The sequence below is a fragment of the Anas acuta genome, chromosome 1 (genome assembly GCF_963932015.1).
Source record: "Anas acuta chromosome 1, bAnaAcu1.1, whole genome shotgun sequence".
Classification (NCBI taxonomy): Eukaryota; Metazoa; Chordata; class Aves; order Anseriformes; family Anatidae; genus Anas; species Anas acuta.
Genome location: NC_088979.1, coordinates 172709541 through 172841062, shown reverse-complemented (window position 1 = coordinate 172841062; position 131522 = coordinate 172709541). Strand labels below are relative to the sequence as shown.

Genomic DNA, 131522 nt, shown 5'->3' with positions numbered 1-131522 from the left:
CTGAAGGTTACAGTGTAATTGATGAAGTCACCAATGTCATTCCTTTCTTCTAATAGCTGGATTTGTTACAGGAAGAGTGTGTTTTCTCCAAAATGGTACATTTTTCAGTACAGCAGTGTTAGCGAGAGCTCTGCCTACAAAAGTTGCCAAGAGTAGAGGCAACCAAGAGTCACTTGTTTAGACAGAATTAAAGCAAATTCAATGAGAAAGTAAAGAATAAATATTCCAGCCACAGACCTATGCAAATTGTCAAAACTTTACATTAGAATGATAAGCACAATTTATCTTCTATTTCAACCATAAAGGTGTAAAATATAAAACAATAAATATTTTCCATCTAGTTAAGTGCAGTATGATCTACACTCTAAGCAAAACCATGTCAGCGTATAACCTGTTTTGTACCATGCTGGAGGGGAGCCTTGCTTGGATTCTGAGAGATAACATCAGGATGTGTGAGCACCGCTAACTTCCTTCTTTTATATAGCCCTTGAGACATAATTTCCCTTGTAGTTAAAACCAAACATCTGAGATACTCCTGCATAATGCTTGCATGCCATCTGAATTCCTTTTATTTACAAATGGATTTGCAGTCTAGTGAGTCAAATTCAGTACCAGACTGTCACAGTGAAAACAGAGATCTTTGTGTGGCTGAGAGCAGAGGAGAAAGGCTGTGAAATATAAAAGCAAACACTTTGAATACAGTTACTTTACTTCAGCACCCAGGGCTTTGGGAGATTATTCCTAAAGCACCATATTTGCCCACATGGGCCCCATTTCTTCTGTTAATTAAGGTAACTTCTTCTACTTAGGTTTTTTGGCAAAGGCAATAGAAAGAATGCTATCCAGGACACTGGATTCATGGTCAAAACTCAATTTTTGCATTTGAAAGCAAACAAATAAGCAAAACCCCAAAACGTTTTTGTATAGTCCTACATCCTTTGCTGTTGCTAACAAAAAGTTCCAGCAAAAGTTCATCTCATGACATTAATGTATTGACCTTCCATGCTCAAGGTTCCCTCTGGCTCTGCAAAATCCACCTACCCTGACACATGGCTGGTGGAGGCAGACACTTTTCTGTCTGCACCTGAGGTTTCTTGCTGAGGAGAGCAGCTGGGAAAAAAAAAAAAAAAAAAAATATATATATATATATATATATATATATTATATATTTATGTATTTACTATATATATATAGTAAAAAGTAATACCATTTTCTCTTTGGTGGGGAGAATTTGGTGAGCTGAGGTAAGAAAGAGGATAAATCTCAAGAAAAGAAGTTTGAAGTTATCCTAAATGCTCAGGATTGCACTCTATTTTCTCTTTGTTAAATATTTCCTATTTTCTAATTTCAATATGGTACGTGATCTGCAGGAGGAATTAATGGACTCTCATGATATGTCATGCCATGTAGTATGGTACACAGTAACTGGACAGCTTCTCCTTGTTGCAAATCCTCTTCCAGTACAGAGATGTCAAGTAAGGACTCCCTGTGACCAACTATTTCAGGGAATGGTTTTCGAGAAATCTGTTTCTAAGATACTGCTGAGTTATTGCTTGATGTTGTACCCCACTAGCTGGCTTGGCAAACCTAAATTTCTGCAAGCTCATTTATGCAATTTGAAAGCTTTTCTTTCCTTTGAAAAATGAGGTACTGGGCACTGGAATAATTGATTGGGAGAAAAAAATATCAGAGCATTGTTCAGTATAAGTTATGAGTTAAATCCTGTTTAATAAAGGAACTTTATATAAAGGGGAAATATATCGGTATATTCAAATACAGAGTGCATACATGAGGTTATAAATCATACTAAATGCTTCTCTCCTTCCACCGCGTGTGGTCAAATTTCCATCAAAATGCCAACAAATTTCTGCTGCTTTTTAATTGCCAAAAGCCCCCCAGGGTTTTAAAACAGTAATTCCATGCGTATTTTTACTTTCCTGGAGAATCATCACCTCACCTGCTGTGTTCACTAGCATTTCCAAACCCCAGCCAGTCAGTATAGCAACCTCTATTTTTTTTTATTGTTTTATTTTTCTATTTTTTTGCAGGTCTGTGCGGGTTGCTGGGGCAGGTGAGTGCAGCTGTGCAGAGCCGGCGGTGCTCTGTAGCTGAGGCCATGCTGCCACCAGCAGGCTGAGCGCTTCTCTCCGTGCTTCTCTGCAGCGGCCCGAGCCCTGCTGCCAAGGGGGTGCAGCCAGCCCCCACGTCTCCGGCGAGGTTGGTGGGTATATAAATAGCAGGGAGAGCGAGCTAATGAGCTACCCCAGGGCTGCCTATAAATTATGGCGAAAAGTGACTTTAGTTAAGTGGCTATTAGTGCCTACACAGGGCACGCATGAGTGAGTGCGTGTTTAATTGAACTAGCATGACAGCTACGTATTGCTAAATACAGCGGGGAAAATCATGCTGTACTAGCCGTGGCTCTTTCAAAAGAGACTTGGGAAACCCAGAAGTGCCCAGATGAAATAACTACGTGCTCTTTTCTTGCAATGTGATTATGACAATTTGATATTATTAATCTCATTAGTAAAATAGCCTCTATTTGTATTAGGATGGGCTTTGCAGTTACCTTCAGTAGCAATTTAAGTTTATTTCTAAATTACAGATACGTGTGTACATACTGAGCAGGTGTAAGCTTCCTAACACAACTGGAATCACAGGAGTTACTTCAATATAAAACAGCTGAAGATATTTCCCTAAGAAAACAGAAAATATTTCCCTGTAGAAAAAAATGCTGGTACTACAGAGACATGCTACCCTCATGATAATGTCTCTGATAATTTATTTAATGTTCTTTATTACATGCACGCATATGAAAAGCCTTATCCAAAGCTAATGAAAAAGTGTGGTTAGGATCTGTCTGTCTGTTTGTTTGTTTGTTTCTAGATAATCTAAATATTCAGTGCTGGACTATTCAGCCACTTTCTCCATAAAGATCAATTCTTACAGATAGGTTCCTCAGATAAAACATAATCTTCTTTACCGATCTGAGAGTCTGGATTCTTTCCATTGCAGTTCCTTGGTCTGTCAATGACTTGTCCTTTGATCTTGAGAATGTTTCTCAGCCTGTCAGTGCCTTCTAATCCTTAGATCAAGATCAATTAAATAATCATCAGGAATTATTAATCTCCGTGGAATTGGAAAAGAGTTCTGAAGCATAATGGTCTTTCCCTCCAGCCGAAATGCATAATGGCATCCTTTCCCCTGAGAGTAAAATAACATCTGCTTAGACTTCTAAATAACAGCTTGCTTCAGACAATAGTGAGTGACATTACAGGAGTGAATCAGCTTACACATACCAAGTGCTATTTTCACATACACCATTTTTTATACCACTGTAACACCTACCATTTTATAGATCTTAATGAATACTCATTAATAAATTACCTATGTTTCCATGATAAGCCATCCTAGGTATGACTGGGGAAAAGAGTCCTTTATAACTCTGATTAGCGATATGAATCATTCAGACCCCTTAGAACACCCAAATGTCCATAATATCGAGCAGGCAATTGTCTCCTTGAGTGAACACCAAGACCATCTTTGAAGGGGGCTGATGTGGCAGCAGGAAATTGAGAAAATTGCATATTGTTCATATGTGCTGGCTGTCACAACTGAAGGGTCCGGAGCTCCCCAAAGCAGCCAAAAGACACTGTTTGTCTGTGTGCATAGCTCTGCCTTCCTGCAGCCTTCCCAAAAGATCCCAGCAGTTTGGCTTGCATGATGGTGAGCTCTCCTGAGCCAGAAAAATGCAATTTCTGAATGCCCAGATATTCAAAGCCCGTAACATCTGTACGGCCATAAGTACTCCAAAATGTAATTAAGAACAGCCATGTTTCAAGGGGCACTCTGTTTTATTACAGCTATCACCCATCTTCTAGTTTCATTAGGAGCTAATGGAAAGATGTGGCTTTTTTCTTTTGTAAAGATGGTATTTATTCTGAGATTGTTTCCTTTACTACTATTTTTCTATTCACAAGAAACAACAGCTCTCCTTTGAATTTCTGAGTGCATTGTACCACTGCCATAACTAAAGCAACAAGAACCATCTGGTAATCCATTCTTAATGAAAGTATATGTTTAGGAATTTATCATTTTGCTTTGTTTTCTATCTGTACCTGTTAGTCTCAGCACCTTCCTCCCATATTCTGTACTCCAAAAATTACAAACGCATGTTAAATACTAAATCTATCCTGAATTTCCAGGCATGAATGTAACTACAGAATGTTTCAAAGAGCTCTAGGAAATGGAAATTCACTAAAGAACTAACTAGTCCCACAAGGATCAGGCTAACGAATGCACAAACAAACTTCACAGGAGCTGGTAGTCTGTGCTTCCAGGCGTAAGCTTCCTACCTTCTTTCACTTTAATATACAATTTTCCCCTGGTGACTCATTTTGTCTGCACAACCCCCTGAGGGCCTTCTGCTGCAACTACCATTGCCTTTCTTTTACATCATGGCGTGTGGAGTCTCTTTAAACTTTGACTAGTTCAGTCAAAAGGGTGCTCCACAGATGCTGGCCCTTTGACCTCACAGGAAAGGAAGATTCTTCTCATCTGGGGAAGCCATGAGGATGCTTTGCAGATTATTCAGGAAGAGGCTTTCCTCAAGGAAGCCCAAGATGCTGTTCAGGAAAGAATTCCATCAGTCTAAGAAAGAGAGTCTAATACTAAGACTGAGTTAGACCTACTGGTCTTCCACTGTGCTTCCATGTCCCAACACAGCTCCCTCTAGGACCAGGGGGAAAAAAAAAAAAAAAAAAAAAAAAAAAAAAAAGGAAGACAAAGCTAGTCTGGAAACAGCATTGCTCTTCCCAGTAAGGGTTTAAGAGGTTTAAGAGAGGTTCCTCCAGGCTCACTGAGGTGGAAGCACTCTGCTCCTGCTGGCTAAGCACCTTCTGTTCTGTGGAGAAATGCTGCCACTGCTCACTTGACATATCCTAACTCAGTGCAAAAGAAGGGAAGGAGAGGTTAAGTCATACCTCTAGCTGAGGTATGAAACAGGCATAGGTTATAATGACATTTATCTGCTGTTCTTGCTACTCTCCTATTCATACTATGTGCTTCATGCTACAGTATGTTCACAATTATTTAAATGATTACAATGTGAGTTCCCCTCTGCCTGACAGGACCCTGACTGCCTCAGCCTACCTCCCACACCATACCCACTTGAGTTGCAGTAAACTTCTGCAGAAGTGGCTTGTCCTTTTTGGGTACAAACTGCCATTCGGTGTTTGGGATCTTAAAGGAAGTTTCCTTCAAGAAAAATTGATGTTGAAGTCACCTTTTTTTTTTTTCTTTTTTCTGACTGCAGTTCTATTAATACACAAAGACTAAAAAAGAAGTCATGAAATAAAAGCAAGCACTTTCTTCTCAATTTCAAAATTCTTTCACCAGAGATCTCACAGAAAGATATTTTTAGCTATAGAGTTTTTCATAAGGCCATGTGTCTTGTACTTGGTCTGGTTATCCCATTGTTTTTCTGATGCTTCTGCTAGCTGCCATATGAGGTTTGCATGGCAAGGTTTTGGTACTGGGGGGTCTGCATAGGTGGCCTCTGTGAGCAGAGCCCATCAGTTGCCCCGTGGCAGATCAAAGCCAGCTCCAGACGGCTCCAAAAGGGGCCCACTGCTGGCCAGAGCCGAGCCAGTGAGCAATGCTGGTTGGGCCAGCATTGGGAGAGAAGATTTAATAAAAGGAAAAAAAATGCTGTACAAGAGCAGGAGATTGGAGAAGGAAAATGTGAGAGAACCAGCCCTGCAGCCCCCAGGTCAGTGCAGCAGGAGGGCAGGAGGTGCTCCAGGCACGCAGCAGCAGTTCCCCTGCAGCCTGTGGAGAGGCCCCTGGTGGAGCAGGCTGTCCCCCTGCAGCCCATGGGTCCCACACGGAGCAGATCTCCACGCTGCAGCCCCTCCATGGGTGGAGGAGCCCCCGGTGGAGCAGGTGGATGTGGCCTGGAGGAGGCTGCGGCCCATGGAGAGCCCCCGCAGAAGCAGGCCCCAGGCTGGAGCTGCAGCCCGTGGAGAGGAGCCCACGCAGGAGCAGGGGGTCTGGGGGGAGCTGTCACCCGTGGGGGACCCGTGCTGGAGCAGTTTGCTCCTGGGGGATGGACCCCATGGTACAGAGCCATGTGGGAGCAGTTCTTGAAGAGCTGCTGCCTGTGGGAGCAGCTTATTTAGCTGCAGCTTATTTATAAGCCCCCTTATTTTCTTCCCCTATTCCTTTCAGGAGGGGGAGTGAGAGAGTGGTTGTGGTTGTGGTGGAGCTCAGCTGCCCAGCAGGGTGGAACCACCACACTTGCAATAGTTTTGCTGCTTTTCTTCCTGCCTAGTTCCACCAAACTGCCCAGACCTCTGCATTTGTAATCAGCCCAAAGAAAACCTTCTCTTTTATCTGCGATCCTTGCAGTGGTGTATATTGCTTTGTTCTTGGCAATAGCCGATTTTGTTTCAGCTATCTAATACCATGGAGGAGCTTTCCTGTTTCTTACATTTTGTCTCAAATGAAAAACAGCTGTTATAACTACAGCTGCAAGGATATTTTGTCCAAGCTCTAGGCTAATACAACCTAACCCTCGCTGAACCCATCTTTCAAAATGAAATTTTGACTTAGAGATTTGATCTTCACAAAGGTCTAAGGTTCCTAGAGAAAACTTCTTGTACGAACTTACTGTCAAAGTTGAAAGTTCTATAGAGTCAGAAATGTTCTTATTCTACAAAAGGAAATATAAAACCTGACCAAAATACAGCATCATGTTACTGAAAGGCAGAAGTTACAGCCTGCCTGGGAATTCAGGTCTTGTAGCTGGAGGTGGCTCAGCACCTCCGTTGGTTCACTTTTTCACCACAGGAGGCTCTTGTCTTACACTAGGCTCCTTCCACCACTGACCTACCCATCAGCACATCAGTCTCAGCTCACAACCTGATGTGCCTGGATGTGATTTTAAAGAGTGTTTCTGTCTAATGTGCCTTAGTGTGGCAGCACACACAGATGTCACAGAGCATATCACAGAGCACCACTGCTCCTTCATCCCTAGAAGGCCACACCAGGAGGATCATCCCCAGAAACATCCCCAAAGGGCCCTTTGTGGGACTGGGAGAAGTGTATGTCAAAGACCACAAGCACCAAAAATGTGCGAAGGGCCCTAAGCAGAGGGGCATGTTTGGAGGGGGGATGGCACCTCACTGCACCTGGAAGAGTAAGATGCTGGAGCCTGGCTTGGCCTGGATCTGAGATACTCAGCTGGTGGGCAGAGGTAGGTCTGTTCCCAAGTGAAATGAAGCTGCTACAACACAAATGGTACTAAACAAACAGATTTACTTAAATCTTCCCCCAGTTAATGAAACTAAGCCAAGCCCAAACAAACCAAATCGAAATCAGTTTTACGTGTGCTGAGGTGAACTGAAGAAGGTGTGGAGGTTCAGATGAAGATTCTTGCTGCAAACTGAAAGGGCAGATCACTGCCAAGACAGCCCTCTGTCCTCATGCCTGGCTAAAATGCTGTGCTTTTCTTCTCCAGTGCTCAACCTTGTGTTAAGAACTATTACCAACCATTGCCAGCTTTGAAATTTGTATGAATCTGCTAAATCACGGCATAAATGTGCACTAGCAAGTGCAAAGGAAGTTAACAGCGCTGCATCCACAGATAGCTTCAATACGTATGCATTGGTGAATAAGACTCCTCCAGAACCATCAGTCACATTTGGAAGCACAAAACTCATCATGCAGATGCAACTGAATCCAGTGTGGAGCGAGACATCAATTTTCAGTGACTGAGAATAAAAGTGGCTACAACATATTCTGTGGCATTTCAGTGGCTGAGGTCTATCACTCATGGAAATAATTAAAGAAATTATTTCATAGAAGTTTCCCTCTCTGTTGTAAATGTTGCAAATGCTGTATGCATGACCTAAACCAGTTTGTATAACACACACAAAAAGACTGGTGTTGAAAAACAAAAAAAAAAAAAACAAAAAAAAAAAAACTTGGGATTTGTAAGATTAGGGATCTACAAATTGTAAAAATCCTTTGCAACCTACAATATGACCCAAACTGCAGTTACATTACAAAATGCTATTTTCTCCAAGGGACCTCTGCTTCATTCACTCGACAGAATGGGTGACCCATTCAGAGAATAAACTGCTCAGTGCTTTGCTGTAGCCAAACTGTCATGCATGTACATTTTGGTGTTCAGGACTGGTTTTAACCTTTTTTCCTATGGGCTCAGCTCTGACACTCCTTCTCTGAAGTGACTCTGCCAGGATCACTTATTGATATGGCTTCCCATTACAGGGCTGTGATGTTATCTTGTAGCTAGATGAGGCTCAAATCCTGAGCACTAGTTATTATGTGGATTGGATAAGATTTATGGGGGAAAAGTAACATGTGATGCTGTTTTATGAGGTGTAAACTAAAGTACATTCTCACTGGGTAAACCCACTAAAGAAGTGCAGCCAGCCAGCATTTTGGAATCTCCTAAATTATTCTTAATTAATATCACAGTCATTTAATTTTGTTTAATTATTTTCAGTCATTTTACAAAGAGTGACAAATTGTTTAACATGCCACATTCCCACAGCCAAGCCAAGTTTCTCCTGGTTAAATAACTGCACCAGAAAATAATGGAGTATTAAAAAGAAATTTGCCAGAAATTTACTTTAACAGAATTAACATTAGTCTTGTCCAGTTAAGGGGAAAGGAGGTTAAGAGAAACAGATGTTTGCAGTTCAGGGATGGATAATTAGAAAGAAGGTAATCTCCCAGCAAAGAAATAAGTAAAGGTTAGTCAGCCAGGCCCCATATCAGTCTCTGCTGGAACAGTGAAAGAACAGTGCAAGTACAGGACAATTGGAGTATATCACTCAAAAAAAAAAAAAAACAAAAAACAAAACAAAAAAAAAAAAAAAAAAAAAAAACACTAAAAGTAACACAAACTCTTGAGGCACAACCAATCCTCATGGCACCACATTCATACTATGATAAAGGTAATGCTGCAGCATTTCCACAGAATTTACTGTATCAGTTTAGGAAATTCATAATTTATGCAATACTAAAGTATGTTGGTAAAATTGAAAAAAAAAAAAAAAAAGTAGGTCATAAAGGTGTAGATAGAGGTTTCTGAAGTGAAATTGCAAGTTAATGCAAGCAAAGTTGAATTTTCTTCTTGCTAGTTAACAATAAAAGGCTGTTGCTCTATCCAGGGCTCTGCAGGGTATGCACAAAATTGATCGATGCAGAGGTGAGCACTTCACTTGAGCTACAGCTACTGAACACCATCATCTGCTTTCAGGAGAAAGAAAGTTGCTGATGGCAGTATAAACACAGTAAAAGCATCCCAGGTGTCCTGTAGGGATATCACATAATGGGGAACCAACTGATAGTTGAACAGCAGTTTCCACAGATGTGTTACTGTGAGAGTTAGCATGATTTAATGGGCTATCCGGTGTGGACGAATCATGCCCCAAAACAACCTGAATTCTATCACCTGAATGCGATGATCTAAATAGTTTTTGAAAGGGCTGCAGCAATTGTACAATTTAGTTTCTGCATGCTACAGTAAAAAGCAGAAGATAATATGCAGGGATATTTTGGGTTGCAAGGGCACATTGGCTTAGACAGTAATAGCAGTACATCAGGCATGCTACCATGTTTATATAGTTTCTGGACTGACTGACTGGCATCTAGTCAGCTCATAGCTTGGGCAAAATAAGCTTAAATCTGTTCACAGCCTTCTGTGCATTGGCAGTGATGTGTCTCCACTCACATCCCAGTACTGAAACATCAAATTTAACAGAAAATATTCCTGTAATATTTGATTTTGGATTTACTGTTTAACAATTTTGCTTCAGAGTGGAAGGTTAAGAGAAGTAAAAATGAAAAATCAGGAGTTGTAGTGATTTGGTGCATCAAATCCAATGAAGAGGAAGATTTCTTACTCTGAGGCATTCATTTCCAATTGCAATGAGCATAGTTACTGTTCACCAAGCAACCTCAATAGCTTCAAATTGCAGATCTGGAAAATTGCTGAAAAGTGTGAAACAGGCTTTCTAGTACTCTGCAGGATCACAATATGGCCTTGATCATTTAGTGATCGTTGGACTAGATGATCTTGGAGGCCTCTTCCAACCTAGATGACTCTGTGATTCTGTGATCCACTGGTTCATCTGTATCCTGGACAATACGGTTAGGCACCTTGTTTCTGCAAGGTGGTTATAGCACCTTTCAGAAGGAAACTAGCTTTGAGATGGAAGGGAAAAGGTCAGGCTATAGAAAAGTTTTATGGATTTGCTATATTTCTCCTGGCCTGAATACAATACCTGATGTGAGGGTGCTTTTGCTGCAGTGTGCGCGGTGACAAAGAGGAGGAACTTCAGGGCTTCACACACCAGACTAAGAAACATTTCTATTTTTTTCTCAGAGGAAGTCGCTAAGTTCCCCATCTGGATGAGTATTAGCCTTTGATCCCACAGTGCTTGAACCTGACTAGCTGATTTCAGGCACCTGGCAGCCAGGAAAAATGCTTGTGCTATTTCTTATACTTTTCCCACAATGATCCCTGAGCTGTTTCTAAATACAGGATACCAACACAGTCACGCCTTCAGTTTGACCAGCTACTGCTGTTTCTGTGGTCCGGTGTGCTTTTCTCCTCATACATCAGGTGAATGCTTTCTTGTCCATGCAATTTTACTCACCTGAGTTTGGGGGAGAACAAGATTCCATGTTATTCTTGTTTAGTTCACTCCTGAGTTTCTTTAGTATGTCAAAGGCAAGACGTTTGTAAGCTGTTATTTCACAATTCAGTTGTGGGCATACTCATGTAAAGCCATATCCTGCCCTTGTTTACACTTTGGAGCTCCACCAATTTCACCAGGGATTTCATAGAGGAAATAAGGTCAGGATTCAGCTCTTTGAGTCAAATCCTACTGAACTTACTCAGGTAAAAAGCTTGTGGATTTCCTCCTACTGATACACAATGCAATGGGAGGAAACATATGCTCTTCTAAGTGACCATGGTAACTGGTACTTGGGTTTCCTAGGTGATTTTCTGGCAAGTGGCCAAAGGAGGAAACTGTAACAAAATCAGATCCCAGGCACCAAAAAGCATTGACGTTCCTGGCTGTGCAGCAGCCTGTACAAGGAGCCTGAAGTGACAAGCTGTAGAAAGAAATACACCAAACTCCTTGCTTTAAAATCATAGTAGGTGTCAAACACAAGGAAAAAGGAAGGTTAAGTAAGTCTATGGTCCCAGCTTCCTTGAGAAACTAGTAAGCCTGATGTGTTTCCTCTCCTATGTCTGTCTGGTAAACATTATGAACATGAGACAGCACTGTGCCCTTGCTGCTAAGGCTGAGGGTGTCCTGGGCTGCATGAGGTCCATGGGCTGCTGTCTCCAGCAGGTCAAGGTAGATGATCCTTCCCCACTGCTGGTGAGGCTGCACCTCCAGTTCTGGGGCCTCCAGTCTGAGAGAGACGTGGACATACTGGAGAGACACCAATGAAGGGGCACAAAAGTGATGAAGGGAGTGGAGCACCTCTCCTGTGAGGAGACTCTGGGAGAGCTGGGGCTGCTCAGCCTGGCACAGGCTGCTCAGAGAGGCTGTGGGATCTCCTCCTTGGAGATCTTGAAAAACCTCCTGGATGTGGTCAGGAACCCAGCCTGTGCTGGGTGTTCCTGCTTGGGCAGGGGCTGGGGCAGATGGGCCTTATCCAGTCTTATCCAACTAAATTCTTAAGGTTCACATAAGCTACTTTTTTATAGCAAATAAGAGACCAAAATGACACAGGGAAAGAAAAAAAGAAGCTGCTTAAAACTGACTCATATCTTGAAGTTAGGAACGTCTCTCACTGTGTGTGTATATATATATAAATATATATTTGAAATGCTTTATAGTTAGTAAATAAGAATGTTTATCTATCTTACATTTTGATACATGAAAAAGTATCAATTTCTCTTTCAAGTGCAATACAGAGACTTTGCAGAGCATATCAGTATTCCCTCCTGGGGATTCAAACCAGCATGAAAAAGTCTCCCTCCCTCCACCTCTTTAAGGAGGATCAGGAGTCTCCTTATCTGCCTATCAAAATCCCTTCAGGAATAAAGATGAAATGCAGTGAAGTGCAACATGTCACAAGAGAGTGAAGAAGGAGGAAGGACTGGTGACAAGACCATTTCTTTTCACAGAACAGAGGAAGGAGAGTTCACATACTTGTACAGACACAAGCTCCTCCAGCTCTTGTGCAAACATTAAAGCCCAGCTGTCACAGCAAGCTTTCACATCATGAATTGTGGAGTCTACTGATGTACACAACTACGGCAGAACAATCCAGCAACAGGGATATTGCTGCAGGTTAGATTAGAGACCATTGCAAATAAATAAAGACCAGCCTCAGCAGGAGAACTACCCATACTGATACCAAAAAAAAAAAAATCAGATCTGGAAATAGCAGAAAGAAATTATTTGTCTTCTGCTGGAAAAGAGCCAAAGGAGTTTGAAGCATCTCTCTACAAAAGACCACCTGCTGCACCTGTTGTGAGGAACAGCTGAGTATCAAAACCACAAACATGAATCAAACAGTAGCTAAGTGTTTACTTGTGTGTTTATATTCGTGCTTTCAGCTGTAAGTAAAGAGTTACAAAGCTTGATTGCTAGTTTTTTCATTAAAGCCAGAAGGTCCTACTCTATCCCTGCAGGCTACAGTTATTGACAAGTTATTTTAAGATCGTTTCACAGTCACAGTGTAGAACCAAAGTGTCTTTAAAAGTACCATGAAGTATTTCTGGAATTAACTCTTCACTTATCTAATTGCAGGGTTGATTTCAGAATTCTTCTTTCTTCCCCTCTCTTCAACTTGTAATGGAAAATCTGTACCTGCAAGTAGTAGGGGAGATGCACAATAGCAGTCACTGAAAACACTTAACCAAAAAGCACAGAGCCTTTTTGAAAGCACATGTAGGGAGCACTTACTTGCTGCTTCCCTGGAAGTGCAGCAAAGATGAACAACAGCTGCAGTGTGGATGCACCAGCCACCACGGTAAGGGGAGATGGTGATGATGAGCAGAGGGGATGCAGCCTGTGTTAGTTAGTCTGGCTGGGTCATAACTCCTCCTGACCTTAACACCCATAAAATCTGGACAAAGGACATCTATTTGCAGTCTCACAAGCATTGGGCATACATACCTTCTCCATCAGTCGAGCATGATGCCCAGATGCCTCAGCTCATTCTAAGCAGTGCACCCATGTGAAGGGCAGCACCATGCAGAGGGACTCGCACCGGCTTTAAAAAGAGTTGTAATGTCCATAATATACAGTATATGAACTAATGAGCCAGAGCAGGTCACTTTGCCCTCCACAACATCTACCTACAGGAATTTTTCTGGTGTAGTGAAGGCTTGCACTGGATAACTGAGAATGTGCTCTCTCTTGGGAAATGAGTACGATTTGCTAGAGTCATTTCCTGTAAATTCAGGATATCCAGACAGATAGAGGACTAAAATGTTTTTGTAAGTGCAGTTAAAACATCATAAAGCTATTATGGTACGTTACAAACAAAAAGACTGTATGTAATTGTTCATAATTCACCTGATGAAATAACCCTATTAACTCCCTGAATTTTACATATTCTAAACTATTTGAATTGAGGCATTTACATTAGAGAAATAAAACTGCTTGAATGCTGAGTCTATTATTCTAAGATGTACACTGGCCAAGTACAGACCTTCCCTAGGAATTAAAAGCTCTGTATTAAACATGTTAAAAATGTCAGGCTGAAAGTTTGCCATAAAATTGTCATGTGTATATCCTACACTATTGACAGATAGTGAAAGAAGGTAAAACGAACACATAGGTAGGAGCCAGCAGATTTGGCAGCACTTATGAGACTTCTACATAAAGTAATTACACACGCCAGTGGTCTGAGATCAATTATTCATATCCTCCTTTGCATATTGTAACTCACATTTTATTGGCAATTGTTATTACCAATTCACTTCAATAGAGGGCAAGAGAGACTGAAGTTGTCATCTCAGACTGGAGGTTGCATGCAAGAGAGAAAATTAAGAAGTCTGGCAGGATTACGTACAATTGGAAACACGACCAAAATGAAAGAAAAATACTGAGGCTGTACAAGGTCTGAGTAATTTCAATTTCCCCTAATGCTTCATTGTTCTCCTTATCTGTGAATCATACTGAAATAAAGAAAAGTACTTGATGAAACAAAATGAACTCAAAACTCTTCAGTGCAGTGCTCTTTTTTTTTTTTTTTTCCTCTAGACTCGAACAGATTGCAAGCACTAACATAACAGGACCAGGAAACACACATGTTTTGGGGAACTGAAAGTACATTCTCCTGCACCTTCTTTTACTGACTTCTAATACAGCAAATTTATGAAAAGCTTGGTGCACCTATTGGAATTTCTTGTGGTGAATTAACATTTTTTTTATTATTTCTGCATCTTTTCTCTCTGAATTTATTTCTGCATTAGAACAGAGCTTTGCAGGCTATCTAGTATTGTATTTCAAATACCCTCTTTTCTGTTACTGAGTTTCAAACTGTTTCTGTAATGTTTTAAAATTCACCCACTATCAGGTACGATATCCCAGCAGTTATTAAAAAGTGTAATGTCTTATGAAATAATAAAGTTTGGTTTGGTCTCTGGGACAATTACTTCTTTCATTCTACCTAAGAATGCAAAATACGAAGATCACCATGTTCTGCAATGAATCCCACAGTGATGGACCACTTGATCTTCATACCCTTAAATACCTTATGCAATGATACTTGTCCACTGCTGTTCTTCCTAAATTTCATCTGCACTGATATGAGTTGCTATAGTGGCCTTAATACAGTATCTTACAGTGATTGAGAGCTTTCCTACAAAACTCTTTCCACATTTTTTTAAGTACACTTGACCTACCAGTCCTCCAAATCTGCTGACTGAATGCTTTTTTTGCTGCTCACTCCTGGTCTTTATTCTGAAATGACTGTGGTTTAAGCTGTATGCATTTTGTCCCTCAGCAGTTCACAGGCATGGTGAAAGACATCTGAATTCAATATTACCTTGACAAATGAGAAGGAATTGATCAAAGGAGGAAATATAACAAAAGTAAGGGCAACAAGTGCCCTCTCAGGAGCAAATCAAATACAGAAATACAAAATGGAAAATAGCTTGACAACAGAACTGCAGAAATTAATCTAAGATTTATGGTAGAGGGCAGTATAAATATGAGTTGACAAGGTGATATTGCTGCAAAAAAAAGCAATTGTCACTCTGGGACATATTAGAAGGAGCATTACATTCCAAATGATACAAAAATTGTGTTCAGTTTTTTTTTGGATGAGTTCTTACCTGGAATTCTGCAATTGCTGCTGGGCAGTGTATTATCTGGGAAAGTGTCAGATGATGAAGAAAGATATACAGAGATACAGGCTTGTAATAGGAATATTAAGATAGTAGGGAAATATATATATATATGCATATATATATTATGAACATATTTATATATATGTTCATAAAGAAGGATGTAGTCCACAGCAGTAAAATTGATTGTATACAGGCTGTGGCCTGAAGGCAGATTTGGCTAAAGGTGGAAATAACCAGAACTCTCAAAACTCTGATACAAAAGAATCATGCCATACTAACCTTTAGCTCTTGGGAATTATGAGACACCTGTCCAAAATCAGTTTGTCATTGCCCAAGAAATGTGATGAGTGCTTGACACCTGGCATCCCTCTATAGAATGGTTGAGACTGGACTCCTGGAGCCCATGCAGGGACACCCAGAGCAGGCTGCCCAGGACCATGTCCAGGTGGCTTTTGAAGGGCTCCAAGGTTGAAGACTCTCCAGCCACCTCCTCCTGTGTTGCACATAAGTGGCTGTGGACAGATGACCTGAACACATACATCTTGGCTCCTGTGAGTGTATAGGAGTGGGAGTGTAAGTGAAGGAAATCATTGAGAAGATGACTGTGAGTGTAAAGCTGATGTATTTAGAGATTTTGTAAAATAATATCACCTTTTCCTTTGATAGAGTCTCATATGAGATTTGTACACTAATTTCTTACCAAGAGGGAATTACCTACAATGATATATGTTGAAAGGATGAAAGAATTGGGTTTTGTAATCTGGATGAGAACAGCTCCAGGTAAATTAAGGTGATAGTTTTCCATTTGGAACATGTTATTATTAAGAGGACAACAACCAGCTGTTCTCAATGGATGCTCGGAAAAAGGACAAGAAAAAAGAGCTTCAACTGCAGGAAAATGATTTTGTGTGAGTATTGCCAGGAGTAATACCCTGCAAAGAGCTCACTTTGGGGCCTTATGGGATCCTCACATGACCAGCAAGTATTTGTCACTGACTGCTTGTATACGTCCAAACCTGGCGCAGTGCCAGTGGCTGGACTAGCCCAGTGACTGACAGGATATTTTTGGTGCTTAGCGCCAAACTTATTGTCACTGTGACTCAGAGGTCCCGGTGCCAGCCCAAATCTATGTCAGTTATAGGCCTGGTGCCTGTGCCAAAGTGTTGTCACCACCGGACTAAACAATCTCTTGAAGTCCCTTCCTGAACTCTGTTTTGCTGGTTGCCATGAAACCCCTGCTCATGGAGGCGATTTTTCCACTGGCTCCATGGGCTCCTGCTCTGTTTCTCACTAGCAGGAATGTTCAAACGTTTTTATTGTTTTCCTATTTCTTTTTCAATAAAATTAGAAACAGCCATGCTTGAACTGGGAAAAAAAAAAAAAAAAAAGGATTTTTTTACTCCAACCTTTTCACTTTAGCTAACTTTTGAAAAAAACTATTTATTTTTTTAAAACTAGAGATTACATAACTGCATCTCTCTGAGCAGAGCTTCTGCTATTATACATTTGACAAAGAGATGGCAGCAGGGTGGTGCTGTTGCATTTTTCTCTTCATTTGCTTTTTCTTTTTTTTTTTAATCTCTATTTTTCAGGAGTATCAAAACTAAGCTTCATTGGTACTTTGCCAAAAGTATACATGGAAATATTTGCATCAGTTATAAAAATTGGGAAAAAAATAGCTATGCTTTTTCATAAAGTTTTATGGGAATTTTAGACACAGTACTCCCTTTGTCTTGTCAAATAACTGCAATACTCTGCCTTAAAGTCATCTCTGAAACACAGAGTTCGGGTTTTGAGAGCTGAATGAAACCTGCAAAACCTTTATGTCCTCTAAATGCTGGGGGATACTTTGCAGTGAAAGCAGGACTGAGGGGGTAGATGCTCTACTTGTGTTTTTAGTAGGATCCAGTTAAAAAAATCATTTTGTGTGCAGGTTGTTTTTGGAATGCTCCTCTTCCCTGCACATTTTTTTAAAAAGGCTGCACTTTGCAAACTTTTAATTGCATTGACAAGTGGCTGTGATGATGAGTGAAGCACATGTTGAAGATTTTCAGAAGGAGATTGGCTGTGCCATGCCATATTTCAAACCTGGGACACAAGAAAACTTGTGTCTTACTATGTGGCATCACCCACTCCTGGTATTGCCCTCCTGCCCCAGTCCATGTCCATGATGCTTTTTTTATCTGTCCAACAGTGAGAAAAACAGGCAGGGCCAGGTGGTGCTGACAGCGCAGGTTTGCTGATACTGGTGCTTGCATCAAGGAGCTTGAGAGAGGTACTACTCACAGTTCTGCAGACTACACAGATGTCCTTACAGACAACTTCTCTTTTCCAGGGATCTGTGTGGTAGGGTCTTTACTAAGCAGAGCTGCTCCAAAACTTAAGTTAAATTTCTCAATCATTTTTGTCAGGAAGTTCTTGCACTTAATTCATTGCAATGCCAGGCCCTGCTGTGACTCTGACCCACAGCCGCTTGTCAACAGTTGATGACAAGTGACAAGCTTATCTGACAAATGGCTTTGGTCCACCTCCTTGTTTAAACACTTTAAACATCCTGGGTGCTGTGGGTTGTTTTGTTTGTGTTGTTTGTTTTTTTTGGTGTCAGCAGTAGAGATTGCAAACAGATTGCTTATAGGTTACTTAATGCAGACTAAGAAGATTATCTTGCTTGTTTCTTCTTTTCTGAGCCAGACTTCCCTGTTCCTTCAATCCATGTTCCCAGTCCTTTTCAGCTAACATTTGCTCATTCACTTTTATTGTTTCCATTTCTTCCTACTGCTCAGGCTCAGTCCAGCTCCTCTCTGGGCACCCCTCCAGACGCCTTCCAGTTTCAGCAAACCCCTGCTCGCCCCCGGAACCAGGACATGTGAGGAGGCTTGCATATTGCTGAGCACTTCCAATCCTTTCGTTGTGAGCACTTCTGCCCCTGGGGCATTTCTGCAAAGTGACAGTTCTTCACCCCCTGTGCTGCAAAATTCTCCTATTTCCTACTTGCAGACTGAGACGGGGATGAGGACAACGGTTCACCTGCAAAACAGCCAAGTGAGATAAATACATCTGTAAAGCTCAAAAGATTGGCTTTTTGTCTAATTTGGTCCTCGAGCCTTCCTACTCCAACTTCAGCAACTTTTTTCCGAATAACCCTGCCAACATGTGGATTTATTTATTTATTTATTCCATGCTCCACGTTTTATGAAGAATTGAGCAACGCTGAGCTCTTCAATGACCGAGTGCATGCTCTGACATCCTTTAAGACCCAGGGGGTTAAAGTCCTGAGACAATCTTCAAAGAGTAAACATAGGGGTGGAAGCAGAGGCATTTGGGGCAAATCTTTGCTCTGGGTCCTGTTAGGAAAAAATAATGACAATAATAATATAAAACTGTTTCCTAATTAGTTTTAAGATGACACTTGACCCGCTTATGACATCTCGATGAACATGAATTGTCTGATATGGCCAAATGCCAAAAAAAAAAAAAAAAAAAAAGAAAAAAGAAAAGGAGGGGGGGTCAAAAATCACATCGACTACCACGATGCTCTTCCCACGTTCCCCTTTCACTGGCTCGGGATGCTGCTGACGAGGTAGGTGAGGTTTCCAGCTCCCTCCGCCTCCACCCCCCGAGGGTCGCCCCCTGTTCTGTAAAGGACGCTCGGGGAGGGGGCTGCGGGGACCGAGGGGGGGCAGCCCCGGGACGCCGCCGGCCCCGGGGCGGCTGCCGGGAAGGTGCCGGGGCCGCCCCCTGCCCCCCCCCCCCCCCCCCCCGGCCCCTCCCCGCCCCGCAGCCCGGGGCCGCCGCCGCCGGTCGGGCTCCGCCTGGGCTCCGCGCTCGGCGCCCGGGGCACGGGGCACGGGCAGGGGCCGGGGGAGCTCGGGGCCGGGGGGAGAGGGCACCAGGGGCGAGATGCAGGCGGCGAACGCGGACGTGCTGCTGGATCTGGAAGAGGAGGAGGAGGAAGAGGAGGAGGAGGAAGAGGAGGATGGGGAGACCGGTGAGTAGCGGGGAGACACCGGCACGGAGGGGTGTTCAGTGCCGCTGCGAGGGTTTGTGGGGGTGGCCTTGTCCCAAAGCTCACCTTCTGCTGTTCCCGGAGCGAAGACCCGAGCTGGCTGTCCGGGCGGGTGGCGTTTGTCCCAGCGGGCGGGTGGCCGAGGCGCTCCGGTCCCCCCCTGTGGGAGCATCGGCACCCGGCAGCCCGACTCTTTCCCTGCCTGGGGAGGGAGGGCACCGGGGGGCAGGGGGAAGGCTGCTGGAATTGGGCACCCGAGGACTGGCCCCGAGAGCTGAGAGCAGCCTCCCCCCTAGCCCGGGTGCCTGGCATCCTTGGAAAATGGGAGGAATGCTCCTGTGCTGCTCGCCCCGTGCTCCGAGCATCCTCCTAGCCCGATCCCGTTGTTGGCGTCAGCCTCAAGGGCCAGTAGCTCGCCGGCCCCGCACCACTAGACTTGGTTGGAGAGCCAAGCGAGGGAGGAGGGGGAAATGACGGGAAATAAAAGATAATGAAGGGAGAAAACTGGCAGAGCACAGAAAGACGGTAATTTCACTGGAAAAAAGTGCGTGTTGGGTCTGCCAGAGATGCAGACCATAAAAAGACCAGAGGGTTTTCCTGTCAAAGACAGCGTCTGTTGGTCTTGTCCGGACAGAAGCAGCCCGGGACAATTACTGTTGTATTTGTTGGGGGGATGAATTCTGGTAAAGTATTTCCAGAAAAAACAGCCCCAAACTGGCTGGTACTTGGCTGGTTCAAACTGAAGGGTCTATTCATTCCAGTAAAGGCACCCTGATTCACTTCAGTTCAAAAGCTGTTTTCAGCTGCAAGACCCAAGAAGTCTTTTATTTCCTCTTGTTAGAATAGGTCTAACAAACAAGGAATGCAGGCAAATGTCTATTAGACAAGTGTGTAGAACACGGGTTTGTATATACGAATGTTATCGGATGGAAAGAAGTCCTACTCATTATGGTTCAAAATGTGCAGAATTTTGGTAAGTTTTGAATATGGGGGCTGAATTTCTGCATTTGTCAAAAGTCCTAGTGATGTGAACTCTCTGGTACTCGTGCTGCCTTCAAATACTGATCCTTGGCGATGGCCAGCACAGCTTACCTCAGTTATTCAGTTAATTTAGTCCAAAGTGTACAAAGTTGGAGCCTCACCCAGTGCCTGTGGAAACCAGGGAATGGCTTTTCTCCAGCATCAATAGCCTTTGTTTCAGATGCTGTGGGAGTATCCATGGCTTTATAGTAACAGTCCAAAGACAAATTCAGTTTTCCATATGAAGTGAGGCAGAGGAATTGTTTGACTCCACTCCCCTAATTAAAGAAAGGGTGGATCAGCGCCGCAATGCATTAATCAACACATGCCTTTTCCTTTCCATTCTTCACCCCAGAGAACAACTAAATTGTTTCCTACTCATGACTCAAATTTGGGGTTAGTTCAGCTCCCAAAGCCAGCAAGTCATGAGCTGCATATTCTGCTTGCAGGATGCAGCACTTTGGAAGAACATAAAATGTGGTAAAATTAAATAAAAATTGAACACTGGTGATTTCCTAAGTTGCTATGCAAAGAAATTTCAGTGCACAGCTCATTTGCTATTTCGCCTTGTAAAATGTATGAGTAACTGTCTCGAGGTTTTTACATCAGGTATAATTAGAGGAGAGATAGTTTATTAGCCTGAGAAGCTCGTCGATTGCCCATTTCCTCCAGTTTTATGGTACCGTTTGCATCTGCATTTTTACCAAGAAAGTCATCCCTGCTTTACTAAGTAAGCAGGACTTCTGAGCTCTTTCCAGTTCTACTCAAGATCAGCCCAAAGCGTGCACACCTCATCAGGAAAGCATTACCATGGCATATCCAAGTTTGTAGTCACGGCACACAAAGGGAGTGCTCCAGCTTGTGCTGGCACACAGCCGGATTTGGTTCTCCAGCAGACCACTTGTGCCAGAAGCAGACTTAGGCAGGAGTCCAGACGAAGAACTGGACTCAGGAGTTCAAATCTACCGCAGAGCACCATAACCACGCTGCCTGCCATTCATAGTTTTGAAACCAATTGTCCAGGCAGACTTTTATTTAAGGAAGGAAATCTTGTCCCCAAATTAGGCTTTTTTGACAAGTTGAAAACCTTTTTTTCTTTTTTCTTTTTTTTTTTTTTATGGTGCTTAAACTTTTTATTCTGGAGTCAGACTGTTTTCAAGGGGAGTGTTATATTAGTGACACCAATTTGTTTCTGAGATATCTTGTTACTGGGCAGGGATGGTGGGAAGCACATTGAGCTGTGGTTGCCACAGAATTAAAATTCTCCAAACCCATTATTTTCTGCCTAGAAACTGTCAGACAGTTCCATAAACTGTAAAGTTTTTCTTTCCCTGGTGCCAAACCTCATACTACATCTAAATTAGTTTGCTTGTGTTTGGGGATTTACAGAGTATCTGAATGTGCTTTCCAGAAAAACTGACTTCTGAGGACAATATCCAGGGGCATTTGCTCTGACTAACCATGGTGCACAAAATGCTTTTCTGTTTATTGGGATACATTAGCATCTTACTCACCGTTTTTTGTCTTATTTATTTTTTCTCATATATAACTTGTAGCTGTTCCTTAATCTCGCATGTACAGTATCTTTTCCTGCCTTTTGAAACTGCTGCAGTAACCAAGACATGTTGTAGAGGTGGCCAAGAAATGGATGTTCATGTTAACCTTTTCCTCATCATGCAGTCTAGATGATGTGTTGATGGGGATTCCAGCTCTTCTTTCTGTAAAGTATTTCATGCTGTTTTCCAGCACATTTTTTTTTACCAACTCCAGTGAGAATGTACAACAGTAGTGGCTTATCCAAGCAGCAGCGTATGTGGAATTACAGCCTCAGATCATCTGTGAGGAGGCATTCTTCTCCAGCTTCTTCCAGTTTTGTGCAGCCTGCTATACAATGGGAACCCTGTCCTAGGGGCTGATGTTGTAACACAGATGGTGAAAAGCAGGCACAGCTATTCTTCACCTCATTACTTTTGCTCACTCTTCTGTTCTCTGCTCCTCATGGCATATACTATATTTTATTATTTTGTCTGTTAGAGCTTCTAATTTTTCCTATTCAATAGCTCCATTAACTTGACCTGCATCTCATTTCCTCCCTGCAAATATTACTGATATACACTCCAAAATGAATGTACTGACAGTGTTCTACAAATAACTCCAATATTTTCCGTCATGATTCTGAAAAATGGTCAATTATTTATAAAAGTGTCCAAAAGGCAACAGAAAGTCTGAATAGTTGGATTACTCAATTGAAAAATGTGGCATTGTCCTCCAATTTATTAATCGCAATACTCACACAGTGGGATATTAAAAATTGGTGCAAGGGGTAGATCTGATAATTTTGTAGCATGTAAGAGGATTTTTTGAAATGATATTTCTGTTTCTGAAGGGACAGCACCTTCCCTTTTAAGCTATCTAACTTATCAAGAAGGACTGCCCCAGTCCACTCTTTCATACCTTGTTTTCTTTTTGTTTTCGTCTCTGTTTTATAATCAAACTAAAAGTTTCCAGGGCACTTTCAGTCTTCCACCATCCTAAAGAAGACCGTGAGTTGGATATGTCTCATGAGCTGAAAATCAGGAATTTCTGCTCCCCAATTCAGTGCTCTGTTTACAACACAAAAGAAGGTAGAAATGTGATGTGAGGCAACTCTGTATGCACAAGTTTGATTTCAGTCTTTTGTTTTGTTTTGTTTTGTACTTCATCCTCTCTTCATACTTCAGTCATCTCATTTTCTGACTTTCCACCCACTTCATTTTGCTGAATCCCAGCTACACTGGAGCACAGCTGGGTCACAGAGTATGGCTGTATTTGAGCCATACACTGTGGGAACCACTCACTTAAATTTTGATGTAATGATTTTTCTACAAAACTACTGAAAAAACACATAAATATTTAACCACAATATAATTACTGTTTTGTAGCTATTTATAATTCATAAACTCTGGAGGAGATCAGAATATTTCAAGAAACAGGAAATTATGGGTCTGATAAAATTCACAAACTCACCAGATATTGCTCCTTTTCAAGTTTTTCTACCTTAACAGAATTCCCAGTTGTCCCTTAGAAACTTCCTGTACACTGAGAGTATTTTTGCAAGATCCTGTGTCTCAGTTTTCAGCTGAACATGTGAGTGCAGCTTACAGATTAAGTCTGCAGTCTGTAGAACAGATTTGTTATCTGCCATATCACAGGCAACTCCTTAAAGTGTTCATAGAATCACAGAACAGTTTGAGTTAGAAGAGACCTTAAAGATCATGCAGTTCCAACCCCCCAGCCATGGGCATGGATGCCACCAGCGGATCAAAAACAAAGTTTTACCTTTATTTACACCCATGAGTTCTTTTAAAAGTACAAACTCATTAAAACTTGTTTAATTAATATGTAGGGCTTTTGTTACATGGTGCAGAACTCTTGACCAGCAATTCCATAGTGTTACAGTTACTGGAAGTAATGTACTCAAAAATTCTCCAACAAAATGTACTAATATCACATGATTTGCAACTTACGCAGTATATCAAATTTTGCACCCCAGATTTCAATGCAGTTGTTATCATTTAAATCCCCTCATCTTAGTATTTCTTGGTACCTGTCATTTCCTAGGAAACCTGCGTTGCATGCTGTGGAATTAAGGTCTTCTTTGCCACTAAATGTGTGGTGAATGCCAAGGGGAACTGATATTAAAGCTCTCTGTCATGCTAGGGAAACAAACAAACAAACAAACAAACAAACAAAAAGATGATTTTGTATGATAAAAATTACATGTAGTAAATTAAATAGTCTTTGTAATGCCTTCCAGTTCATCCCTTGAAAAGAATTTTTTTTCTGTTTGTTTATTTTTAGTTTGAAATGGCATAGTCTTGTACCCAACTAAAGAAGTTAAATTTAAAAAAAAAATAAAAATTAAACTTGTGATTAACTAGGGAAGGTCAGGGAAAAGGGTTACTTATTTTTTTAAGTTAGGTACAAGGTAATACAACTGAATATCCTATGCCTACCATCTTCCAACCTGAGAAGAACTTTGAAAAAGAAAAGCTTGAAAGCTTGAAGCTTGTAGAGCCCTTGCAGGTGTGTAACAAGATAATACAATTAATAGGACATGAATGTCAAGGCGGAGAGGCATGGACGAATGGTGCTGTGGTTTTGGGTTGTTTATAGCTCTTATACTCAGAAAACTAATGTGAGACAGAATCATGCACAAGTGCTGAGCTCTGTATCCTAATGAATAGAAAAAATCATGCATTCTTCTACTGGGCTGTCGTTATTGCTTTTAGTGCTTGTCTGTGGCATTCTCCTATATAACAATGTGTGAAGTATTTCCCTATGGAATAGATATGCTATTTAACTAATATTTGATTTATATTTTTAATCTAAAAGCAAACAAACAACAACAAAAATCATGGGCCTAATATCACTTGTAACTTTTTATTGGACTTTTGATTCAAATCCAGGCCTCACTGTGAATGTAGGTAGAACAGTTTTCCCACTGGACAGAGCATGTGTTCATCTGCTGAACTAGCTGAGATGCAAGCCCATAAGGACACTGTTAACATTTTGTGTTAGAATTCAGGTTTGATGAATCTGAAAGTTGAAATGGAAGCCTTAGGCTGTAAAGCCATAAACAAGTCAAGCCAGCATAAATTGGCTTGGCTACCATAAGAAGTATTCCCCTCCAAACCACCTGACAGTGCCACCTTAAGTGTTCATGGCTCTTTGACCTTCTAATTCACTGGCTGTATTATTGGCAGCATGGTGGCAATACAAACCTGGAGACAAGTACACAGTGCCCTTTAGTGTCTTATTGCCATGATCTTCTGTGAGAAATGAAAACTGGCAGTCATGGTAATTGCTATCAAACAAAGAATTTTGTTTGATAATAAATCTAAGAAAGCAAACCTCTGAATGTATAATCCTTTTTCTTCTCCACCCTTAAATAACACTTTACCCAGGCATCCCACATCTATCTGAAGGCTTCATAAGGGGATGAGGGTAAAAAAAAAATTACATTTTTGTTAGCATCAGGCAGCCTGGCACATATTCTTCAATTGCATGCTACAGTCAAATGTGAGAATGATCCCTTTTTCCCATTGATAGCTTGCATACGTCAGAGCAGCTTCCTTGTCACAAGCCTTTCAGTTCCAAACCTTATCAATACAGATGGCCCATTTCCTGTGCAGTAATTGATCAGATGAAGGTCATAATATTACTGCATGCAAAATAGGCAGAGCCTTGTTATTTTTGTCGATGAAAATAGCCATATTAATAAAATATGTATGTTATGTTTGTAAAAGGGTAAGATTCAGACCAGCATGGACGCTGTTAGCAGGAAGAAACAAGAAAATCAAATGGTTTTGGAAGGAGACCACATTTAAACATCTTTAATTAATACCAGATTCAGACTGGAAATTTAACAAAAATATTTTAAAACACAAACTGACTGAACTTTAAGCAGTGCAGTTACAAGTCTGGTGGAGCATAAACATTCTTCTTTAATTGATTTTATGCCTCATGTGGTAGAAACTGCAGCTTAGTTTCAAAGTATTGTGTAAAGACTAAATAAGACTGAACCGTTCACTTTGGTGTTTACATTAAATAACTTCCAGCTAAAACACTAATCATCAATATTCGTTAGACATGGCTGAAAATCAAAGTTTTTTAGTAACAGCCACCAATATTTGCCTTTTTTTTTTTTTCTTATGTATTTCCCCTGACCCCATTAATCTAGTTAGTCAGGTTCTTCAGCATTTTTAGATGTGATTTATCACGGGACATTAAATATTTGCATAGGAGACTGCTTATAGTAAAGCCATCAGAAGGAAGCACTGTGCCAGTGCACTTCTGCAGAAAGCAGCCACCACTTCTTTTATATTCAAGTGCTGTTTGGGGCCAGCTGCTACAGCAGGTTTATGGTCTCATACCTGAAGTGTCCAGAGTGTTCCCGTCCTGTGGGCTTGTAGCTTGGGTGGATCTTTTGCAAAGGCAAAAGACATTCAGTGTCTCAGGGACATCTTGGGTTTTGTCCCACTGCTACAGCAGAGACATATGACTGCAGGTGCTACTACTTGGGAAACTGCAGGCAGATTAATCTTCTCTGGGTGGGGAATAGGAACTGGTTCTAGGAGTCAAAGGACATACTTCTGTGGTCTGGCACAGTGGAGGAGTAAAAGAGCCATGTCCTGACTAGAGAAGCTGGAGTGGGTTGCTGTCAATAGAGGGAGCCTCAGATAAACACCAAATACCAGAATTTATATCAATGGAAAAAATCCTGGAACACAGACAAGGGTCTTGGCTGAAGAGTGCACTAAAATAAGGAGTGTTGAAGAAATGGGAGGAGGTAGTTCTGAGTAAGGAGATGGAAATAAAGGCCATCCACTGAGACTGAGGTATAGACTGAAGGGAAACAAAACAAAACAAAACAAAACAAAAAAAGAGAGAGAGAGAAAAAAAAAAAAAAAAAAAAAAAAACAGTAAAAGGGAAAGAAGAAGAACTGGGTATTCCTAAGAGTAAAATCCACCAATGCAACATTACCTATGTATCTGGTAAGGAACTCATGAGCAATGGCATAAAGGTTCTTCCAAGTCAGTTCATCAGAAAATAAACTGCAGCATGGGGCTAAAGTAATATACCATTGAGTGGTAGTGAATTGAAATAATTCATCTGTGGCATTTTCAAACATATTTTTAATATATAGTAAAAATCACCATGTGTCTGTAGGTAATTTATCCAGCAAAGAAAATCATATGTTTATACCATTAATTATTTACAACAACAAAAAAAAATCCACTGCTGTAGGTTTAGCACTGCAGTTAGAGATAATAACATTTAAGAAAACAAGACTGAGATGATGATCCAGAGGGTTCTAGTGTTGCCAGAGTGTTTTATTAGTTTGCATGTAATATTACTAAAATTATTTGATCTCTCTATATGTTATTTTTCTTATGTTATCTAATGGAGTTTTTATAGACATTAATGAGCAAGGATCAGGTCAAACAATGCACATTTTACCCTTGTGAGCTGTCCCATTGACTACAGTGGGATTAGCATTATTTTTGTAAACGCTGTTCTTAGCAGGGAATGCTGAAGTAGTCCCTAATGAAGGAAATATCTTTATTAAATCTTTCATCATTTCAGTACCTACTGACCCATTCTAAGGAAAATAATTAAATTCATTTAATTATTCTACTGCCTATAAAAGACAAGTAGGAATTTGCACAAAAGGACAGCTTAATCTATAAACTGATGGCTGTGCTTAAGACAAAGAGCCCAGCAAAAACTTCTATAATATTTGTTAAGATTTAAACAACTGATATATTTAAAAATAAATAAATAAATAAATAAAATAAAAAATGAAGAAATCAATATGACCTGAAGAATAAATGACTCAATGCTTAATTTTACATTTCGTTTGTTGGTGGTTTTTGTTTGTTTGTTTGTTTGTTTTGTTTTGTTTTTAATATATTCATTACTGCTAATAAAATGACAAGAAAGAAAGCTTCAGTGGCAACACTGTTCAGCCAAATGGAGCTCCAGATATTTTTGTAAGGTTATTGATGTTTGCAACAAAAGCAAAACTCTTCTTTAGACCTCTCCTTCACAGAAGAAGGTTTTTAAGTGGAAGTTGGTTATTAAGCATGATGCAGTTGGTTAGAAAAAAAAAAAAAATATATATATATATATATATATATATATATATATGAGGAGTCCCTCAACTGGTAAATCTACAAAATATTTTCTGATTAGGAAAACCAAAGTAGGCAGTGTCTTTCTAGGCTCCATGTGCATCACTGGGAGCACTTACAGACATGAACCTGTACACCTGCACACACAATGCTCAAAAATTCTCATAGGTTCAGCCCTTAAACATAATATTTTCATAATCAAATTAAATAAAAGTATATTTTTGGGACCCTCCTGGATATACAGTGTATAACAGCTGAGTACAAGAAATACTTCAAAGCAAACACTGAGAAACTCGTTACAGAAATTCAAATACATCTCTTCTGAGACATGTAAATTTGAGAACAAGGGATATGATTTTATAAATACACTTCAATCTTCAAATTCCATGTTAGGTAATTCATTGATCCACAGACACTTAAGTCTAACCAAACAACCATTTGCAATTACAATTTGGTTAATCATTTCACTTCCCAATGAGAAAGTTCCACAGCTGCCTGGGGGCTTGGCATTGGTGACAAACACCATGGGATCTTCTCTGCTGCTAAAAAAGATGTGTTTGTAGCTTGGGACAACTCCTGTGCATGGGCCACCCTCCTGTAAAACACACTGAAGGCAAGGTACGCTAGTTTTCCATGTAGCTGGACAGTCATTTGACAGTATTCTTGGGGTTGATCTTGGTAAGTCTGTTGCATGGCAAAAGCAGCTTATTTATTTTTATGTACTTCCTGCCTAAGGACAGCTGGATTGGTTTGGTTTCTCTGGAATTAAAAATAAAATAAAATTAATTAAATTTTTAAAAAAACACCACTTTACATTATTTTAAGAAATGAAGAAAAGACGTTCAGGCTGTAGAAGGCAGTCTGAGACTGACAGATATGCAGGTGCAGTTGTGGAATAATGTACTTCAGCTCCGGAGCAGGTGAAAAAACAACTTATCATACTGTTGACCAGAGGGTTAGTTATACTACCACCGCTAGTCACAGTCCTTCAGAAAATTGGTGTTCAGAAATATGTTTGTTAGGCCAGGTCTGGGCACATGTGGTCTAGACAGGGAAATCTTACCTGCTTACAACAGCTTACACCACTTCTTATTTTTATCCTTTGTACCTCTTACAATATGTATATTTTAAATATACCTGTTTAAACATGTACAGATGTCTGACATATAATCCAGTATTTTGGTTTAACAGAGCTGAGTTAAACTAGATTTCATTAACTGCTCATCTGAAATGTTTTGGGTAAAGAAAACACACATAACCAGTAATATTTGATGACGTTTGGACCCAAGTCGTGTAGCACTACTGGTAGGTGTTACATTGCCAAAATTTCCTTTACTCAGCCCATGGTAGGAATCCTGATTTTTTACAGATTTCCGTGCAGTTTGCTCACACAACAGCATAAGCTTCTGGAGCAGCAGGCTGCTGTTCATCCCTGTGCACCAGCCTGTGTAGGGACATATGACAAGTTTGTTACACAAACATGAGAACAACACTTTTGAGTTAAGTGGAACTGTCAACATCCATAAAGTTATTTAAGTGTGTAAATGCTGCAGTCTCAACCCCTAGAGACTGTATATTACTATTCAGAGTGTTGGTTTTTATTTCAGTGGGTTTTTGTTGTTTTTGTTTTTTCTTCCAGTTTTTCCAAAGCTATTCATGATGGAAGTATAAATATCTGTCTAAACAACAGTACTCTGTATTACAGTTGTGGTTGGTGTATCCTGTTCTTTCTTTTTGTTCATTTTTCTGAATGGAGGAGAGTTTAATTAAATGTTTTGGGGATAGACATTTACCCTGTACTCTAAGACAGAAGTGAAGGTTTCCATCAAGGCATTTCCATGTCTGTCACCGGGTACAGTTCACAGAACAAACCCAGTGACCCTTCTACTCATCAGGATTTTCCCAAAGAACATCTTGCATGCAGAAGTAAACTCCAGAGAAATGCTCTTTCCTTTCAGGAGGAGACCTTCAGTTCCTTTTTGTCTCCTTCACTGTTCTTCTCACCTTTCTGTTCTGGCATCATAGTGTCAGTGATTCTCTTGGCCTTTGGAGTGCCAAGCTTGACTCCATATGAACACGAAAGAGAAATGTCCCTCAGACATAAGTCAGAAGTGACATGAGGTGCTCTTGGTGTCCAGCTTGCACAGGCAAAGTGCCAGCCTGCAGCACAGAGAGAGAGGAGAGTCATCTTGTGATTTTATGTTCTAGATCTCTTTTTTTTTTTTTTTTTTTTTGGGGGGGGGGGATTACATTCTTAGGATAAAGTGTAAATAGACCATTTTTTGTGTTAATTCACTGAATCCTAATTTGCTGTCACTTTCTAGAGAACTCCTTCTTGATATCTTTCTACCAGTTTGCAATTCACTAAAAATCTTTGGAATGGAGAAGTTTATTCTTCTTCAGCCAGAAGTAGGAGTTGACTCAAAAGATGGGAGGCAAACTGCTCTGGTTTGTGTTACAGGGATCAGACTGGGTGCTACCTTCTTGCCTTACAGCCTGTGAGCTGGATTCACACATTTCAAAAGGTCATGTTTATTCCCTTTCCACACAAAAAGTAGACCATGCAGTAAAGTCACTGTGATCTCTTCTTAAAAATAAAACAAAATTTAGCATGGTCACTATCAAGGGATTATGACTAGCCTCTTAGCAGGCCAGCATGCTCACTTTTGGTCTGTTGTTATGATAAGGTGTGTAAGCAGTCTTACCTAAGCTTAAATGAAAGGTAACCATAGAGGCTGCTTTATTTCCCTCACCTGAAAAATGCTTTTTTTCTTCCATCCTCTTTCATGGTTCTAAATAATTAGATTAAAGTCTCAGTAGAAATTAGTTTGCTAAGAAAAGTATGGCTGGATCACTCAGTACTGGTTGTAAGTTCATAAAAATCTTTAATGCTATACAAAAAGAGCAAGCCCTATGGCTTTTCCTAGGTTACTGCCACCTGATATGTTCATACCATAATAAAACAGTTTAGCAGGACTCTTTAGGCACCAAGGTAGATTGTCTTTCCATGCATTCCAAAGCGTTCTCCCTGTGTTCCCCCACAAACCTCTTTTTATGCTTTTTCACTCTTCTTTTCTTTTCTTTTCTTTTCTTTTCTTTTCTTTTCTTTTCTTTTCTTTTCTTTTCTTTTCTTTTCTTTTCTTTTCTTTTCTTTTCTTTTCTTTTCTTTTCTTTTCTTTTCTTTTTTCTTCTCCTCTTCTCTTCTCTTCTCTTCTCTTCTCTTCTCTTCTCTTCTCTTCTCTTCTCTTCTCTTCTCTTCTCTTCTCTTCTCTTCTCTTCTCTTCTCTTCTCTTCTCTTCTCTTTTCTCTTTCCTTTCCTTTCCTTTCCTTTCCTTTCCTTTCCTTTCCTTTCCTTTCCTTTCCTTTCCTTTCCTTTCCTTTCCTTTCCTTTCCTTTCCTTTCCTTTCCTTTCCTTTCCTTTCCTTTCCTTTCCTTTCCTTTCCTTTCCTTTCCTTTCCTTTCCTTTCCTTTCCTTTCCTTTCCTTTCCTTTCCTTTCCTTTCCTATCTTAAGATTTTGTGGGATTACACTGCAGTGTAGATGAAAGAGTAGGAAAACAAAAGCATTTCTGTTTGGCTTTTTACTTCTTTTTATTCTTGCTGCTTGGTTCTATTATAACTGAACAGTATCCAAGATTCAAAGCCACTCATCTTTCATCAGCATATTTAGTGTGTAATTCTTACTTCTTTTTGCTTCCTCCTGAGATAAGCTACCAAAATATATATTTTCTATGTTTTTATCCTACCTGCAAATCAAAAGGAGGCTTGCACATTTAAATTCACTTGCCTTCTTTCCTGGCCTAAGTAGACCTTTAAGATGATCTATAAGTACAATCTAGTGTTCTTTTGAGTTCTTGTTATTCTTTGACTTCACAAACATTCATTCAAAAACACTTATCTTGTACAAAACTGGTGGACAGCCTTATAGTCAAAAGGCAAGAACATTAACAGATGGCAAGCTGCTGACCAAAGACTCCATTGTAAAATAAAGTTGAGAAATGGGAGCATGGGCTCTGTCAAAGACATACACACACACACACACACACACACAATTAAAAATAAAAATAAAAATAAAAATAAAAATAAAAACAGGAGCTAGTGCTAAGATCTGTAGCTGAATTACCACAGGCAAGCAGTGATTTTTCTTCTTATGGTGGATAGACAGGACAAATCACAAATCAGGCTCACAAGACAGGTCACAGATCACTAGTCCCAACAAGGGCTGATAATGTTACAAGCTTTTCAAGATAATGCCACCATCAGGCATCCTTCCCGTTAACGCCTCTTTTCTCAGAAATTAATTTAGAAACCTCTGTGTCTTCAAAGTCACAGCTGTCACGTAGCTGTCAGACTTTGCCTAGTTGTAGTTGTTGAGCATCATGAACTGAATTGTCAGCAGAATCCAAAGTTTCGTATTGATAGTGATTGCAATAAGGTAAAATATACTGCTTTGTTTTTCCATCATGGTACTGAATTTACGCTAATTACATTATTCTGAACTGATTTTTAAAACTCAATAAATTTGATACACTAGTTGCTAAGGAAAAGTGTCCATAGTTATTATGATTACTTTTCTTACAGTACACTTTTGAAATTACTCATCAGCGGTGCATGGTGCTCCTACACAAGGACCACTAATCAAATTGTCTGATTAGGTGAAATTCTAGACTTACAGCAGTTTCTTCATGCCAAATTGCAGTAATAATTGTTCCATCACTTCTGCTCAAGGGAATCTCTCAAATGCTTCAGATATAATTTCATTTCTAAACTGACTGTATAATTAAATAATGCAGTATAGCCAGCAGTAATCTTTCTCCAAATTTAAATGTAAATATTATGGGTTACCAACAGGAGCCATAGCATCCCTAATTGGCTGTGGCTAATTATATATTATGTCTAAAAAATGTTAGCATTAAGGTTGCAAAGTCAAGCACTTACAAGTTAGGCAATGTCAGAATTAACGTTGCCGAGGCAACTTCAATTTTCCTGCCATTTGTTTGCATGCATGTTACACTTTTTAATTACACAATCATGCTGTTCTTTTATTCTTCTTAAGTCCCCTGCCTCATTCAGTAAACTGGTAGTAAGTGAAGATTTCTTTTTATCTTTCTCATTAAGAGCATGGCTCCAAGCCTTGTTTAACTCAGATTATCCAAGCCTTGCACAGCAAACATATTTTTATTCATCTATTCCTCTGTGTTTCTAGGATGCTTTTGGTGTATCTGAGCATTGTATCCAAAAGAAATGTGAGTGTCAGCTTGCCTAACTTCCCATTTAGGGAGGGCTGGAGTTTAAGCAATCCATATCGGTGATAGGAATGCAGGGTACTTAAGCGATAAGAAGCGAGGAATGTGAAGCATTCACATGAATGAGATCTGCAATGGAGCACTAGACTAAGACACACATGCCACCAGCAAGCCTCCCTATGACACATCCATGCAGGTCCATATGAAAATAAATCATTTTCAAGCAATTCTGTACAACCTAGTAGCATCACCCTTCTGTTTTTGTCTGACAAAGGTTTATACAAAGTTGCCAAAATGCTAACCAATCACAAGTGCTTTGTGGTGATTTTTATGAAATTGCATTTCCCAGTCTTGCTATTCCAAGTATTCTTGCTCCGTACTTCTGCAACTGACTTAGTGACAAATGCTCAGGTCTGCTGCAACAGTGCTGAGCTTGCTGGTTGTAACACCCTGGCCAGTTAGCTCAATAATTCTGCTGGGGAAAGTGAGGCAAAACATTGCTCAAGCAGCTTGCTCAGCGTCATGTATACCAGATGCTGAAGCTGGGACATAGGCCATTTCTCCAAGGCTGTGAGCTCTGACAGTCTGATAATCCTTCTGCCTTTCGGTCTTCCTACAGTCTCTATATCCCATCCAACTTTTGCAAAAACAAGTCTCTAAACAGACAATTCTTCATCCTTGACTAAACCTGGACTCACCCTCACTGCAGCCCCATCTGGCATAAAAAGTGAGACGTGGTCATGAAGAAGAAAGAATAGCAACTTGGGTTTTATAACAAAAAAATATTTCCTGTGCTTTAAAATTTAAATTTTAAAATCCATCTCCTGTCATAGATCAAGTGGTATGGTGCACCTTTTACTGTTTACATAGTAAGAAACGTGTCTGAACTGGGAAGGCCAGGATCCAGTTCCTTCCCGTGTCTTCTTTAATATAGGCATCACCGATCACAGTCTTGAACCAGCACTATTGCAGTGTTTGTGAGTTTGAGTTTGGAGCCATTGATCTTCTAACTTGACACATTAAGATATAAATTTATTTTTTTAATATTATTATTCTTTTTGAAAACCCCTGAAAACTGGATCCTGCCATGTAGCACAGTATCAGCCAAAAATGAATGATTAAAGCAAGTGACTTAATTTACTGCGGTTTAGACTTTTAGGTTGTAATAAATAGGTAAGCCATGTACAGTTTTTAATCATGTTTTCAAATTATATTTAAAAGGCATCCCAAGAGAAAGGTGGAGTTTTTTTGGTTGGCTGTTTTTTATTATTATTATTTTGTAGATTGGTTGAGTAGCTCAGGCAGTAAAAACAGTTGCATTCTGCTTAATAACAATGTTGTGAACTGAGAGGGCATAACCGGGGCTACACCCAGCCCGGTCCCTGGTGACCCAGTGGGGAAATGTCTGCAGTGCGTTACAGTCACGTAGGAAGTCTCCTGTTAGCCTGCAGCTGTGGTTCGTTGTTCTGGACCTGACTGTTTTGGTTACTCCCAAATCCTGTTTGAGGTCCCTATGTCCTTTATTTAATTCCAAAGATGCATGCTCATTTCAGCAGGTATATAGCTCAATGCTCATGTTGATTTTTAATTCGCTGTTATATAACTTATTTCTTATCTAATAGATAATTACTGTATACTCAGAATTTGTATTAAGATGCATTTTGTTGGTAAGTAGAGTTAATAAACCATGGAGCAAAACAACATTTAAACATGTTTATTATTTATATTAGATAAGCCGTGTACATAAGAAGAAAGTGAATTTGTAAAACATTTTGCATTCAAATTAATTAAGCAAGGGAAATAATAACTGTAGTTAATGAAATTGAAGGATTAGTTAATGAAATTGATGTATTGATTCTGGTCACTGAGGGCCACATGCTGTGTCTTGTATGTGTTTGATATAATTAGGCATAAAACTGTCAGTGTGCTTGGACACTCTTGAGTAAATACCTCAGCAGGAATTTATCTGTAAGTTTACATGCCCAACACCTTCTGCAAATCTGTCCATATGCCCTTTGCATTTTTAGAATTAGTGGATCTCATTCTCTGCCACCTTATTAAGAAAGAAGGAAAGAAGGAAGGAAGGAAGGAAGGAAGGAAGGAAGGAAGGAAGGAAGGAAGGAAGGAAGGAAGGAAGGAAGGAAGGAAGGGAGGGAGGGAGGGAGGGAGGGAGGGAGGGAGGGAGGGAGGGAGGGAGGGAGGGAGGGAGGGAGGGAGGAAAGAGAGAGAGAGAGAGAGAAAAAAATCCCATTCTTCTTGATCACATTTTTAGACTTCGACAGATTATTCCAAGTAGAATAATTCTCAGTAGAATTCAGTAGAATTTCTCTCAGAATTTTCAAATACAACTAAAAATTATAGTTCTCTGTAAGGTGGTGCCACTTCACTCAGTGACCCAGGTGATCCTTTATGTGTTATGTACTTAATGGGACTGAGGTTGTTATTTTTCTTAACCCTAGAGACTGGAAGAATTTGCAGTTTGGGCAGCAGGAATAATAATATTTGCACTATTGTTAAAAATGAAGGAAATAAAGTATGTGCATATGGGTGTTTCAGTATATGACAATGTGACATAGTTGGAGTACAGCATAAAATAGACTCATTTAACAGCCAACATTACTGCAGTTTCCTACCAAACTCCCTACACAATTAAAACAAAAAGCTCCTAACTGGAAAAAAAAATAGGACATGTTGCATAGTTTTATTACAGTTAAGTCATTTAACAGATTATTAAAAGGTGGAAAGTGGTAAGTGGAAGAGATGGATTCAAGCCCATATTCCAACCTGAAAATAATGCATGGAAAGATTATCACTCTGAAGCATTCTGGCAGTTTATTCCATTACTTTATATTCTGACAAAGCTAGCTTGCTATTTGACATGTCTACAACCAGTACATGGAGAAAAAGTATACCAAATCTCATTTAAAATTATTGCTAGCTGTAATTCTAAAAACATTCTAAAACGAAAAATTATTTATCTATATAGTACATATTGATAGACGAAAGCCAAAATAACTCTTATCAACAGCCATTTCAGATGGTGGTGGATAAACTGAAATTGTTTAGCTTCATTAAAAAAAAAAAAATAGAATAGTCTAATTAGCAACATTTTTTGCACTGATTTACAGTCAACTGTTTTTCGTTGTACTTGCAACAGAGGAATGTACATGGATTGTTGGGCTCTGCTGTGCTCTGCAGCAATGAGAACCAGGAGCCAGCATTTGCATTTCAGTGGATTACTCTGGATTCACAGAATTGTAACTAAAAAGACATTAGCCCAGTGTTTGTTTTCTAAAGTGAGGCTGGGGCTAATCCAGGTCTCACGGAAATGTGGGATTTCTGCCACAGGTTTTGGGCAAGAGTCCCACTTTCAGTGGAAAGTGATCTTTTTGACCATTTGAGCTCTGGATACATAAGAACTGATTGAAAATTTGGTTACTGAGCCCGTAAATCTTCTAACTCAATTCCTCTTAAATGTTTAGGCACTGCTATCAACAAAAGAATTTCCACAAAGTCTAATTTGTTGTTCTGTAAGTGTCTGCTAATTACATAGGTTTTCGATGAGCTACCTCGACTCTGGGCTGGCTGCCTCAGGAAGCAGAGTGTTAGATTAGCAGTGCTCTTTCTATTATATTACCAATTGAACATGCTTTCTGTTTAGGGTTAGTCATGGAATGGTATTTATTTTTGAAAATCATACCACATGTCCCCAACACTTTGTTTGCACAGCTGTAAGAAAAGATAACTGAATGGAAAGAATAGGCTTTCAAACAAGAAAGAATCACCTTCCAAGACAGCCATTTCACTTTCTTTGTAGTACAACAGCATCTGTATAGCTTTGTATTAGACCTACTTGTACATCAGAAATTAAAATCAATGTTTTTCCTATTATGTGGCATAGCTTAGGTTTCAGTTTAACAATACCTGCATATCTGCTCTGTGTGGCTGTACAAATAACACAATTTTTTCACAGCTTGAAAAGTCATTTTGGCATTACTAATTGTCATCAGTTTTCTCATGTACTGTAAGTCCATAAGCAACCATAGTAATTCTACACCAACAGCAGCTGTATAGATCTCTTATTAACTCTAAACAACAGGTTATAATGTATAGTTTGTTATGAAAATAATTCAATTTTACTTTAAATATATACTTTTTTTCTTTTTAGAAAAATTAAGAAATTTTAGTAGCATATATTCTTCAAATAAGGTTCACAAATAAGAAATAAAGCTAAAAAATATTCCAGTGAAAGAACTGAATTTAAAAGAATGGATGCAATTAAGTGCAAGACAATAGTCTTTTGGTGAAATGAAGTGAAACCATTCATAACCTATGACCCTAATGGCTGCCCTCACATGTGAGTGGTGGATAGCCTTTATCCCAGAGAACACATAGTCTGCAACAGTCACTTCAACACAGACAGAGCTCTGATCATTGAAGAAGATCCTGATAACAAGGTGAAATGATCAGGTTCAATTTTGGAAGAATAACATAGGAAATTATTTTCCTTATTATTTGTGTTCATTTATTTACTCTATGAGATTAAAGAAATTAGATTAACATATTATCCTAACTAAGAAGGACTTGATGGTTGGGAGGTTTTGGTTTTTTAAATTGTCTAGGTGATTAATCTATTTTTATGTGGGTTGATATATAAGAATTAAGACCATAAAGAACGGTTTATGTTTAAAACCAATTTTTAAACAAGGAGTAGTTCATAGAAGTTGTGTGCCTTGATTAATTCTATTTTAAAATGCTGGATCTCATCTCTTTCTTTCTTTGATTCATGACATTTTAAAAGGAAAATACATATTCTTGCTTTTTCAACACCTACAGTTTCTTAGATCTGAAAGAACTCCTATAGATTGAACTGAACATAAAAATAAAATACAATAAAGAAGTACTCTGCACTAGGAAAAGAGATTTTGGCTGTCAAAAAACAGCATATCAGTCCAACAGTTTCAGTTTCCAGAAAAATTACACTTTTGCAATAGTTTTACTTCAACTTCAAAAATAATGTATGCCAAGATTTGCCCTGAAAACAAATTGTGATCAGTTCTGAGAGGCTTTTTTAATAATAGCTATTAGATTAATTTATATGGGGAAGGATATAAAATCTGATATAAATTAACAGGAGGGAAGGCAGTTTTTTGTCTAGTTTAAATACCACATAATCAAGCCTTTCTTTGCTCATAGCCTGGGAGCTCATATTCAAGTTTAGAGTGTCTTCATTTTCTGTGTAAGTGTTAAGAATCAGAAAAGCAAAATCTTTCTTTAGACAGGCAACTCCTTTTTAGTGTCTGTTCTCCTCTTTGATCTTCCAGAACATTTAAAACAGCATGGCATAATTTTTTCTGCACCCTTTCTAACCCCTTCTCTCCTTAAAAGCCAGGATAAAATCTTCTACTTAATACCATGATTTTACTACATTTGGACCAAGAGACAGAGGGCTGAATGTTCTTCTTCAGAAAGCTGACATCTACATCAAGTCACTTTTGGGATAGTGGCTTCACTTCAGTCCCCTTTTGGGAGTCAGAGACTACTCCAGCTCTTTAGTCTCATTTACCTGCTAATGATGCTCTCTGCTCATTATTATTTTCACAGTTTTTATGCAGACAGTGGCTGCCATTTCCTCATGTGGTACTCTGTCTTATGACGGATATGTCAATAGCCATCCTTTTGAGAAGATGATTCTGAAACATTAGTTTTATGCAAGAGAGCAGGAGTTTGTTCTTTTTTTGAGAAATAAGGTGAAAGTAAATTGACTTGATTAGAAAGTGGTATTCAAGTAATTTTTATTCACTGTAGGACTCAGTTCATATCCAGGATTTTCCTTCATGCTATCCTGTGGCTTCTGATGCAGGACCTGTGTGGTGGGGTTTCTTGCTTGCTTGCCTCTCAGGTACTTATGGTGATGGTATCATAAAAGTGGTCTTCAGCAAACACTGCTGCAGAGTGCTGAGGTGAGGAGACCCTACCAGCATTTGTCCAGTTCTTAAGAAACTATGGTGTAGCTCTGGCTGGACTCTAGACATCGCTTGCTGGCTTTGCAGCCATGGTTACTCAAGAGGTACCATATTCAGTGCCAGTGCTAAGATCTTCTCCTTTGCAATGTCTCATAGGTTTGTTGAGGGAAGTGAAGCAACAAGAGCTATGAGTTTGGTGTTATAAAACCATTCTTGCTTCTCAGAACAATTCTCTGTCTGTTAGATTGGCTTATGTAGGTGATTTTCAAGCTTAGAGACTGCTGCTGCCCCTTTTCACCTTTGATTATTTCCATTAGAGAAGAAATCAATGATAGCCAATAATTTCTTTGGCACAAAAAGTTTGGCAGCCTCAGGCATGTTTGGCAATGTCTTTGCTTATAGAGCCAAGCCCAGCTGTCTTTTCAAACTTTAGCCTATTTGATACCTTTGCGGTTTTCTTGTCATTAATACTTTTTGGACAACATCTTTCTTTTCCCTTCTGTGTATTGCTTTTTCCCTGTTCTCAGGCCTCTTAGTTTGCACTCTCAAAAAACTTTTATCCCCATTGCTTGTGTTTTGAGTGGCTCTTTTATTATTTTTCTATTCAGACTCCAGGGAAAGGTTTAATTCTTTTTTACATTTATTCAAAAACGAAAGCAGCTTCCATGCCTATCAGTGTGTGATTGTCTCTCACCTGTGCCATAGCAATAGGTAGAAATTGCTAGTAGTAATATTTGTGAAAGCCTTTGAAATTGAATTATTCAGTGGAAGATCACTGAACTTCCAGAACAATTCACAGTCAAATCAATTAACTAAGGCAAAGACTAGACATTTTACTCTGCCTCTTAAGATATTTTAGGGCCTTTAGTCAATCTAGTCAGAAATGTTGGCCAACCTGTGAGAAAGCAAAACCCATAAAGCTCATAAATCAAACCACTGGTAGACTCAACAGAAGGATTCATCTTTCTTAGCATGTCCCAAAGTGTGGAATGGACATAGGCTGTAAAGGAGAAACATGAGATTGACACAGACTTGTTAGAACTTGTGTATGGGCACATTTGAGGTGAGGTGTGAAATGTTGGTAGTGCCATTCAGTATCCTGGATTGCAGATCAATCTGTGGGCAGCTCGGAAAAGGTTGTGCCTTATCGGACAGTCTGTTGTATGTGAGGTCACAGTGTTTGGCTGCTATCTCTTCAATTTGTTCCTTATCTTCACATGAATTGTTATAAAGCAGGCCCTAAATGAAATCAATTCCTAGAGCTGTGTAGTTTGTTGTTTGTTTGTGTTTTTTTGTTTTGTTTTGTTTTGTTTTGTTTTGTTTTCTACACCTGAGAATCTGCAAAATACAGAAACTCCATAAAATTAATAGTGGCCCCAACTGCTCTGTATGATGCACTCCCTGTTTTATCTTTCAGAAGATGGAGTAAAAAATCTGGGCTTAGTTTCAATTTTCCAGACTATATTTCCAGCTTCTAGTGCGTTTCAGGTACTACTGAGATCATAGAATCACAGGATGGTTTGGATAGGAAAGGACCTTGAGGATTATCTGATTCCACCCTCCTACCACAGGCAGGGACACCTTCCACTAGACCAGATTGCCCAAAGCCCCATCCAGCACCTCCAGGGATGGGGCATCCACAGCTTCTCTGGGCAATCTTTTTCAGTGTCTTACCACCCTTATAGTAAATAACTTCTTCATACTGTCTAATCTAAATCTACCCCTCTTTCTTTTAAAACCATTACCCCTTGTCCTTACTGATGTTCTTGTAAACTAGCATGCACAGATCTAGTACTTCAAATTTTTACAACAATCAGCATCCTTTGTAAGAACAAAGACCAACTATTGTCACTGAGCAGGAAGTCAAAATCTATTATTACAATTGAAAGAAATTAGATAAAATTTTCTGACAAAAGCATATGTTCCTATGATTGCTTGAAGGTAGAAAATGATGTATTAGTCAGTTAAAATCAGAAAATGCCAGCACAAATCTGGTAGATTTCTTCACTCCCTTACACTTCCTTTGATTTCCTGGCTAAGTGGTAGAATGTTATAAACATCTGCACTTGACGAGCTCTGACCCAAATATTAACAGGAGTGATAATGCTTCTGAAGATGAAATATATCAGCAGAAATACTTTTTAATATAAAATATCTTTTTGGCCACAACTATGGGAACACAATGAGGTCTGTAAAGGAGCACAAATGCTAATGCAGGCCATCTACCTAAGGTGCATGCCAGGTTCAACTTGGCTCAGAATTTTCCAGCACATTTAATTAATCTGTGCTGAAGAATCACTGATGTTGAAGACCTCAAATGACCCCTGATGTTGAAGACCTCAGATGACCCCATCTGCCTTTTTAGGCAGTCTGTCCTGCTGTTTTCACGGTTAGAAAATATTGCCTAATGTCCATCCCCAGACTTTCTTGGTGTAGATTTCTTTCATGCCCTCTCTTCTTCAAACTGATCTTATTATAATGCTGGAAAGGAGGTGAGAGAAATAAATGAAGTGATTTTGGAGGCAGGAAAAAGCACTTTGTGTGGATGCAACCTTTTCTGGAAAAGCTGAGTTTTTGCAGGTACCATTTCTATTTCTTTGAGAGACTGGAATCACCTCTTCCAGCCAAAACCACAACTGCCCAGATTGGCATAGCTGTCCTAGCAAACCACTGTCGGAACACATCTGACCTAAGCACACATTCAGGTAGTGTCAAGGTTCTATATTTTTGGCTCCACATTGACGTTTTTGCTTGTAAGTAGAGAAGGACTTGTGGGTGATGTGAAGACTGGAGGCTGTCTTGGGCATAGTGATCATGAATTAATAAAGCTTTTGTTTCTTGGAAAAGTAAGGAGGGGGTTTAGCAGAATTGCCACCCTGGATTTTCAGAGGGCAGACTTTGGGCTGTTTAGGAGGCTGGTTGACAGAGTCCCTTGGGAGGCAGTTCTGAAGGGCAAAGGAGTGCTGCACTGAATTTGATAGAAGTCCTGGGCTAATATCTTAGAAGAACTGAGAACAGCAAATCCCTTTTGCTTGAGTCCTTCCATTATACCAATGAACTAGGGATTGTACTGGGCTGTATTTCATGTGAAAATGTGTTAAAACTATAAATATTGATAAAATGATGAAGTAAGCTTGATATTTACCATATTATGGGGAAGAAATGCTGGCCATAGACACTGAGGCAGAAGCAAATTGTACTCACATATAATTTCTCCAGAGGATATTCCTGGCCAGTCCCAGATACATCAAGATTTGGGAGATCTGGATTTATCCTTCCTGCTGTGAATGCCACATTCCCCCCTTCTTTTCAGTTCTGGCTGAAGGAATTTCTAGACAGCACTGAGGAGGGTGTGTTTGCACACCACAGGGACTTCACGAACAGGCCATTTCAAAGCACAATTCTTGTCACTGCAGTTCAGGGGCTGACATAAGTCTTCATGGCTGGAGATGCTGCTGTCCACATCTGTTTGCCTTGTGCAATGACATGCAGAGTTTCAGAACAGTTGCTTAGGTTTCAAAGCAACATGCTTATATTTCTCCTTCACCCTACCCATTATGTGTGAGCAGAAATATTCCCTCTTCTGTGGGTTTTCAGAAGCACTTTGTATATTTCTGTCTTTGTGTCCAGATAGAGAATAAAGAATGACAAAGGAAAGTAGGGTGATGCCCATTACAATGACATTGGGGGTATGTATTTTCCCTTCTCACATTAGATTGAGTTGAACACATTAAAATGTAATGGTGTGCAAATACAGCAATCTTACAGCTGAGATGTGCCCATGTTTTCTTAGTTTTCACGTTATGGTCTCAGCATGTGATGTTTGTGTGCTGCTCTAGTCTACATTTTACTGCTTTCTTTTTAAATGCTGGCAAATGTTTCTAAAGATGCTAATGCTTTTGGGAGGTCACAGACTTTGGTTATTCAACTGGGCCACCCTTGAGGTTGTGACTCAGATGTTTCTGAAGCTATGTTGATGGAAAAAATCACGGAGCTCCTTTTTTGTCCTCCCGGTAGTATACACTATCACAACAGTAGAGATCTGGAAACTGACAGTTCAACATCTGGAACGAAGTCCCTACCAAATTGTAAGAAACTGTACTTAAACCAGAGAATTTAGCCACTTAGAAACCATGAGGGAGTTCTGTTGACTTGTAGAGCTGAACAAACACAATCATGCTGTGCTCTATTTCTAAGTGTTTTGACATATCTTCAGCTAGTATAAGTGAGCATCATCAGTGAAAAAAAAATATATATATTAAACTCTTGAATATTGCATATTCTATATGTATTTGGCTACATATCAATGAAGTTTTTAAGCCAAAAAAAAGTTCAGGCATATAACTGTTGTTAGTTCTAACATTGTAACTAATGTGCATTTAATTATCCTTCTTAAGTGTACTATAGATTTGATTATTTTCAAGTACTTTGATTTATTTATGTTTTAAAGTACTGGAGTTTTGTTGTTGTTGTTTGTTGTTGTTGTTGTTGTTTAATTGGAGGCTATCCTTTCCAGACAACACTAGGTATCATTTACATCTACGACCTTTTCCTCAGTGCAGGACAGACTTGGCTAAAACACTTCAGATGCTCTATTTTATGCATCTAAAAATAGCATGAGGTCCATTTACCCACCAAGCACAGGCAAAAAGCAAGCTTCCCCTCAGCCACTTGATGTTATCTTCAGCTTCAGGATGTTACCTGACTTCTTAAGACACACACACCCCTGTCCCCAGATTGCTAAGAAACTAAAACCAAAATGTTGCAGCAATTACAGATCTTCTAGTAATTTATTTCTGGGAGGTTTATTGGGCTGAATTTGTATGGTATCCATCCAGTGCTTCATCTGGTGGCTAGTTTTCCCAGCATAACTGATAATGGTATCACAGAGTAGCATACTTCACAAGATCAATTTTTATCTGTGTTTTATTTTCAGGAAAATAAGTGTTTACAGGTGTTTTTTATTTTATTTTTTTTTTTATTTGTTTTGTTTTGTTTCCTAACAGGTATTACTTGAGAAATGGGTAAGAAGTCACTGGGGCACCAATACACATTGAACCTGTAGTTGTAATGTATGTGAAAGGCATTCCTGTTATGTAGTGGCTTTTTTAAGCATCACCACCTGTGTCACACTCATTGCAGGATTTCTGAAAAAATCCCTTGTACTGTTAATTGATATTGCCTAAGTACAGTCAGCATGAGATAGGGTTATTTGTTCAGGTGGAGCCAGTTCTGGTCCTCTTATTCATGGAAAGATACTACTAACTACAGCTAGTCTATAGACAGAGTTTTCTGAAACACCAAATAACACATGCTAACAAAGAAATGCATTGCATCACTAATTTAGTTGGTAGGATCACCAAGCATTAACTTGTCATCCTGGTGAAATCTGTTTTACTCTCTTGTCACCTGTTGGTTACTACTGAAGTCTGAGGGACAAATATTCTTCTGAGACACAAAATGCAATAAAATGGCTTCTCCACAAACCATTAATTAAGAAAAAAAAAAAAAAAAAGTTGAGGGAAGAAGAGACAATAGTGCACAAAATCCTAAAATGCTTGACTTTTTTGTTTGTTTGTTTATTTTTAGTCTTGGAATTGAACCAGGTGATTATTCCCACTTATGGAACGGTGCCAGAGCAACAAAACCTCCATACTCCAGAATGGGTGGGTACTCCTTTGTTTCAACTATGAGTAGCGATAATTTTTTCTCATACACAACAGGTAGAGCTGTTCTAACAGAATACCTTTCCATTGCATTTGCAGTATATGCAGTTCATCTGCAAGACTGAATCTGAGTTGCTATATCTCTACTTCCCTAAACATACCTGAAGTCATTGGCTCAGGTGTGAAAGTACAGGTTGACACGGTCACCAAACTCAATTAAAAGTGACAGATCACTAGATTAGTTACAAATACATATTTGCCATAAACCGATACACACATAAAGTTTTCTGTATGCATGTATAGGATTTCTGTATGTGATCCTATATCTATAAATAAAGGATCACATAGTACTCTACATATAAACACATATACCTTATAAATTCAGACACACTCAGGTATTTGTTGGCCAGCAAGTGAGTTTAGGACTTTTTTTCAAAGAAAGCTTGAAGACAACAAGAAATGCCTTGCTCCAGTCAGAGACTTAGGTAACAAAACAGGAAGAAGACCTGGAGGTCTCTATTTCCTTAGCCAAATTTAAAGTTCCCCAGCTCACCTAACGTTTTCTGCAGCTAACAGGCTTCTGGCTCTAGCTGAAGATCTCCTGCCTCAGATCTCATTTATCTCTAAAGACTAGCTAGTTGACTCCAGCAAAACTTACCACTGGGTGCCTCATGGCACATGCTTTGGCAGTCTGATGCTCAAATGGCATGCTGATGAGTTCAATTTCATTCTTTCCCCTAGTGCCATACAAGTGTAGCCTGCAGTTGCACAGGAAGGTATAAGCCTGGATTCAAAAAGGTATAAAATCATATACTTATCCTAAAGCTATTAGAGAAGGCCTGTAGAAATCAAAAAAGACAACTCTGTGTTTCATTCCTCCAATGACAGAAGTCAGTGTCATTTGCTTTAGGCATGTATTGCCTATTCAGGCTACCTCTACAAGTGGGTGAGTGTTGTGGGAGGACAAAGCTTAAAGAAACAGGTTAAACAGTGTCAAGAGTTGCTTGCTGGGCCAATTAATTTTGAGCGCCTGAGCTGGTGATGGTTTTTGCATACAGGAATCCATTCAAGAAACTGCTGCAGTGCTGCCACCAAGTAATGAGAGCTGGAGCTGGTTCCCAGACAGCACTGTCCAAAACATTGACCTGTAAACTGACTATTTACAAGTAACTGAGATGCCCTGTGCATTTCTCTCACTGCTGTGTACTAAATACTATTCAAGGAATGACAACCTGTTGATGATGATATTAGCTACCCCTTCAGTTTGCACAAAGGAGAACTGTATTACGCATGTGGAGATATAGGTCCTGCTGATTTATTTGTGTATGAGGAAGTATGCTGTTTTCTTCATACATCCATAAAAGCATACCATACAAGAAATCAAACATCCATATTCAGGCATTTGGATTAAGCCTGCCTTGTCTTATATGTAGATACTATGATTGGAGCTGTTTAGATCATTAGTTTTTCATCCTGGCCACCAAAGAGAAAGGTCTTTTGCTTCATATCAAACTGAAATTGGAAACAGAATCATAGAAGAAAGAAACAAAGAGTTTCCATAGTGATAGAGTTTGGAAAGCAGTGAAAATGAAGGGATAGATTTAGCCCAAAGTACACCAAGGTGCACCAGAGCTGTAGGGAAGCTGCTTCAAACCTTAGCTGGAAAAGTGACGGGTTAGCTGTCATAGTGAAGGGTTGTGGTGGTTTTGTTCCTCCTTCTGCTGTAGGAAACAAATGCTAAATCTACCAGAAACGGAGTTTCCTTCTGGGATCTGAATACCCACCTGACCCTGCCTCAGAGAATTGTGACAGTTTTCTTCATTTGATGCTGCTTTGGTCTCTGGAAAAATATTTAATCATTTTCTGGAGCATGCAGTGGAACCAAGACCTTCCATTTCCCAACTGAGAGCCCTGACTAGCATGTTATAAAAATCCTCCTTAAACTCTTTTTGTGGTTCAATGAATTTTATTTTTTATGTATTTATATGAAATGAGGTAGCATCAGAACAAACAGAGTGTCGTATACCTTGTGGTTAGAGCAGTCTCCTGTAAGCAGTCATGGTAGAATTTATTTTTATTTCTACTAAAAATCAACTGTCAAAATCAATTTTTATTTTTGGTTACTCATGTTTACCAGCAGTTGTAATTTCTGCTCAGTTTTAGCAGCATCTTTTCCACACTGCTCCTTCCACGTCACAGCCTCCTTGTCTGCCACTGGTCACTTTCAGTGGCCAGAAAGATTGAATAAAATTCACTTCCACCAAGCCTGCCCATGAAATAGATGTGTGCTAATTCACTCAGGTGTAGCTAGAAATAGAAACTGAATAGGAAGCCTAACCTAAAACTATTGAATAATTTGAAGATTTGAAGGAAGAGCTGTGCAAGTTCTCTAAATTTAGATTATGTTTTCTGGCTGAAAGTATTTTGTGAATTTGATTTTGCAGTTAATCTTGGAGAAAAGGCAAAACTGAATAAGCTGTTGACTAATAACAATTATCTTGTTTTTATTATGATGCTGTCTCAAATTACAGGATCGCATGCTAAGTTTGTCACGGGATCCCTGCCCTATTCAGCACAAGTAGGATGTTAATCACCACAAAGTCCAGATTCTGTGAGGAAGGATGCTGTCTGTAATACTTCAGCAAGATATAAATGTGGCAGGAAAATGCAGGAAAAGAATTAGAGATCTTATGACTAGAGAAACTGAATGTGGTCCTAGATAATTGGATTTTACCCTGACTGTAGTATAGGGCTTCTGTGCAAGTCTCACAAGTTTACATACATTCAACTTTTGTTTATTTGCCCAGTGTCAAAGGGGGGCTTCTGTAACCTGTTTGCATTAGCACAAAGTAGTCACATATGGGCCTGAAGCTATTGCTCTCTGAAGAGAGAGACTTTCCAAGCCCTCTAGAAAAACTCAATGTCCTGGTTTCTCAAGCTGGGAGACAGGCAGCAATTTCTGGCATAAATCTCTAGGTGCCTCATGCAGTCACTGAGTTAGTGCTGCCCGTCAAGTGGGAAGCACTAACTTATGTAGTGGGAAGGCTTCAGAGGATTCTGAAAGAGTGAATTTCCCAGCTTCTGCATCCAGAAAAGGGTGAGAGGTGCTGAAAAGTGGGTTTTCAGGGGAGTACTGTCTTCACCTTTGTTCATAATTTAGGACATTTGGTCTGCCTGTAATCAAGAGTAGCTGGAATCCCTCTTGCAGCCAGCAGTTGCACGCAAGCTCAGGCAGGAAGTCCAGTGGGTGTCTCATCTAAAGTTAGCTCCGGGGACAAGGCTTCCCAATGCCTGGCCGGTTCCCAACTGCTTTCTGCTGACAGAAATGTATGACCGTAATGACACTCCGTGTATTTCCACTTTGTACGAAATTTTCAGTCTCTGTTTGCTTCAATTTACTACATGCCAAAAATGTCTTTGCATGTTGGGGTACAGAAAAAACACTTCTGATTGTGATCTTACTAATAATCTCATTGTTGCTAAAAACAGAACTGACACAGCCCTCTGTTTTTATTAGCAAATGTGAGTCACAAGGAAAAATGTTAAATGCACGATAGTTTTATTGCCCTATGGAGACACATCAACGTAAGTTTCTTGTGGTATGCAAATAAATTTATATCCTGAGGTAGCAAATACTTGTGTTAGTCTTGGTGTCAGAGCAGTTGTCTCTGTTGGTCACTCAGAATGTAAAGTAATTACAGATCTTACAAAATAGCTGCTGTAATAAGAAGAACTTTATGTTTCTGTAACATTCCCACCAGATGAGCTCAGCGCACTTTACGAATAATGATGTTTTTTGATATCCTGGCAATATCACGTGTTTCTTTTTTAATTACTTGGTTGGAGAAGAAGGTTCCTGAGGCCTGTAGAAAGAAATAAACATGTCCCTAAACAGGCACAGTGACATTTTCATGGAGGTAAAACCCACAGCTGACAGGTAACCCATGGGTGTCCCACCGGGCGGGCTCCATGCTCGAGCACAAGGACTCTCTGCAGGTACCATCAGCAGAGGCGAGTTACACAGGCTGTGCTCAGCTCTCCTTTCCCAGCACTGATTTACCTCCTGCCATGCTGCGGGAACCTGTTTTGAAGCTATCTGAAAACTGTGTGAGCTTGTAGACAAGTAGTTTATCCCTCCAGTAATGATTACATTTGCTGCTATTGACAGTCACACCGAAGGCTCATGCAGACAAAATAAAGTACGTCTTTTATCCTCCCTGCAGAAGAGATTCCTGTAGAATTTCTTGCTATTTAAAAAAAAAAAAAAAAAAAAAATCAATTTAAAGTACCATGCTTGTTCAGGGTGTAGTAAGTAATAAATAACTGCAAATCCCATTCACCTAGTTTTTTTCATTCTTGCCTCTGTGCTGCCCTTCCCACCATTATTCCCACCGTTTGTTTAATAATGTAATGCCCCGAGGAACCTGGAGCAGTGAAGGCTGTATAATGCCACCGCTTCTCCTCCCCTGGAATGCAGCATCACCGCTGCTGAGGGTAGCTTCAGGTCTGCTTTCATCTTCTGCCGCAGCGATCGCGTGTAGCCATGGCTACGGGCGCAGTCTCCAGAGTCAGACACGGCAACTCCCCTTCGATACCGGCAAGCCTGGTTACACATGGAGAAGGGCAGGCAGCAGCCCCCTTCCTGAGAAGCTCTGAGGGGCTGAGGGTGGGCTCCACCGCTGGTTTTTGGTCACTTAGTTTTGGATGCCATACCTCTGGGGACCAGGGTATGTGCTCATTGCAGGCACCTCCCTGGGATGTGTGCATCAGCAGCGGTGCAGGGTTTCCCATCCTCGCTTCCCACTACATGCACCCCAGCTGCTTGCAAGGACCAGAGCTCCACGTCTATAAAACAGTACTTTTAATGCTGAGGATGTAACATCTGCATTATACACATTTCTGTTTTTTTTGTTAACAAAGACCACCACCGGTCTCATCCCTTGGAGTTAATATCCACTGATCTGCTCCCTGATGTGGCCTGAAACACAGGGGTGCACCTACATGAAGGTGGACACCCTGACTCTGGGCTAGCTCATGTAGAGGTACCCGAAGTGATCCAAACAATTGCAGGTTCCTCCTGCTAGTAATGCAGCTAATGGCTCCCTGTCTCACTGTGGAAGGCAAGAAATTGATGTACAGCACTTTGAGATTGTACAGCACTGCAGAGTATGTGCTAAATATCATTAGTATTTTACAGCTAAATGCATTTTTTTATTCATTAATGATGTTAATCAATATTAACCTGCTATCCACTCAGGTATTATTACAGCATTAAAGTGCACAAATGATTGTCTCCCTTAGTACTTAAAATGTGATTATGCTGAGGCTAAGAAAATTAGAAAGTGCCATAAATAGACCCCATGTTTGTTTCTTCCATAACAAAGAGGTATCAATGGGCCTGTTCATTATTTTTGGTTGTAAAGTGCTACTGATACTTAAGCAAAATTATGTATTGGAATTTCAGCCCCATTAATGTATGTGTGTGTGTGTGTGTATGCACACAAACTTGTATTCATTTGCCTGATAATAACATTTGTAATATTGTCAAATAATATTGCATATTAACAAAGCAAACATTGTCTCCAAGGAATTATTAACTTCAGTGTACAGCACATATTTTTTGTTTCCAGTTCTGTTTTTCCTCTGGTAATTACGTTGAATAATATATGATTTTTCATTACAAACTATCTAGTGGGGATTATAAGACATATCACACATCTAAGCTAATATGACTGTCAGAACTTTAACCGTTACGTTCCCTTTCACATTTTACTTCTTACTTTTAATTAAGCAACATTAAATTTTATGTTACAATTGATTTGCGTGGGTCTTAATCTTGATCTCTTAAGTATTCAGGCTTAATGAGCCAACTCTTTATTACTTTATTGATATATAAAATGTCTATTGACAGGTCAATAGGACATTGCCCTAGTAATTAAAAACAATGGAGATTACATCTAAGAAGTTAGCTCCAGGAGTATGAAATTCTGTGTATCTGGGTTCATGCAGTCCAATTCTGATTAATCTTTTGGCTGTATTCAATTATATATACCATAGTTTGATATGTATAAAAAGATGTATGTGTATGGTAACATGCATATACTAATGTGTACAAAAACACATACGTACATAAATTCATGAGTCAGGATGCTGATTCTGGTTATTGTCAATCCATTTAAGCCAGTTATCAGTAAGTTACACATAGGTTTTATATGCTTAAAGGAGACAAGGTTCAAAGGAAAAAATACTTAGTGAAGTTATGCAATCACAAATTAGGAAAAACTTGATCTTTTATTTGCTGTTTGTTATTTCTTTTCTATCCTGTGCATAGGTCATATAGGGAAAATAACCAAAAGCTGTAAGAAAAAACACTTGAAAGCTGTTACTACTTTTACGTTTTCAAGTGCATAAATTTCACACCAAAACTCTTTCTCTTTAGACAAAATCACTAGGCTGCTGTTTCTAAGATTCAAAAGAAGAAGAGGCGCAATTAAAACTCCTTCCATTTTAGGCACTGGTAACACTTCCCCTTGTTACTCATTATCACAAGGCTGGGTTCTGTGTTTCCAGCATTGCAACACAGGGCAATTTTAGCCAGGAACAGAGATTGCTGTGGCCCCAGAGGAGCACAGAGGCTGCAGGGGCCGTGCTCAGGGTCTGGCTGCCCTCAGCTCTCCTTGCACCCTTGTGCTGCTGCGCCAGCACCTCAAGTCTGGTTGCTTGATGTGACTTCTCCAGCTCTAGTTCTCATGAATTTAGAAATTTCCGTCTCTGACTTCGTTTGGGTGATAGACATGCTCACTGCAATTGTAGTCTGGTGATGCCATCTGAAAGCTGAAACCATTCTTCCCAAACCATTACTGTGTGCAGCTGTCTGTTGATTTGGTGACTGCTTAGGTGTTTCCCGAGTCCTAGGCCAGGCTGTGAACTAACATATGATATATCTGTATAGCAGCCGTATGTCAGCATATATAGATATATATATATATGTAAGTATGGCAGCAGCTGCTTGCTGTCAGGGTTGTCACAAATCTCTCAGCACATGTGGGATTCAAAGAGAACTGTTCTAACCAAGAACCTGATTAAACTGTTGAAGTAAGTAAGTTAACAGAACCTCCTTTGCAACAGTTTCTAGCCTTTGTACATACAACATAAGAAGTATTGAGTTTAAACTCCCCTCAGTTTATTTAAAATAAGGAATTTTTGTCTTAGTTATGGGGAGACACTTGGTCAACTCTTGTTTTGACCCAGCCAAGAAGCAGTAACAAAATAGTCTACAGGGAGAGGTTTGGAATAAAACTCACAGGGAAATTTTGTTTTGGAAACACTGATGTGTTATTCCTAAAATGTTGCCTGTCCCTTGGAACCAGGATGCTCCTGAATGACGACTGCCATTCTCGCCAGTTTTATTACATTTGAAGAATAACCTCTGCAGGCTGCAGGTAGGGAGTCTCTGACACCAAATCCACATTTCTCTGAACTCTCCTGTGGACAAGGCATTCCCAAAACGCTACCCCGTGTGGCTGGAATGCCTGGCATCCCTCATGAGGCTTGGTCTGCACTGAGAGAGAGATTTCAGGGAGATGACATCTGAGAATCTTTTCCATGAAGCCAAGGGCACAGCATGTTCTAGAGATTACTCTGGGTCATTTTGCCTGGCCTGAGTCTGTCTTAAGCCACCCTGCATGCCCAGACATCTGGAAGGCAAAGCTCCTCTGCAGTTCTGTATGGGAATCTTGCTAGTTTTTGAGATCTTACCATCTGTAACACAACACTGAGTCCTTTTGATATCCTGTAAATTCAGTGGCACTACCCTATTTAATCCCATGTAAGGATCCAGACAAATAATTTAGAGTTTGGTACTCATTACGTAACATGACATTTCTGATAACATAACAATTATATATCAACTGAGAGGGGTGTTGTTACTTGTGATAGTGCCCACAGAGTATTCTAATAATCTACGAAAACGTTACTTGAAAATTCAGGCTACCCCATCATCAATGTGTCTGTGTTGTTATACACATGAAATAACACATTAAGATGTTATTAGTGGGTATGACAATCTTTTCTACTTTCCTCTGGGGACTAGATAATAGCTTATGGATATATTAATCCTTTTTATTTTGGCATATATTTTAACATGATGGATGTGCAGCATACAACAAGGTTTTCTACTTGCTGAGATTTTGGTAATAAAAAGAGAAATAAATAAATCCATGTAGAATGTGTCCATTCTGAGAACTCATCTGCAGCCTGGCCATGTTCTTTATTCTCTGGGCAATGATTGTTTTGAATCAACATGAATAAAACTGCTGCTTTTTTTTTTTTTTTTTTTTTTTAATTGCAGAGATGCTGAAACTTCTGGCAGGTAAGAAGACAGATGGGTATGCTCTAATTCTGAGATTCCCATCAGGAGACAGCATATCTTGTAGACAGAATATTGTATCATGACAGGATGTAAATTACTTGACAGATGCATTATTTAGAAATGGTGCTACATCCCAATGCTTCTCCCAATGACAAAAGCTACTACACTATTTTTAAAGAAGAAAATTAGGTCAAAGTACTACTGTCCTTATGTCATGCAGAGACCTGCCAAACTCCTCTGGACAGATTTTTCTCCAGCCTACTCCATGCTAATTTTCATGCCATTTTTGACTTGTTGTATGTCTAATATGTGCTGAATTTCTCTTTTCACTGATGTTCTGTGTAACATGAAGCAAGTAAGGAAGCGGTGAATAAAATCCTTCATGTTAACCTATACTACTTGTCTTACAGGCTGATTTTGACAATAAACCTGACTCCTTGTTCTTCAGCGATGGGCAGCGAAGAATTGACTTTGTTTTGGTGTACGAAGATGAAACCAAAAAAATGACTCATAAGAGGATTGATCGTAAAAAGCAAAAGGTAAGTTATTTTTAGTACAAATCTGAGTCATTTGTTGGGTGTTAGAGCAGAAAAGATAGTGCCCTCACCCAGAGTGGCAATGGCATTGCCCTGCCTTAGGGATGCGTCTGAGAGCTGTGAGGTTGAAGCCCATCAAACTGAGCAGTGAAGAGAGGGGAGATCAAGCCACTAGACCTGTGTGAACGGGCAGAGTAATGCATACTGTGTCTGCCAGTGTGTGCTGGGCGACCTCAGGGCATGCTCCTGGGAAGGAACCCTTCAGGAGATGTGAGCAGAAAAATTCTGGTGTCAGGATCCCAGTTAGAATTAGACAACAAGATCTTCAGACTAGGACAATTTTCTGTACTTACAGTGCTTGAATTAGGCCCATAGGGAACCTTGGTATTAAAATCAGGGTATTCGGGGGAAACCTTGGAAGGAGGCAGCTGACCAGATGAGAGTCATGTACATAGCTGCTGACATTCTGCCCAGTAAAGTACCTAAGTCTTTCATGGGAAATACTTGTATGTTACTTTGCTACCATGCTTTCTCTGGGTATCACTCTTCCCTTGACACTTGGCCCTCCCTAAGGACCTTGAAAAAAAAAAAATTGACTCAGGCCAGGACTGCTTGATGCTTCTTGGCAGCTGTGAACAACAAGCATGCATTATTTTTTAAACATTATTTTTTAATTATTTTGGTAAGTCTATCAGTGGACTTCATTCCTTATGGCATCTGAAGCCACAAAAACAAGCTCAGTCATGCCACTGAACTTTTTAAATTGTGAACTGCCTGAGAAATGTGCATCCACTGGACTGTAGTCCCCTTGGAATCTGCGCTCTCCCACCCACCACTTCCTCCTCTGATTTAGCAGTTCCCTATGTTCCAGCAGCCTCTGGTAGAGACAGGCAAGGACAAAGACACTACTGAAAGCAGCTCATATACAAACAATGATTTGCCGTTTGGAAAGAGGAGAGTAGGAGTAAAAAGGCCTGTAGCTAGCTGGTTGATATTCATTTCAGTGTTGTCATTGGCATTATCAGGGCAGCTATAAGGAATGTGGTTAGTAGGGTTTAAGAGAGGCCTGCAGTGGGTGGATGTTGCATTACACATGACCACAGGATCAGCAATAAAAATAAATTGAAAGAGAAACAAGAAGCTGCCCCTTTAGAAAATTTATATAGGTATGTATATATGTATATATATATATATGTATATATATACAAATTAGTATTTTATTTTTATGTTTGGAATATTTGGCCATTGCCCACATGTATGTAAAAATACAATAAGTATCTTTTTCAAATAGTGGTGAAAATTAAACATAAGCAATGGAATAGTATTTTTAGTGCAACATTAATTTTAGGACATTAGTCAGAACTAAACCATGAATAATTAGACCAGAAAATTGTGGGTAATGCACTTAGAGTTTGCTTTCAAAGGTCTGGGGCAAGTTCAATGGTGGGAAACCGTGATGGTCAGGAGCTGAAGCACTTGCCCTGCGAGGAAAGGCTCAGAGAATTGTCCTTGTTCAGCCTGGAGAAGAGGAGGTTTTGGGTTGATCTAACAGTAGTTCCTGAGTAGCTACAAGGAGGTAACCAGGAAGACAATGTCAGATTCTTCACATTAGGACATGGAGGAATGACAAAAAAACAACAGGCACAAACTGAAACAAGAGAGGTTCAGACTGGATAAGGATAAACTTCAAAGGCAGTGAAACAGGTTGCCACAGCAAAGCTGTGCAGTCTCCATCCTTCAACTTTTCAAGACCTGACCAAATGCTCCCTGACCAACATGGTCTGACCTCAGAGGTTTTCAATTACATAACAACTCTGCCATTACCACTCTGTGAGATTACAAGTGATGGCGAAGATGTGTCAGCAGGAAGATGATTACAGAGGTGACAGCAATTGTCACTGCTGGGATTTCCATGGACAGGGAGAATCTGAAGCTGTAGGAGTACTGAGGAAGGCATGGGCAAGAATTTTACTATTGGGAACATAAACAGTGCAGAAACGGCAGAAGAAAGCAACAGTAAGAGACTAGGATGAAGAGGATTTTAAAAGACAAGAACAATGGATACAAGTATGATGACATTGAGCTGGAGAATTAATGACAAAATCCAAAGCTGATCATGAAACAGACAAAATATTACACAAAGGGTAAGGTACCAGAGGACACTGAAAGGTAAAGGAAGGAGAAGAGGGAATGAGGGAAGGATTATGTTCAATGAGTCTGTAATGTAAGCTGATATGAGTCACCTGGTCATAACCAAGCTCCTGTGATACAGCTCAGAAGTACTGACTCCCTCCCCCCAGTGCTTCACATACAGGCATCATTAGTTTAGAAATACATTTCCCTTATCTATTGTTGAGGGAAAAATCTTTTAAAACTTAAATAGATTCAGATTTTCTAACTTTTAACATGGGATCGGTGCAGGTCAGCTCCAAGCATGAAAGCACTTCAGTCACCTCAGAAATAGAGAGGTGCATACTCTCACTTGAGGTCACTTGCTATGCAAGCAGAGGAAGCTGTATTCCTATGACAGAATTAATATTTTGGTCTACCACAGTTCCCAGAAAGTTTTGGAGATGCTTCTGCCCAATACATTCCTGTAGGCATAAAACCTAATTGATAATTTGTCTTCAATGACGATGTTGTTTATTTGGTTATATACATGTATATTGGGGGGGGGGGCAAATAAGTTCTGCCCCGTGATGAAATACAAGGTACCAAATTGAGGAATATTGTCATTTACAATCAGCTTTAACTACTGCATATGTCACTGTCTCTGATCAATGACAAACTAAAAATTACAAATTTTGTAAACAGTATCTCCGGTAATTCAATGTGCTTTAGGTCTGAATAGGTCCCTTGCTCATACTACTCTTTCTTTGACTCCCCTGATGGATTTATATGGGGTTTACTGTTCACAGACTTTTAAAATTCCAACTTATTAAGGAATAGCAGATCCAGTGAAGTCTGTTCTCACAGGGTGAAATCCTCACTTCATTGAGGCTGCCATCAGTCTTCATTACCAAGCACACCATTACAGGTCTGTGCAAGGTAGGGACCAGGAAATGTAGTCACTGGGATGAATTCTGTCTGATACACTACACCCTACCTGACTGCATGATGTAGATGTCAGGGCAGAATTGAAATTGCCAGAGGATATCTTTTGATTCCCTTTTCTGAAATGAAAAATTTTGGGAGTTGCCCTTGGCCGCTTTGTTAATAGTAAGAGTAGAGGAGTCCCCAAATGCTTACTGAAGTTAGGGGAAAGATTTGAAAAGGTGACCCCAACCTAGGTATCCAGCTTACTGGGTTCACAGAAATGGGATACAGATCCATGTATTCCTCAGTAGCAAGAGGAGAATCAGATCCTAAGACCATCATTATATTAAATGGTTTTCTGTCCTTCTTAAAAAGAAGTGCATAAGTGTAATTGAGAAAATGGCCCAGTGTTAATTTATATTAATTAATAACATTATTGGGAAAATGGCTCAGAGGAGACAAAGGAAAAATTATCTTAAAACATTAAGGTAGTTTGAATAGAAGGAACAAAAATGTGGTGTTCTGAAGCACTCAGAGATATTCAGTAGTGTTGTGCTTCCCTCATTCTCATGTGCTTCTGAAGTCTGGTTTAGAGACAAAAACCGAACTAATGAAATCAATCTTCAAGGAAGTTTCTAACATAATTTACAGATACAAAAGTTACCAGATAAGGTTCGTATATGTAACTCGATTTGAATTCCAAACCTTTCTAAGTTGGTATACAATTATTTTTGCAAGCACAAGCAAAAATCAGACTGTCAGGAGCAGATTTCAGAAACTCTGCCTTGTAAGTAATTGAAATCACTGCCCAAAGCATGTTTTTTAAACTTCACAATTTATGTGCACTATTTGTCTGGATAGGATGTCATCAGAATAGAAATTAAATATCACCATCCTTTCTCAGAATGCTCCAAAATGCCAGTTTTATCTTTCAGGATACTCAAGTAGCTCATTGTTGAAAGTTAAAGGGTCAATGCCAGACAGACATATTCAAAATAAATCAGTGCAGAATATCATTTTAGTCCATCTGCTTCTCCCCAGCAGAAATAAACAGAAAGGCTGTCTAACTTAAGAAAGAATGTGGGCAAAACCTTCATTTCTAGCCGTGAAGTAATCTGTGCTTTGTAGAAATATCCAAATTTTCTTTGCAAATTAAATGAAAACCTATGATTCACAGACAGTATTACATACTTTTCCTTTTTATTTTTATTTAATGTACAGTTGTACAGGGAACTCCAGCAAAGCTGGAGAAGTTTGCCTTCATAAGCAAACAGTTCCTGCCTGTAGACTTGTTTAAATTAGATAGCCAAAAACAAAAAGCTTGAATAGTTTTCAATTAATCAATTGCACATCTCCTGTTGTCTCACATGTTACACACCCATGGAGAAAGAACAATATTTGGGGTTACAGAATGAGCAATAGCTCAGTGCCATTTCATGCTGTAATTTGACACAGTAGAGGATGGCAGGCTCTATATGCCCGTGGTGTTCCCAGCAAACCTACCCAGGAAGTTTGATAACAAAGATGAAAGAGACCTTTGAAACTGAAGGACAGCAACCACACCTGCTCTGATTTCTGCTGGTTGGATAGGTTTTGAAGCAAGAACTCACCAAAACGAGATCTCTGTTCCTGAGTTAACTCCGGACCAAAACTGCTTGGTGAATGGAAGGACAAATGGAAGGAGGGAATTACTCTGAAGTTACTGCATACATTCATGGGACCAGAAATGAGTCTTTCCAAACAGGGTGGCTAGGACACACTGTTGAGAGTAGGGCTAGGCCAGAATATTGACAGTTCTGTGTGGCTGTGAGTCAGGTATCAAACAATTGTGAGGCTGGCTTCAAATCATAGGGTACCTCAGAAAATATGCAGTTGGAGTTCTTTGGGTTTACTCTTCTGCATCAGAGCCTTTATAGCATATTCTGCTTCACATTTTTGTGATTACCCTCAAACACAAGGGAAAGAAGCTGACTTTAAAAACACAAGTAGAGCTTCTCAATCAATTAATTTCCTGATGCTGGCAGTGGGGACTGGCAGAAAAGCCTCCAAATATCATTAAATAAACTCTGAGAGTTATCATCTAATATTGATACAGTAATCCTTCCTACTTCCTTTAGCTGATTTCCATGGGGGAGTCTGTGGGCCCAGCGTTCTTTCTCTTGCTAACTGTGATTTATCTGTTGCCTGCCAGGTAAGGCACAGGTGGCTATTCAAACATTACTTTCTTGTTAGGATTGTTCCCCTGAAGCCACACTGATACTGTTACAGGGAACTTTTCTCTTTGCTCAAAAGAAACTAAACAAAAATATGAGTTGGCATTCTTCTATTTCTGTAATCAAAGCAAGTGCTCCCTATCATTTATGAAACAGAGAAAAATCTGCTAGTAATCTACTACCAGTTTCTAGACTCTGACAAGACAATGGTGAGACATTGAAAGCACTTTGGTGAAAAAGGAGCTCCCAAGAGCTAACCCTTCTGTATGCCTGTAACACTTGGTATTTATTTACATTAAGCTTTCCCTTTCTTAAGACTGTGTATAATTATATGTCATAGTGTCTCAGTCAATTGGCTAGCTATTCAATTATCAAAATCAATGTCAGTTTTAGATCAGCAACATTACCATGGTTACGTTATTATTACAACTTAACCTTGCAGGTGGCTGAGCAAAATACTGTGTTCTAAAATAAACTTGGAACAGTCCCACAATCCAGCCAAATAAGCCATCACATCTTTACACTGTATTCCCCACTCAATGCAAAACCACTATAGACTCCTTTGGGTAAAAGACTAGCTTCTCCTTAGACTATCATACACATAATTCAATCATTTATATAAAATAGCAAAGCCCTTAATTAGCAAAGGTTCCCAGGGGCTTTGTTTCTCACTACTTGCATTAATGCATTATTAGAAACCTTAATATTGTCAACATTCCTCTAAGATTCTGAGGGCATAATTAATTTGGGGAACTCCTTGCCATAATAAATTATTAAAGCAATCTGAAAAGTAAGATTAAAAAAAAAAATAGCATTAGACTCATACAAATGAGAATTGCTCAGCCTCTGTTTTTGTGATATTTTGTAAGAAATGAAACAGGTATTTAGACCTGTGCCTTTTTTATTAATTGAAACAAAGCAGAACTTATGTTGAAATGTTTACATAATTCATTATTATTCACCTTACAAAAAACACATGTATAGGGAAGATGTAAAGAAGTAGGATGAAATGAATAATTTTCATCATGGCGAAAGAATTAATAGTGGAATAACAAACAACTCCTGTGCACTACATTTTTTAATGACCTGGTAAGGGGATTGAGTTATGATATAGCAAAAATCACAGAGGAAATAGTTGTGTAGTTTATTCGGAAGCCAAGCCAACAAGAACCTTTAGCTTTGAAGGAGAATGGAGAACACTATTACACATGAAATGTTGGCAAATGCAAGGAAATATATTGCTGTGAGGAAAAACCTCGTTCTCATTTGGGATTCTAAGTCGATATTCTCAGTAAAAGGAGTAGACTTAGATTTCATGGGAAACAGCTATGCTAAGTGTCCTCATCAAGGTACAGTTACCTTGACACTAGGTAACAACATATTATATATATTATATTATAAATATGTATTGAATAGGTGCTATTTTGTATGTACACAGAAAAAAATCATGAAGAACATTATGAGGTCACCAATAAACACATAAATTAGTAGGACATAGAAAGATATCTCTGTGAAGAGTGCTTTGAAAGTTTGGGATTGTGTTTTTATCCTGAGAAAGAAGACAAATAAGCAGAAATGTGGTAGGTATTGATGAAAGAAGAAAACAGATTGAAATATTTGGATCTCCCTGTCCCTAACCCAAGAAGAAGAAGATGATAGTAATTGGAATAAAAAGGCAGAGAAATCCAAAAGAGATCAAAGAAATATCTTTTTACAAAATATGAAATGAATCCATCATAACCATTGCTAAATGCAGATGCTGCAGTTGAGAACTAACAAGATATTAATTCCAAGAATTCAATAATTGCTAGAGCTTTGGAAAAATATTTTTTCTCCTTCAGGGATTTTCAAAAGTCTTTAAACACTAAAGAATGGGATGAAGTTTATATGGTAATACAGTTGATATGTTCATTGGTTGGACCAGATGATCTTGAATGATCAATCCTAATGATTCTATGTCGAACCCCTTAAAACTTTAGCTCTTTTTGCCTCCTAGAGTGGGTGAGTCTTGAATTTGGTCCTAACAACCAGTTTCCATGTTGAAATCAAAGTTTCTAAGACTTCATCTAATAAATCATTTATTGACTGTGATCCTTCACAGTAACAAGAAGACTGGATCTTAAGCAGTTATTAAGGCAGTTATCTCTTAAGGCAGTTATCCTGGTGGAAGAGGACAAGGCTACAGAAACCATTGGACTGTTCCCTCTTGAAAACTCAAAGTTGCTATACAAGAGGCACAGAATCTCTTAAGCACAGAGTATACAAACACAAAAAACAATGCCCAAATGGCATAAAAACAGTCAGGGAGTAAAAAAGTAATGTCACCAAATCACTTTGAGAACTACACTGCATGCTTAGCCTTTATTCAGGAATAAAGGAATGAGTCCCAATTTGTTAATGTTATCTCCTTCTGGCAATTCCATTCTTCTGTGCATATGTGTTCGGAACAGATGCTTTACAATTTTCAATACCTTTTAACAGAGGAAGAGACAAGTATATGAATCAAACCTGATAAACAACGGCTTGCAGCTCGAAGCAACAAGATCGGTGAGTGCTCTTTTCTTTGTCTGCACTCCTTTGTCTGTGCCTGAGAGCTGAATCTTCCTCTATATGGATAAGGAATTGGATAGATAAATTGAACTTAACAGTGTTCTCCTCTCAGGAATAAAAAAAAAAATAATCATAATAAAATAAAATAAAAAGCGAGCTTTATTATTTTTTTTTCCCGTCAGTAGTGTTTCTCTGACCTGATGCAAAGTCATGTAAACTTTGCCTCTGTTTCTCCCTCTACAAAATGAAAGTTGGGAAGTGGGGATGTTAGTTGGTGTTCGCTTCTGACTGAGAATATAAATAGGGATGGCCATGCTCCAAGGAAAGGCTCCACTTCCAGAAGGGCAGTGCAGGGCTCCTGTAGGTGACCCAGCCCCCAGCCCCCTGTGAGCCGTGGCACAAGGAGAATAGTTGTAACTGGCACAGTCTGTGTATTTTGGGCTACACTACTGTCTGTGGGCAGCTCAGGAGCCTCCTACAATGTACAACAGCTGCCACAGCTGCTGTCTGCACTGTGAGGGCTGCTCAGCACCCGGGGCAGTGGAGAATCCAGGCAGAATAAAAATGTCACGAAGCCACCTTTCCTTTCTCTCCTTCAGGGCCACAGCTTTAGGCCTAGGTCTGTCAGGGGACAAGCAAGACAGTCACTTACAGTGTTCATTTACTGTTGCTTGGTAATAAAGTGGGCACCTGAAAAGGTCTTTTCGCCCCTTCCTCCCAAGGTGCACCCAAGAGTCCATGACCTCATGGTGTTTGTTTGATTTATGCCATGAGAGCTCTTGCTGCATGTACAAGGAACCAAGGAACCAGTTTGGCTGTTCACATTCATGAGGAAGTAAACCATTTCCTGGCAGCCTGACGTGGCTCTGTAGCTGTACTAACTTTTGGCCGTCTTCCATAATTCAGCAGTCTGGTCTGACTCCCTTCTCTCTCCACCCATTTTCCCTAAAAAACTGGGGGTTCATATTGCCCATCAGCATCCATAGCTGCATGGCCATTCTCTCTGGCGTGCTTCCACCTAAGCTAATGGTATATTCACTAAGATGGACAGTAAATGCAACTTCAAATAGATCATCTGTGAGCCATTGCTAGCTAGCTATGAGCTAGCTATTAGGTCAAGAGAAAGAAAGGTCTGGATAGTTTAATAAGTGTTATGAAAAATGTTTTCATTTTCTTATACACATTTTTAATATTCTTGCATTAGGTTTTGGATGAAAAACTTGTTTTTGTGAAAGTGCATGCACCTTGGGAAGTGCTATGCACATATGCAGAGGTTATGCACATCAAATTGCCTCTGCAGCCCGATGACCTGAAAACCCGAGAGTCAGCATTCAACTGGTTTACTAGTCTCTTCAGAGTGGATGAAAATATCATCAAGCCTGAGCAAGAGTTTTTCACTGCCCCCTTTGAAAAGGAACATTTGTCCAACTTTTATATTCAAGACAAAGACACCTTTTTCAATCCTGCAACTAGAAGCCGAATTGTAAGTCTACAAATATTTCTAGCTTTTAATCTTTTAAAGACAAAAAAAAATATTTTAATCAATTGGTGCAATTACCTTCATGAAATCTTCCTGAAAATTTGGAAATATTTGGGACATTACAGTCCTGTGTTATTTATGAAACAGCCTGTACATCTGTCACTTTTCTGTTCCACCAGAATTTAAATGGGGAAATTTGAATGATTCATCTAGCCAGTGCAATCAAATGTGTCTACACTGCTTACCTTTTCATAACTCGCTTACATCTTGAAACAGGTATCGTTGTGCATGATTACTTTCGCATTGCAAGAGACAAAAAATATTTTGTAAATTTCAGGTTCATTTCATCCTGTCCCGTGTGGAATATGCAACCAAAAACAATGTGAAGAAGTTTGGCATTAACAAATTACTGGACTCTGGAATCTACAAAGCAGCATTTCCCCTTCATGATGTAAGTCCACTTTTGTCACAATGATGTATTTAGAAATAGAAGTCTGCAGCTCGAGAGTTTATGTGTGTTCTTCACACCAAAAAATACAAGCACAATTGCCTGTCTTACTGCTCGACTGTTTTTTCTGTCCACATGGTAGAATATGACATAGTTTGGCTTAAGAGGTTTTTCTCCAAAACACTGTTGGTTAAAAATGTAGCTCCATAACTGAAACATGATATATTTTATTTAAAAGACGTTAATCTTGTATTCTGTTGAAGATGTAGGTCAGTAAAGTGTCTGGCCAAAAGAGGAACCTGGGAGCACTCAAGTGATGTTTTCCCATGATGCACTGTGTCATCACTTCTAAATCAGTTTTAGCAATTTTATTGGTATTCTGTTTTTCAGCATTAAAATCCCTATCAAATAACATTTTAATAGAAATGTAGAATACCATTTTAATAAAGATATAGAATACAAGTCTCATTTTAGGGTGTATGACAGTCTTACACTGTGAGAAGCATTTCCACAGTTCCCAAATATCACAATCCCTGCCACGAAACCCACATTTTTCAAGAGTCCCAGTACAACACCTCAGTAAATGATGTCAGAGTCAAATGTTTAACTGGATTGAATTTCACCTTGCAATAATATGAATTCTGACTTTTGTAGCTACACTTCTAAAGCTTTTTTATTTTTAAAGTATATCATTTAAGCACATGTAAGCAAATTGTACTGAAAAATGTTTTGCATATAAAGACTAACAATACCACAGAAAAAGAAAATGAAGGAGAAAAAAAAAAAAAAGAAATCAGACTTCAGGGTATTTGACAACAAAAACTCGGTGTGATGCTGCAAATGGGATACAGTAAGGAAAGACAGATCTGATTTTGTGCATTGTATCTACACCTCCTCCCCCATTGGAACCACTCTTCCATGTCTGAGGTGTGTTCTGCTGAGAAGAAATGGAGAAAGTGGGAGGTCAGGAATGGGAACTACTCGAGATGTTTCAACTCTATTTAAAATATTCAGGAGGCCTTAAAGGATTTCAAGAAAATCTTTAAGTCAGAATCAAGACAAATCATGTTTCTTGGACGTAACCCAAAGCTTTACGGGATAGAATTAATAACATTCGTGACTATCCATTTTTAAGATTGTCTTTTAAAGATTTAAAACCTTCCTTGCAAGCTATTTCTATCATGGCATGGGGAATTTGGACTCAATATGCCTTATAATTAATGACTGTCTTTTTATACAATTAAAATTATATATCACAGCTACTCTGAAAATCAAAAGTAACTTATATATTTCTAGAAAAGTGACTTTTCTTGCCACATCACAGATACAGAATAGAAAATTCCACTAAATAAAACAACCTTTATTGAAATAGATTTTCCAATAACTTGGTAAAAAACACGAGGATTACCTCTGTGTCAACTCTCTTTTAAATATAAATATAAAACAGAGACTAGAGTCCCTGGATTTATCCTTTGGACTTTCCAGCCATCATTCCAGAACAATATTGTTTTAAAGCAAATTACGTTAACATGTTAGAGCTACTTAAAATCCATTTTAATGAAGTTTCTGTTCTCTAATTAGACTGGATCCTTTTCTGTTTTCTACTACTGAGTGCCAAGACACTGACATGGGCTTAGATTTAAGTTCATGGAGAGTGTCTGTTACTTTCAACCCACATATGTAAAGCTCTTGCTTTAGTATTCAGTGTCTTTCTGACAACCTTCCATCCTGAATCCTCATGCACTCTTAGAGATGCTTACTGAACCTTTTCCTGGCTTGCAGTGACAAAAAGGTTATTACAGGCTTTGGGTTTGTGGCACAGGGTCTGAAGAGATGTGAACTGATCTATGTTCTTTAGATTAATGGTGTCTTCTTCCCACGGTCTTTCTGTTTTGCAGTCTAGTTTTCGGCACCCATCAACAGATCCTGCCTGCCCAAGTGAACGATACCTCCTCTACAGAGAATGGGCTCACCCTAAAAACATTTTCAAGCTGCAACCCCTGGATTTTATCAGGTTAGTGGACATGAGGGAATGGCATGGAGCTGGGACAGGGGAGGGTCAGGCTGGGTGTCAGGGAAAGGTTCTTCACCCAGAGGGTGGTCGGGCACTGGGGCAGGCTGCCCAGGTCAGTGATCATGGCACTGAGCCTGATGGAGTTCAAGAAACTTTTGTACAACAGTCCCAGATATATGGTCTAATTTTTGGGTGGTACTGCGCAGAGCCAGGAGCTGGACTCAATGATCCTTGTGGGTACCATCCAGCTCAGGATATTCTATGATTCAGTGACTCTGTTGTGTGACTAGGGCTTGACTAATGCAGAGGGAGCTAGGAATTTACATGACAGGTCTGGGTTCTGGGTGTCAAAAAGACACAGGCAGGTACATATATACCCGTACCAGCTCATGCATGGAAGCATACTTTGAACTTGGTTTCATTAACTGGTTTCCAGTTCATGAAAAGTCATCCATTTAATTTTTTTCTCTGCAAGGTATGATCTTCCTTTTTTTTTTTTCTATTCTTTCCCTTCTTACCCTCTTATACAAGCATAAAAGTGGTGGTAGAAACACCCAGCTGTAATACTTCTGCAATACCAATGTTCTGACCAGAGGAATGTGACAATAACAGTAGGCACAAAATGTATGAAATGAAGAGTCATTTGAAATTTATTGCTTTTCATTTAAAAACCAACAAATAAACAAAACATTAAACCTTTCTCCTCCACAGGAAATACTACGGAGAGAAAATTGGAATCTATTTTGCTTGGCTGGGCTTTTACACTAATATGCTGATCGTAGCTGCATTTGTAGGAGTTGGCTGCTTTCTGTATGGATGCCTGACAAAAGACAACTGCACATGGAGGTACTTGATCAGGCCTATTTTAATATTACACACAGTTTTGATCCATCCCCTACTGTACAAAGTTTGCAAGACATGGCATAATAAAAGAGACAAAATTAAAGAGCCTGAGAACAACAATGGTTATGGATTTGAAAGTCAAGGTATAAAGTATGAGATAGAAGAGTAATAGATGTCCATGAACCATTAGAGTGCTAGACATCTGAGTTTGTTATTTCAGGATTTTCTTTATATTTTGCACTAGGTTACCACACCTAGTGTAGAAATAAAAAGAAAAGAATGATCATCAGAAGCCAATACAAATTTCTGTAACATCATTTTCAATGTGGGAATCCTTAAAGAATGTATCCAAAGACCATGATAAAACCCCTGAACTTTCTTTCCTCTGTTCTGAGAGAAGAAAACAGGAAGAGCAACAGCACAGGGAGCTTCAGCTGCCCAGGATACGTTGGGAACAGAATCATAGTAATGACACAGATTTCCTCATCAGAATATGGTGAGACTGAATCACGGCACAATGACCAAGGAAAAAACACTTGGGTCATTGTGCCAAATCACGTATAGGACATCACACTGTACAGCCCCACTCAGGAATGGAGTTTACTTTTATAAATCATGCAGAAGAGCTCTTCCAGAGCACCATTCCAGTAGCCACTTTATACAAATTTAGCCTTATTATCATTTAGTTAAATGGTTCATCTCCTTCCCTGGTGTTTGTGTTGCTGATGTATTTACAGAAAGCAATTACATCACCTTTTAGCTTCCACCATACTGCATTAAAGAAGCCAAACTCTTTTGCCACCTCTTATGAGACAGATCTACCATACCCATTTTCCAATTTGAGTCTATTTAGAGGACCACAGGGACTAGGTAGCCGTTTCGGTTCTGCAGCTACTCCTTGCTCCGGTAGGCAACCTTCCTTTTCCTTCTGCCCTTGGGCTTGCAATGATATCCTACCTGAGTGTGCAGCTGTGGGTTTCCTACTGAAGAGCATGAGATCTTTGAAGAGTCATTTTATTTTTAGTGTGAAACATTCTGAGAAATAGTACTGTGTATAAGGGATGGAAGTTATTTTCCCTCCAGGTCATCTACTTTTGAGATGAGGGCTAAAAATGGAAACTGGGATACATTTGTGGGAGTGGGAAGGAGGGGAATTCTTGAGAGCAGATCACTGGTTACTTATTTCTCACTTCCCTGACATTATTGCACTGTCCTTATGTGCACATAAGGACTAAAGAATTTAGAGTGACTGACTAGTTTTGTTTTTAGCCAAGAAGTATGTGATCCCAACATAGGAGGTAATATCATAATGTGCCCTCAGTGTGATAAAGTATGTACCTACTGGAACCTCACCAGCACTTGTGAATCATCCAAGGTAACTACATTTGCAGCTTATAGGCATGCTATTGAACTTTAGTTGCACTTTCCCTAGTACTACATCTAAAACAATGTTGTTCTCCACTAATCTCCTGCATACTACTAGAGCTGTGCAAATACTTGTGCCTTTTGATACAGCAACTGTACTGTAAAAAGTTAAAACAACAATTTAAAAAAAAAAAAAGTCCACTTCTAAAGTGAAAAAATAAATTGTTGTTCTTTTTTTTTTTTTTTATGTCACATAGCCCCCAAATGTTTGATATGGGACTAAAATATTTTTAAATTGAAAATGAAATACTGTGGCTTCATTTTGAGTTTCTTCTTTCCTTTTTGCAAAGCAAAATGAAACAAAACAAACATTCAATCATTGAAGTCTTGATTCAGTAACTGAGTTTATTTTTCTTAGGAAATGTTTAAAGCATGTTTTGACATTTCTAAAGACTCCTTCCTCCCTCCCCAAAGAAGTTAGCTGAGGCTGTGCCTTGAATTTGACCTGAGTTGTCAAGGAGGAGATGAGTACCTGGAGAGGCTGATGTTAGCCATGATGGGAGTTGTGACAGTCATTTCCTGTTAGCCATGACATGACCAAGATCTTCCTCTAAATTTCTGTCTGGGGACTTGCCTTTCTTTCCCCGTTAACTTGTGTCACAAGGCTGGTGTTAGCCTTTTGTCATTCCTTCTATAGATTCTGTCACTCCAAAGTGGCAATTTTTCAGCTGTTCATTAAAAATATTTTGCCCGGCCATAATGAACAGCATTGCTTGAGCGCACTTACAGGGCAAAAGAAAGAAAATACGGAAAAAGATATGATGGAAATAAAAGGCAAATTGTCAGCACAGAGGTATCTCATTAGAATGTGTTTTTACTAACTAGCTTGACTTGTTGTCATCTCACTCATGCAAAGAAGATGTGTCCATTGCCTTTTTGTGTCTGTATTAAAAATACATAGCTGTATGTTGAGCTCCCAAACCAGAAGCACTGTTTTCCTCTTCCTATGCAACTGATGGAAGGAAGTCTGATAGCACACTGTTTTACTATCCTCTTGCTGTATATTTGGCTTATACTTTTAATTCCAGGCTTTGCATTTAATTTCCTTAGTTTACTGGAGAGTACATTGACAGAAATTGAGGAAACACTACCAAGATTGTTTATTAAACTACACAAAAGCTAAAAATCAACTTGTTCAGTAAGCAGCTTCAGTTCTGGGTCAGTGTAGAAGAAAATACTAGTCAACTATATTTCAAGCCTTTTTTTCTTTTTTCTTCTTTTTTTTTCCAGAAACTCTGTATATTTGATAGCTTTGGAACCCTGGTGTTTGCAGTATTTATGGGAATATGGGGTAAGTCAATTTCAACAACAGTGGTTTGTCATCTAATTTTGGCCAAACCTACAGCATCAGCCAAGAAAATGTAGATAAATTTACAACTACTTCATTTTCTAACACTCAGCAACTCACCAGTAGGTAGTTCAGCAGAAGATATATATGTTCACAATACCTCTTTTTAGCATCACAAGAAAACAACAAATAGTAGAACTTAAATATTGGTCTTCTGAGTCTGTTTTGTTTGGTTTGACTTGGAGAATAGTCTGAGAGAAGTGATTAGAGGTGCCTCATGTTCATCCAGCAGGAGCCATGCGCTTAAGTACATCTGGTAAAGGAGCTGTTTTTCTCCAAAGAGACTTGGAGCTGCCTATGCCTATTACACCGCACTGAAAAATAGTCTTTTATTGTATTTCCCAGACATTTTCCTCCTGTCTTCATTTAAGAAACTGATTTTATAAAAATGTAGTAGTTGCAAGCACTAGAGATACCTTTTTTTCTGAGAAAATGTATCTGAAACCTGAATGTTTCCTGTGAGTGAAACCACTTGGTACTGCATTCAAGGGATTAGTCAAGGTTTATTTTCACATACTGGGTTTTGTTTGTTCATATCAGCAACTTTGTTAACTGCCTTTTATTGCACTGTCTGATCCAGAAATTGCCAAAGTAAGTTAATGTTAGGTCTGTGTATGTTAGGTGTGTGCTTTCTTTGTGAAATACATTACATCTTTATTTTCCTGTGACGACTTAACGTTCTTTAAAATAGTTATATCTTTAAATAATTTTAAAATGAAAGGTATCACTTCAAGATTTCTTTCAAAATATATGTGAAAATCAACTTTCACCTAAATTTAAAATAAAATAAAAATCTAGAATGTAATCTTCTGTCTATTGTAATTTTCTGTCATCTGAGTAGTTAATTTATTTGTAATTTGCTTTTTAATTAAAAATTGTGTTTCCTATTTGGAAGAATGACTACAAGAGTAATAATTGCAAAGCTAAGCTGCTTGGTTATAGTGATGGTTGCAAGGTCTATTAGTATTCTCATCCTAAGTCCACTGTATAAAGAGGTGAATTGTATTACAGTAATTTGGTCAAAATTGTACTGAATCCAAATGACCCAGGGTCCTGGTGCAATTCCAGCCGTAATTTCCTTTGCTCTAATACATTTGTAGACCTCCTGGTCCAAAATAATTAAAAGACTATTAGATTTTGAGATATATTATTGCATCATTAACACCAATACACTTTTTAAGTTGATTTTTGTTTTTAATAATCCCTTCAAAGATCTTAAAGCACCATAAAACATCAGGGAATTTGGCGTCAGGAATTAACTCCCTGTACATTAAAGCTCTGGATGAGTACTTCTGCCAGCTCTCCCATGACAGCACAAGCAGATTGGCAAAGCTCCTGAACAAGGAGCAGCTTCCACTTCACTTGCTGCCATCACTGGAGACCCTTCCTGAGTGAGATCAGTTGCACAAACAGACGTTCTCCAAAATACTGGTTCAAAATAAAAGAAAAAGCGTCAAATACAGCAGCAGCAGCTCCTTCCCTGTTCAGAAAGATGCAACTTGGCTGCTGGGGTACTTTGGCTAATAGAAGGTGTTTTTGTACCGGGGCTGTAGGAGCTGCCCATGTGTTATGAGCCCTCCTTTTGCCGTTACCACAGGTGGGGTCCCTGCACTCCTGCCCTCCCCAGCAACAGCTGGATTTACAGCTGGAGCAAATCAGGGCAGCACGAAGTTTCCTGTGAGTGGGCTGGGGCCCCAGCCAGCATTCAGAAGTTCCTATAAGAAGTTCTGCTTGCTCTGCAGGCAGAGGCAGATGTGACCCTCTGGCTGACTGCTTGGAGCAGTCTTTGTGTTTGTAAGCATGAGGTAGCAAAGAAATCCTTGTGAAAGAGGCTCCTGAGTAATCAGGGTGGGAGGATTTCCTGAGGTTTGGCCTGTATGCAGATGGCAAGGTCATCTTGCAATTCAGCCCATAGAGTTTACTGATTTTTAAATGCTTCAGTCTGGGATTTATTGACCACACCTGATTTTCGAATTGACCTTTAATATTCGGACATGTAACTGCATGCCATCGATGTTTCATCATTCAGGATGAGGTGCCAAACCTAGAAAAAGAAACAACAATAAAAAAATTAGGGGTTAATTACTTCCAGATAATGGGAGGAATGAGAGAAGTGGTGAGGGATGCTCACTCCTCCTGGAGGCAGTGCTGCAGAGCCATTAAATCTGAGGATGTGCTGTTGTCAGTAGTAAAGCATCCCCTTGCTCTGGGGAGCATTGCCCTGACACCCATGTCCTGAGCCTTCAGCTTTCGCAGTTGGGTCTGTCATTGCCACTGCTGCCAGACCTGTCTGCACCACATCTCAGGCTGAGATAATGAGTTTGGCTGGACTAATGTCTTCTGAGCACCACTTAGGCATCTGTGTACCTGATCCTCTTAGTGCTTCCAGCCCCAGGAGCACAGTCCAGGGAAGCACCTGCCCTAACCCAGCTTCAAAGCTCCATGCCAAGTGAAAAGAGTTGCCTCAGATTCATGTTAGCAGAGGAAGAAATTTGTGTTTAAGCAGTTTTGCCTGAACTAGCATCATTGGTTGATGTAGTCAGTGAGCAGATCATTTGTGCACACAAGAATTGCAGATTGAACAAACACAAGCTTTTACCTGTGGCAGTTTTTGGCATATTGAGGTTTTCTTTTTGAGAAATCCAGCACTCTCCAGCATTTTCTCTTCACCTATCCAAACAGCTTGCTTTCTTATGTATCCCATGATCAACTTTTTCAAAAACCTTCAGTAATATGAAATCCAAAGTGTTTTTATTCTGGCTTTAGGCAGAAAGCAAATAAATGTATGTGAGTTCTTTAGCATGTGCTTGCAATAGCACTTATTCCAGGTTTCTCTTATTAGAGTACCTAAATATCCAAAGCAGTAATTCCATAAGGAAGCAGGACCAGTTATTTTCTTCCCCACAGGTACTTGGCACCATCACACTAGTCAATAAGGGTTTTGCTCCATGTCTGTGGAAAATTTATGGAAATCTGAGCCACATGTTATAGCCCAGAGGTTCAGTGTCCAGCGATCACCAGCATGATATTGCTCTCTTTGTTTGTCTTCTGGACAGTTACTTTGTTTTTGGAGTTTTGGAAACGAAGGCAAGCTGAACTGGAGTATGAATGGGACACGGTTGAATATTTAGAGCAAGAAGAACAAGTTCGCCCCGAATACGAAGCTCAATGCACTCATGTGGTAATGAATGAAATCACACAGGTAAGGAATATTTTGGTAACCAGTCACAGCTACTGCAATAGGCATGTTTTGAGAGTGTGCTATGAAAATGATGAATCTGGACTGGAGCTGTATAAGATGATTTATGGAGAGCTGATAAGCTGGCCTGAGAACAGTGAGCGTATAAATTCCAGATGTGTGGAAAGGAATTAGTACCTGACTCTAGGCACCTTGTAGGTGCTTGTTGGAGGAGCTAGTGAGGCTCCTGTGTCATTAATGAACAGAAGTAGGCATTGTACCTAGCTTAGGAGACTAACTATACCTTATTAAATGCCCAAATCAAAGATTCTGTGCTGCTGCAAGAGGCCAAGATCACAGAGCACTTGCTATCTTTAACTAAGAATACATCAGGAAAAAAGGATGAAATGGAGCAAAGGATGTTACGTTACATATAAAGACAAGACTTTCTTTTTTTTAACCAAATATATTTCTATATACGTAAATAAGTATTGTTGCCAAGTGCAGGTGGATGCAATTACAATAATAACAGCAAACTCATGAGGACAAGGGTAATCCTCAATTCAATGCAGTAGGATTCATATCTATGAGGATCTTAGTTTAGATTTCTATTTATTATACATTTTGAGTAGCTTCAGCTTCTGTAGCTCACTCCAGCTCAGCTTCACTTTTTATTGTTCCCTGTCAATATATTACTCTGGTATTTATCAGATCATTTTCATTGCTTTCACATTCCATCCACATTACACTAATGTTTATTAGAGGGCACTTGAAAAGTTTCAAAATTAACTGGCATGGTTGAAACTATCCAATATAGTTCTTCTTTTTATATCTTGTACTACAAAAAAAAATATGATTCTATTTAAAAGCTTATAAACCTATGCCACTTTTAATATATAAAGTCTCAGCTAGAAAGTTCTTTTCAGACAGTTCAAAAAGTGATGAATATGCTAAAAGATAATGGTTTTTCTCTTCAGAGATCCTATAGAGACTCAGTGATTTTTCACACCACCACACTGAAGTAGACATTTTCCTTTGAGAAATATAAAGATCGAGAACCAAAATTTTAGTGCATGCTAATTTCAGCCCATGAAGTTTGAAGGCCACTGGTGTGGATACCATGGCTAGCCAAGAAGGATGGGTCCATTCAAAAGGACTATTCAGCCAGGCATAGCTGAAGTCAGTACGAGCTGAGCACGCACAGCCTCTATGGAAGTCATTTTTGTCTTAGAATGGACAGTAAAAAGAGATACCTGTAATCAGGTAAGACTTTTGAAATCATGAATAAGTGTGAGTTCCCAGGATAACAAAGCAGGAAAGGAAAAAAAGCCTGGGATTTCTTTTCTTTTTTTCTACCCTCAGTATCACAAAGGGCTAATTAGAGTAAAGAAGAAGATACGAAGAAAAGATTGGGTGCATCCTTGATCTGTTTCTGAATCTTTTACAGCAAGAAGAACATGTGCCATACACTGCCTGTGGGAAGTGCATACGTATGACTTTCTGTGCAAGTGCAGTCTTCTTCTGGGTAAAGTTCTCCTTTTATTCTTTTACCTCATGAATTCACTTCTTCAGTAAATGTCTAAATGTCTTAAAAAAAAAAATCCTCTTAGCCTGAAAAAAAAAAGGTATCAAAAGAATAGGATCAGTTGGATTTCCATCTGTTGCATAAAACAAGACCATAAAGTGTGGACCCACATGGACAAGGTGGTTGTAGTTACCATTAGCATACAGTCAACAGAAAATATGTATCAAAATATCCCACAGCTGTAGCTTGTGAATGCTGTACATTGTTTTTTCCCTCATTACTTTAAGATAAATATCTTTGTTTTTGTGGGGGGAGTAGTGGCAAGGTTTTTTTTTTGTATGCTGTCCCTGTCGGTGTCCATCCTACTTGCTCCAGCCATTTGGTTTGGTGTTGTGCCTCACAGCACTGAACCTTTCAGGTTTTTTGTTTCACTTAGAAGAGCAAAGCTGGAAGATCTTTAATCTTCCAGAGCTGCTGCTTTAATTAAAACTAAAACTTGAAAGAAATCCAATCACCCATGAAAAAATAGATAACACGGTGAGCATGTCCAGAGAGGTTGTTGCCTTGAAAAGCTCAGTGTTTTAGCAAGATGCATGTTCTCCTCGCCTGTAGCACAAGCAGCAGCTGGGAAAGAACTCGTCCTAGATAACACGAGACATGGCAGCACCAAGACAGTGGTGGCTGGCAGCCTGGGGGAGCCTCTTTTAACACAGCTGAAACACCAAGAGAAGACTGGCTTGCTGTTGGGTTTAAATAAGCTTCAGGACTTCAGGCTGAAAGGAAGAGATTTGATCTAGTTTTGTCATTGTGTTACTGTACTCTCTTATTATGTGCCGGGAGTGTGGAAGTAGGCAAATTGATGGCATTTTGCAGCAAGGATAGTAAGTAAAAGACTCCCAGCTCCTAGGATCTTAATTTGAATAATAGCTAGAGAACTAGCAAGAAAGAAAAGTAGGAAGGGAAGAGATAGCAAGTAATGTGGGGTGCCTGGAACAAGATTACAACTCTTGCAGATCACATCACTTGGCTTAAAATGTGTCTGTTTCTTTGATGGGTCTGTAGTCTAAAATATTTTCAGGTGTAAGTGCAGCTACAGCTCCCTCCATGGTCAGGACAGACCTGCTAACACATTTACCATCCTGACAATTGCCCGGTGTCAAGAGAGGGAGATTTCTTCCTAACTCCTGGAGCCATTGCAGGCCTTGAGGCATTAGATTTGATTACGCATCTCATTATCTTATCTCGCATGGCAACAAGGCTTGTTATTAGTCATAAAACAGACCGTCTCTTTTTGTTCCTGCAGATTGACTGTGCTACATGAAAAATGCTTTTTTTATGGATTCTAGATTTATTGCCTTCTATTTTATTTGAGACTCCTCTTGCACTCATCTTGTGTGATGGAATAAAAGGCACATAATCACTTTCTTTTGCCTATTGTAAAATGTGTTTCAAACTAACTTTTCCCCAAAGCCAGTGGTTCAACATTAACATATTTCTTACATTCTCTTGGCAGATTCTTCTGATTATTGCTTCGGTTATTGGAATCATTGTCTACAGGCTCTCTGTTTTCCTGGTATTTTCTGCCACTTTGTCAAGGCACATTAATGGCACACAAGCAATCCACAAGTACCTGACTCCACAGACAGCCACCTCAGTAACTGCCTCACTCATCAGCTTCGTAGTCATTATGGTTCTCAACATCATCTATGAAAAAGTAGCAATCCTGATTACTGACTTCGGTATGTCTCTTCTATGACTTGGATTGAAACTTTGGCTAAAATAACAGGCAAAAAAAAAAAAAAACATTTATATGTAAAGGAAGAACACCAGTGAATGAATACCTCTACCATGTATTTCAGAATTTTCCCACCAAATCACACAATGCCATATAGAATTTTTCAAATACAGATTTTCTCAGTATCAAAGGAATATGATATTCTGCTCTTTGCCTGAAAACTCCTTGTATAGCCAACATGAAAGATGAAAGATGCTTGTAAAACAGACAAAGCAAAGAAAATTACTATAATAACCAAGCTTTATGAAAACAGATCAGTAACGCATAACACATTCGATTACATTAGCTTTTGTTTATGAGGAGAATAGCTATTTTCTTGTAAATAAATGAAATAGGGTCACTGTTCCAAAGCTAGATACTATTCCCTTGTTATTAAATAGATAAACAGTAACAAATATTATTATTCTTTATATCCAGGCCATCAGCATTAAAGTAGCTATTTACTTCAGATGTGTGAAGTAGTGTGGTGTTTTAATATAGTTTCATTTAATACTGTTTCATCAGTTCAAAGTGTTACATTTGCATCTTTCCCAAGTGTGCTGGATTTGGAAGAGTCTTTTCCTGAGTTATTAGAATTTTTACTTGCTCTTTTTCTTTATCATCCAGGAACAAATTCTTTCATTTTTACAACCCATATAGTTTTAGAATTAACATAACAGGTACAGTATACATAGGGATTATATACAATCTAATTCGTAATGCTCTCAGTTTTATTAAGGAATACAGGGTACGCACATACATTTCCAGCTGAGGATCCAAAGCAGCTTGTAGGTAACTTTTTATTATTATTATTGTTTATTTATTTATTTATTTATTTTTAATTGCAGAGCTTCCAAGGACACAGACCGATTATGAAAACAGTCTGACCACAAAGATGTTCTTGTTCCAGTTTGTCAACTACTATTCTTCATGCTTCTACATAGCCTTCTTTAAGGGTAAATTTGTAGGTCACCCTGGAAATCCTGTCTATTGGCTAGGAAAGTATCGCAATGAAGAGGTAAGAATATATCGTTGTGCTTGCTTTTAAAAACACGAGTTTTTAGTCCTCATATTCTTCTACACTTTGAATTGTTTAATGTGGTAGTATGTATTTAACATGAAGGTTCAAAAAGTGACTGCTTCCCAAGTCACTTGCCTCCTTAGTATAAATAACAATGATTCAAGACCAGCTGGGCTTAGAAACATATTATTTTTACCCAGAGAAGCTCATTTTCCTCTGGTCAAATTATCTATGAGTCAGCACATAGGGGAACAGGAGTACATGCAGAAACAACAGTAGATGCACTCCTGTTCTGATCCTCACCTGATGACAGTGCAGTACAAAGCTGAATGGCTTCACATGGTATTTCATGCTTTCAGTAGTGTCCTGTCAACCCATCACATGTGAACATATTTGGAATTGGCTTTTATCTTAATTACTGGAAAGGTTTGCCTAAATAGTCTTTCTGTATAGCTTAAAGAAATGTTATCACAATAAAATAGGAATTCATAATTTTAAATGCTTCATTCATGCCTGAAATGTTTCCCAACTGCATTTTTTTTTCATGTCTCTCCAAAACTTTAGTGTGATCCAGGTGGATGTCTCCTTGAACTCACAACTCAGCTTGCCATCATAGTAGGAGGTAAAGCAATCTGGAACAACATTCAAGAAGTGCTTCTTCCGTAAGTTCAAACTATTAAGGAATCTGCTCTTTCATATTTGAAAGATGCTGCTTTTACTTGATGTGTTCAGGCATTTGGCCACTAAATTTGAAGGGAGCATATTGTATTCTGAAAGAACAAGACTAGTCTTTTGGGGCCTTTTTAGACAGTTTGGATATTTTCGCTCTGGTAGTTTTGAGCTCCTGTCTCTGTCATTTTGACTGATTTTAGTTCTAATCAGAAGTGCTTCCCTCCTCTGCAGATCAGACTTAATATGTTTCAGGCTGGATACTCAAAACTGAGGCAACAGAAGTGATGAAAATATTGAACTAAGTACAGTTGCTTAATATTGAATGGAATGACTTGTTATACATTTAAAAATTATGCATACTTTACTAATTTAACTCATTTAGTTTTATAGTTAGGTTTGAATTTCATAGTCCATATATATTCTCTCTTAGAGTCGCAGATCTTTGGAAGGTCATGTTTAATGTAAACAAGCAGCAAAGATAAAAGATCTTCTCTAGATGAAAATACTATCCAGGTCTCTGTTCCAGCTCCCAGGACTAGTTGTTTATTTTATGTTGATCAGTCACTATTTATATCACTTGGAGTAGGGAACTCCCAGTTTGTTTATGCCCTCCTGAATGCCATAAACACCAGACCACAACATCGTATACCCTCTGGTTGCAGTTCTTCCAAGCCCTTTTGCTGCACAGCAAAGGGACTTCAAAGCATATCATAAATACTGTGTAGGGTTGAGACTAGGGCGCTTTGCTGAGTTACAGTTTCTCCATACCCAAATGCTCCATATATGCTTATATTTTTTTGAATGTAGTCTATTGATCACTGAAAATGCCTACATACAGTTCACCAGATTTCTTAAATTTGCATGTAAGCCATTTCAGTCCCAGGGAAAGTAACAGCAGATAATCCAGGCACAAGAAAGTCATTGGGTGTAGTCTTTAACACTGTCGCCCACAAAATCCTCACAGACAAACTGTTGATGTACAGGATGAGCAGACAGTGAGGTAGGGGAAGTCTAACCAGAGGTCTACATTTAACTTCACTTTCTGCTACCCTGAATTTTACATGGTCATTCACTTGTACAACATAAGTATAAACCACTACAATTCTAATTTGTCACCCTCATACATTGTGGTTACATATAACTACAACCAGGATAAGACAACAGAAAATTATACTCATGTTTGAAGGAAGTTTTCAGTAATTCAAGAATAAATGAAAATCAATGTTCAAAGCTATAACAGCACAAAAGCCTTTTTTTTCTCTCTTTTCTTTCTCTCTCTCTCTCTTTTTCTTTTTTTTTTTTTTTTTTTTTTTTTTTTTTTTTTTTGCATTTACTCAACTTTGTAGGCTATTTTACCAATTTTAGTTGTCTTTTTCCCTCTGACTGACAGTTGGGTTAAGAATTTAATTGGAAGATACTGTGCAGATGCTAGATCAGAAAAGATTGTTCCACGCTGGGAACACGACTACCACCTGCAGCCCATTGGAAAACTTGGATTATTTTACGAGTATCTTGAAATGGGTAAGTATTCAGTTCCAATTTCTTATCTATTCTGGACACAAATATGCTCTGAAGAAAATTTTCATACAAGCAACACTTAATACATTTAAAGACAGAGGAGGTATCAAGTTTTTAGAGAACAAAGACAAGTTTTGATTTGCTATTATAACTTTGCAAGTTTTTATTAAGCAGCTATGGCTTAATTCGACTTATAGCTAAGAAACAGAGCAAGTGATTGCATAAGGAGGTGCACTGCTGCTTCTTTGCCCCATTGTCCAAGAAACATGTCCAGAAGCCAGAACACTGCCACCTTCTAACATAGTAGCAGCAGATTCCTGTATCGGCCTGCTGGGTCTGCAGTCACTTACATGTTGCTGGTTTCTTGGTTACTGGCAGTACTCTGGTTTGTTTGCCACCATCCGTCCTGCAACAGAATTGCAGCACGTTTGTCACAGCACCCAGACACCCATAACATCATTTGTTAGCACAGGCTGTGCAACATTGCACTGAGACACCTGGTCATTAGATTTCCAAGTCTACACAGTGAAGACATGGGAAATTAATGGCTGTTTAAATTCCCCTAACAGTTCCTCCCGATGTGTTGTGAGATTTAACATTTTCCTGCCCCCTCTACCTAGCAGGTTTTCCAGTACTGTTGTGCTCATATATTCTCATGCATACATTGGCTGAACATAAGATTTGTTAGGAACTCTACTACTCTTCCTCACAGTGTGAGTAAATGAACTGTATATACTCGTATATGTTTATCTCCTGTAAATGAAAGCATCTGTGTTTGTGACCTCTCCCTTTGGCAGTCATACAGTTTGGCTTTGTCACCCTGTTTGTGGCATCATTCCCCTTGGCTCCCCTTCTGGCTCTTTTTAACAACATGTTGGAAATCCGGCTGGATGCATGGAAGCTGACGACCCAGTTCAGACGCATGGTGCCACAGAAGGCACAAGACATCGGCGCGTGGCAGCCCATCATGCAAGGCATAGCCATCCTGGCTGTGGTGACCAATGTAAGTACTGGGCCAGCAGTTACCAAAGGTAAAACACCTTCACTGCAAGTGTTACATCCAGATGTGGGAATGCTGTGTGTATCCATGTGTGTCATGCCAAAGTGACCACAGGTGAAGTACATCAATGATCCCAAATGAATTACAAGCTTCAGACTTTAGCTCCTGTGAATTAGGCTTTTAGTTATTATTCAGATGTTTTGGAAATATAGCTACTGTATAAAGTATTAGCCTCAATAAAAGAAATATTTAGTGTTGCTAGAAGATCCATTAAAAAAAATATATATTACATATGAAGATGCACATCTTTCCTAAAATTATACCACATAAAAGTACTTTTGGAGAATCTACAACAAAATGTATTAATTTAAAAAAACAAATTGTTGGAATTTAGCTAAGTTGTGACTGATTGTTGTTTCCATCTGTTACAATTCTTATGGTCATGCCATCATAGTTGAGTTTGGCTTTGAGAAATTTTGCACGTAAAGCAGCAATTCAGCTTCTTCTTGATGTATTTAAAAATATGATGTATGCTCAAAATTGCAACACTTACTTTTTGAGATGGGGATGCATTTTCTGAGAATTTGCAAATTAATCCATTTTTCATTTGAAGTTCAAATTAATTTTGATAAAGATTTCTTTAAAATATTTAGATTTTTTCCTCATGAATATGCTATTAAGAATGAAATTCAGACATTTCAAAGTTCCTATATTGCTAATTCACCAAGATCTTGTACAGGAGGCTGCATTGTGAGCAGCCTGATTATTGTGATCCAATAATCCATTGGATTTTACCAAGTTGAGTTGTTTAATTATTTATTATTAAACAGTAGCTAATATGCATTAGGTTTCTAAATTTCCACTATTGCCCTAAATTTCCACTGTTACCCTCAAAAGAGCAGTGACCACTCTTTTCCTCTGCTAGTAATTATCTGTAGTTAGCAGACTTTTTCAGAAAGACCAACATTTTCTAATCTTGCCACTGAGATTAGGGATTCATTCTGACACACCCAGAGATGGCCACTTCCCCCAGGACCTTCTCCTTGCACCTTATTACACTCACTAGGAGTTTCTGGAGAAACCAGTAAAGTCTGAAGATGGAGTTCACCTCCGCCTAAGCTGCCACAGGAGTCTCTGCCTGTTTTGAGGATGGCGGAATTTGGGTAAGAAGAAGGAGATGGAAATTAACACTCTACCATAGATAGTTAGCGGATTCATTTCACAGAAAAGAGCAGGTATTCAGTTATTTGAAGGCTTCTCAAAATGGCTATAATTCCTTTCTAAAATTTTATCTCACACTACAGAAATTTAGCAGGTATGATAAACATAGATAGGATATAGAGTGGAGTCTCAGGACAACCATAGAAGCAGAGAAATGAACATGGAGAAGTATTGGAAGTAAAAAAGAAAGGAAGGGAAAATGGAGGATTTCCATGAGGATGGAAAATTTACAAGAGAATCCAGGAGACAGAGAACAAACCAGAGTATATGCTCCAACGGTTACACACAGATCTACTGAGGCAAATCAAACATAAATCCAGATGTTGTGTAGGCATGTGAAACATCCAAGGCGTATCAGTAAATGTGATGTTAAAATTTAAAATAAAAATGGTGCATCTTTGGTAACACATGTTCAGATTGATAGAAATGTCAGGTTATACCGGAGATACTTTGGGGCTCTTTTGTTTTAGTGCTTGTGTAAAAAAAAAATAAATGACAGCTTTCCTGGCAAATCAGGGAGATTGTGTAAATTCCCAGATGCAGCATAGCTGTAGCAATATAGAGGCAAAATTACTGGTGCATTAATGTCCTCTTTTGAACTATGCTGCTACAAAACTTGTAAAATAAAAGATGAAAGATGTCTCTGGTGCCCTAGAAGAAAAACAAGTATGTTATGCTATTGGATAAGCCAACTGTCTTTCCTCATCAATCCATCTGGGGTTTGTGATACCACTATGAATTAAAAAGTTAGGTATACATCTTAAAATTATTCTAAAATATTGTAATGTGTACCTTAGTCACAGTCCCTATGATATTCAGGGTAGAGTTGCCTTGGTGGCCTTAGTGTGACTCAGGTGTGTTAGGAATGTACACATGCCCCTGCTGTACCTTCTGCAGAAAAGTGGCCCAACAATACTTCTGTGTGTCTGTCACTACCCATTCACGGCCTGTCTGAGGCTAATTGGAGCTTTACAACATTTTCACTCCAAATTCCTCCTGATGTGCTACACCACTCAAGAGACATAACTGAAAACTCAAAGCTCTCAATGTACAGAAGTGCATACACAGCTCAGTTTTGCCCTCTGTGCTCCTTGCCTGGCACTCAGTCCCACTGCGTATGAGACTGCTAACAGTATACATGCCTCTTTTCGTAACCCTGTTTGGAGATCTCATGGTCAGATGAAGTTAATCTTAGTAGGAGCATAGTGCCCCCGCCACTGACATCAGGCAGGTTGGTAGCGTGCAAGGGCATAGCACCAGAGGAGCCATGCTCAGAAGTCCCTGTTACAGGTGCTGTAAGGATCTCAAACAGATCAGTATTTCTTCTGAGCAAAGTGTGGGCTCTAAAGCCAAATACTAGAAGCAGTTTTCTGCCTTTAAGTATGTTTTTTTCTTGTTTGACATCTGGGATGTAGTGCAGGCCATCAGTCTTGCCTGTGCCATCTCTTTGCCATCCCCATTTTCTCTTAGTACTGTTTCTTTTCTATGTGACTGTTACAGATTATTAGACGTGTATTGTATCATCCTCTCCTTCATGCATTGCCTTTGTAACACCTGTGAGTAGCTTGCAGGAAACTTTTGCACAAAACTGTCTGTTTTGAGACTTGCCACTCAGGCACTGGACTTGCTATTGCATGATATCAAAGCATCTGTTCTTGATTTGTAGACTGATTTTAATTAGCTATGGTATAAATGGAAAACTGTGCATGATATAGCTTGGGAAGTAGAGAATGTGCTATTTGTTTGTAGTTCTCCAGTACAATACACTACAATGCAGCCCATAATTCAGGAGGAAAAAAGCTTTTCCTTTGAGAGGATGCCGTAGGATTAGCTTTCGTATTTCTGTCCATGTAGCACTCTGCAACACATCTGGAGATCATTCTGAGAGAGGGAGGAGAATGAGACAGGGCTCAGATTTATGGTGATGAGAGACCTGGGGCCTTGAAAAAAAAAATCAGTAAGAGCAAACATTAAGTTGTATAAATACTGTGTTCCAGAATCTTGTTGAATGATACATAGAAGCTGCATCGAACCCATTCAGTACAAACAGAAAAGGATGGGTTTTGCCGTATTGTTCAGTTGCTTTTAGTTCTTTTATGATATGAATGGATATAAATCTTACAGGATAATGAACAATAAGAAATTGTATTTAACTAAAACTTTCTGTGCTTATACTTCAGTTAAAAACAATGTAATTTAGGTGTGAGGTCTTCTTCCTGAAACTGCAAGACACAGTAATATATATTCCTTGTCAGCCAAAACCACCTACACTGCATGTAAATATAAACAACACATAATTTTCACTTCATTGCACACTGGCATGTATTGCTTAAAAACAGTTTTTAAAAGTGTATGCCACCTACATTTGATTCAAGCTAGAACACAGTACAAAAAATCATTTTTTTAAGTACTGATCCTTGAGAACTTAAACACTTTTAGGATGCCTCTCTTTTCTTCCTCATCAGCCAAATTAACTTTCTCTCAACTGAACTAAATTGCAACAATATTCTGGAGATGAAAAGGGAGATTTTGGACCACAGTCTCATGCTTAAGTCTTGTTTCTGCAACTTTTGCCTTAACTGCAGTTTTGCTTGGCAGGTGCCTCACAGTGAGCCAGCTGGAAAGGTAAGGCACTAGGACAGCCCTAAGCATTTGGTTGTGGGGCTGCAGGAGGTGAGGCAGGTCCAACTCCTTGCCCTACCTCTTCTTTTCCCCTTGTTGCTGTCTCCTGGTGCTGCCACAAACCATGGTGAAGCGGATCAAGGGGTGGATCCATCTGGGTTTCCCAGCCAGCCTGTGCCATACTTCACAGCTGCCCAAACACGGGGCATGAGCAACCTGCTAGGGGCAGAGGCAGGAGGGGTGGCAGCGGCTCTAGCTAGCACTGCCACCAGAGCGCTGTCTAAGGAATTGTGTTTGCAGGTATTTTCACCCTTTACCCCCTCCCCACCCCGCACTGATTCTTGCTGTTCACATTGTGAGGTATTTTTGCCCCTGCCATAGGATTGAAGACTGCTCCCCCAGCCACGGCATGCAAACATCACTAGCTCTAGGCACTGGGCACAACAGGCGCCTCTCATGCTGGCGTGGCTGGGCAGCCTCATGCTCAGCTGCCGGCCTTGCCAATGGAAAGTCTTCCTCACAGGGAAGCCTTTTCAACCTGCAATAGCGGAGGAGGATGTTGGATTAAAGATAGTTAACCTGCCCTCCAGAATAGGATGTTTTGGGAACTTCGTGAGTTTAGAAAAGACTTCCCACAACAAACCCACAGATCCCATTTCCTACCCGGTTTGTGCCTAGCAGACTGAGTAGGACAGGGACTCTCTTGGGAGCAAGATAAAAACAAATGGTCACGTCATATGTAAAACAGCACTGTGCAGCTGCTACTAAAAAAATGATCTTGGCACCAAGAGCAGTTTCCACATGTACTGACATGACACTGAAGCTTATGAGGCAACTGCCAAGACAAATTTGGACTGGCTGTCACCTCGAAAAGAGCGGGATGTTTCTAGGGTCAGAGATGGATCAGCTATGTATGCAATTTAGTTCATTCTTTTACTCGGTCCTCAGGCTTTCTGGGGAAATTTAATTTTGTAGTGCTGAAGGACTCTGCTGTGGTTTACATAAGTTTCACCAGGCACAATTTCTTGAAGCATATCACAAGCAGCTCTGGCAGCAAGCATGTTTGCTGGAGGTTACCTTAGAGCAGCGTAAGGTGAGTTTGGTTGCTGAACTCCCTCGCATGCTGATGAGGATAAACATGTATCATAGTACAACTTTTCTGAGGCATCCAGCAGAGCCAGCGTAATTTAAAAACTATACAGAGTGCACACTGCAGAAGGAGATTGTTTTATGCCTGTGAGTGTCTACATGCTCCCTAACAGAAGGAACCACTGACTGGAAATGCACATTTTTATTTTTATTTTTATTTTTATTTATCTTGTAATGTAAATTTTTAGATACTCAGTATATGGCAAAGCTTATTTAGGCTTCACCATATATTATGGCTTATTAGTTACATGCCACTCTGCTTTTTTGTCTTCTCTTTCTGAAATGCAGGCCATGATAATTGCTTTTACATCTGACATGATTCCTCGCCTGGTTTATTACTGGTCCTTCTCAGTCCCTCCTTATGGGAGTCACAGCAGTCACACTATGAAAGGATATATAAACAACACACTCTCTGTCTTCAATATATCAGACTTCAGGAATGCAAGCAAGCCATCTTCCCCTTGGTTTGGGAACCAAACAACATGCAGGCAAGTGTCAAATAACCTTTTTTTCTATTCAAATGACAATGATTTTTATTTTTTTTAATATCTAACTAATATAACTCAATTTAAAATATCCAGGAAGAAATGTTAAAACATCATTAAAGTCAGCGTACTTTGAATGGCAGAACTGAGTGAAATTATTCACCTATAAGTCTGTCCTACTCAGAAACTCAAAAAATACTTCCTTCATTTTCCTCATAACTGATAGAGTCTCGAAAAAGGAGAAAAAATGTTTTAAAATAAATTTAAGAAATTATCAACACAGTGGCAAAAAAAAAAAAAAAAAAAAAAAAAAAAAAAAAAAAAAGGACGTTTAAGCCAAATACAGCTTATTCTGCAGACACGAAGTTTACCCATTGCTGTAGCTCCATTCAGCAGACTGTTCCGGGATGCACTATGCAGGGACATGTCTTGCTCCATCCTCTGGCCACAGAGCCTTACTGCAGAGATTCCCGAGACTAGTCCCTGACTTTCCTGCATTGCCTTCAGATACCGCGATTTCCGCTACCCTCCTGGTCACCAGCATCAGTATGAGCATAACATATACTACTGGCACGTCATCGCAGCCAAGCTGGCTTTCATCATTGTCATGGAGGTAAGCATGTGGGGTTTCAAGCAGCAGTTATTGTGAGCATCCTCTTCCCTCCATGCAGAAAATCCTTCAAATCCATTCTGTCCAGGCACCAGAGGTTTTGGTGTTCAACATGTGCTGGCATGGGCAAGAGCTTGGGAGATGTAATTAGGTGTAGCACCATTAGAAAAAGAAGTCTCTGAAGTCATGACATCTGCTGAGGATTGTCGCATGTGTTCGCAGTTTCTTCTCTCAAGAATTTTTAAAGTGATTTCTAGTATCAGAAATAGAAGGGACAGTTGCACCAAAAATACTTATAAGTGATCTTAGATGAGGTTTGTACAAAGCCTCATATATACATGTCCATACTACATGTGCACTAACACACACTAACCTGAGTAACGACATTCACATAAGAGGTGAGTCTTTAGATCAGCCCTTTTGGTAAAAAAGCAATCACTCCCTCCTGTGCAGCAACTCTCTGGGCTTAGAAAATATAGAAGTCTGTCCAAGATCAAGGGAGAGGAATACTAGGTATTCTTTCATTATAAAATGTACTTAAGGCCTGATCCAGGGACTACTGAAGTCACCAGAAACATTCAACTTGCTAGAGCAGAGATCCCGTAGCAGAGGAATGTCGATAGCCCCAGAGGCATTTGGACAAACCTGAAACAATTTCAGAAGAATCTGTAACCAATATTTCCACAGTCAGGGGAGGCAAGGGGAGGGATTGGGCACTGGGGTTCCCTGAAAGCAAGCAGAGGAGTCATTAGTAACATCAGAATTAGAAAATCAGAAATTCTTCTTTATCAGTCAATCTATTAATCTCTGTTTTTAAGATATTGTTCCACTGTGATAGATACTGGTGCAAAGCCTGTTTAAATCCATAAGAGAGAGTGGGACATTTCAATAATAATAATAATAATAATAATAATAATAATAATAATAATAATAATAATAATAATAATAATAATAATAATAATAATAATAATAATAGCCTGTTCAACCCAACTGACTTTTTTTTTTCATTTTCACCTTCCCTAGCATGTCATATACTTTGTGAAGTTTATTATTTCATACATAATCCCGGATGTATCACAGAAGACCAAGAGCAAGGTCAAGCGAGAGAAATACCTAACGCAGAAACTCTTGCATGAGAACGATCTTAAAGTTGTGAAAAAAAACATGGGGAAAATTGCTGACAAAATTATCAAAGGAGTAGACAGCACTTTCCGACCTAAGTCTGAATAAGTATTTTTTTATATGGAGTAACAGTATTTAGCCAGCTAACACCTGTCCAGATGTTACCAATAGTTAACCAAACACTTTGGATTAATTCCCTTTACTAAACGTTGTTTCTTGCAACTGTCACATGCTCCTTATCTGTTTCCCTTTGGCAAAAGCAACCACTGAGACTTGGTTTACAGTTACCAATTTTTTAAAACAGCTTTAGTAAGATATATTTTTTAACACATGAAGGTAAAAAATATTTATAATCTTAAAACAATGCAGATTAATTCTCAAATACATAGAATGCTTTCCACTTTATTTAGGCATAGGCTATTAAATCTGTTGTTCAACTTGAATAAAACCTTATGAACAAGAATAATTTGTTGTAAGAACACCACCACTTCCTCTGAAGGAGTTTTGATGACTTGACAATGCAGACCCCAGCTATAAAATGAAATGGAAAAGCCAAAACATGAAGGCAAGAGAAGGAAAAGACAACACAAAATCATGTTGTTAAACTATTGCAATTGACGTACTAAGCACTGTTGTGTGTTACACTGAATTAGGTGTACATACTGAGACTTAAATGGATAACAAGATATTTCAATTAATCATGGGCTTGGATCACAAGGAGCAGCAGGACTGTAAGCCCATCTTGTTCATCAATCTCTGTGTAAACAGGAGAACTGCCTTTGCAATCAATGCATACAAACTGACTTTACAGCACTTGGAGCGAGAGGAAAACTCAGACATTTTATCTTTCCCTGGTCAATGTACTTTCATTAGCTCACTTGGCCATTCTGTTCTGAATGAACACAGCCTTGAAGGTCTCCCACCTGTAACAGTAATGAGTGTTAAAATTCTTTTCACATACTAAATCAATATTTGCTGAGGGCTGTATTTTGCATTTCTCCCACACCAGAGGCACCATTCTTTTCCCTGATAGATTTTGACATAGGAAGAATGCACAGCTGGACCTGTTGTGGTACAACACTGCATGATAAATTGAATTTGGACTAGACCATGAATCTATTGAAACTGAAGATCGGAATAAACAATTTAATATGCCTTAACCGTGTTATGAAACTTTAAACAACTAGGAAGATGTTACAAGTGTGGACGAATTTGTTGGAGCTATCAGTCATCTTGAAATTAGACTGCAGATCTGCTTGGCAATTTTGGCTCCAGTTGTAACCTGGGAGTTAGGAAACTACAGGGTAAGCATGTATGTAGGGCTCCACTTTGTGTCTGCAGCAGCGATGTTCCAGTTTATTAAATTGCTTTCTCTTTTAATGGTTCTAGTGGACCAATTCCTATGAAATCTGAAAACCAAAATCTTGTTAAAAAGGCAAAAGTATGCCTACACTCCCTAAACCACATGATTACTGTTGGGTTTGTAATTTTATACTCTTAAATGTAATTCATATGTGCAATTCTTAGGAAGATTATTTGTATGGCTTTTTCAATATAAAGAAGTTTGTTTGCAGAAACTAAGTAGCATTAATAAGATATATTTTATCCTCATAATAATCGGAAGGAATCATTTGAATTTTGTAGAAAAACTTCAAAATATTACTCTGTGTACCTCAAGCCTATCCTTTGGAATGGCAACATTTAAACCAGAAGAGGCAGTACATAGCAGAGTTCTTTCAGCAGTTGTGATACACAAGCTTTCACTTAGTATGACTATGCAGAATGATTGCATAGGAGAGAGGAACATGAGAGGAAAGCTTGGTTCAAAAATTGCGATAAGGTTGGAAGATGGAAGACAAAAGCTTGGAGGTTCCAGAGAACACATTTCTGGCATTGAAGAACTGGAGCTTGCTTATTATAATGCTCAGAAAACTTGTTGTAAACATCACCTGAAGACACCTGAAGATGAAAAAGACAAAAGACTCAGGACACAACAGTAAGATAGACCATTACTCTAAGTGACTGTGTACCAGAGCAGTGATAGAACTAGTGCTTCTTTCAACAGGAAATTCTACTCTTGCCATCTCTTTTTGTTTCCAGTCAGAATCATAAAACGTCTTTAAACTTACAAGGAATCAAACAGAAATTTGGCAAATGGATAGGCATGTACTCAGAGGCTTCTAAACAAGACAGAATATTTTATCAAAATGTATCACCCCAATACTGATTTGACCTTTTCCCAGAGCCCACCTGCCCCAGCCCCTGCCCAAGCAGGGACACCCAGAGCAGGCTGACCAGGGCCACGTCCAGGTGGCTTTTGGAGATCCCCCAGCAGAAGACCCCACAACCTCTCTGTGCAGCCTGTGCCAGGGCTCAGGCACCGGCACAGTAAAACAGTTTTTTCTTATGTTCAAATTGCATTTCTTGTGTTTCAGCATGTGCCTCTTGCCTCTTGCCCTGTTGCTGGGCAGTATAATGAAATACTCAGGGTTTTCCTGTGCTATATGAGTTTGTTTAGAAAGGCCAGTCAGCTCTGTGCAAGCTTGGAGCTTCTGATTTTGGCTTTGGGCTGGCATCTCCCTGTCAACAGTAGTGTTCAGCTGAGAGATGCCATTTTCATCTCCCCATCGGGGATCACAGTTTCAAAGTGCCTTAAACACCCTCTCAGGTGCAGTGTTGGAGGACAAGGGCAAGCAAGGAGGTATCCCATGATAAAGGAAAAAAAATAAAAATAAAATGTCATGAAATGGGCCATTTCAGATAATTGTTTGATCTTAAGGAAACTTTGATTGCCTGCTTTGACAGCTGAAGAGACAAAAGAATTAAGTGCCTTGCCTGGGGTCACACTGAACAGTGGCAGAGTTTAAGACTGGTTTTCTGGTCCTTTTCTTGTCCTTGAGGCCTCTCTCAATTGTCACTTTTCATCACGCATTTCCTGAAGGGGGAGTTGGTCCTCAACATCACTGAGAGTTTATATTCCAGCCTTTAAAATAATTATTAAAAATAAATAAATAAATAGCATGCTACCCCAGCAAAGTATGTGCTCCTCTTGTAATAAATTCCTAACCACCTAGAATTACAGAATGAGAGAATATCCTGAGTTGGAAGGGACCCTCAAGGATCATCAAATCCAACCCCTGGCCACAACCAAAATTCAGACCATATTTCTGACAGCATTGTCCAAACACTTTAACTCCAGCAGGCTCAGTGCCATGACGTGGATATCCTTGGGTGGGTTTCTACATTACCATTTTGTTCAGCTCAGGAGTTTGAAACTCGTCTTCCACTTGTCCCCACTTTCTGGGTGGTGATTCACATCTGGTCTTGGAGCTCATGAACCGGATTCCTTTTGTCTTAAACCAAACCAGAAGACAGGTCTTAGATATGCCCATCATGGTCTCTGGTAGGCATTTTGGGTCTGAAGAGAACTGTGAGTACGTGGTGGGCATCAGCTTCAGCTGATGTCAGTGTCAGCTTTTTGCTCTGTGTTTTGCTTCCCAAGTGCCATGCTACTTGCTAACATAGCCATAACATTCACTTTCAGAAAGCATTATATCAGGAATTTAGTTTGTTTTGCCATGTGCAGTGTTAATCTCAGCACAGTGCCCAAACCTCTAAAGCTGTGCAATGTACATTGCCTCTACCTCCATCTGCTGAAACGTGCACTGCCAGTACACAGCGAGACATAGGAATTAAATGCTTCGGGGAGTGGGGTCAGCTGCCAACTTAATTGTATTTGTAACTTTTTTCAAGACTGGGTCACTTTAATAATGTTTGAAGATCTGTTTGAAGGGAAAATTAACATTACTTTTAACATATTAATCAATTTTACTCTTTTTACACTTTGTAAGTAGGCCAGACTCTTACCTTGTACAGATGAATCCGTGTCAGTGACCATTTCATTGCCTTAAAGTAAGATGTGAGCACCACAAATTGCAGACCACCGCCACTGTTTTAGATTCTTTGTATGTTGAAAAAATTCAGAATGTAAGAATGTATTTTTTGTATTTTTTCTAAGAATGTTTGCTATTAGTTTCTGAACATTAAGATCTCTTTATATTTATTGTTATTAAATAAAGTCTATTTTAAAAGGATAATACATTTGTTGTTGATTAGCTTTGTTTGTTTTTACATGAACAATATACTGCTGCTGCCAAATGCCACATTTAAATTCTTAGAACGTCACCACTGTCTAATTTCCATATTCCTCCTCTTTTTCAATCTTTTGCCATTAAGCTGTTACTGCTACTGAAATTTATCTCCTGTTTTTCCTGCATCCTCTAGATGGAAGTCATTCCTTTCAACATCACATCGATGACAAGGACCATTATGTTCTCCTACAAATAAACAGTTTAGGTCTTTATACCTTTTCACTCCTGTCATGATAAGCCCCGTGTTTTGTTTCCGAGTCATCGTTTATTTCTTAATCTGAATCAAGTCTGGAAGGTGCTCCCACCTCCAGGCAGTCCAGCTTTTGTGTTCCTCTTTAGGGCTCATGCAGCCCAAGCAGCAGGCAGTGGGTACAAGAGAGGCAGCAGCTTAATTTTGACTCAAATACAGGAGAGCAGCAGAGTGCAAGCTTCAGATCGCGCTCCATTTCTCACTCGGTCTCCCTGTTTGAAAAGATGTGTATGTAGTTAGTCCTAAATAACCTCCACATGGCTTGGAGCAGTATTTTCGTCATAAGAAAATAATGTATCTTAATAGCCTTATAACAGTAACAAACTTTCCAGGAAAGTTGACAAAAGTGGTTTTTATTTACAACCTGGATGTGCATCAAAAGAAGAGCCTTTAAAAGTTGAGGGTTTCTTTTTTCTCTGCCATGCATATTACATTCTCTGATACAGTTACCCTGTAAAAGCAATGCTAATCACTGGGATTAAAGCTATTTTGTCAGTTAGCAATGATGCAAAGAAATTAAATCACTTCTCTTGCTTTTAGAACATAGTAATCAATTCCCTAATTATTTCCAGCAGCCCCAGCACTACAGGGTTACAGAAGTGCATGTGTGAACACGTACCCTCTGTCCTCTTTGCAGAACACACATACGTGCACACACTGATGGCTGTTCTGCCAGCTATGAAGACCACAACTCATGACCTGCCACATAATGCAAGATGCTCTTTTCCAGTAATGAAAAAAGTTTTCCATCCAGTTGTATCAAGATACACCGTTCTCTTTAAATACGTAAGATAAAGTAACCCCTAAGTGCTGAAGAGAAATAAAAGGCATGCAACACAGACCACGCAGAAAATCTCACTGAGTTCCTTCTTTCAGCAAGCACAAGCCAGTACACCACAAATCCACTTCTAGCACATGAAGAGAGAGTTTGCAAAGGAAAAAGAAAAAAAAAAAAAAAAAAGAAAAACTGAAATTCTTAAATTTTACATGACTAAGGAAATTACAGTCACCTCTGATAGCATTAACACACTATCAGGGATTTTATTTTTTTAGATACTCATTTAGTGTCCATGTAACCCTCTCGCACCATTTCTCTGCTCCTGGGTGGAGGTCACACAGTGAGTGGATAAATAAGTTGCGCTCCCAGCCACAGGCACCTGCCAGCTATTGTCTTACCTCCCCATTCTTCTGAGATCCTCTTTGGACCCGAGTACGGAGTCTCCTCTTACAGCCGCATTGTGCTCATTCATGCAGTCATTTTCTAAACCAGTCTGGCTGCTCTGGTCGAGCACAATTACATTTAAGCCTCTGTGACCAGGGCACTGCAGGATCTTTGCTTTGGTCTGCTCCCTGCTGGAGTGGGACATGGTGGGTGACCAATCGCTCCCGCTCGGTGCTCAGGCCCCAAAGTCCATCCACTCCACGACGGGTCCCTGACTTTGGGGGGTTTGTCAGGTTCTTGGGTTTTACTGAGCTGAAAGCTCACCAAGAGGTGAGCCGGGGTTAAGGTTATTTGTCCTGTGATAAATCTGCTCCTTATCCCACAATTATTATAATGACTTTTTCTTAAAAAAAAAAATAATAATAATAATAAGGGGGAAAGGGGGGGGGGGGAGAGAGATTGGACCATGCTGTGCCTTTAAGAGTCCTCTGCACGACTGCAAACACACAGGGCTGGTCTTGGCACCTGGGCTTGGTCTTCTGAATATCGCTATTCAGGGAGAGCCATTGTGCCTTGAATTTGTGTTTCACCTTAATCCAAAGGAGTTTTCAAGTTCAGACATGCCCTCTGGTTGTTCTTAACTTTGACTGCATAGGACGTTATACCGGCAGCTAAAAATTGGCAGAATCAGGCCCTTCACTATTGTCCTAAGTATGGTCTTGAACAGAATACGTCACTGTTGTTTCTTGGCTTGCCAACACAAACTGTGACCTTGCATCTGAAAACAGCAGGGAGACCGGGACGTGTGGGGACGGCAGAAGCCTGCTGTGCAGCTGGGGGCACGAACATCAGACGGGAGACGTGCAGGAGGTTTGGGTGAGGCTGAGGCTGCAGGGTGAGGGACAGGGAGCCCTGGTTGGTGCTGACAGAGGCTCCGGAGCAACAGCTGAGAAATTCTTTCCATATCTGCTGTTAATTAGTAACTGCTCATTTAAATCTGGGAAAGGCAAACACTGGCCTGCCTCTCCTGCAGTGTGGTGCCTCCAGATTAGCGACAGAGAGACCTGTTGCAACTCAGTGCTTACCTGCAGAGACACTCCATTTTCTTCTCTTTAAGAAGTACACATGCTAAAGCACATTGTGTATTATATCACTGTTTTCACACCCTTCTGCAAATTAATAATAAAGAGAAAAAGTCTGCATTTGTGCTTTTCATAGCTTCAGACTTTAACTGGAAGGCATACATGCAAAAAAAAAAAAAAATGTTTTCTTTCCTTGTCACTCTGTTCCCATATTTTTTCCCCAATGATCTATAAGGGGGGGGGAAACATGTTGCCATCCCCAAGAGGCGCCATTAACAAATCTTTTCTTATCTTGCAGCCAAAGTAATGACATCTTATTGACAGCACAGCAGAGCAAACAATGTCTTATTGAAAGCTTCAGTGCTGGAGGATTTGGGCTGTCCTCAGGACTTGAGACAAAGTAATGAAAACAGGTTTTGCTACTAAATCAAAGACAATGACTGCTCTAGTTCTCCAGTGGCCTTTAGCGCTCCCAGACACACAGGAGGTGTGTATAGCTCACCGGGGTATCACCCACACTACAAATTCAATCAAGTACAGAGACCTTGCTGCGAGAAGGATGCCCAGAGTAGCAGGCAGTTAAAGGATAAGCTACAGCACACATGAGAGCAGCAATGAAACTTTTCCTCACAACTGCACATGATGTATGGTTTCCTACAACTTGTTTTAGTCTTAAACAAGTTTGTAAGTTATTTGCTAATTTTTGTACCTCATCAAATTAATTGGGGCAGCTACAGACATTTTTGAGGACTGAACTAAGATGGTGATTTGGGTTTTTGTTTTTCATGACTGTGTAAGATCTTATTAAAATTATTAATGTACCTTTGTTCTTTAGGTAGTGTCTCTTTCTTGCAAGCTCCTTTCAGCATCAGCATCCTGTGGGTAACAGGAGAATTTTGCAAACCAAGTATCAGAATTACATCCATTGTACACATGTGACTTTATCAAGCCTGTTTTGAAGATGTTGCAAAGCATGAACCCAGCAGAAAATTACCCAATTTTTCACCTATTCAGCTTGAATAGTGAATCAAACTGGCTTATTACAGAACCAGCCAGCAACAGCATCAGTGCTGGTGCGAGGGAACGTGCAGCCAGAAGTTGGGGTCGGACCTTCCTGTTCAGGGGTAAAGCAGAGTCAGATCAGCTCAGCCTCCCTGAGCCTGGCACAGGATGAACTGCAGCTCTCACAGCTACATTACTTCACAGAGAAGTAACCCGGTTTGCAAATGCTTTTTTTTTTTTTTTTCTCTCTCTCTAGTGGGAAGAAGTTAATTCCTTTTGTTTATTTGTGTGTTTACAAAGCCAATGCATCACATTTGTACAACGCATATATAACAGACTGAGAAAGAATGTGAACATACATTAAGGAAGCGCTCAATTTATCAGTGTTAAATTTAAAAGATCTTAGATTAAATACAACTCTTACTGTTGAGCAAACAAAGATTAATATTAAATCCTGCCTTTGCAGGAGAGAAGGAGTGAGCAATATGCGATGTCTTAACTTGTGAGTATTCATCTTCAAAATGCAGAGCCAGAGTTAGAAGGAAAGTGGAAGGGGGCCGAATTCAAACCTCCTGAGGAAGCTCCAGGAAGACACTGGAGGGCTTGCTAAGGAGTGAGGCTCATTTTCAGAAATGGCTTGACACAAAAATATTAACAACACCAGCAAACAGTTGACTTGGGAAGACCACTTCCATTATCCAATACCCCACTTTGATGAAAGCTAAATTCTTAGGGTAAGAAAAAATTGCTAAATAGTGTTTCTCTTCCCCTGTTTGCTACTGTAGCTCCTACAGAGGTGTTAGAGGCTCTGCATAATGCACTCCTAGGAGATCATTCTTCTAATGAGCAACAGACAAGTTGTGGATCAGACAGATAGACCCAAAGAGACAAAATTCAACATGAGGTACAACAGGCTTTCCAACTTCCAACATCTTCATTCAGAAAGGGGAAACAAGTGTGCCTCAGCTTTGAGGTGGATTGCTTTTTCCTCCATGGCAGTTCTTCATTGCCTCACTCTGGTGGCGTCTCTCAAGCCTGACATCCTACAGCAGCAGCAAAAAGAATACTGCACCACCACATCAGTGGGATTACAACTTGAAAGGTCATGGTATCATACAGATAAACTTTTTGATTGTCCATTATTGGAAGGATTTGAAAGTTGCAACCACATAGTCTGAAAAAGCATTTTGCAAGAATCTCCATCATTCAGCTGACAGACAACTTACATCCAGGTTACTTCATTACTTATCCCCAGTCACACTTTTAATATGTAAATGAAAATATTACATTTGGTCAGTTTGTAAAATGGTTCCAGGTAAGATAAATTTAATCAAATCTTTTCAACAATTCTAACTTCAGAATCCTAAAGTACATCCCATCTATTCTCTATTCCAAAGAGGAAAGGTTTCATGCTCTGCACAACCAAGCATGATAAGCCACCCCCTATATCCCTTTTGCTTCAATTAAACCACCAGACTTGTTTGCACTCTGTATTTCCAAATTCTCTGGAAATATTTTGGTTGGTTGGTTGGTTTTGTTTTGTTCTGAAAGATCAGAAAATCCAACTTTGGTTTCTTTTCCTTTTTGGATTTTATTGACACAAAGGAACCAGGGCTGTTCCAGGTCAGGAAGGCACACCTTTATTCAGCCATGGTGAAAAAGGACATTGGAGTGGATTTTTATCTTCATGACATAAAAACTGCACTCAACCCTTCTGAATAAGGAAGATCGCCACAACTAATAATTATTTGTATACATATATAATATAAAAATGAAATATAATTGATATTTAATTTTCAAAATGCTCATAAATAAAGAAACAGCTCAGGACAGCAGTGATCTGGAATATAGTCCTGGGCCTTGCCCTTCTCTACATGGCCTTGTCTCTAAGGTGACACTTAAATGCGTAGTCTAAGATACTTTTTTTTTCCTTTTTATTGTAACCTGTATGCTTCTGAATGTCTTAAAATAATGGCTAAGATGACTTCCAGGCTGAAGCTCATCACCGTGTAAGCAGGAGCCACACTGGCCCCTGAGCAAGCCCAGACGGCTGGGTCCCGGGCTTAGCGAGGGCAGGAGAGGCAAGCCACAGGGCCAAGTTTCACCTAAATCAGCATGATAATCACATTGCTTTGCAGAACATTGTCCTTAACAGAGGTTGCTCTTAGCCAGATCCTTAATAAAGGGGATAATAGCTCATGAGAACAACAGTCACAGGAGATATTTCTAGTCAGCTTTTGTTCTTGTACTTGGCCAGTTTGTGTGCTGCCTAAGGGTATAAATAGAGAGACTATAGAGGGGATTAGCAGACTTTCTTTCCAGCAGGGCTCATGTGCCAAAGAGATGACTCTATTAGCATTGTTTCCCCTGAAAGGTTTGTTTCACTCCGGCTTTCAGAAAGCAGCACAAAGTCACCAAACCCTTTCCTGAGGCCCCGTTTTCTCCTCCGAAGAAGAGCAAGGCTTGGTTCTCGCAGCAATCACAGACCTGAATAACAGGGAGTGTACCCTTCCACCTGAGCCAGCGCAACCAGGCTCTCCACCTCGGATTTGCATCTAGGACGAGGTTTCTGTGGGGTTTTGCTCACCTATGAGCGGCACATCAACACGGCAGAGTCACTTTTTAACGACAGCGTTTAACACTGCATATTTGCTGCTGAACGGGAAGTTAGCGATGACTCCGGCCTTTCACTTCCCTGAAAGACAGAGCATGTAAAACGTATCCCGTGTACTGTCCCCCCAACACCATGTGTTAGAGACCAGGAATATCACGGACTGAAAAGCTATGCCTCGCCTCCCCGTGTCTTAGAGGTCTGGAGCATAGACATCAGTATCTGAAAAAGTTACCCTGGGATTCCTGTGTAATTAACAGAGACGAATGGGCACCTTTCAGGTGTGATCCATCTGATCCGTTTTGATTGACATCAGTATGTGGTGAATCACCTGGAGGTAAACAGGCACAGGCTCAGTTGTCTGTAGGTGACCATGCAAGGTTGTATTTCTGCTTCAGTTCTGTCAATCACACAAGCAATTTAATTTACTGAGCGGCCAGTTTCTTCCTTTCTTCCTTTCCTTCCTTCCTTCCTTCCTTCCTTCCTTCCTTCCTTCCTTCCTTCCTTCCTTCCTTCCTTCCTTCCTTCCTTCCTTCCTTCCTTCCTTCCTTCCTTCCTTCTTTCTTTCCTTCTTTCTTTTTCCTTCCTTCTTTCCTTCTTTCCTTCTTTCCTTTTTCCTTTTTCCTTTTCCTTCTTTTTTAACAAAGTCTCATCATACATGATAGTACTGGATAGAACCTGAAGTACTGTGTTCAGTTTTGGGGCCCCCAGCACAAAAAGGATGTGTAAGTATTAGAACAAGTCCAGAGGAGGGCCACAAAGATTATCAAGGAGATGGAGCACCTCTCCTGCAAAGACAAGCTAAGGGAGTTGGATTTGTTCAGCCTGGAGAAGAGAAAGCTTTAGGGAGAACCTATAGCAGCCTTCCAATACCTAAAGGGAGCCTACAGGAAAGGTGGGACTCTCTCAGGGAGTGTAGGGATAAGACAAGCAGTAATGGCTTCAAATTAAAAGAGGGTAGATTTAGATTAGATATTTGGAAGAAATTATTCACTATGAAGGTGGTGAGGCACTGGCACAGGTTGCCCAGAAGCTGTGGATGCCCCATCCCTGGAAGTGTTGAAGGCCAAATTGGACGGGGCCTTGGGCAACCTGGTCTGGTGGGAAGTGTCCCTGCCCATGGCAGGAGGATTGGAATTAGATCATTCTTAAACTCTATCCTTCTCATGGCTGGAGCTCACACAAACACAATATCACCAAAACAGCTGAGAGGTACAGTAGAAAGTGACGTGACTTCCCGATGGAGCCAACAGCTGGAAAAAGATAATGTGGCCACATCTGTCCCAGGAGAAGCATCAGGATCTCACTCTGCACTAGGCACTTCATAGGGTCCTCCAAAATGTCCACATGTGTTTTTTAATATATTTAAACACCTCTTTGGACCAGCTCTAGATGGCTAGCCTGCCAAAAGACTAAGCTCTTTCAGTGCATGGCCAACACATTTCCATAGCAGTGTCACATTGACCAATTTGAAAAATCAATCATTTTGATTTTGTCCATCCATGCAGTGTGCAAAGTCTCTGGCATGCCATAATCAGCTCTGTGATCCAGTCCAATATGTGCGGTGCTAAATTTAAGGAACTAGAAACAACAATCTGAATTCCAGTGTAATCATTCATCCTGGGTGCATAATGCAATGCCAGGATGGAGGCTGAGAGCCAACTAAACAACTAAGTGTGAATTACTATACCATAACTCAAAGGCAGTGGTGTATTTTATTAATCATTTATAGAGCTGCATATTATTAATATATGCAGAAACAGCTGTCTCTCTCTCTGGTGGATTTTGCTTTTGTGAGCAACTTGGGGGAGACCAAGGAGATTAAGAAGCAAAAGCCCAGCAGAGCCTTCCTGAACAAGGAGGAGATCTGCAGAAGTAGGTCACGAAACCTCTCAATACGTAGATGGGTCCTTTCCTCATTAATCTATTTTTAAACACTCAAGACCAGATCCTTCGCTGGTATAAAGTAGTTTGGTCCCATTGACTTGTATGCAGCCAACAACACATTGACACCCCTTGAAAATCTGCCCCGTGCTTATTGAAGTGCAAAGAAACACCCCAGTACATACCAATTACAAGTCCAGAAGATATTTTGAGTGTGCAGTAACACAAAGCAGGACACACAACGTACAGCAATAACAGTAAAAACTTGAATATTCTTCATGACAGGGGGCCAAAGTGCTGCTGTATGAGTGCTGTACTGCTGCATGATGAATACATTACAGACATAAATCTGTCTCTATATATTTGTAAAACAGATATTACCTTCTTAATCCTTGTGCTTTGCTTACTGACACATTAGAGCTGCCTTCTAGGACTTCTTCCACTTGAGGACTGAATCTCCAAACTACTCTGGAAGACTAAAAAGCATTCTTGGTTTTACAGAAATCAGTTCCTCCTATTTAAGCACTTAAACACATTTAATTTTATGGCAGGTATTTCCCATAATCTTTTTTTTCCTTTCCAGTCTATGTACAGGCCTGCTATCTGCAGCACTTTCCAATACAGCAAGACGACTTTGTTTAATCTGCTAACATTTGCATATCAATTCCTCCATGAAAATACAACTTTCAGGAATGAATAATCAATCTCTTAGCTACCTTTAAAACAAAAATAAGAGTAAATAAATAAATAAATATTAGGGCTGGATGTGAAATGTTTTGCCTCCCCAGAGAGCTTTTAAGAGTCCAAATGTTTAATATTCTACAATCAGGCAAACACAAGACCATGGGAATGTTCCCATGAACAGATTTAAAAGCCTGGAAAAAGCTGAAAGAAAGTATTTTCACCTGGGACTCAGGGAAAGCAGAGTGAGGTCCCAATGCCAATGCACAACTATTTCAAATGACAGTATAGAATGATTTCATTAGAAGAAATTCAGAGTCCTTCCCAGCTAACATCCAGTATTTGGGTGCACTCCTGACAAGTTTGATGACAGGAATGTCTGGTTTGAGTCAAGATCTTCATCACCTCAAGATGGGTAGCGGATGTTCACCCACTACAGGAGGACAAGGAGGGGATGTTCCTCCCTGCTCCTCTTTTCCTCACTCTTCTTCATCTTTCCTCCCAGCTTGGACCAGAAATTCTGTACTCTAGTGTAGAATCTCTCTGAAAGGATTTGTGTGAGGAAATACCTATATATATATATATATATATATATATATATATATATATTTACATGAACAGATTCAATTTAAATTACTCAGTTTATGACAAATAAGAATGAAAAGAATCCAAATAGGTAAGATAATCTCTCCCATGGAAATGTATGAACAAATACATGCACGTGTCCATATTGCTCAATGGATTTTCACATTAACATAATTCTAGAAAACCCTAATACTGAAATACTGCTGCTAAAGTATGTCTAAGTCACACACAGCAGGTAACACCAAAATCCTGACTTTTAATAGCTTTGCCATGCAATTTGACTGAAAGAAAATAGTAAAATAGTAAAAATACAGATGTTATGTAAGCCTTTCCCTTTAAGTGACATTATTCTTTTAGGCTGGTTTTGGGTGCTCTGTATCTGTCAGGGATGTGTCTTTTTTTTTTTTTTTTTTTTTTTTTTTTTCTGGGAGGTTTGAGGAAAACCTGATCTACACTTTATACTTTTTTTTTTTGTAACTTATAAAAGTGTGGAAAAAGATACATCACTTTTGGACCAAGCAGTAAAAAAAGCTACATAGATACTAGGTGTTTTTTGAGATTCATGCTTTTAAACATAACTGTTTAGAAAGACTTGTAGTTAAAACAACTGAGTATGTTTGGCTCTAGATCCAAAAAAAAAAAAAAAAAAAGTGATTGAACAAATTTTCAAGATTGTAAATTTTAAATAAATAAATAAATAAAATCACAATGCAAAAATAATCTTGTCTTAAAAAGCAAACAAACAAGCAAACAGCTCAGGTACTTACTTCGGATGCTTACTTTGCTTACAAGGTATGCGATATGAGGTGAAGCACTATCTCGCATTGCTTTGGATTTATTCTCAACGCTCCTTTCCTCATTGTAAAACCAGACTGGTTTTAATTGCTCTAACACAAGTGCTCGCAGTCCCTTCACAAGCCCCAGGGAGAAGTGTGCTCCTGCTGCAGGGAAAAGCTCCAAGCTGCCACTCCCAGCACAGTGGGAACCCTCCAGAGCTGCAGCGCCCACACCGCGCTGCCTCCGAAGGCATCTTCCAGTCCTGGAGGGACACCATTGCAGGCTGATTTTCTAACCCCATGCTGTGCAGCTACCACAACCATCTCTTTGGGAAGTTTTTAAATCATCCTGGGTACTAAGAATCTCCAGCTGACTGGGAATTTTTCAACAACCTGTATTTTTCTTTGGAAAAAATGCCGGTTCGTCAAAAGGGGAACTTTGAGAAGAACTCTGTTGAAAGCAGAAAGGGAAAAATTGAAAAAACAAATAAAAACAACAACGACAAAACCACCACCTTCTTTTCTCTCGAAAAGAAAAGTCCAGGGAGACTGAGAGCCCTGGACCCTGGGAGCAGCACCCTCACCTGCGATAACCTTCGTCTCCACAGCTGTGCAGCTCATCTAACAGACTCAGGCTGGGGTAGCGCTCCCCTACCACACAGAATCCAAATGAGGTCTTTTTTCCCTACAGCCAGAGAAGAAGGCAATGTTGCTACAATGGCCTGCCGCACCACTGGTCTCAGGGCTGCTGTTTCCCCAGATATGCATGGATTCTGCTGGTGAAAGAGCCCTGCAATGCTGCGAGATTTGTCCTTGTTCCACAGTTTCTCTTGTATTGATATATCGGAAGTAACTATCCTGGGGAAAACTGGCTGTTTCCAAGAGCTCGTTTTCAGTAATAGGTTTTGAAGACATTTTGGAGCTACAAAATCATACCATCACAGCTGTTCTCATAAAACTGACGCCAACAGCCTGCAAACTCTCTCTGCAAAGGCCATTTGGGAATACAAGGAGGTTGCAACCACCACAAGGGACCCTTGCAGAGCAGCAGCAGGGCTGGGGTTGCCTCTCCCTGCAAAGACAGCCCAGAGCTGCCAGCCCATCTCCAGCCCCACCACCACACCTGGCCTGAGGTCTTCAATGAGCTTTGAAGTGGCCCCAATGCCTCACCAAGCCTCTGCTAGGATTTCAAACACTTTCAAAAAAAAAGATGTAGGATAAAGGATGGACAACACTGCTTTATGTCCAGGACCGGTAAAAAGGGGTGGATGACTGTCTAATTCTATGTCCTTGGGACTAACCCCACCTACCAGGATACATTTTTGAGGTTTAGCTGAGAAAAAGTCTCCTACGGCATCCACAATACCACTGGTACGCAGCACATGGCACATGTGCATCACACCTGTGTAGCAATGAATGAGAAGATTTTAAAGAGACTTTTCTAAGCTTCATGACTCACCCAGAGTCGGGCGCTTTTGTCTTCCTTACAAACTGAAAATTGGGAGTTGATAAAAGGCTTGCCTTTTTCCTCACACTTTTCTGATCTATTTCTTTGGGAATGTCTCTCTTAGACTAGCAAATGGTAATTTAATGGGCTGTTTCCTCCAATATCCAGCTTGTGCTGGTTAAATGCAATACAATTTACCTGTCTGATGGATCAGGAGAGCAATTGCTCCAGGCATGAAGTGAAGCCCATAAGTCCCATACCTCTGCTCTTCCCTTAAAGGTGCAATATAGAGTTTCGCTGCATTTTCAAAGGGCGGAGTGAATGGGAATAAGGCAACAACAGAATTGCTTTGCTATGTTTCGCTTTTCTGTACTCATTTCTTTACCTGTTGCACTCCTGCTTTTTGGTGTTTTGTTTTTGCTGGTGCTATGGGGAAGTTAGCATGCACACACACACGCACACTTCTCCCATTTCCTTGTCCCTGCAGCTTCGGTGAAAGCCAGACTTAATAAAGTTCAGGACTGCCTGTACATCAGAGGCAAACCAGCTGGCAGCCACCAGCGCCTGCCCGAACGACACAGCTCTGGCAGCAGCGGCACGGATCCTGCTGGCACCTGCATAGGGCAGCGAGGAAAGCTGCGGGCAGCAGAGGCCCCAAACCTGGGAGAAGGCAGTGCTGGAGCTGCACGGACAGGTGCTCACCGAGGCAATAGCAAAGTTATTGAAGCAACACGGTCCTGCCCCCTGGGATGCTCGCAGCTGTGATGTAATCTAATGCAGGGTCCATTTCTGAATTGTGCTGAAAACGGGCTGCAAAATAATGCTGTTAGCAAGCATGTTGAAGGGAAACAGTTATTAGCAGCGTCTTTCAGCTGAGTGCTAAACTGTACAGAAGGCAATAAGGAGGAGAACGTTTCACAGCTGAGACAGCACAAGTTACGTTATAAATTTCAATACCAGGCTACACAAGTTACATTTAATTATTTTGCCTATATTTTAACTTATCAGCTCTTTCCTCTGCCTTTAAACAGGTCTTTCTCCCATGCAAAATCATTAATGTCCTATTAACATGAAAAAGCAAACCACTCTGAATGTTAATAAAATAAAAATGCATACGGTTACACTAGTCTTTCTTTCTTTTGTTTGGGCCAGACACATTTCTAGAGGTTGGCTGGTATCACAGGAGGGTAGCATAGCTGTCCCTCTGCAGTTTCAGCAATGCAGGGCCGTTTTCTAATGGCATTATAAATCTAATTTGCCAGATACCTTTATAGATTAACCATTGAATCCATATGCTGAAGAGCAGTTTAGGAGTATTTCAGCTGGGGAAATCTCACAAGATACAAAAAGGATTATGCTGTGGGTTCTGTCTTTTTCTTATTGAAGCCCACTCAAGACAATTTTGCTCTGTCTGAAAGCAGGTTACTTTTTTTTTTTCTGGAAAATAAAAGCATGGAAGTCATCAGCTCAATAGATGTAAGCCGGATGTTAGGATCAAAAAATTAAAGGGAACATAAAGTAAATAAATTTCTAAATATAATACATATTTTTAATATTTTTAGTATTATATAGAAATAAGCAAACACTAAATTTCAGTAGTTCACTTGGAAAAATCTTACAGCTCTTACACGACACTATTACTTTTGCATTTGACTTTGCAAATGATCTTTCACTTCCGCATGTACACTGAAATTGAAAAATCTGGCAACCTGATATTTGGGGTCTAAATAAGCATTCCTACACTCATTCACCACAGAACTCACTCTATGTGCTTTAGGTTACACAGACCTGCTATTTTTGTCTGGGAGTTAGAAAGCTGATTCCTTTACACAGTCTGCTATTCTACTGTTATTTTTGTCCGCTTATGTACTCGATTTTCCCATAAGCATCCCGAAATGCACCCAACCCCCCATCAGCTGAAATATATATGACTGTCTAAATTCCTTAGATGAACTCAACTGAGTCAGGTTAGCACATGCAAAGGCCTCTGAGAAGACAAAGAGGAGCAGTCACAGAGGGCTATCAGATAAAACCATCCCAACACCTACTTTGCAGCGGGTATCTCTCGCCCCAGATCTCCTCTAACAGCTGTACAAACCCTTTCAAGTGAAACAACGACGTTAATTGGGTGAGAAAAATGGGAAGAAAAGTAGAATGAAAATAACACAGCAACAAGTATAGCAAAGGGAATTTAAGAACTAGTGAAAGGAATCGTGTTTGTGGAGCGCGTCCCATCCAGCTCCAGCTGCTTCCCTTTGAAGTTGGGGGTGCCCCAGTTTTTGCGGGGTCTCTGCCGTCGCTGGATTCAGGAGGAAGCAGCCAGGGAATGGCTGCAGCTGAGCCTTTTGATATGAAAAGTAACGACTCTCTGCAGGAGGAAAAAAGGGAGTCCCTCACACACCTACAGTCTGTTCTATTTTGGGGGAGGTTGTTGATGTCTTGTTTGAAGTGATAAGCATCATAAAGCTCTGTGGCTAGGGCTCCAAGCTACACACTTAAGCTAAAAATAATTTTAAAAAGCTAATCAGGGAAGGCTGTATAACACCAGCTAGGCAGCGCGGAAGCTAGTCCGGTAGTTTTTTCTTCCTGTCAGTGCTTACAAGTTTAAGTTTGCTTTGAAAACTAAATGGTACTTCAAAACACGGGAGATTTAAGAATAAAATTCCCATTAGCAGCTGTTAGCAGGAATTATCAGGGCAAATCCCTTCATATTAAGGCAAGAACAAACTTCTGAAATTCAAAGACTCCAAGGAAGAAAGAGGAGTTAAAAAGAAAAGCCCCACAGATGCAGACCCCCCCCAGCACAATTGCCCATCTCCAGGGCTCAGCCTCTGCCAGTGGGTCCTGATGCCCAGCACCTGCCTCGGGCCCTTCTCATGTCCCAAATGTCCCCGTATCTCCCTGCATCCCTGTGGGGGATTTCTGGGCACCAAGAGCAGCATTTTTGCCACTTTATGAGCTTTTCCAGGCTGCAGATCCCCAAGCACTGTGAGCAAACTGCTAAGCGGAAGGCGAGGACATGGCACTCTCCTTCCCTCCTGCTGCTGAAGCTGTGCAGCAAAAAATGAAAAATTCATAGAATGGAGTACACTGACATGAAATTGAATTTATTGAAAAAGTACGGCACTGCAATCTACCAGTCAGGTAACTTGTTTCAGTGAGTCCTCAGAGAGTGCTTGGATGGTTGTTTCCTATGAAACACAGGGGCAGGAGGTGACATGCTTTTAGGATGCAGCCTCATGGTATCTCATCTCCACCCACAGAGTTATCAAATACCGACTGAACCACGGTCATACATTATACAGGTGTGTCTCTAGTCTCTGCAAATTTGTGATAACACGTGTCCGCTCTGACCCACTTTCACCACCTCGCAAGAAGTTGTTTTTCACACTGACCACTGGGTTGAACACACGCTGGGCTGATTGTCTTGGCTCAGATGATACACAGTAAGGGCTCAACTCATGACTTCCTGGTGTGGCTGAAGCCTGGATACCCAACCCTGGCCTTTCCCAGGGGGACATTTTAGCTCTTTCTCCTTGTGCTGTTCCTTTCCTGCCCATGGCACCGCCTGTCCCACAGGAGCAGCAGGGCAGTTCCCATGTGGTGCGCAGCCTCCAGCATGTTGCTGCACACACTCCTGGTAAGTGAGAAGCAATGAAGGGAAGTGAACACTTCAGAAATGAGGAGAGGAGAGGAGAGGAGAGGAGAGGAGAGGAGAGGAGAGGAGAGGAGAGGAGAGGAGAGGAGAGGAGAGGAGAGGAGAGGAGAGGAGAGGAGAGGAGAGGAGAGGAGAGGAGAGGAGAGGAGAGGAGAGGAGAGGAGAGGAGAGGAGAGGAGAGGAGAGGAGAGGAGAGGAGAGGAGAGGAGAGGAGAGGAGAGGAGAGGAGAGGAGAGGAGAGGAGAGGAGAGGAGAGGAGAGGAGAGGAGAGGAGAGGAGAGGAGAGGAGAGGAGAGGAGAGGAGAGGAGAGGAGAGGAGAGGAGAGGAGAGGAGAGGAGAGGAGAGGAGAGGAGAGGAGAGGAGAGGAGAGGAGAGGAGAGGAGAGGAGAGGAGAGGAGAGGAGAGGAGAGGAGAGGAGAGAAAAAAGCTGTGTGTCTTGCATCTAAAATTAGCACACAATCATCACTTGTTCCAGCTGCAGTCAGACAGTTCAGGTCACCATCCTAGCAGATGTTTTTTTTTTTGGGGGGGGGGCTATATCATAGAATCATCTAGGTTAGAAGAGACCTTCAATATCATCATGTTAGGGTTTTGACTGCACGTCAGTTCAACAGAGCCCAGGGAAAGTACCACTTCATCCCATCCTGTCCATCCCAAACCATTAGACATAGTAAGATCCCCTGCTTTAACATCTCCCTTTCCTCTATCTTGGAATATGTGACTCTACTCGCTGTGACTATCCCTGTCTTCACAGGTAGGAAATGTCGGCAACAGCTGCTCCTGCCCTACCTTCCCGTTAATCCTGCTTTCCAGTTTCTGTACCCCAACAAGTACAGAGACACAAGGCAGAGAGCCCAACTGTGCAGCCAGACAGAGGAGAGAGGCAGGTAGGTAGTGGGGCCTTAATTTGATTAGATTGCCATGGACCTTCAAAGGTCCTTTAGCAGATCACGAGGTGTGTGTGGATGAGTCCTTCTAGACTATTTATTATTTTGTCTCCTTCTCTATGTCTCATTTTTATTTGTCTCATTCCTAAGGGAAACAACTCCAACCTTATCAATCTCCCTTGATATGAGAGCTTTCCTCTGCTCCAGTCATGTTTGTCACCCTTCCCTGAACCCTTTTTAATTCTCTTGTTATTACTTTGAACAAAGATGGATGGAACAGCAGAAGCAGTTCTCCAGCCGCACAACTTACGAACTGCAGAAAAACAGGTCAAGGCTAGGCTGAACTCTGGAGCAGCTCTAGCGAGGTCAGCAGAGTCACCTCAGGAATGAATGTACTCCTCTTCAGTTCGGTTTCTAGCCAAGTTCAGTTTCCTTAGTATTGCTCAGGCTGTGAAAAACAAGAGTTACTGACAACAGGTTGTCCATACTGCATGCTGCTGAAGTTTTGTCAAATACATTTTATCTGGAAATGTGGATATGCACGAGCTGGACTGAGCATTTTAGCAAAATCATGTCTAAACCTCTCCATACAGAATTGCAATGCCTGACCAGAGGAATGATATGGCCATCTCAGGCTCCTGCTCAGATCAAAAAAGAAGGGACAAGTAATCTACTACAAATTAATTAGGGACATGCCTTTTATTCCCATGGCGTGTGTCACACAGTGTTGTCTAAAACAGTTTAGATCTTCTCATTCTCCATACAAAGACATTTCCTTGCTTTTACTTTTACTAAATCCTTCATTTTGATGCATTAATCAATACCATAAATTAATAATGCACTACTCAGGATGTGCTGCTTTTCACTTCCATTTAATATTGTCTTGCTTTGGCATTATGTGGAAGAATAAATAAGAGACCTTGATTTTCTGTAACATTTATTATTTTGTGCCTCTTCCACTCCATATAGACTCTATTCATACATTTACTTTTTCATATGCTTTCTGAATCAAGCAGCTGTGGTCCCTCCATCTCTAACAGAAGTATTTCCAGGCTTTTAGCTGACGTACCTTGGCGTGGCAAGACTCTGCTTTGTCCAGCTACTGAGTAACATAAAGGAACCCCAGTGCAATACAGCCAACCTCCCATTAAGTATAACAATGAGTCATCTTTGTGTAAGTTCTTGGGCCTTAGTGACTTTCAACCAGAGAGACAAATGTATAGCAGTATCTTTGGTGGTGTCATCCTTCCTACCACCCCATAGTCCTTGCTGTGCTCAATCTGAACCCAGAGCAGCTGACAGTGGCTGTTCCCACTTCTTCTCAGCTCCAGGGACCCCTTTCATCCATCAGTCTAAGGGCACTGTGCAAAAAGAGTAGGATGGAGCCACAATCAGGTGAAGTGAACTGAGACAGGCTACGTAGCAGGGCATGCTGGAATAATTCATCGCTGGTCTATCTCACAGCTATACTTTCATACCCTGGGCCTGCAAGGTCTTCCCTCAGGCAGATGTTTTCAACTTGGCAGTGACTGTAATTGCATTTGTGTTAGGGTTACATGGTGCAACGTAGTGATTTGCATTCTGAAGACACCTGCAGAGTCAACATTAATAGCGAAGTAACCAGCAAAAGGCAAAGCAGATAGCTGGTGATATGTGTGTTAGTGCTGAGCTCAGAGAGGTTTCTGATGTCTTGAATTTCTTCATCAAAAGCCAAGCCAAAAGGCTGAGAGTTGTCCAGTTTCATGGAACAGGTCCAGATTTTAGGAACCCCTGCAGACATCCTGCTCCCCAGCCACAGTCACAGCCTTGGCTCCCTCTACCTGCATTGTCCCTGCTGGAGCAGCCTCACCTTCCCCACCACCGAGCTGGGCTGGGCTGGGCTCAGGGCCACTGCTTTGAGTTCTGCCTTCCTTCTCCAGTGAGGCAGAGAGCAGAAGGCTGTGCAGACACAACCTGCCTGTCCCCAGCTGGATTGGGCTGAATAAGAGCATGCCACAGATCTCTGCAAGGTTTGCAGTCATGTCCAGTGAAAAGGATATTCGTGAATTCTCACTTTAAATCCCATTCCATTTCAATAATGCTGTCCCCTTGAGATTTTTTTCAGTACCTGCAAACCTGCCAGGTTTTTTAACGTACAAATAGGAGCATTTAGTAAGAAAACAGGGACATGGTTTTAACTCTATCGAAATACATCTGATAGAAAGAGCTTTTAGGAGAAAAAGAATTGAAAAGATTCACTGCTTTTAAAGAATGGTTAAAACCTATCTTTCATTACAGCAAGACCTAGGAGGAATGGCTTTGATCTCTCAATATTATCCGAGCAAAGCCAGTTAATACCTGCTTCTAGAGTAGCAGCATTTGCTTTTGTACAGAATTCTTTAAATGACTTCCAGGGCCATTAGAGTCAATTGTAAAACACCACTGCGTTTACCTAACCAGAATTTCCCCAGCAGATCAGGCCACAAAAGGCTTTAGATGTTGCAACACTGAGTGTTGCAATTCTGAACTTTTAGCACTTGTAGCCAGCTCCATCCCACTAACTTTGAGAACCTGAGCCAGGAATGTAATCTTGCTATGCTCCTCTGAAGTCAGTGGAGAACTCCCGAGAACAGTTTCTGGCTGACTGTTACACAGGATGAACCCAAGATCTTGGTGCCTGCTGAAATACCCAGCACTGGGTATGTATCTGGGCTCCCATTGAATACCTGGAGACACCCACATGCCTCTGGATGGGATGTAGGTAAGCCATCAGAAGGAATGAGGAACCCTCTCACCTAGCTGGCACTGAGGGGCTGAGGATAAAAGCCTCTTCCCAGCCCCAGGAGGCTGCTGATGGTACCTTCTTGCTTTCCTTCCTTCCCAGGAGCCACGAGGACACCCATCTGGGTCTGTGGGAGCCTGGCCTCCACTCTCTTCCCCTCTCAAGGCAATTTTAACATAAATCTTATTGTGGCCAACAGACTAAAGCTGGGTGATGCTCTCAACGTTTCTCCAGATAATTTGTTACTACTTTCAGCTCTCTACCATATGAATCCTATGGGAAAGTCCAGTGACTGCAAATAAAGAGAATAGCCTGGATTCGTTTAAAAAACTTAGGTTTTGTGAAAGACTGGGTAGAAGCTAGACAAAATAATATGAGGACCAGCATTCAAGTGAATGGAAAATGACGTATTTTAAACAAGGAAACAGCCCAAGGAAAATGAAACATCAACATAAAACATTGAATTTTTAAAAATGGTCAGGGAAAAAAAATAAAAAGGGGAAAAGAAAAACAATACGAGAACTCAGAAAACAGAAAAATTGTAGAAAAGGAGAACCATCGAGGCCAGCAACTAACAAAAGAAGCTTCTGAAAAGCATTTTCATGTATTTGTGTGCTGGAAATGAACAGTATTCTGTTCATTTACATGTAGTGTGTTTTTTTCTGTTTGCAGAGCAATATAAAATGCTCTTGCACAATGGATTATTTATTTTGTAAAGCTCTCATAGAAACTCCACACACACATTTAACACATATATAAACATTTTTCATAATAGGATAACTTATTCCTTAACTTCATAGTGAGAATGATCTGGCTTTCAATAATGCAGAGGAGAATCAGATTCAGGTTAATGAGAACATTTGTCTGATTAACCTTCTCCATAGGCAATGACTTGTAATGGTCCATCAGTCATCCATGCTTAAGTAGTGTTGCCAAATAAATTTAATCCATGCCCAAAAATGTATTTACAGAAATAACCATGGGCCACTAAATAAAATCTGGTATCACATGTTAGTGAACATCAGGAAAACCTTGCTTACAGCTTTCAAGCACTTAAAGATGTGTTCTGCAAGACCAAATTATTAGAGTTTACAGACATACTGGTATTAAATACCCAAGTGCAAACTGAATCATGTGAGGGAAAAGGGTCACAGGCAATTAAAAATCCCTTAAGATTTTAACTTGTTAAAGGAAGCAATTTTGATGGTAGTGGCTGAAAGATAATAGCGCTTAGCTATAGCAGATGACATTCCTGTACTTAAAATTATTTGTTGGTCTTAATCTAGTTAGTAACAGCAAGGAGGTAGTTGTATTATTAAACACTATTGTGCTCGTGGAATAAGGGCTGAAATCTGAGAAACCAAAATGAAGAGGTAAAATGGACTTCATTCCCTCTGTTAATGCCACGGCTAAACTGTCCCTACAGAACAAAGTGGGGAAATTCCCCTTTCACTGCCTTTCCAGTACCTGTTACAGAGATAAATACAAATGTCCTTTTTCTGAAGCTACCAAGTAAATACCTGAAATGCCATTAGCTCTTCTTTAAAAAACAAGACCAAAACTAAAAGCACAATGTGCAGGTGGAACCCAGATGCTGGTCTGCAGTCTGTCAGGTACTCAAAGGTCATTCTGGGAGAAGACGTGAAACCACTTGGGGTTTTCAGTGCTGTGATTGAGGGCATAAATCAGGCATCAGCTGCCTGAAGTTAAGAACCACTCCTGTGGGTGGGTTACTACATAATATTTTTCACAGGTTTTGTTGAACCTTTCCTTGAAACATATGATGTACCAGCCACTGTGCATGAAATGGTAATGGACTCATTAGTCTAGTGGTCTGTTAAAATATCACAATTCTTTTGTTCCTGTGGTACTTAATAGAGCAAGGACAACAAATCATCACCAATAATTCACTTGATAACTGTTGATTTTTCTCTTTATGAACTGTCATAGGCAGAGATCTAAACTTTCAAAAATGGCTATTATTCCAAATTAGCTGTGATTGCCTCTATAAAAACCTCCCAGAGATAAGAGCATTCATGAAGATTAAAAAATAATAATAATAATAATTGAGAGTGTACACTGAATTAGTAGGCTATATGTTATTTCAGGCTTCAGACAGGCTCATATCTGCCAATAAATATCAAAGTACAAATTGAAAACATTGAATATTACAAATGAATATATAATGAAAAACTAACTTTTGAAGCAAAGAACATAAATTATGCCTTTTGTGCACACTTGTCACGCAAAGTTGCAAAGATCAAATGCTTAAAAAAACAGATGTAGGATGTGTTGAATTTCAAATGTGAGTAATTCAACCCTGAGAGCTTTTTTTGGCCAAATTCTGTCTTTTTCACATACCAAATGGATGGACAAACCCTGTCTCTCACCCCACAGCACTCTGCCCACTAGGGGCAGATTTCAGCTTTTGGGGTTAGCAGTGCACCCACCTCACCCATACCTCCCAAGTCCCACCAGTGGTACTTGAGGGAAGCATCTGGACAGAAACTTGATTCTTCAGCAGCACTTTCTTAATTATGTTTTTCTAATTATGTTATTGACCTTCCTCTGAGGAAGTTCCTCTCTTGAGAGAACAGTATTAACTCAATTAATTTAAAAATGGAAGGTGGTTTTCTTTTTTCTTTTTTTTCTTCAACAGAGCAGAGAACAGTCTAAAAATGACATAGAAAGCAAGACTGCCAGAGCACAAATACCTGTACTACTGCCTATATTCAACCATTTCAGACTCATGGAAATTATTCTCTTTCTGTGTGCTGAACCTGGGTCATCGGTTCACTTACTCTAATCCACTGTGAACAGAATATTGTTCTTTTATGACACAAAAAGAAAGATAAATATTTGATCGATATAAACAACATACAGGATAAATCACTGGGAGACCTGCAGAGAGTAAGTTCTGGTAAGAAAAAAGTAAAACCATGAGGAGACAGGTCAGAAAAACGTTTTGAGAGGCAGCTGGCTGAAGGAATCAAAAGAAGTCGTCAAACCTTTCCCAAAGCCGCTGGAAGCCAGCCGCCTGCCGGCTGATCGATAAGGCCCGTGGGGCTTTCAGAAAGAGAAAAGCTAAGTGGACTCTAACCACTAAAGAGCATCTCGGGGAGATTCCCATAGCGTGGGCTTTCCTGGTGAGAAAAAAAAAATAAAAAATAGGAGTGACTCAAATTTAGTAGAGGAAGATTTAGGACAAACCAATAGAATAAGTAGTAATGAATCAGCAGGAGCATACTGTATTTCCCCAGGGTTGTAAAAGACCTGCTAACTGCAGTGCACAACCTACCACTTAACAGGGAATAAAAGGAGGCAAAAGTGATCCCTGCTCTGGAGAGGAAAATCAGAAAAGGTCCAGAAATCTACAGACCTGTAACTGCGACTTGGGAACACTAGCCTGGGAAATGTATGATGAACTAAAAGATAGTAATAAATAAATAAATAAATAAATAAATAAATAAATAAATAAATAAATAAATAAATAATAATAATAATAATAGACCAAAGAAAAAAATACTATGGCTTCTGTGGGGAGAAAATCTTACCTCATAAATCCATTGAGCTCCTCTGAAGGAGTCAATGAGAGCACAGGTTGTGGTGGTGCGGGTGATACAGCATACTTGTGCTTCCAAAAAGGTTTTGACAAGGTCCATCCCAAGAGGATGAATAAATAAAGATCTCATAGTGAGTCAAAAAGAAAGGGTAGGAATAAAGGGTCATAAAAAGAGAAAATAAAGGGAGATTTCCAGGGGAGTCCCACCAGCATCTACGAAGCTGTGTGCTCCATTTACCAATAAAGCACCTGAGAAAAGTGAATAGCAGCATAGCAGAGTTTGCTGATGATACAAAATAGTTTAGGGCAATATAAACTAAAGCTGACTGCCGAGTGTCACAGAAACAGCTTGCAATATAACACACAGGATTGATCTTATCTAACCGTGGACATCTACAACACAGCTGTTAGAGAATCTGAGAATCACCTGAGGCTCCTTTCATACTCAGTGGAGAGAAACGGGCACTTTTAAGGCTTGACTCCTCTGATCTGTTGTATATATATATCTATAAGAATTTGAGGAATCACAACCCTAGAAATGTCTCTGTCTCTCACTGACTATAAAGAGAGCATGCATTTACTGGCTCAGATGTTATTCATCTACATTTAGCCTGATGAACCCACTCTGAGTATGCAGGCAGTAAAATAGCAGGCAAAATTCAATGTCAATAAATATAAAGCAATGAACATGGAGGGAAACAACCTTAACTAGACATATATAATTTAATGGATTTTAAATTGGCTATTACCGTTTAGCAAAGAGAGCTAGGAGTCACTGTTGATAGGTCTACATGGAAAGCTCTCCATTCACTGTTAACAATGGTCAGAAAGACACATGGCTTTGCCAAGCTACTAGGAAAAGAGTAAAAACAAACCAGAAATTAAGTAGTGGCATTGTGCAGATGGTGTGTATTTACCATGTCTCACTGGGGACAGTTTGGGTCCCATCATTTCAAAAACTGTGGTGGAAATGGCACAGGTGTAGGAGAAAGGCAGGAGGGATGGTCCAAAGATTGGAACACCTTCTGAATGGGGAAAAGTTAAACCAGCAGGGCTCGTTGTGTGGAAAAGAGACATCCAGGGTCAATAAATTCATGGGAGTTGTGGATACAAGGAACAGGGAGTGCTTATTCACTCTTTGTTGCAATTCTACTGACATAAATGGAAGGAAGAAAAACAGTCTCAGAACTGGCTTGTTGTAACAGGCACATTGACAAGTCTTAAGTCTGAACTTAAGGCAGAGAAAGCAGTGAGATGCCATGCCATACCGTGCTGCCATCAGCTCCCAGGGGCCATGTGGGGTGGGAACAGCAGAAGGAAGATCTGCAAGGGCAGCCCTTTAGGGAAAGGTGTAGATGAAAGAACAAATACACAGCAAAAAGAAAGGTCGGCACATGCCGTGCTACAAGCAGCTGGAGAGGCAGGAGACTGCGGAGAGAGGCTGCAGAGAGTAAAGGATCCAGAGACACATAAAGCTAGGAGAACCCCTCTGAATAATGGAAGATAAGTCAAATAAATGTGTGTTTCCTTAAACCTTTCTTAATCCTCTAGCAGCATATTGTCTAAGTAACAAGATGGCATATTTGCTATTCTGTCATCTGTGAATCGCAGGGAAGATGTTCCCTTGCTTTAGGCAGATTATTCAGAGCTGCCTCTGTCTAGCACAAGGCTGGTGGGTGATCTGCCAAGTTTCCATTTCATGGACAAAGTTTAAAAGGGTCCTAACAAGGCACAATGAACCAGAGAACAGTGGCAGAGGGTAGGACACACTGAAGACCAGGTGGATCTGTCAGATTGGTCAGGGACTTCAGCAAGGTACCTCGGAAAAATCCTGCAAAAACTGATCTGTATGTCTTTATATTTGATACATAACACACGTTATATAAATATATAATATTTTTAAAAGTCTGCATATAGGCATTTGGAAAAACATCTAAGCTGCTGATTGAAGATTGATTCTTAAGAACTGCCAAAACTGCAAATCCAATAACGTGCAACAAAAATTGTGAATTAGCAGTTTCAGTCTTGGAGAACTTCCAAACCCAGAGATAAGACTATGAAAAATGACAGAAGACAAATGAAAAAAGAAATAGAAATCTTCATCCATGTCCTTCACAGTGGGTATACAACAGCACTATGCAGGAAGGAGAGTAGATTTGTTTCCAGGAGTTGCAACCCCTTAGAAATGTATGAAATTATCCTCTGTCCTGCCTGAATAAATAAATAAATAAATAAATAAATAAATAAATAAATAAGAGAACCAATTCAATAATCAACAGGCTTGCACTAATTTGGAGTTAAACAGAGCATTTAAACCACAAGCTTTACAGAGTTTGGAGAAATGCAGAGGTCAACTTTTTGTTGGAAAGAGGCACAAACTCAATTTTCCTTATAGCCCTCTCTCATGTGGCAGTGCTTGTGCTCAGGGCAGGGACAGCAGTGGTGGGACAACTCCACGCCCCCCCAGATCCCACCGTGCCAGTGCTGCCACCAAAACATGCAGCGTGTCAGTGGGAGCCTGCCCAGCCCCTCCTCAGGAGGTACAGTACAAGGCCTCTACACCTTCTCATTTGGTCTCTCCCTTGTTCAAAAACTCATGCTGGATGATCTAAACCTTTGTGGCTAACAGCTTATTTAATAAAACATTGATTTTTTTTTTTCCTCGTGCTTTAGGAAATAAGATCTTCAAGCACTTTGATGAAGTACTGTAGTTTCCTTAAACTCTTTCCAAGGTCCAACTGAAAGTCTAAGTCCTAAACTGAATGTTTCCGATTAATTATGCCCACATTTCCTGCCAGTCCTATAAAAATAAAGTATGCCCACCAAGATAGATGATGAAGGAGAACATCACGACTTTTCTGATTTCTCCAGAGGTTGAGGTCCATTGCCAGCTGCATGTGGAAAAATGTCTGAGTGGGTATCTGACAGGAAAATACCCTCTCAAAAAAGCACAGAGGTAAAGCAATAAGATCTGTAATAGTTACTTGCTAACGGAGACTAAACAAAGTGGGAAAAAAATGGTATGTATATCCTGAAGAAAAACAAAACAAAACAAAACAAAACAAACAAACAAAAAAACTACTTAGTTTGTGTGATTTGGATAGTAGAAAGGAAGTGGAATTAAATAATATATAAAAGAAATGTGTGCATTATTTACTTCTAATTAATGATTTATAAGGTTAGAGATGAAGATGTACTACAAGTTGAGGTACGCAAATTCAATTTATCTCTAAAATAAAAATTTTGAAAACAGAAACAATAAATTTTTTAAATCATAAAAGAAAAAAGAAAAAAAAAAGAGTAACTGTAGGGTTCTGAAACAGAATTTAACTGAAGACCTAATTTTATAAAATATGGGGAAAGGACACTGAAAAGACTTTTTTTAAAAAATACACATGGTATTCCTACAAGCGTTCATTATATTAAAATAGAATATTTAATATTAAAATTATATTAAAACAGAATTGTGTTAAGGAATAACATTACATCTTGTTGATGATACATAGGAGTTGTAACTCCATACTGATAAGTTCTGAAATAAAGTATCATCATCTGAAAGGCTGTCTATAGAAAGCACATTTTAAATACTTCTCTAAAATGTATTTCACTGCTAAGTTTGTAATTCAGTGTTTCAAAAATAAAATGTTTTATATCTTTTTTTTTTTTTTTTCATAGAGCTCCCTGGAATAAATAGGGAAAAATATTTTTGTCCTGGAAAATTCTGTATCTTTTCTATACCATCTTTGATACTCTTTTTATAGAGTATCAAAAAGACCTAACATATTCTGGAAGCCTTTCTGAGCCAAGATTTTCGGCTTGCCCAGTGAAAAGCATCTGGCTGCATAACTGTTTTAACCAGCTTTCACATTTATATCACTCACGTAGGAATAAATGGACTCTTGGTTAGGAGAGCTTGTGATCTTTGGCCATCTTTGTTTAAATTTGAGATAAACACAAGTCCAGTGCACAGAACTGAGACCATTTAAAAATGTAGCCTATGCACTAATGCCAACTTAAATCAGCTGAGGATGGAGTCAGAAATATTGTCCAGAGCACCCACACAAACCTTGCACAGATTGCATGTCTGCATATTTTCAGTATGCTCTGTAAGAGATTATGCTGAAGAAAGTCATAGGTAAATGCTGTTATTATCTCCTGTACGTTATCTGCTCTGGCAAAACTAATGCTTTATGTTTTTCTCCTTTTAACTTTATACGATTACGGTTTGCAGCTATTAGCAAAGAACTCTGGACAGATAAGAAGAAAAGGCCTAGTAGTGCATAATGGTACTAAACAAAACTAGAATAAGTGTGCTAAATACTTAAACCAAAGAAAGTGAACAGTCTTCAGAATATGAACACTACTGCCAGAGGAAATGCCCATCAACTTCAACAATTACCTCCGGGCTACTCATTTTACTGTGAAGTGAACATTGTTAGAAAAAGAACTGTCCATCTGCATGGTGTGCTATAGCAGCTGAGCTGGTAGAAAACAAAATGCTTTACTCATGGAAGCAAAAGCATGAGGCATGAGTGTTGTTTTACTTTACTAAATTCCTTAAAAGAAAGGTTAAACAATGCATGATTATTATTTTTTTTAACTGGAAATTCAGAGGCTGTAAGTTCTCCATTAGTTCCTTCTACCTACAAAGTACAAATGCATGTCTGGCAGCCAAGACTTCTGATGAAGTTCAAAACTGAGAAGAAAGGTAATTAGAGATCAGATACGTAAACATGCCAAAACTTCTCTAGATCTTCCAAAGCCTAAATTAAAACCAAGCTTGACCAAGAAAAGAATCAATAGCCTTGTTTTGTTTTCTCTTTTAATCTTGATCACCACTGTTGGCCATTACAAAGAAAATAAAAACGTTGTTCCATCCCAGCTATATTTAGTGTAGTGTCTTAGCCTCACATATCAGAGCAGAGTGTTGTGAGGGCAGTGGGTGCTTGGCATGCTTTGCTCCAGCATCCTCATCCTGCCTCTCACTCCCAATCTCCAGTTCCTCCTCCCAAGCATCCTGCCTGAGTTCTCCAGTGACAGCGACAACCTCCACAGGGCTTTTGCCTTGACATGAGATGCAGGGAGCCCTTTGCATACATAAACTCATAAAACTTAAAAGTTTGTGGTGAAGGCCATTCCTGACATTTCTCCCACTCCCATTTCCAAAGGCAGCATCAGAGTCCCTCCTTTCTTTCCATCTGATGAAATATAGCTGTTGTAAAATGCTGGCTAACCACATTTAGCAAATGGAGATAATCAAATAAAAATGAAGCTATACTTACCAAAGAAACACAGTTTCCAAAACACAGACTTTGGCTAGGGACTGTGTTTTGCTTAAGAGTCTGCCAGGAGATCTGTGGACTGTTTTGTAAACACTTCCAAACTGGTGTTTGTGGGAGAGACACATGGGGAGGGGATAAGAGACAGATGGACATATGAAATGTATTGCAAGGGAAGTTCACCAGGAAAGAAAATGCTCAAGAGCTGCTTTGATGGAGGCCTATGAGAACTGCAAATGGTGGAAAGAGGGTGAATGGGGAATCACTGTCCGTTTTCTCCTTTGTGTCCAGTTGCACAGGAGCGAGGGGATGGTCTGATTACATTTAAAACAAACAAAAGGAGGGTTTTTTCCCACATAACCCATTTTATTTGTGTACTTTATCATTACCAAAGTTATAAATTAAGTCTAAAGGAAAATAGGTGGGTTTGGAAAAGATGGGATTACCAGGACCATTCAGCACTATGGTGTAGGTGCAGTTTGCAGTCCTGCCAGCCCCAAATCAATGATTGCTGAAGCTGTGTCCTAAGATACCAGATGGTGTTCCAGACAAGAGCATCTTTAAGTGGTCTTCTTCCTTGTACTCAAACCCTGAGGTCCCTTCCATCCCAAATCATAAACTACTATGATTTAACTCATAACAAGTAAATCATTATGAGCCTACGATGCTGTGATAATGGTGCCACAACTTCCTTTCCTTCAGATATCATATCATTACTTTTTCTATCCTGGTGATTTTGGATTAATTACCTTAGTTTCTCAACATCTTGCTGCATACTTTTGTCTGAATGACGATTACTCTAACTGTCCTAACTTTTGAGCCATAAAACTTGAGGCCCTACTATGCAGTACTGCCAATATCAAGTTCCCCTGCTCCCTCCAGTTACAGCAGTGTCCCCTATTACTGGAGGCTGCTGCCAAGGCAGGAGGAGGCACTGACCTCTGCTTTAGTAAGACAGGGCAGAGACACAGCAATTCAGGCTGCAGGGCCAGCACTCAGCATCACTTTCTGCCACTCAGACACCCCATTCCCCCTTGACTTCTCCAGTCCCATGGGGAGAACTACAACATACAGTCAGGCACTGTGCACCTCAAAGACCCTTTTCAGGAGGCTTTTAGGGACAGCAGGGAAAGAATACTTGTCTGGGTGCTCAGGCTCAAGAGCTGCATACCATCTTTCAGACCTCAGCCTGGAAAGAAACATGCACATGAGCTTACTGTTTTGACTTCCCTACACAAGTTTTCTCAAGTAGGGAAACATGTAAGCCTTGTGTTATTCACAGAGTTAATTACTTCTGTCATATTGCTCAGGCAATTTTATCTTTGTGAATTCTATAGAAATAAGAGCAATTAGCTTTCTGACTACTGTTCCTTTCATTTGTTTCAGCTGCCCATTTCCCATTCTTCTTTATAGGGCAGCTAACAGTAGATATTTTGCTCAGACAGCTTTTAAGAACTGGAATTCAAAGAATACAAAAATGTATTGTCCCTTTGCATTTCTCCGTATCTCAGAAGGCTGTGTAGCACACATTTCATACTGTACCTGGTTCGTTTCTTTCCTTTCACATTCTTAGAGCTGTGTGCATGGGATTAGCTTCTAAAACATGCAATTGCTTGGCAGGAAGACAATGGGTTGTTGCATCATGGATGCAGGATGCTAGCTTTGTTTCCAAATTCTTGAGCTTTGTGACTGGGGACACTGCCAATGATGTTTTCCTGTTGCACTAAGCAACCTGTTGAAGGCTGACTTCAGCTACATGTAAGTTTCCATTTTCTTGCATAGGAGGAGCACAAGCTGGCTTCAAGAAGCTGAGCTACTTTCTCCCTGCAGGCCCTGTGCCCAGCTGCCTGGCAGTGTGCAAGCCCCAGGCTCAGTCCTACAGGGAAAATGCAGCCTATGGCTTCCACATCTCAAGCAGCATCTCTGCCCTGCCATCTTCTGCAAGGACTTCTGCCCGGGCAGAGACAATGCACAAGGATCCCTGTCCCCCTCCTCCATGCACAGCACAAACGTGTTTTGTCTCCAGACTGCGTGGAGATGTGTTCTGCAGAGCTACGAGCACCATCCTCCCCTCCACTGCAGCCCAACAACCCCACGAACCTCATGGTTCTGCATTTTTTCAAGGTGCCAGGTGGGAAGTGGGTCTCCTGGACACCAGAAAGCCACGGATTAGGAGGTACAGCCAGGCAGTGCAGACATAGAATCATAGAATCATAGAATATCCTGAGTTGGAAGGGACCCTTAAGGATCATCAAGTCCAACTCTTGACACCGCACAGGTCTACCCAAAGGTTCAGACCATGTGACTAAGTGCACAGTCCAATCTCTTCTTAAATTCAGACATCTTAACAGTAAACTCTCTTCAAAGTGAAGGATGATGGAAAAATCATTAACAAATGTCACGTCGACACATACATTTAACTACAAACTTGGGCCAGAAGGAGGATGGGAAGGAAGATTATTGTAAGATGTTTAAATAAATTAATGTTGTCTTGAAATTAAAAGATCAGTGCTGTGGAAATTAATGCCATTGTCTTGGAATCCATGGGGGTCTTGTAAGTAAGGAAAAGCTACCTTACATTTCTCCATATTAAGTCTGAATTTATTTAGGCTAGCATATAAAGAATATTGCAACTCCGTTCAGTTAGAAATATCTATAATTTCAGAAGAAAGAGACTGAGAAGGATTATTGCTGACTACACCTTCCATTGCTGAACACATCCCAGTGCAGATCTGTGACTGTGCAGAGCCCATGGGGTGCTGGTGGACAGCCTGGACTGCGGTGTGGGTTTCTGAAATGGGATCCAGACTTGAGGATGATCGCTCTAGGAACAGGAATTTACCTGGTGTTCTCCCTTCACCTTTTCCCCACCCATCGCCCGAGGTCCCATGTTACAGCCAAATGGTGTTTTCCAGTTTATTTGTATCCTGTGGCTTCCTGCTTGTCAAGTGTAGCCACGATCTCTTGTACTACGCCTACTCTGCCCTGTGGGATTCCTGGCACGTCGCTCATCCACACTACTTGCCTTGTGCGGAGAAGTTAACCAAACGTAGAGTCATTTGTGCTAGAAAACAACTCAATTTTAATTTTATCATTAGCTCTGGTCTTCCTTGATGTCAGGAGAAAGTGACTTTCTTAGGGAGAACTTCTACTTCCACTGAAGTCATAAAGCATCATTAGTGCCAGCAACTTTCTGGGAAATTCCTTAAGGATTTCTTTTCTGTGGCACAGGGTAGGTCTTCTGTGTACTGCCAAGTCAAGACCAGAGTTATGATCTGTGCTGCATGAGATTTCTTCATGCATGAAACTTGCTATTTTCTCCTTTGTTTTCAAAGCAGTAAAATGGAGCTATGGTATTTTGGACACCAATCCATTGTATTCAGTATTTACTAATCTCAGCACCATGTAGCTTTTTTTAAATGATAGAGGAGGTTTGCTGATGGCTTATTGTGTGCTTCTGGTATTAGAGTGCTTGTATCCTCTCATTTCAAACAGTTTTTCATAATAATATGAAAACAGCTTTAGATGCATTTTAGGTAACAGCCAAGATGTACCCAAGGGGTGCAATTATGACTTGCCGTATTAAAGCAAAACGAGAAGGTGTTGCACTGAAAATATCCTGAGACAAACAATGATTCTAGAGAAATGGATTGCTTTAAATTTTCTTTTATTTTTCCAGAAACAGATACTCACTAAACAATGTGAGGCTTTTATTCTGCATGGTATTTATTTATGTATTTATTTTGGAGATATGATCTGCAAATATTAGTTGTGTCAGACCAAGAGGGATGGATTTAAAATGTTGAATGATTCAAGATATCTGCCTTTAATGGATAACTTGCAGTAAAAGCAGCTAATGCTCAGTAATGTGCAGAGATGAGTGGCATTCAGTGCCACTGGGCTCTCGCAGCCTGCAGGTGTAGCCCTACAGGTACATGGAGCCCTCAGCCCACCCGGCACTGATTGAACCATCAGGGTCTAAAAATAAATAGCACAGACAAAATGCTAGAGGAAAGAACAGCTGAGGCATTAGTGCTGCTTGACAGTACATCAGAAACTGCTGTAAATTTTCTGATCACCACTCCCCTTCTTCAATTAAGTCATCCTGCAAAGTATTACACAGTCCCTTAATGGGAAGGATCCAGCCCATCAGGGATCTGAAAAGCTTCTGGGTGTTTCCTCCTGTAACCAGCAACTAATCACAAGACTTCCCATCTACCTTACATCCGCAACAATACATTTACGTATGAAAGACAAAGGCTTTAAATCAGTCAATGTAAGCCATGAATAATTCGATTAGAATCAATGTCTTCAGCCAGCACAGTTTAGATAAGGCTGAGCCTAAACGACTCTGTAATCAGGTCTCAGTGTGGCATTGCATGATGAATCATAGCCTTATTGGCTTTAGATGGAGCACAGATTTTAGATTGACAGATTGCTGATAGGTTAATGGGTATCCTATTTGCTTGATACTTTTCTTCACATTAAGAGTTGGAGAAAAAGTTCAGGAGGAAGGACTGATTGTGTACTGTTATTTTGTAAAAGTGAGATGGGCTATAGGGTGTGCTATATGGGTAAGCACACCGGGATGTCCGTCTGAATCTACTCTGCTCCCTGAAGCTTGGAAGAGTGATGAAGGAACAGAAAACACACACAGAGAAAACAATGCTAAAAGGTATCCAGTGAGTTAGGTTAGACAGAACAAACTCAGTTCCTACCGTCTGCCAAAGAGAAGGCTCAGGGGAGACAAGATCACAGAACATAAATACCTCCAAGAGAAGAGGATTATTCGCATTACCAGAAAATGACAAAACAAAAACTAGTGGCTTCAAACTAGGGAACACGGAACACAGAGTGCAGCTGAGTAATTACACCCTGAACAGAGCACGGTGCCAATGAGAGAGGGGCAGGAGGGAGGAAAGAGGTGAGAAGAGAAAACTTAGACTGATAGAGAAGAGAGGATTACAAACATAATTAATTAATTCTTTGGGAAGCTGCGGGATTAGGAGTAGGCACAAGCAATATCCTTTCTCTTTTCACATGAGTCCTGGGGTCTGCTGCAAGCTGCCCACCACAGCAAAACCTCCTTGTCTCCAGAGGTCTTTTCTGTGCAGGCATTTCTTGTCCAGGAGGAACCAAGCAACAAGCTCAGGGCTGCCAGGAGCCTGTGCCCTGTGCCCAACTTCCATGCAAGCCTGCATCCATGGAGCTGCCTGGAGGGCAAAGAGTCCTGGTCCCACAGGGCATCTCATTTGCCCCAGGCAGGCCTCAGGGCAGGAATCCTGATTCTTTCTCTAACTTGCCTTCTCAGCTGGGGAACATTCAGACCAATAAGGCAGCAGGAGCTGGGAGGAAAGCCTGAGCTGTAGATTCACAATATGCTCATCCCCTTCGTGGACAGCTTGCTGTCTTTGTCATTAATCCACAAATACTTCTCATTGCCCCAGGGAGGAAAGGCCACCCCCTGCCCCAGAGGGTCCCTATCCCATGGCTCATATTTGCTACAGATTTCTCCCCCAGCCACTCACAAAATGGGCTGCCCTTCCAGGAAGTTGTGAGCAAGACTTTTAACTTCCTCATCTTTTGTGAGATAAAGGATTTTTAAAATGTCCTACGTAATAGTATTTAGTTAACTACAGTAGGGCTGGTCCCGCTCTGTTTTTAATGTCTCACTATACTTTCAACTTCATTCTGGTTCTTTCCCCTGTATGGGCACCTCCAGATATGCAAAACCTAATCTCCTTCTTAAGGGAAGGAAGAAGCACTTTTTGAAAGCAATAATAAAGGCAGATAAGTCAGGGTGTTCTGAGACAAAGACAGGCGTCTAACTCAGTTGAGAACACAGTCAGAACCTGTCACACGCCCACAAGTGCCATACATCCTTTCCCCCACTGAAGCAGTATCAAAGGTAAAACAAGTCAATTTTTAAAATATTCCTCAATTTAAAATAATTGTTTATGTTTATTGGAAAAGGGCTGTGGCCAAACAATGAGACACCTGGGGCATTTCAGAAGTAGAGCTGGGGTTCACACAAGAGACTGTGCCTTTTAGATAGACAATAAAAAAATGGTCTTCTGGTTAAGGATTTTTATTTTTGTTAAGACATTCATTCTAAAACATACATAAGCTTAAAATATTGCCATGAATTAAAATATGCACTTGTATTTGGAGTAAATAAAGCAAATTATGGAAGATGGCAAATTAACATATTCCAGATCTATTTCCAGAAAAGCAGTGTCTGATTAGCCTATAGTTTAATCAGGTAAACAGAGGACAACCAATTCTAAAAATAATATTGGGTTTTATGTCAGTAAAAATTAGCAGGATGAGATCTTTACTCTCTCAGTTGTTTTCAGATTAATTGGAATACATAATGAAAGTAATTACACTCTGATATTTTGGTGCATGTCTCAGTGTATCTTGGAAGGAGTCCAGTGAGTTGTCTGTCTGTAACTGACTTATAGAATGGTGATTTGTCTTCTGAAATTGCTCCTTATGAGCAATAAGCGGGGAGTGTTTGTATAAATAGTAAATGTCTCTTGATTTTTACCAAACCGACTTGCCTTTCTGTGCCCCCCAAAATATGTCATTAGGAATAAATTGCTAAAAAAATCCCATGTGATTCTCCCACACACACCCAAAAAGTCCCTCTTGAAGCTAAAAATTGAAAATTGGCCTGATGTTCAACATACTTGTATATACTACAGGCTGTGTATGTACAAATCATGATACACTCATGGAAATATTTTTGTGTATGGGGAAAACAGCCTCTGCTATGCCAGGGAAGCAAGTCATCTTTTTTTTCTCCAAGCAGAGTTGATAAAAAAGTGTGGGAAAGGCTGGTAAAAGTCACTGAGTGAAAGCAGGGCATGGCCTGGTGAAGAGGTCAGTTCTTCACAGTATTTTGGGTTTTCATGCAGAATGCAGAGTCCCTTCCACTGTGGTTGTTTAAAAAAAATGGTGCAGGATAAAAGATGAAATTAGAGATACATTTGGGGAACCAAAAGGCTCTTGAAGTCAGTATCTCTGGTGTTTGTCAGTCCTGCAGCAGTGAGGGCAGTTCCCGTGTTGTGCAATCAGCTCCCTCCCTTCCCAGGTTCCACAAGGTCCCCACAAGCCTTCTCACTGCCCCCGCTGCTGGTATTCCTTCCCCTCTGCAGGACTTGGGCCTGGCCCCACCAGCACATCCCAGCCCCTCCAGTCCCACACCAGCCAGGTTTCTCGGGTGTTTATGGGACATGCTAAAAGAGCAGACTCGGTTAGAAAATACCTAGTGGTCCTAAATACCATGTCCTAGCATGTGCCATAGGCTCTGCCCTTCTCTCAAGGCCTGCTACCCTTCTCCAACCTTTTAGGCACTTTGCAGGTCAGATAAGCAACAGGTATCACGGCAGATCACCATCAGCATGTTGGTGGTGCTTCCACTGCCAGTGGATCCCAGTGTTACCCCCGTTACCCCTTCCCAAACCTCACTCAGACAAACGTGGATGTGTGCAGGTCTAGAGAAACCCTTCCCCACTGCAGCCTCCTCTGGGCTGGCTGTGTATTCCTGTGTGTATTTGTGCCACATAATAGTGACAGGCACATTTTTTGTGATAATTGTTGTCTTCAATTTTTTACGAGCAGTGCTCAGGTGAAAGTTAGGACTAAAATTTTAGGAATGCACAAAAAGAACTTGTTAAAATAGTTTCTGCAGGTAACATCAGTGACCTTTTATCTGCTGTTTACACATGCACAAACTCACAAGTTTTTAAACTATGCTTTGAATTCAAAATTAATTTATTATGTGAAAGAGATATCAATTCTAGTTAGTGAACTGACAGATTGTTTCTGGTCTTCACGGGCTTGATTTCCAAAGGTGTTTGGTGCCTAACAAAGCAGTTCATTACCTTCTGGGATTTCAGAAAGGCTGTTTTACCTCCACGGAAATCAGTGTGAGCAGGATGCTTCTGAAAAGCACTTATCTGCAGCAATGTGTGCGAGAATGTATTTGTAAACACATCCAGATATTCCTTAATTTTTCAGATTCAGATGAAGTTTTTCTTGTCCATTTGGGGGTGTGTTTGTAAGCCAGAAGACAGAAACTTTTTCTACTTTTTATTTTTTTTCAGAAAAAATAACACAAATGAAGAAAATATTCTGTTTGCATCCCACAGCTAAAAACTCAACTAAAAGGAATTCAGGAAAACTTCTTTCATATAGCAGGAACTGAAAAATCTATGTAATAATAATAATAATAAAAGAATCATTCTCCATTGTAAAGATGTATACAATGTAATACATAATATTAGAGCAAAATGATTTAACTCAGGTTGATCATAGTGATGCAGGAGATACTTTTCATATTGAATAAAAAAACACTTCTGAATTTGTTAACATCTGAGCAAAGTTCATTTCTGTGGCACATTTTTATTTACTTACATAATCAGAGAAAATTTAGGCCTTAGAACAGGCTGTTACTGCCATGAATTTAAATAGTATTTTTAAAGACAAACGTATTAATTTAAAATTAAAGCTTCAAATTTAAAGCAAAAAGAATGTCTCTTTTTATGTTGGTAAGCATAAACACTAAATCTGATGTTTATGTGTTGTACCTCAAGTATGGAAAAGTCTTTTAACCATGTGTGATAATATCCACAAATCTGTAGTATATCCAATATATATATTGCCCTGAGTATATGACATTACACAGCAGACCCCAATAATGTACTTACAGATATAGCCACAATAGCAACAGTCCTCTAACAGCCACTATTATTATCTTAAGCAATAAAGGACATGACCGTTCTAAATCAGAGCAGAGGCTAGCATTTATAAGATTTCAGCGTTCAGACAGACAAGATACCAAACGTCATTTAGATAATGTGTTGGGGCATAAGTGATACTAAACTAATGTGGATTCGTTATGATGACTCAGAGAAACAATATCATATTATAAATTCCAGGTAATACGTTTCTCTTCAGTGTGGCTGTGGTATTGCTATGAAAAATAGATATCTTAAAAGTTGTTCCTTTGGGCTAAAAAAGCTGTTTGAATTCCTAAAGATGACTGAAATACAGTGCAAAAACCTCTCTAAAAGGCTTAAAAAACAAAGAAAAAGAAAAGGGAAAAATGAGATTTTATTTTAATATGCAAGTTACGTCCTTGTTATCCTATCGCAAGAACCTTGTTACGATCTAATTTGGGCAAGTTGGTAAAATGCGCCTCAGGGTTCTGGCCCTTCTAGTTCGGTCACATCCAATCAATTTTGTATTATCATAACAATCTGGCCTTTTTTTTTTTCTTTTTTTTTTTTTTTCTTTTCACCATGACACCCACAGTCCGGGCATGAATGTGCTCAGAGTGCAAATCTGCTTTCTGCAATGCACAGGCGTAATCTTTGCAGTCATGAGAAGTTCACTGGGTCATGCCTAGAAACTGAAATGAAAAATGTCCTGTTTGTGCTGCTCTCCCCTGCCCCCTCCCAAAGGCATGTCAACTCTTCTGATGATACCCCGGCATGTAATAACGCCTTCCATGCTGTATTTTCCAACTTCTATTGCCAGGTTTCCTAGCAGCAGGTTGTAATTGGAATCTGACTGTGAAATAAACAGGTACAAAATGACTGACAATCCCCAAAGATGTAAAAATACGCACATTTTAACCCCAGGCTGGTAAAAGAGTTCCTGCACTGATTCTACCAAGTATTGTCTTTTCCTGAAGATAAAGAAACACTTCCAAACACTAGGCTTGTTGGCTTTTTTAGCAAATTCTATCAGAATAACAAGTTTACAAAATATATATTTTTTTCATTACATACTTTAATATGTGTTTTTAGCAGTGTTGTCTTCATACCACTACCATAGACTAGAGCTACTCAAAATTTTTACCCCCATGTTTCTTTTCAAAAAATGGGTGTCACACCAGGGATGGTGACTCTTGCAAGAGAGTGAGGGGAAGAGGTGATTTGCAGCTCACAATTTGAGAAAAGCAATTATTAATCAAATGGCCAAGGCTCTTTTCCGTGAATGCTGCCAAACTCTTCCCTTTACAAACCCTTCATTTCAATCGTTCATAACTCTTCCAAAATTTAACTACTGGGCCTAACATTTTTCATGTCTGGTTTCCAAAAGAGTGTCAGCATAAATTGTCCACTTGTTTCCAATAATAAAGTCAGCAGAAAATATATTATTTGCCAATCATACTATTTACCAGTGATTACTACAACAGTTTTGTCAATAATTTCTGGCAGTATGTTGACTTGAGGCAAGGAAGTGAAATTTGGCACTGAATAATCTGTGTGTGATGGATAAGCCTTTTGTTGTGCATCTATGTCTGTGGAGGGGTATAATGCTCAGATGTAGCCAAGTTACAAATAATTGAAAAAAAAATGTGATTGCATATGCTTAATAGCAGCTGATAAACAGCATTTCCAAGGATTCTGTCCGTGCTAAGCTGATTTTCTTCCTGACCCCAGGATAAAGGAGGATAAAAGGAGACTTTCCCTACAACTGCTGGTCCCAGATGCTCTGACTCTGGAGCTGGACATAAAACCGAGGCTGAAGCTGCGTGGGTTTGACCCCTCCCCGTGGCAGAAAAGTGGGGAGGGAGGCGTCAGTCTCCTTTACTAGAGGCACCCGCATGGCAGCACTGCTTTGATGAGCATTTCTCATTGCCCCATGGCAGGGGCACAAGACAAACCTGAGCACAAAGAATGCCTTAATGTCTTATTCACACAGAACAGAGATGCTCCAGTAGGCCAGATGGAGTAAAAGTAGGTTGTCAAAGGCAGCGGTAGATGAGAATTTGAGCTCCAGAAGCCCAACAACCCTGTGCCTCCTCCCCAAGTTCTGCTGAGCAGCTCTGGTTCTCCCAGATCATCCTTTAAAGGTTTCAGCAAGTGTCTCATTGTGGGGCTGGGCTGGTACCAAAATCCTGAAAATGTTCAAGGAACTGGAAAGCAATTTCCTACCTAACTCTAAGTGGAATGCACAAAATGCTCAAGAAAATGAACTGCAGGGAAATAAAAATTGATTTCATAGTTAAGACAGCCAAACGCTGCCCTGGAGACCTGAAATCTGCCACTGACTCACAGAGCTGTTGCGTGAGGCTGCGTGGGGCAAGGCACTTAAAGCTTCATGGATTTGCATCACTTACACTTTCTTCATTTTCTGGGTTCTTGAATCAAGACCCTGCATTTGTCCTGCAGGAGCACTTGATCCTCACACCTGACATGAGTGAGGGTTGCGCTGCACACAAAAACAAAGTGCCCCAGAGTCTGGTGAACAGTTATCTATTGTTTTCTTACTCAGTGTCCAAATTTTGTAGTTAAAGTCATTATTTATAGTCCTCTACTTCAGCTTATTATCTGCAAAATCATTCTAATAATACTCTTCATTGAAGCAAAGTAGTTTGACAGTAAGTTCATTACTGCTTGTGAAACAGCTGGATACTCTAATGATGACCATAAAAGAAACGGTCATCAGGAAACAAATAATGCAGTATTAGAGCAAGTTTGCACAATGTGAAATTAATAAGGCATTGGACACTCAATGAACACAAGGATAAAATCAAATACTGAGCTCATTAATGGGCCATCTACATGAAGCATGTTTCCATGCCAGGTGTCTAACTTAAAAGAGTTTCAGCAGAAGAGGTCCATTAGCAAGGATAAAAACATAGTATGTATTCTCTTAATTAAGGACTGATTATAAAGCACAAACCCAAAGGAAGCAAGTTAAAATCGCACAGATTAAAGCCAAAAAACACCAGAATTATGGTTTCCTGCTTGAATTCCAAAGCTTTGCATCTTCTTAATGTTTCTTTTAATACATGATGTTAACACATGCAAATAATAATAACAAAATATATATATAAATAAATAACAAAATGCAGGACAGCTAAACTGAAAATTATAAACTTATGGCTTTAAATGCTGATATGCTTTCCTGGGAGCATCACTCAGACCATATGATTTTGCAGTATGTAAATATAATATTGGCAACACCAAGACTTGATTTAGTACCTAACAATATATCCCTGAAACCTAGAAGAGACAAGAACAAGATCAGCCTCAGAACTCCTACAGAAATGAGAGCTTTAATGTAAAGAAATGTAAACAAAACTTGGGATGACAGCAATGACACATTTTCCATTTTTTTCCTGACATCTTTCTGCAGCTGATGTGATTTAGCACTGAAATTGAATCCAATGACAAACGGTAAAAATTCCTCTTTGATAAAACTTCTCAAAGCAACCCTCTCTCACAGCATGTGTTCCATGAACACAGGCTGACAAATGGAAAAAAAAAAAGTCTAAACCTTTACTCTAGGCAGTCACTTTGTTTTCTCCAGCCTGGTAAATCAGAGGGCCAGGGCAACGGGCTGGAGATCAGGGCCACCAAGAAGAGAGGCAGGGCCAAGAGAATATGGGCAGCCCCTGGGTCTGGTTTTGTGGAGCAGTTCAGGGTGGCCCAAGGCACCCATCCCATCCGAGGGACCAACCAGCTTGCCCTGCAGAAGGCTTCCTCACTTCTTTCCTCCACTTTGTGCCTCTCACTCAGCAAACCAGCACCCTTAAGCTCAAAATCCAGAAGGATTTCATCCACCTCACCAACATGGCCCTCAACCAAAAGGAGGTTTCTGGCAGCTTCCCCTCTGCCT

General features: G+C 40.0%; 1 protein-coding gene and 2 long non-coding RNA genes across 6 annotated transcripts; 1 reads left to right on the top strand and 2 right to left on the bottom strand.

Annotated features, from left to right (window-relative positions):
- Nucleotides 1-9919: 9919 nt before the first annotated feature.
- On the bottom strand, nucleotides 9920-19818 carry LOC137849608 (uncharacterized). The gene is made up of 3 exons (XR_011091992.1): nucleotides 19434-19818; nucleotides 12966-18705; nucleotides 9920-12869 (listed from the first exon to the last, which is right to left on the bottom strand). It is a non-coding gene; the product is annotated as an uncharacterized lncRNA (long non-coding RNA).
- Nucleotides 18776-94068, top strand: ANO6 (anoctamin 6). Of its 4 annotated transcripts, XM_068669363.1 has the most exons (20): nucleotides 19134-19349; nucleotides 44864-44940; nucleotides 53722-53850; nucleotides 61578-61643; nucleotides 62851-63129; nucleotides 63464-63577; nucleotides 65473-65588; nucleotides 66300-66434; nucleotides 67701-67806; nucleotides 69087-69147; nucleotides 72261-72406; nucleotides 73830-73907; nucleotides 75421-75646; nucleotides 76530-76699; nucleotides 77267-77364; nucleotides 78765-78895; nucleotides 79690-79895; nucleotides 85173-85372; nucleotides 85877-85982; nucleotides 87003-91198. In XM_068669363.1, the coding sequence occupies exons 1-20, from the start codon at nucleotides 19262-19264 to the stop codon at nucleotides 87207-87209; spliced, it is 2739 nt and encodes a 912-aa protein (XP_068525464.1). In that variant the 5' UTR covers nucleotides 19134-19261; the 3' UTR covers nucleotides 87210-91198. The 4 variants fall into 4 exon arrangements, with proteins under 4 accessions (XP_068525461.1, XP_068525462.1, XP_068525463.1 ...); XM_068669360.1 differs by lacking the exon at nucleotides 44864-44940 and having other exon boundaries at nucleotides 18776-19349; XM_068669361.1 differs by lacking the exons at nucleotides 44864-44940; nucleotides 87003-91198 and adding an exon at nucleotides 92140-92469 and having other exon boundaries at nucleotides 19099-19349.
- Nucleotides 90875-100422, bottom strand: LOC137849607 (uncharacterized). The gene is made up of 4 exons (XR_011091991.1): nucleotides 94569-100422; nucleotides 92679-93833; nucleotides 91468-91714; nucleotides 90875-91062 (listed from the first exon to the last, which is right to left on the bottom strand). It is a non-coding gene; the product is annotated as an uncharacterized lncRNA (long non-coding RNA).
- Nucleotides 100423-131522: the final 31100 nt, after the last annotated feature.

Coding starts and splice junctions, on each gene's coding strand:
- ANO6 (XM_068669360.1), top strand. CDS start 18,813: ATGGCCAAATGCCAAAAAAAAAAAAAAAAAAAAAGAAAAAAGAAAAGG. Junction 67,807..69,086: donor GCACTTGTGAATCATCCAAG/GTAACTACATTT, acceptor TTTTTTTTCCAG/AAACTCTGTATATTTGATAG. Junction 73,908..75,420: donor CAAGTGCAGTCTTCTTCTGG/GTAAAGTTCTCC, acceptor TTCTCTTGGCAG/ATTCTTCTGATTATTGCTTC.